General features: G+C 42.9%; 1 protein-coding gene across 1 annotated transcript; it reads left to right on the forward strand.

Annotated features, from left to right (window-relative positions):
• The first annotated feature begins 21,917 nt into the window (after positions 1 to 21,917).
• METTL24 (methyltransferase like 24) lies at positions 21,918 to 101,819 on the forward strand. Its single transcript, XM_080664092.1, is given in 6 exon segments — positions 21,918 to 22,140; positions 22,142 to 22,270; positions 53,057 to 53,155; positions 59,676 to 59,815; positions 69,144 to 69,372; positions 101,010 to 101,819. Coding segments are annotated over 6 exon segments (1,089 nt in total). The 5' UTR covers positions 21,918 to 21,963; the 3' UTR covers positions 101,325 to 101,819.
• Positions 101,820 to 103,315: the final 1,496 nt, after the last annotated feature.

The following is a 103,315-nucleotide window of genomic DNA, read 5'->3' on the forward strand; positions in this document are numbered from 1 at the left end:
GGGGTGGGTAGATGCTCAATGCAGGAGCTGGTGGTCAGTATGCTCCCACAGTGGGAGCGCTGCTCTGCTGACCCAGATGAGTGGCACTCCCACAGCCGGCCACGCCCCCCACCAGTGCACAATTCCCGTGCACTGGGCCTCTAGTCTTTAGTAATAATTTAGAAAGCTACACAATCATTTCTGAAACAATTGGACCCAAATGGCCAGGAACTTGATTAATAACTGACAGGCCCCCTAATTTTTGTCCCATTTCTAACATAGAAGCAACCAGAGAAAGCTCAATATGCTCTCCTAACCAATCACAGTGGATGCCTTGCTTCTTGTTAGCCATCTACAGCTTCCCAGGGTGGCAGCCTCCATTCAGGGCACACCGGCAGGTCCTTTTTTTTTTCACTATTAAGCTTCCAACACCTCTGCCTGCCTTGATGTGATGGCTGCTGACTCCTTTGCTAAAGCAAGTTCTGAATATAGCAATTGCTTTTCTCATTTGGCTGGCCTTTTCTTTTCTTTTCTCTTTTTTTATTCCACAAAGATTTCCTGATGATCTGTGCTAAGGCCTGAGAATAGACTACTTTGCTGTTTGTTTTTCCCTGTTTTCTATTACAGACCATTAAAAATTATTTTTTCTGAACATGGAGAACAACTGATTTCTTTCTTAAATCCCTGTGTTTGACACAGTGTCTAGCATTGTGCCTGAGCTCAGACCTGCTGCTCCTGTGACCCAGAGCGACATGGCAGCTGTGAGGGCACCGGTGTTGCAGGCATGGAGCTTCTTCAGCAGACAGAGGTTATGGACACACTTTTAGGATTTATTCACTTAGGAAGAAAAGAAGCTGCACAGAAAGGCCATAGTCCAGTAGAACACGATAGAAGGAAGGCTATTTTTAAAAATGATATATGGTATAGCCTTCCTTTTATGGAATAGATTCATTCAAACCAGTTGCTATTGAAACCAATTTTTCTCAACCCATTAAGAGCTTTTATAGAAAAGGAGGGAAAAAATGATGATGGGACCTGTGTTCGCTGGGAGTTGTAGTTCTGGGAAACCTGGTCCAGGACTCTCAAGAATGTCAGATATTTGAAATGAATGTAACATTCCACCCCCCCCCCCCTTTTATTTCCCCCCACAGCATAGCACTTTTTTCTTGATTCCTCTCATCTTTCTTCTTGGGGTTGTGAATGATGGAGACACATAGGAAACCTGTTTCCTCTGGGTGTCATTCACTTAGGAAAAGCCGATTGAGATGTTCAAGCGGTCCCTTTCTTCTTGAAAAATCTCAGCAGTTTGCCACGAGGCCTGGGGGCTGTATTATCCCAAGTGGCTTTGCCGCCTATAAATCATAGCCCTAAGCAGCTAAAGGAAATGAGTTAACCAGATTCCAGAAAATATGTAACCAGTGTTTCTTCAATTACTAGCAGAACAACTGACTCCCATCTGCTCAGGGCACCTGCCGACCTGGCCTGCAGCCACATTACCCATAATTCCACTGCCCAGAGCCCGTTTTTCTTGAATTGTAATTTTACCCTGGTGCATGTTCTGTGATATCAGCCCATGCCAAAACTTTTCATGCATTCTAGTATTTCTTTTCCATACATACCCAAGCTGTCTGGCAATGGAACTCAGGGATTGTGGCGAAACACCATACAGTGTGTCTACTCTGTTCAGGCCCCTTTTCCTAAATCTGCTCAGACCTGGAAATTCACTACCTGGTATCTCCTGTGTCCTGTCTCTCTGGTCACAGCTTATTGGATCATAGGGATCTCTCGGTTTCAAACCCCAGATAGTTGGCATGTATTTCTCTCTGGACGTAGGCAGCCCAGGACTGTCGTCAGGACTTGATTAGTGACCCCGGTTGTGCACATTCAGCTATCTCCAGGATGTGGCTCTTGTGCTCAGGGCTCCAGGATGGCTGTGGGAGCTCAGCCAGCACGCCACCATGTCCACCCCCAAGGAAACTTCCCACAAGACTCATGGAGCACATTTGCTTCTATCTCATTGTATGGGATTCAGCCTCAGGCCTACACAGAGATTCTAGGGAAGCTGGGAATGTAGTCCATTGGCTTTTGACAATGGAAAGTTCAAGCTTGAGCAGGCTCTGCTAAAAGTATCAAATTATAAACAGGGTTGAGTCAGTCAGATCCTTAAGAATTTGTACTAAAGGATTGTGTTTCCTAGTATTGGTAGGCTCTGGAGACCTGGGAACGTGGGCTGACAGTCCACGTTGTTCAGGTTTACACAGAGGAAGTCAGGTAAGCAAGGGAGGCAGAGAAAGGCAGAGAGTTCCAGTCCCACCACCCCCTGAGATTCTGATTTATTAGGTCTGGAATCTATATAACTTATTTATTTTTATGGAATTTATTGGAGTGATATTGCTTAATAAATATGTAGGTTTCAGGTATACAATTCTACAATGCATAGACATGAAATCTGTATGTTTAAAAAGCTCCCCAGATGATTCTGATGTAAAAAATCAGAATCACAGTGTCTCAACCCTGGATCCATATTAAAATGACCATGGTAAGGGAGTGGGGAGCTTTTTAAAAATATTACTGCTATCCCTGCTCAAGAGATGCTAATTCTGTTGGTCTCAGGATGGGTCCAGGTATCAGATTTTTGTTTTGTTTTGCTCTCCAGGTGATTCCCATGCACAGCCAGGGTTAAAGACCTCTGGTCCAGACAGTCAAATGGGATTTTTGTTCAAGGAAGTTAACCCACATTTGAGTGGGTGCAAAAGTAAGGCAAACCGTGGGAGACCAGACATATGTAAAGTGCCATGGGTGGGCTGGGTGAACAGCAGGCTGTGGGGATCAGTGAGGGAAGGGCTGAGCTGAGACAAGGCATCAAGCTCACCAGAAGACCTGGCCAATGTAGTTTCCAGTCACAGGACGGATGCTCTTATCTTTTATCTTGTTCCTCTCCTACTAGGAGCCAGATCCCAGGCACAACATACCTGGAAGCTGCAGAGACCTTAAAGCAGTGGTTCTCAACCTTTCTAATGCCGCGACCCTTTAATACAGTTCCTCATGTTGTAGTGACCCCCAACCATAAAACTATTTCGTTGCTACTTCATAACTGTAATTTTGTTACTGTTAATGAATCGTAATGTAAATATCTGTGTTTTCCGATGGTCTTAGGCTCTACAGCAGCAGTTCTCAACCTGTGGGTCATGACAGGTTGAGAACTGCTAGCAGGGTCACCTAAGACCATCGGAAAACACAGATATTTACATTACGATTCATAACAGTAGCAAAATTACAGTTATGAAGTAGCAACGAAAATAGTTTTATGGTTGGGGGTCACTACAACATGAAGAACTGTATTAAAGGGTCGCGGCATTAGAAAGGTTGAGAACCTCTGCTTAAAGGCAGGGAAGAGACACAGTAGCTGCTCCCTGACCAGACGGCAGCCTTACACGCCTGCGTGGTCCCAGTAGACTAATGCCAGTGGAATGTGCGGACCTGGGTTGGGGGTGGGGTGGGGGGTTAAGGGACATACCGGCTTTAATTCTAAGAAAATTTTCATGCTTATTCCTTCTTGCTGGTTAGATAACTGCCTGAGAATGCAGGCCATGAATGTATTCTCTGTGGTATATGCAAACTGAGATATTAGCAGAATGTAGATAGGTTGGAAAATGAACCAGCAAGCCAAAAAGAGAGCTTGTTGAATGAGGCTTACTAGTTTTTTCAAATTTTAGCTGGGATAATCTGTTCATTGATGTCACATTAATAATTTACTCACCCAGTCATTCAACAAAAAGTTTTTTGAGTACCAGGCTTGGTGTTTTTTGGTACCTGTCTTCAGGTATAAAGTGTTAAACCAGACATGTCCTTGCCCACATGGAACTTATAATTTAGTGCAAAGTAAATCATAACCCTCAGGCCAAATTAGGCCCTCTGTCTGTTTTTGTGAATAAAGTTTTATTGGAACACAGCCTTGACCAGTTGACTACATATTATCTCAATGCTTTCAGGCTATAGCAGTAGAGTTGAGGGGCTGAGAGACAGTGTGGCCCACAAAGCCTAAAATATTTACCTGTAATATCCGGTTCTTTCAGAAGCAGTTTGCAGACCCCTCGTCTAGGGAATGGTTTAAATGTTTTCCCATCACAGGGATTCCCTTATTTTTAAGGTGCCTTAGACCAGGGTTTTTGGGGGAAAGGAGAGAATTTATTTAAATGTGCTCGAGGAGATACTTACCTGGCAAGGGAGATACCATGATCACGAAGGTGGTGTTCCCAAAGCGAGGCTCATCCATTGCACTCCGATGTGCTGACCCCTGCGGTTGCCCCAAATGTGGGGCACAGCGTTTGCGTTCTCCCCTGAAAAAAAAAAACACACAAAAATAAATGTGCTCAAGGAGAAAGGAAAATTATGATAAAATATGCCCCAGTGGAACCCAGGTACAGGAAATTAATGCAGGCATTTCTCTTACAGCATGAGTTTTTGCCATGTAAATTGGGCATAATTCAATTCTATTAACTGAGGAACATAATCTGCATTACTAAGGACACCATTGGTTACAACAAGATCTTGACCAGAAACTAATAATATAATCAGGAACTAGCTCTGCTGTGAGGAAAAACTGTTGCCAGAGCAACACTTGGGTGGTTGCTTCGCTTGGGTGGTGTTGACTTTGTTTATCCTAACAATGGGTAATAATAATGGTAAAGGAGATAAGGATATACAAAATGTCCCCTGTTGGTGATAGAAAAAGGAAGGACAAGATTTAAAGTGAAAGTCACTAAATGCTGAATTTGTTCCATGATATTTAAATTTTATTCTTACAGCTTTAAAAAGTATCCTTATTATTGAAATTACTACAGAAAAAATAACTTTTTTGGGGGGACGGGGGGGGGGGGATGATCTTAAACTTTCCAGTTCCCATTGCCTTTCTTTCCTTAATATAATAAATTTAAATTAATTCTTACCAAAACTTTTTAAAAAGTGAGGTTTCTGAGGAATAGAGAATTGGCTGTCTAGTCAGACCTCATGAGAAGTGGAACTGGAATCCACACCATCAACTCTCAGGCCTTCATACTGCACCACTGGCTTTATTTTCACTGTCCTGCCTCCGGGGTATATCAGCTCTCCAACGAGATGTCATAATTTAGTTTGCAGTGGTTTTAACTACCTTTCCTTTCCACAAAGTATCACGCTGGTCCACTACATTGATGACACTATACTGACTGGACCTGGTGATCAAGAGGTAGCAACTACTCTAGGTTTATTGGTAAGGCATCTGCATATCCGAAGGTGGGATACATCTGACAAGAATTCAGGAGACTTCCATCTTAGGGAAATTTCTAGGCGCTCAGTAGTGTGGGGGCATAGCAACACATCCCTTTTAGGTGAAGGATGTGATGCCTCTGGCCCCTCTCACAACCACAGAAGAGGCACAATGTCTATTCCTCATTTGGGTGTGTTACTCTGGCCCATTTACTGTGTGACCTGAAAGTTGCTAGTTTTGAATGGGTTCCAGAACAAGAGGAGGTTGTGCAACAGGTCCAGGCTGCCGTGCAAGCTGCTCTGCCACTTGGGCCATGTGATCCTGCTGATCCACTGGTGCTTGGAGTGGCAGTGGCAGACAGGGATGCTGCTTGGAGCCTTTGGCAGGCCCCTATTGGCAAATCACAATGCAGGCCCTTAGGATTTTGGAGCAAAGCCCTGCCGTCATCTGCAGATAACTACTTTCCTTTTGAAAATCAGCTCTTGGCCTGCTACTGGGCCTTAGTAGAGACTGAAGGCTTAACCATGGGCCACCAAGTTACCATGTAATCTGAGCTGCTCTGCATGGACTGGGTGTCATCTGACCCACCGAGCCATCATGAGCATGCACAGCAGCATTCCATCATCAAATGGGAGTGGAATAGAAGTGAGTGGGTCCAAGCAGGTCCTCAAGGCACAAGTAAGTTTCATGAAGAATGGCCCAAATGCCTATGGTTTCCATTTCTGCTACACTGCCTTCTTGCCCCCAGCCTGCACCTATGGCCTCATGGGGCATTCCCTGTGATTAGTGGAAGAGAAGGCCTGCTCTACAGGCACCAGCTGAAAGTGGACAGGTACACACAATAGCCCCTTCCTGGGACATCCCTGAAGAGCAGTGGTGAAGGGAATCCTTCCAGTGGGAAGAACTTCAAGCAGTGCACCTGGTTGCTCACTTTGCTTGGAAGGAGAAATGACCAGATGTTCGATTATATACCGATTCACGGGCTATAGCTCATGGTTTTGCTGGATGGCTAGTGGACTTGCAAAGAACATGATCGGAAACTGGTGACAAGGACATGTGGGGAAGAGGTATGTGGATAGAAATCTCGAACGGGCACAGAACGTGAAGATATTGGTGTGCCATGGGAATGCTTACCCAAGAATGACCTCAGCAGAGGAGGATTTTAATAATTGAGTTGATAGGATGACTCATTCTGTGGGTACCAATCAGCCTCTTTCCTCAGCCACCCCTGTCATCGCCCAAAGTGGCTTTGGTGGCAGGAAGAGAGGTTATGCAGGGGCTCAGCAACATGGACTTCCACTCCAAGGCCAACCTGACTACGGCCATTGTTGAAAGCCCAATCTGCCAGCAGCAGAGACCAACACTGAGTCCCTGATATGGCACCAGAGATCAGCCAGCCACCCGGGGGCAGGGTGATTACATTGGATCACTTTTATCATGAAAAGGGCATGTTTTGTTCTTATTGGAATAGAGGCTTACTCTGGGTATGGATTTGCCTGCCCTGCACACAATACTTCTGCCACAATGACCATCTGTGGACTTACAGAATGCTTTACCCGCCATTATAGTATTCCACACAGCATTGCTTCTGATCAAGGAGCTCACTTTACAGCAATAAAAGTACGACAACGGGCCCATGCTCATGGAAATCACTGTTTTTACCATGTTGTCCACCACCCTGAAGCAGCTGGTTTGAGGAACAGCCTGGTTTGAGGAAACGCAGTTACAGTGCCAGCTAGGTGGCAATACCTTGCAGACCTGTGGCAAAGTTCTCCAGAGGCTGTCTTGTCTATGCTCTGAGTCAGTATCCAATATATGGTGCTGTCTCTCTGAAAGTCAGAATTCAGGGGTCCAGGAAGCACGGGGTAAAAATGGGAGTGTCACCACTCACTATTGTACCTAGGGAACCTACTAGCAAAACGTTGCATCCTCTTCCTACAACCTTATGCTTTGCTGGCCTAGAGGTCTCAGTTCCAGAAAGAGGAAGGCGTGAGGAGACACAACAATGCTTCCATGGGGAGACACAACAATGCTTCCATGAGGAGACACAACAATGCTTCCATGGGGAGACACAACAATGCTTCCATGAGGAGACACAACAATGCTTCCATGGGGAGACACAACAATGCTTCCATGAGGAGACACAACAATGCTTCCATGGGGAGACACAACAATGACTGCTTTGACCTGGAAGTAAAGACTACCACCAGCTACTTTGGGCTACTTTGTGCATGCTTCTAAATTAATAGGCAGTGTGTTAGGGTGTTGGCTGGGGTGACTGACTGTGTCCACCGGGGACATTGGACTACTACTCCAAAATGGAAGTAAGGAAGAGTATGTCTGGAATGCAGGATATCCCTTAGGGCAGCCGTGGGCAACTACGGCCCTCAGGCCGGATCCTGCCCGTTCGGCTGTTCTATCCGGCCTGCAGAACCGAAAGAGTGGAGGGTTCTCTTGCTCTCCTCTCCGCTCCTTTACTTTGAATTTATATTAGTTCACACAAACACTCCATCCATGCTTTTGTTCCGGCCCTCCCATCCAGTTTAAGAACCCATTGTGGCCCTCAAGTCAAAAAGTTTGCCCACCCCTGCCTTAGGGTGTCTCTTAGCAGTACCATGTCTTGTGATGAAGGCCAGTGGGAAACCACTACAACCCAATCCAGACAGCACTCTTCAGAAATAAGAGGTTTGGGTCATCCCTCCAGGTAAGAACCAGAACCAGCTGAAAGGCTTGCGGAAGGCAAAGGGAACACAGAATAGGCGGTAGAAAAAGGTAGTTATTAATATCAGCTTAGACCATGTATGTGACCAGTTATAGAAAAAAATGAGAACTATATACCTCCTTATTTTGTTATAAATATATTTTATGTGTATACTAAATGTATATACACATATATGTATATACATATATACTGTGTTTATGCTACTATCTGCAGCACAGTAATTAATGTTTATGGTTATAATTTTAGGTCATTGAGAAAAAAGAAATTTCATTTAGTTCTTTTTTTTTTTTTTAACAGGCTGGGAAAAGTGGAAAACACTTGAAAAAATGTTTCACAGAGTAGTTACAATAAAGGTTTTTAATATTTCAAGAGTGGTCTTCAGTTTTATTGGAACTTCCCTCATTAGGAATACAAGGCAGTAGGTTCTATGAATTGCTCAACGCTTATTTCTCCTTACAGGGTGCCTTTCTGCACTGTAGAGTCTAGAAAACGAAAAACTACATTTCTTAGACTCTCTTACAGCTAGCATTCCATATGTAACTTAGGCTCCTTTGGACTGATGCATTTGCATGAAACTTGGATTTGGAATTGAGTGAAGTGGAAAGAGGCAGGGCCAGAAGCATCCGCTCCTGCTGGAGTGGTTGGTGGCAGACACCTTGTGGCTCTACATTTGCTACATCCGAGAGAAGTGGCAGCTGCTTTTCCAGCAGTAGCTCAGTCTGCACCTCTTCCTCTACTTTTCCATGATTTAGGAAGCCACATAATACTTGGAAATAAGTACCTATCAGCTTATATTAACCCTAAATGTAGCATTTGCTGTCTGCAACTGAATGCTACGTACCAACCAGGCCTGGCGCCTGAGAAGCCATCACCATCATCTCCACCACTCAGTTCTCAGTACCTGGTACCACGTAGCCCCACAATCGGGGTCAGGTTAGCTTGCAGGTAGACTAGGAAACACCCAAGTTGAGTGGCTTCAGGGGAGGCCCTCTGTTTCCTGAGTTTACTACCATCAAATTTCACCTGAAATTCCACTCTTAGGATTTCATTCTTTAATTTAAGGCCCAGCCCACCCCACCCCCCCTTTTTTTTTTGCCTCCTCCAAACCATTCATATGTACTTCACACCTCTGTTGGGGCATGTCTTACTGTATACAGCTTTTTTTTTTTTTTTTTTTTTAATAGTAATGAAATTTCCCTCCTGCTGTTTTCACTGGGGATAGGTTGTGGGATGAAAAATGGGGAGAGAAGGTATATTTAGAGTTCGAAAAGGAGAAGCATATGAAGTAAAAATATTTAGAAAGGTTTAGCTCCTTAAAGCAGATCCCAGTGACTTACAGCTTAATGGGAATGTGTTGCAGGCCTCAGCTGAAAGTTGATTTTGATAAGGTAGAGTTGGGGATGGGCAGGGTGGTGGAGCAAAAGGTGGAAGTGTGTGGGAAATCCACGTCTTGGGTCTCTGCTGGAGTTGGAAGTGTTTGTTGCTGAGGGTTTGATGTGCAGAGCATGGAGGTATCAAGATACCGTTTTTCTGAGGGTGGGCCATGCCTTACCCATTAGGGCATAAGCGAAAGAATAGAAGATGATGATATGGACAGATTGTAAACAGGAGGCAATGCACTTGCTAGTTCTTCTATTTGGGAGGAGACAAAGGAAAATGTGTTTTGAGGCTAGGAAGGGAGGGGGTAATGGGAATACCTCCTCTCCTAGACAAGGCAGGGCTGCTGGAATTTCTCTCCTGACTAATCCAGGAAGGGTCTGGAGGGGTGGTGATTTTTTTTTTTTTGTCTCTCATGTATGAAATACTTTGGGGCTTCAAGCAAAATGTTTTCCAAGAGCTATTCAGAGACGAGGGAACTGACTGCTGGGTCAGCAGAATCCTGGGTTTTTAATGGGAGAAAGCTGTGAGATGGGATCATTCTGACTATTTTAAAGTTCCAATGTGCGAGTTTATCCACAAAGCATTTCTCCAGCCTTTCCTAGGAGAATGAGAAACATTTTCACAACTATCTAATTTTAATCTTTCCAACATTCTTGCAAGGTAGGTAAGAAGAAATATTCTTACACTTCTTTTTTTTTCTTAACAGATCATAAAATTTCATGACAAGTAGCTTCCAGAAAAACCACGTGAGGCCCAAGTGTGAAGCCAGTCAGAGCAGGCTGCCTTCTGAGAGCAGAGCTGTTATTCCTGTTGCTGGAGCACTTGCTTTAGTCTGAGCTCTCTGCTTTCTCTTCTGATCTCACAGCTCCCACTGGCTCTCAGGGTAGTAATGTGGGCTTAGCATTGGCCCAGAACAATTCAAAGAGTGTTAATCGCGAAGGCTTTCCTATGGCTCTGAGAGTGGACTGTGCATAGAATAGAATATGTTTTTTTTTTTTTTTGCTGGGCACTTAGATTTCAGAGTTGCAGAAAATTTCTCTGATACATGAAGCTGTTAAACCTTAGGAGCTGTCTTTTGTTCAGAAACTCAAAAAAGCCTTTTCTGGATCATGAACTGCTAGTGAAAGGCAGGTTTTGTTTTTTTCTAAAGACATTGCTATCATTATCTTCTTACCCTCTATTGTCTGATGAGAAAAAGAATTCTATTGATCTGCCCTGCTAAGTTTTACCTCTTTCAGTAGCAAAGACTTAATTTCTAACAATGGCAGATGAATAATAGATGAACAGCCAATTTATCCTGAGATGTTAAAGCCTGAAAAATAATGGGACTTCTCCCCTTTGTTTAACGTAGGGTTTGAGATAGGCTACACAGAAAGAGCTGTATTTTATTAAAACATGGTGGCCAAGAAGATAAAGACCTTTGTGTTGAAGAGCGTCTCTCTGTTTTAAAGAGGTATGATTGTGAGATTGTGGATTTAGTTTTGATTTTTATTTCTAGCCATGAAACCTTAAGGTAGCTCCTTTTCATAAGTAACTTAATTGTTGTTGTTGTTTTCAAAAGCTTGGGGCTAAAGGACCCTTTGTGAAATTGATCCCCTTTTGCTTTTAAACCAGAATTAGGCAAAATGAAGAATTTGCCCAATGCTCACCAGTTTTCTCTTATGCTGAAATTAAATGCTGGAACATGATTGTGTGGCTTGCAAACTATTTTCATTATTGTCTACCAGACTTAGGAGGGCTCTAATCTAAAGTACTATACAAAATGAAGATTACCTTAAAATTTCATCAGTGTAGCATTTAAAGGTTTCAAGACACTTTAGATCAAGCATGTCAAACTCGTCGCATGCGGCCCACAAGGAATATTTTTGTGGCCCAGCCAATAAAACAGTATGTAAGAAATGTTTTAATAAAAATGTCACAACTTAATTTTTACAATATCCTCTTATACATAATTATTTAATAAAAATGTCACAACTTAATTTTTACAATATCCTCTTATACATAATTATTAATAACTAGAGGCCCAGTGCATGAATTCGTGCATGGGTGGGGTCTGGCCGGCCCACCCCGATCAGGGCTGATCAGGCCGGGTCAGCCAGGGGAGGGGCCGTGTACATTTGGCTGACCGTCCCTGCCCCCTGGTTGAACTCCCAGTTGAACTCCTGGTTGAACCCCCGGTCGAGGGGACAATTTGCATATTAGCCTTTTATTATATAGGATGAACTACAAAGTTCCCTAATGACTGGTTACTATAATCATGTTGCATTCATTTCCCTTACATGCCTTATGTGCAGGCACACCATTTCTCTACACTAATACCAGCAGCGAATATTTTAGCAGCCAATTAATCTTGTACTGACTTGTTTGGTGTGCACAACAGGAAATATTTCACTTTTGGAGAACAAGAAAAATAGGTTTATTTGTGTTATGCTTATTAATTTGTGCAGTTATTCAGTTAATGTTCAAGAAAAAAATATTAATTTTTATTCAAATGTTCTATTATTTTATGTTAACGATTACTCATTTATTTCAGCCCTCTGTATTCAGCATGTCTCTATCAAAATACACCTACGTTTCTATGAAAATTGAAGCTTTTGTTTAGTTGCGGCCCACATAAACTTAAACCTTGTTTATTTGGCCCGTGTGAGCCTTTGAGTTTGACATGCTTGCTTTAGATGCACTGTAAGGCTGTTCTCAGGGCCTTCTCTGAGGCTGCAGCAAAAGTGAGAGGATTTAGTCTGAAACAATTATGCTCCACCCTTATCTAGTTTTGTGTGAAGAAAATACATAGACGGGCAGGACCACTTTATTTTGGTTAGATCTCTGTATTCAAACCTTAAAACACTTGATATATTTCTGGGAGAATGTTCTACAATAAAGAAAGAGCTCCATGTCAGTCTTGAGTGGTGAGGAGGAGAGAAAGGTCTGGAAAAGAATCCTCTTTTTGCATTCAGAATTTTACATTCAGCAGATGTGGGATCAAGCTTTTTCAGCGTCAATAGAGATGATGTTTTGTGTTTTACTTTTTGGTACTGTTTTTACTTTGAAGTATATAACGTGGGGGTTTGAGAGTGCCATGACTGGCATTCTTCAGGTCTTAATGGTCTTACACGGGCTCAACCTTGAACTTATACCGGCGTTCTCTGCTCAAACACCACCAATGGCTCCCCAATACCCTTTAAATAAAATATAAACTCCTCAGCTTGCTCTTTTCACACTTGCCAGGACCTTCTCATCTCCAGGACGGGAGGCATTGTCCCTTTCAGGCAGGAGGCAGCATGAGCAAAGGTCCCGCGGCAGGAAAATACAGTTGTATTTGGGGTGTAGCCAATGGAGAGGCCTGGCTGGGATGCAGGGTGCCTGAAGGTTGGGTTTATATATACACAGTATCTCAGGGATTTTGAAATCCTTAGTTGCACACTTTTACTGAGCTCCTCTCCCTGCCCGGGACTGGTTACCACGGGGGCAGGGGAGGGCAAAATAAATAATTCACCATTCCTGTGCCCACCAGCACCTGCCTGTGGGACTTAGGCCAGTAAACAGTGAGTGCTGGGATACCTGATCAGCAGAAGTTACGTCAATAATGAGAATTTGTTTCCTGCTTTTTATTTACAATTTCCCCACATTAAAGGCTAAATTAAAAACCCACAAAGACATTAAAATATGAACTGCAGCTATTAAAAGCCTATTCCAGTGATCTCATACTTTTCGGTTAAAGTACCTAATGGCAGCTACACACCGCAACATTAGCCAGACACCAAAACCCGTCCCCACTCTGCTATGTCGTCTGGCCTAGAGCCGCTTTCTCCTGGCCGCCCTTTGTGACAGGGAACTATTTCTCCTGCTTCTCTCCTAGCAACGACAACCTTCTTTCAAGACAGCATTTGTTTCTCGCTCTCTCTGAGCAACCCTCTAAGTCACTGAGGAGGGTGGTGAGGGGGCAGTTCTCCGGAAATTCTCAGCAGCCTTCTGCACGGTGAGCATTCCTGAAGGAGGTGTGGGGGTGAGGGCTCTGCAATTGGGTTTGCATCTAACAGGGATGGTGCAAATTCATAGTCAAGTGATCCGGGCTGTGGCTGTTCTAAGGGGAGGGTGAAAGGAATCAGAGGTGATGGAACCAGCACAGTATGAAGAGCTTGCTTTAAAGAGAAAAGGTAAAAGTGAGCACAGCAAACAATGAGAAAGGTGAAAGGGAGGAACGTGGTGTGCCTAAATGGCACCCAGAGCCATAGAAATCAGAACTACAGGGAAGAAAGGACATGGCTTCGAATACTGTGGATCAAAGGGAGAAGAAAAAGACCTGCTAGTTAAATGGGATCAGAGTGCTTTCCCAGAAAGAATGGAAACCTTAGTGAGATAGGTCCGGGCACCTGATGATTCTAAAGGAAAAAGACCAGGGGCTCAGGGGTAACACCGAAGTGGACACGTGGTTTCCATTTCCCCTCTTATATCACTCGAGTGGAGACCCAGTAAGCCCAAGCCCCAAACAGACAATTCAACAGGAAGGTGAGAGGAATATAAACTAGGGCACAAGTCAAACCATTGTCCTTTGCTATGTGAACAACGATAATAACTCATCACACATGACAGCACTTACTATGGGCCAGAAAGAATGACAGACACTAAGTGCTTTAAACACATTAACTCATTCCAAGATCCCGACAGCCCTAGGAGAAAGTTGTTACTATCTCTATGTTCTATATGGGAAACCGTATGGGAAACCGGGCACAGAGTGGTAAGGGAACTTGTGCAAGGCCACACGGCTAGTGAGTAGTTTTTGTGTGTGTGTGTGTTTTTTAAAAATATATTTTATTGGTATTTTACAGAGAGGAAGGGAGAGGGATAGAGAGCTAGAAACATTGATGAAAGAGAGACATCGATCAGCTGCCTCCTGCACACCTCCCACTGGGGATGTGCCTGCAACCAAGGTACATGCCCTTGACTGGGAAGACAGGCTGAGACTCGGGTCTTCTGCTCCACCTGACCTTCTGGCTTTGCTTCCTTAATCTCCCTTCCCAGGCCCGTGTCTCTTTAACTCTCTGGGGTCCTATAGTGAGTGGAAGGACATTGTGTCCCAGAGAGAGTGTTGCAGATTTCAAGGTGCTATGGTCTTACTTAGAAGAAGCAAGGAGCAGCTCTGGCCTTACAGTATACTTGAGGGTATCCCCAACTCCTTTCCCTTTCATTCAAGAGCTCTGGGAAGTGCTCAGAGCAAATAGAAAAAGGAAGGAAGGAAGGAAGGAAGGAAGGAAGGAAGGAAGGAAGGAAGGAAGGAAGGAAAGAGGAAGGAAGGAAGGAAGGAAGGCATTGGAAGGGAGAAAGGAAGGAAGAAAGCTGTCCTCTTTGTAGTCCTTTTACTTTCCCATCAGGTGCCAAGGGGGTTCCTGAAATTTTGAATATGAGGGCCTCTTGTTAATGCCTAAAACTTTGTTAGTAACTATATCTAGAAGGTTGAGAGAGAACACTTGCACCCATGGATACATGAACACCTTGTAATAACTGCTTCCTACTTTCTGTCACCCCCAACACTAACCATCATGATGACTGGGGCACCTCTATGCTAAGGCTTCTAAAAGTGGGATCCTGAGCCACCTGAAGCTTATGAAAATAACGATTATGGGGACTCACCTCTGACTTGAGCTCTGGAGGTGGGGCTCCTGAACCTCCATTTATATACCCCCCCGGGGGTTCTCATGCACACTTAAGTTTGAGAGCCCATGATTATGATCTGAAAATAATGTCCTTCTTATGCTTTCCCTAGGGCTGGAGCAGTGATGTGATGAGAAAAGAAAATGGCTTTTGACCTCAGGACTTTTAATATATTCACAAGCTAAGCTGAAATGACAGCGCCCTGAGATTTTTGCCTTTGGGCATGCTGTGCCTCACTTCATCCTGTCAGTTCCCTGGTGATCTTTTCTGACCTTAAAAGGGTTTTTAAGCCCTTGACTTTGGGAAAATTTCCACCAGGAATGTCTTTGACTTCAAAGTGATCTGTAGCTGGGAGATCCTTTCTGGCTTGTGTCATAATATTAGATAAGATGAGCCGAGGGTGAGGGAGGGGCAGTGCTCCATAGGTGGTCCTATGAACCGAGCAGTGTTTTGATCATTCTTAACCTAAACTGCTTTAGTGTCAGAAAACCCAGGAATTTCTCATCGTGGGAGTTAATGTCTGTAAATAAACCTATCTAACAATGCCTCCGATGTGTTTTCAGAATTCGAGAAAGTGTATGTGATAGGCATCTTTTATGAACTTCCTGTTTGGGCCCAGGGTTTACCTAAGAGCTCTCAGCCGCCACGGCTGCTCCCCTGACACCCACATCTTTCCCCTTTGTTCTTTTTTTCTAATGGCTCCTGTGAAGCATTCCCTGTTCCTTGAGGGAAAAAAGGTACCAGGTTGGAGATCTTACTTGTGAGCCATCACAGATTTGGGTATGATTCTTTTTCAGCAGGATGGGGTTTGATAATCTGTTGTTTGTCAACAATTGCAGAGTCATGATTGAGGCCCATCCGTGTAAGGCATTGCAGGGGGCCCGGAGGTGAGCAAGACCCCTTCCCTGTGCTTGAGGAACAGTCTGTGCAGAGGAAGGATGAAGCAAGTCCATACATGCTGGAGAGACATAAACACCAAGAATGGAAGAACTCAGTCAGGGATTCAAAAGAGGCAGGAAAGGCTCAAGCTCTCTTTCCCAAGCAGGCCAGGGCATGAAGCAATTCCCCAGGCATTTTCCACAAGACTAGCCCAGAGGCAGCTTTATTAGGTTGTGGACCAGGCAGTGGTGTGATTCTAGGCAGGGCTCCCAGCCGCAAGTAGCAGTTCCCGTGTCTGTCATTCTCATATAACTCTGTTCTAAGCCTTGAAAGCTTTCATTTTGGTGAGTTCTTCCTTTAATATGGATATTGCTGATGGGGCCTCAAATCATGTGGAGCTAGTATCTCAGTATTTAGCTACATCCTCGAGGTGGGGAGGAGGAAACTAATTGATAGTAGAGTGAACACAAATCCCATCTGGGCTGCGGCTTGGGATTGGCACCTGAGGGGAGTTTAAGTGTGGGTTCAAGTGTAGTAATAGGAGTAGGAGGGAACTAAAAAGAAACTGCTCAGTTTATCTGTCTGCCAGAGGCTGGCTCAAGCTATCCTTTGAGGTTTCCCATTTATAACAAAGGAATATTTGATGAGCTTTAAATGGAATCAATACAGCCTTTTTCTTGATTGGTTGAAAAATTGATAATAGCACTTCACATTGGAAGACCTACAATTTTGCTTTAACTTAGTGATTTTACTCTTTTAAAAATTTAACATAATGAAATAATTATGAATGCACATGGATTTGATTCATTCTTCAGTTTTTAATTCAACAGTTATTTATTGAGTACATACTACCTGCCAGATACTGTTCTAGGAACTGGGATTAATAATCGAAGCAGACAAAGTCTTGACCTCATGCATTTTACATTCTAGTTGGGAGAGAGAATAAACAAGGCATCATGTCACCAAATCTCATGGGCAGTTCCAGCCCACACTTTATTAGACCTCTCAGTGTCTTCCTTCAAGAAATACTTCACTTACTTGGTTTCTGGGACAGCGGATTCTCTTACTTTACTGCCTAAGTACCCTTTGTTGGATCCTCCTCATCTTCCTGACTTTATATTGGTGGACCCAGAGCTAAGTCTTCAAATATTTTGCCCCTCCTTCACTCATGCTGATGATTCAAATGTATATTTCCAGCTTTCACTGCTCTCCTAAATTCCAGTCTGTCTTTTCAATCCAACTACCTACTTGACATCTCCATTTGGGATGTCTTCCTAAGCTTGGATGGCTTCCCAAAATTAATATGACCATAAAAATCAAACTCTTAATTTTCCACCTCGAATTATTCTTACTTGAGTCTTTTCCTTCTCAGTTAATGGCAACTTTTTTCTTGAAATACTCTGGAAAAACCTTGAAATCATCCTTGACTTCTTTCTCTCACAGAGTCCACATCTGATCTATCAGGTTCAGCTAAAAAGATGTCCATCACAGCATTGTTTATAACACTAAAACTTGGAAATGATCTAACTGTTTAACAGTGGCAGATTGGTTAAATCATGGTACATGCAGCGGTTAAAAATATGTTATAGAAGGCACATGAAAAGGTGTTCACCATCATTAATTATTAGGGAAATGCAAATCAAAACCACCATGAGATATCATTTCACACCTGTTAGATGGGTGTCATAAAAAATACAAGAAATAACTAGCATTTGAGAAGATGCAGAGAAAAGGGAACCATCATATACTGTTGGTGGGAGCGTAAATTGGTGTAGCCAATATGGAAAACAGTATGGAGATTGCTCAAAATATTAAGAATAGAACTAATATGTGATCCAGCAATTCCACTTCTGAGTATTTATCTGAAGAATATGAAAACACTAATTTAAAAAGATATATACACCTCTATGTCCATTGCAGCATTATTTATAATAGCCAAGATATGGAAACAATCTAAGTGTCCATCAACAGATGAATGGATAAAGAAGATATGGTACATATACAAGATGGAATACTACTTAGCTATAAAAATATGAAATCTTGACATCTGTGACAATATGGATGAACCTTGAGAGTATTATGCTAAGCAAAATAAGTCAGACAGAGAAAGACAAATGTATGATTTAAAAAAAATCCCACGTGAACAAACAAAACAAAAACAAACTCACAGAGGCAGACAACGGATTGGTGGTTACCAGAGGGGAAGAAGGTGTAGGGAGGGCAAAATGGGTAAAGAGGGTCAATTGCATGGCAATGGATGGCAGCTAGACTTTTGGTGGTGAGCATGATGTAGAATCTATAGATGTCAAATTATAACCTGAAACTTATGCAGCAATAATTATAAACTCAGCTATTCTAGTTTCATTTATACCCTGATTTATCTCCTATCTCCCCACTGGATTGTTTTTAAGCAAATTCCAGACATCTTATTATTTAATATGTAAATTATATAATAACATTGTTATTAACCATTATAAAGAAATATGTGTTATCTCATTTTGTAAACAATATATATGCATAGACAAAAATCTGAGAGGGTAGCTATCTCTGAATCATTCTATCTGAATGACTATTGATGTCTTCTTTTGCTTGTGTATATTTTCCGCAATGAACATGTATTACATGGAGAAAAGATGATGGGGTAGGTGGGGTGGAGGAAGATATTGATGCCAGAAATTCTAGCTCTATTCCTTCCTAAACTTGATTACTTTAATTCAGGCTAGGTACTTCACATTGTGAAACAGAAATAACTACATTATGAGGTGAGGATCCTTGACTGTCAGCCTGTTTTCTCTCTGGACAGTCTGTAATTAAAAGTTGCCACATTAACATCTATGTTATGCGACATCAGGGGTTCTCACCTTCAGCTCTATGGGCATTTTGGGCCGGATAATTCTCTGTGGAAAACTATCCCTTGCATTGGAGGATGTTTGGCAGCATCCCTCTTCTCTATCCCTTAGATGTCAGTAGGATCCTCCCCACACCATCTCCTGTTGTAACAACCAGAAATGTCTTCAGAAATTGGCCAAATGTTCCTGAGAGGCAAAATTAACCCAGTTTGAGAACACTGCACTACAGCATGTGTGCAAATTGGAAATGTACGAGGTCTAGGAGATTAGCAGTAAAAAATGTTCTGTTTTACTCATTTTGTTGGCTCAAACCTCAAGGAGGATGTAATTTGTGATCTAATGAAAGCTGTTTTTGTGGTTTACTGACCCGCATGCACATTGAATGAACCAATGTAAGACTCAGTGGTTAATGATTATCTGCATTTTTGAAACATATCCAGAAACAACCAAGACAAGTTCAACTCTATGAGAAAAACAAAGGTCATGAATGAAAGATTGCTTTTCAGCTATGACAGTGAATGTATTTGCCTCCCCAGCTTATCAACTGACCCATTTCACTATTCATTATCATCCATGACACAGGGAAATATTGTGTGGAAGTTAAAAATGGGAGATTTATTCCTGGAAAGTTAACGGTGCTATACACATATAAACAGTTCCTTTTAATTGGTAATAAACACATGGAGACATAAACACAAGCACTTGCTTGGATTCTTTAAAACAGTTGCAAAAGATAAGAAAAGGGGCATTTCAACTTTGCATTTTATTTAGATTCTATAATGGAAACATTATTAGAGAACCAGAGACATGAGATAAGGGAAAATATGAGGTCATTTCCCCAATTCTCTTCAAGAGCTACACTGTTCTATGTGTCTCCCCTCTCCTCCCCCCAGGCCAGTCTTATTAAATATTCCAAGTTTAATAATATAGGATACTCCTCATTTTTCCCCTCTGAAGAGTAATTCAACAGATGAGTAGAGGGCATAAATTAGTGGTATCATAATCTTCAAAAGATTACATCTTTAGTTAGTGACACTGTGTTGGTCACATAAATAAAACTTCTATCAAAGTCTACACCAGACATTGGTGATCTAGGTTTATTAAGCACAATATAAATCGTGTCTTAAATGGCATTACACAATTATACAACTAATAGAGTGCACTTGTGGGATCCTGAAGCTTCTTGCATTGTTTCTTGCATTGTTGGGTACTCCTAATTCCAGGAGTACAAATCTCTGTATACTTTCTTATATTTACCTACCTTGGGATCAATGCTTACATTTTGTTTTTCATGATGACATACAGGATTTTTTAAAAAAATATATATATATTTCTTTATTTATTTCAGAGAGGAAGGGTGAGGGAGAGAGAGATAGAAACATCAATGAGAATCATTGATCGGCTGCCTCCTGCACGCCCCCCACTGGGGATCGAGCCTGCCACCCTGGCATGTGCCCTTGGCCGGAATTGAACCTGGGACCCTTCAGTCCGCAGGCCAACACTCTATCCACTGAACCAAACCGGCTATGGCCAGGATTTTCTTTAATGACAAATAATAAAAATAATTGCTATTGAGTACCATCTGTGGACTAAACATATAATATTTTATTCAATCTTTGTAACCATATCAGATAATATAGGTCTATTTGTCCATGAAGAAACTGAGGCTCAGAAGGATTAAGTACTTTGTCCAAAGTCTCACAGCTTTTGAAAGGCAGAATCTTGATTCAACACACAGTTCACATCTGACATCTCGGCTCATGTGGTTTATGTGAAGTTCTCTCTTGGAGTTTGTATCAGGAAAAATGCACTTGCTTGGATTCTTTAAAACAGAGCTATCTGCAATAGCTGGAGGGCTGCATCTAAGAAAAAACGGAAGTCAGTCCTAATGAAACACTCGGGAGCCTGAGAACCCGGTGTGCCCAGGGAATGAGCTAGATTGGGTTGAGTTCGGTCACAGGTAAGAAAGAGCCCACGTGCTTTGCACAGTGAAAAAGAATACATGAGTCTTTCTTAAGCCATGGGGTTTTACAGAGGAGGGCTCCCAATGGGAAATTCCTGAAATTCAAATGGGGTGTGGCAGAGGGGGTTCCCTGTCTCTGCTGTCCCTTCTGTAGGCTCCTAAGGGGAGAGGATAGGTCGGCAGGGGTAGTCTACATACAAACATGAAAAATGCAGGCGTAAAGTATGAAAAAAATGTGGCCACAGCTAAAGAAAACAAACCCAAATCCAAACCTAAACCTAAAACCCAAACCACAAAAGGGTTGTGGGGAAGAATTTTACCAATATTTGCAAATAGAACAGCCAACACTGGCCTTCAGGCTGTGAGCCTTGCGACTAATTAATTAAGGTCAAGGTGGTGGTGAAAATGCCAGCTGGGGAGCATTTTGCTGAAAGATAAATTTGTCCCTCTGTATCTGTGCAAAACAGCAGGGAGGTGTGCGTGTGGAGCTAAATTAATTTGATTTACATCATGCCAGTATCTTCTGTTCTCTCTCCCTGCTGTCAGTTATCTTAGTTGGTTTTTTCCCCCCTCTCCTCCTTCACCCCCACACATTTCATAACACGGAGAGAAAGCACGGATTCGCTTCAGGCAGAATTTAGAAATGGAATAACTCTAATTTGATTATTCTGCATTGAGCGAGTGCTGTTCTCTCCTCCTCTTCCCTCTTCTTTGTGGAGGGAGAGAATTTGTAAACCTGAGCTTAAGTGCGATGCGTTTTTATACTGTGCTTAATGGCACAAGCTGCTTGACAATCAAACTTGCTCCTTAGAGCAAAACCTGGCAGCTCACCTACCCTCCTGCTGTGTGTCTGCAACAATCCTAATGCTAGAAAATGAAGTTGCGGCCCAGGATCCCTCCAGTTAGGAATGCTCTTTTTCTGGCCACAGCTTTCAGCTCCGCCAGGCTCCGGAGGCCGGGCCGGAGTGAGCCTCCTCAGGGTCCCCTCCTCCCACCTCCCCCGCGAGGTGAGGCTGGGCTTGGGGTCTTGCCCAGCCGAGCCGCCTGCACCCCGGGACCCCGCCTGGTCCCTCCACGCCTCGCCCTTCCAGCGGCCGTTGCGCTCGGCTGGGATGGATAAGGTTACGCCGAGGCTTCCTTGGACGCGAGGAAGGGAGGCGGGTCCGAGCCCGCGCCCTGGCCGGCAGGGGTGTTCCCACAGTTGGCAGCTCGGGACCGCGGGGCCACATCCCTGCTGCGGGCGGGCGGGTGCCTCGCGAGGGCCGCCGAACGCAGCCCTGAGGTCGGCCCGGCCATGGCGAGGGAGAGGCCGCCCGGGAGGGGCTGCAGCCCCCTGAGCCGCTGTCTGCTGGGCGCCGCGCTGCTGCTGGGCCTGCGGCTCTGCGCGGAGCTGCGGCGCACCGGCCCTCCGCCCCCAGCCCGCAGCGCCCCGCCCCGGCCGCCCGCGCCGCACCTGCCGCCCGCGCCCGGCCCCCCCGCGCGGCGCCAGCAGGAGGCAGGTGACCTACGTGCGCAGTGGGCGCCGGGCCCCGCGCGGGGGCGGCGGGAGCGGGACGCTGGAGACGGGGTGCTGCGCCCCGCGCGGGCACCCCCGTCGGAAGGTCAGTTGCAAACCGTGCAGTCTTGGGCTCGACTCTAGACCCAAACCCCCCTTCTCGACCGCGCTGCGGGGCCCTCCGCTCGGGCTTCGCCGGCCGGCCCACTGGGACCGTCCCAAAGCCTTAACCCTGCGCTCCTTGAGCGGCCCCACTGGGGCGTCGTTCACTGCAGCGAAGCGGGGCTGAGCAGAGCCCGTGCACATACAGCCTGTTTGCTGGCGTCCCGGGACGGAGTCCTGCTTCTCACGTACATTTGAGTGAGGGGACGGGAGGGGTGATGGGCACTGACAAGGAAGAAGTTGTGATTTTGTCTATATTCTGTACTTTCCCCAACTTTCTCCTCGAGGCCTGGACAAAACCGGGTCTGTGTGCACTGTGAATTGCTTTCCCACCACCTTCCTCGCGGTGAAGGTGGTCCACTTTGCAGCGAACCGCCCTTGAATTACACCACAGACGGCGGGAGGCTGGCGCGGGGCGAGAAGTTGAGCTCCCGCACCACTTAATGCGGAGTTCATTTGAACCTGGAGGACTGAAGCAATAGCGTGGGTTTGCTCTTGCTACCTCTTTAACCTCTGGGCTCACACCTCACCAAGTAGCCCCGTTTTAACCTCAGATTAGGAAGCCTCTGGCCTCCCACCCTCCTTTTGGAGCTCAGTGGTTTACCTGGTACTTGGGAGTGAGAAGACTGAGAACTGCAGGTATGAGCTTGCCTGGTGCTTATACCCATCAACCTGAACCGAGTCCTCTTTGTTGCTTGGCTTTTTTCTTTTAAGCATCCCTCTTCCCCTTCCTCACCACCCTCTGGGGGAATGAGAAAAACTCTTCCTTTGACCTCCTTTAGCTTCCTAGTTCTCACCTATTTTTTCATATTATTTCTTTCACCTCCCCCATTATTTCTTTCACCTCCTCTTCAAGCCTTTGCCCTCTCTCTTTTCCCACCATTGTACTCCCATCCGTGTTACCTTCCTGGATAAACTCAAATACGTTTTTCTATCTCCAAAGCCTCACTTCCAGAGGAATGCAGCCACTTCTTCTCCATGTTCCTAATGCAAGTTCCATGGTACCATGTTATGCATCCAACACACTTTGCCAAGGGCTTACCAGGTCCCAGACGTTGCAGCAGGTGCTGGGGGTACAAAATGGGTTCAAAGTCTAGATGGGGAGACGCTCAGCACAGGCCTCCCGTAATGTGACCAATGCTGTCATTGCGGTCTTGACCTCTACCTGTGGAGTCAAGAAAGGCTAACTGAGAAGGAACATTTGACCTAGGACAGTGGTCGGCAAACTCATTAGTCAACAGAGCCAAATATCAACAGTACCACGATTGAAATTTATTTTGAGAGCCAAATTTTTTAAACTTAAACTTCTTCTAACGCCACTTCTTCAAAATAGACTCGCCCAGGCCGTGGTATTTTGTGGAAGAGCCACACTCAAGGGGCCAAAGAGCCACGGTTTGCTGACCACTGACCTAGGACTTGATATTTCTTACGAGTTCAGGCTCTTTTGTCTCTCTGGATATTCTCAAATGTCCCATCCTTGATACCGTCTACCCCACTCGGCACTCTTCATGTCACAGCCGCTCTTAGCCTCCATTGTTCCTGTTGTCACCTGTCCAAGAATCGCTCTTAGTCTCTACTTCAGACAAAGTGTCTACAACTGGAGCCTGTCCTACAAGTGGGAGAGTTTGGAATGCACAGACTCGGAGGCTCACTGGAGAGGAAGTTCATATCCACCACCTTTAGGAGGCTGCAGTGATCCAGGCTGGCGATGGCGGTGGCTCAGAGATGTGGTAGAAGTGCAGGTGTGAGAGGTAGTCGGTTCTGGATATATTCTGAAGGTAGGTGAGGGAGGAGTGGTTTTCTGTTGCCGCCGTCGTCTAGTTTTTTGTTTTGGAAGGAATGGATGGAAGTCAGGAATTTGGTTTTAAACATGTTGAGTTTGAGATAGCCTTTAGACATCCAGGAGGAAATGTCAGGCAGTTGGACATACAAGTCTGTAGCTGGAGGACATGTCCAGGTTGAAGATAGAAATGTGGGGGTCATCAGTGCACAGTGTCACTAAAGCTATGAGACTATAGAGATCAACTAGGGAGTGAGGGTGGCTAACAAAGATGAGAGATTTGAGTCTGAGCCCTGGGGCTCAGTTTTATTAAAATTAAGTTAGAAAAAACAAAAGGGAATATTTGTATAGAGCAGGGGTGGGGAACTTTTTTTCTGCCAATGGCCATTTGGATATTTATTTATTTTATCTTTTTTGTTGAAAGTATTACAGATGCCCCCTTTATTTGTTTTCCCCATTGAGCCCCCTCCTCCCCTCAACCCCTTCCAAGCCTTCACCGCACTATTGTCTGTATCCATGGGCTATGCATATATGCATATAAATTCCCTGGTTAATCTCTCCTCCCCCACCCTCCCCTCCCCTCTAATATTCACCAGTCTGTTCCATGGTTCTATGTCTCTAGATCTATTTTGTTCATCAGTTTATTTTGTTCATTAGAGTCCACCTATGAGTGAGATCATGTGATACTTATCTTTCTCTGACTGGCTTATTTCGCTTAGCATAATACATTTGGATATTTATAATACCATTTTTGGGCCATACAAAAGTATCAACTTGAAAATTAGCCTGCTATTTTGATCAAACATTTAATTAACTCACCCCTAATGCCTTGGCAGGGCCAGACAAAATGATTTTGTGGGCGTTATATGGCCTGCAGGCCAGATGTTCCTCAGCCCTGGTAGAGAGTTTGGTGTGTTGTAAACAATCAATGATGGTAGCTTTGATTTTCACTAATCTGTTCCAAGTCTTCAGCCTCAGCCATTCCCCAAATGTGATCTGTTGTTATAACCTATTTTCTTTCCATCCTTGAACACTCAGCTCAAAGATGTTGCTTGGAAACCTTCCCAATATCAATCCTTCTTCTATGCTGCACTTCCCCCAATTTGAGATGACAACAGAAATGCATTCCCACTGTGTGAGTTGCTCTGCACATGTTGTGACCTGGTAATCCATTTCAGATGGAATGTTTTGTTTCCAGAGTTGTTCTTGATGGAAAGGATTGTGCTTCCTAAAGTGATGCCTAGTAAATGCTTACTCCTGAAAAATGCTTACACTCTTGTGTAACACATAGAAGAATCTACTTTAATCTATTGTGCATGACCCTAATGTTTTTGGTTTAAAAAATATAAGAAAGGAGTGAGTTTATTCCTATTTTTAAAATAGAATCTTTTTAGCCTCCTAAGGAAAAATTCTCCCTGGATTTCCTTCTCCCTGGCTATTTAGTTATTTATTTACTTACTTTCAGGGTATACATTCTAACTTTCCCAAATTCCTAGATAGTGGGAGTCTTGAATTTGTTTCATTTTTCCATTTTTTTTAAAAGTTGGATTAAAATGTTCCTCAAAACTGGAAAAAACAGTTATCTGACCTGTTCTCCCACTTCTGGGAACAGACACAACATCCCTTATCTTCCTGGGGGACCAATCCTGTTCTGCCTTAGCCTACCATCAAGATGTGCTGACATAGAAGTGGAATGCACTGTTAAATAATTCATAAAGTTAAAGTTTGGAAGTTGTGTGTTGAACTCCTTGGATCTTATTTTACTTAATTTTTGTTTGTTGAGAATAAACAATGTTAATTAGGTTCTTGGGTACTTGCCATAGGCACCTACCAGACTGGTTGGTGAAGGAGAAAAAGTTCCATCTATTTTGAGGATGGCTTTCTGGATGGATGAAAACCTGCATGAAATAATTGGTTTGCTGAGTGTTTCTTGTCAACATGCTTTCTTTGTTAGAGGAACAAAAATTCAGTGATTATATTGCCACCTTGATCATAGCTTATGCTTCTCTTAAAGAAAACAATCATTATAAAAAAGAGAAGTGTGGTCCTCACTTCATCCCTTCTTTCAGCAAGCCATGCAAGAACTAACTCTCCATGTTAAACCCCCTTTCACATCAGGGGTTCTGATCTCAGAGCAGTGTGAACTGAGGGCTCCTGATAATGATGGATAAATGCTGCCCTTTTGGGTTAGGACTAGCGTGGAACCCATACATTTTTGTATAGTACCGAGGCTTTAAGCATTCAGCCAGGGCTTTTGGTCTCCTGATTCTGCATACTATACATGCATCAAAGTATCACTGTAATTCTTTTTCTTTCTTTCCCTTCTCTCTGTTTTCTGTCTGTGTCTCTTTCTGATCTTTCCCCCCTTAAACAGACATCGACTATGATTACATGGGTAAAGTACTTTTGGGGGGCATTTATAGAGGACTAAGATACATTTCTCCATGATTTATGCTTCTTTATGAAGTCTGGGGCAGTTGGCAATCCACCTAAACGACAGCAGCAAAAACCTATAGCTCATTTGTGCAGGAGAGGCACTCACACAGGAGCCAAGCTTCCTGAAGGAAGTTCTTCTCTCTTATCGAAGGTATTTTCCTTGACATTTAACATGTTGGATAGAAAAGTGACTTCTGAGTCACAGAACCCGGCAATGTGCTGGCTTGGTTTGTTGGTCACAGATCCCTTGGAACAATGTGTCAGAAGAAAAAAAAAATGTTTCCTCTTCTCCTGAAAAACCATATGGCAAAATTTGGCCGTTCTTCATCACTTCTCTCCTCCTCTTAGTTTTCTAATTCTGTGATTATCATCGGAAAGGAAGAGGAAGAAAATGGCATCTGTGCCCCTTGATGTGTCCAATTGCCTTAAAAGTCCTTATTCTTTACGGAAAAACCTTGAAGGTAGGTTTGAATTGCTTGTCAAATATGGCCCAGCGGTAGTTTCCAGTACTTAGGATCTTTCTGTGTACTTACACTTCTGTCCTTCAGGAACAACGTTAATCAATCCTCTCACACTGTCCTCAGGAGGCAAAGCCTTTTCATTTTAAACAAAGTCATTGAGGGTAATTGAATGCTCTCCAGCAGTATGTGGGTGTGAAATAGCAGTTGCTTAGTTTCACGGAGAGAAAGACAGGTTTTGAATAAAACTTTGATGTGCCTTAGATGGGGAATAGGCCTCTGCGCTCCTTCCAAACCCCAGTCCCTCAGAGAGCAGTCTGTGGGCAAAAGAACAGCTGAAGGAGGCGCCATTGTTTTTCAACAATTGGTGGTGGAGCTTTTTGGTTTTTGAGAGCAGTTTGTCCAGCCCATTTTCTCCAAGGAATGGGAAGCCTTATCAGCTTTCTTGAATTGGATTTCTTTCTTAGTCTGTGAAGAGAAGCAGAACTAGGTAGTGAAACTGGAGACTGTCAAGGGTGGTAGGCATTTTAGTTTCCCATCTGTGCTGGGATACCTTTGGAGTCTTTGTGCTTATAAGTAGTTTGGCTCTTCATTCTGTAATTCATAGACAGTAACCGGAGCCTGCTTCATTTACCCCAAGACACACACCAAGGCTGGAATCTTCCAGCGTTGATAAGCTTTGTTAACCTAAAAAATAAAGTCCAAAGCGAAAGGCAACAAGTGTTTATTTGAGATCTTAAGAGTAGCTATTTGGGAAACACAGATTCAGGCAGAAGCTCAAATAGTGTTCCGGTGATGGGGTGAAGGCAAAGGGTTTTTTAATGAGAAAAGGGAGGCAAATAATTACATGAATAGAATAAAGAAATGTCTGTTGGTGTTAACAAGCTGAGTTACTCTTTAGCTATACATGGCTGGTTACTGATTCTGAAGAATGTTCACAATTATCAGTCCTTGTGAGAGGAGGTCTGCTTTCCTGTTAGCTTTACAAACAGTTGTTTGTAAAACAGTGTTGGCTTGACCCAGTCCAAAGGTTATTTTGCCCATGTCAAACGTTCCAAAGTTTCAAGGAACAAGACGTGCAAAACCTTTCCTCTGGGATGGTGGCTTTGATTCCATTTAAAATGGTTCTATTTATAGGAAATTTCTTTTTTACAGTGAAATTTCTTTAATATTTAGAAGTAGCTGGCTGGACTCCGTTTAGATAGATGATCACCATTTTGTTGGGAGCATCCAAAACATAATCAAGAGCTAGTCAAACTTGTGTCTTCTTTTCCCTATGAGGCCTGATCAGGGTGTTGACCTTGGCCATGACAATGTCATAGAACTTCTTCACAGCCAGTTTGATGTGGTGCTTATTGGTCTTAACGTTCACAGTGAGCACAAGTGTATTGTTGCCTTCTACTTTTTCATGGTTGATTCGGTAGTCGGGGAATTTGATGATAGCATAGTGGTAAAGCTTATTTTCTTTTGGGGGTGCTCTTTCGAGGATATGTGGGCTACCCTCAGAGCTGCAATGTCTTGGGGTGACATCGGAAGGTGGGTGACGTGTGGATCTTCTTTTTCATGTGCCTGTGGATGCCTTTCAGCACTGCTTTCTTTGCCTTAAAGCCTTTGCTTTGGCTTTGGAGGGGCTGTGGCCTCTTTCTTTGCTTTCAGGGCTATTTTCGTGAAAAGCCATTTATATCAATTTTCTCAGCTTCTTTTAAAAGCATCCCTGGAGTTCTCTAGACACCTCACATTGGTTCCATTAATAATCAAAGGAGTTTTCTGCTAATAGAGGAGGAGAAAATTTGTTGTCTAAGAAGCATTTTTATTCTGCTCAAATGATAGAAACAAAATTGAGTTTTATGAGTCTACAAGACCATCTGTAATTTAAACTAAAAGCAAGATGGGTTGTTAGTTGATGGCCCAGGAGGTAAATTTGACCATAAAGAATTTTGTTGGAGCCACACAGTGTTTTAAGTATTTGAACATACACATCTTTAGATGAGGCATATAGTGTTTAGTGGAGTCCAGCTCAGCTCTCTCTCCATTTACATGAACTGTCTGACCTCTGAAGGCAGTTGAAGTTGCGACCCCTGAGCCAGATGTCAAAATCAACAGTTAGCCAGATATTTTCCCCGTGAGGTTACGGCTGCTAAACTCAGTGGCAGCGTGGCACATAGATTTGCAAAAGCTAAAGGTCCTTTTAAGTCATTCCTAGTAAAGATGAGTTATCCAAGACTCAAGTTAGATGCTGGGGTGGATAAGATTGTAGGGGAGTATGTTTAATGTAATCTTCTTTTGGTTGTAAATAAGAAAAATGGATGGACCCTGGCCTAGCTTAAGAAAAAAAACACAGAATTGAATAAATTTATTGGGAAACCTCACTGAATTGGAAGAAGAGTTAACTGACCAGCATGTGAAGGAGAGCAGGAATAGGGCTGCTCTGGAAATCCCGGTTTTCTTTAACCATCTCCCTAAAGTGCTACCATAACAAGACTCACCTCCCTCACTCGACTCCCCGCTCAGTCTCTTAGTACACCCTGGATCAACCAGCTCAAGCCACAAGCCATAAAGAGCCTAAGACCTGCCTCCCTGTCCTCAAAGCCATTTTTAGGGAAAGGGGAAACCTTCTCTAAGTTACCCCATGAAGTCAAGTCCTTGACATTCCTTAATTATTCAGTAAATTATTGCACAGTTTAGCCCATAGGATTTTGTTTTTCCCATATTTTATTCCATTATTTTAACTAGTCCAGTGCAGGGATCTTGAGCATGAGCACCTAGAAATAGAGCATAGTTTTTTTGTTTTGTCTTGGTTTGTTTTTAATAATACCCAAGCCTAGCATTTATGATTCTGTGTGTATGTGTATTTTTTTTATTGGTTAACTATTTCTCTGTCTAGATGTATTCTTTTTTTTTATTTTATTGATTTTTTTACAGGGAGGAAGGAAGAGGGATAGAGAGTTAGAAACATTGATGAGAGAGAAACATTGATCAGAGAGAAACATCGATCAGCTGCCTCCTGCACATTCCCTACTGGATATGTGCCCGCAACCAAGGTACATGCCCTTGACTGGAATCGAACCTGGGACCCTTCAGTCCGCAGGCCGACGCTGTATCCTCTGAGCGAAACCGGTTAGGGCCTAGATGTATTCTTATAGATAACCTCATTTCCAGGTGGCATTTGGCAGTAAGTTGGCAGCTTGTCTATACTTCTGATATTTTTATTGAGGTGGGTATATATGCACACAAGATCTATGTAGATGCAATGTTTTGTTGTTTGTTTGTTTGCTTAGGAAAAGTTATTTATGAGGACTTTAAATAGAGAAAGTAAATATAATCAGTATGCAGCCCATGATCCCAATTAGAGTTCTCAAACCAAAGTTAGAGTCTTGCCTTTTTTGAAACCTCCTCCCCGCCACGCGCCCCCCTCCCCCCCCCCCCCCCCCCCCGCGCCCCGTAAATGTGGGAAGGTACTTCACACACACACACAAAGAGTTGAAAACGTCTCCAGAGCATCTGAACATTTAGAGCCCTGTTTGCAGCTTGCTAGTTTTGGATTCTTTAAGTCTGGTTACTTCTGTATCTGGACTCTGGGTTGCAAGTGACAGAACCCAACTGAAACTAGTAAAAATGGTAAAAATAGGGATTCATGGAAAGGGTCCTGGGTAGAACTGAAGGAAGAGCTGTGGAAACCAGGAAGGCTCTTGGGACTTACGGACTGACATGAGCACTGAAGACCTTAGTTGTCCATATTACCCATTACCACAGGTGAAGTGGCTATTTATCGTTCTTTTTTGTCACACCTTTGGATTTCCTTCTTGGGTTGAGGAATTCTCCGCCTTCCTAAGAAAAAAGCCAAAAAGTACTTTTTCCAACTTTTCCTTGCGCCTAGTGCACTTTAGGCCTCACCATTCGGAAACACCTACATCAGAGTTTGGATTGTACCTTAGAAATGTGAGTGGCACAGGGACCACGGAGTAGCATGGCGGCCAAGATTCTAGCAGAAGCACCCAACCCTGGTGTGTGCCCAGCGGCGGGGTGGTGCAGTCTACACCGGCACGTAGAGTGGTATTTCTGCCCTTAAGATTCCATAAGTGAATAAATCTTCAATCAATTTATTTTCTACTTAACTAGCCAGAGTGGTTTCTATTGTTTACAACTAAGAACTTTGACAGATCAGTAGGTTAGAACTGACAGTTCCGAAGGTTACAGCTGTAACTTTCTCTCTTCAATTTTGCTTGGCCTGTTTAATTCAGATTTTGGGACGTGATGATTTGGGTCCAAGTGACCTGTGGGCTGAGGGACCTTTCCCTGACAAGATTATAACATTTAGCATCAGATACTAAATTTCCCAAATCTGCTAACTTATCACTAGAAACACGAAGCCCTTTTTCATGATGCCATTTGGGTAGGGTATAGGGCCGGCGGCGGGCGGGGGGCTGGGGGGGAGCAGTTTATGCTGTGATTACAAACAACCGTCAAATCTCAGGGCCCATCGTAACGAAGATGTAGTTCTTGCTCATGCTCTGTATCCATTGCCAGTTGGCGGGGGTGGGATGCTGCTGCTCTGTGCTGTCATCGTCCTCTCTCTGGACCCCAGACTGGCAGTACAGCCACCAGCTGGAATATTGCCTGTCACCTCCACAGAGGGGTGAGTGCGCTGGGGGTCTCCAATGGCTTTAGGAAATGCCTGGCTGGAAGCCACACAGCACTCCTGCTCACAATCCAGAGGCCGTAGCTGGTTGCTGGGCCCCACCCAGTGCAAGAGGGCAGGAGTCAGAGAGCTGGAAACATTTTCTGAGCAGAGCTGACAGCCACCCCAGTACCCTTCGCTCATCCATACCAATGGACATCCTCTCGGTGATGTTTCAGGCTGGCTGTCTTGAATGCCTCGCTAAATATGCACATTCGGCAGTATTATATAAAGCATGGGAAGCTCTTCCAGGGGCTTCGATCTGAACTGAAGCAAACAACTGAATTCAGCAGAACAGTGAAATAAAACAAGCCTCTATTTACCTCTTATAAACAGTGCTGTGATGTGTCCTGGAGTTTTTTAAATACAATAATTCTTGTTGACATTATTTATGTTGGATTTTTTGCACAGAGCAGTGATGGGATGATGGTCTGCAGGCCTTTTTTTCTCTCCTCCAGAAAAAAAGCAAATTATTTGAGTAAATAAAGTCATGAGTGTAAATGAGCCGAAGGCCTCTGGTGAGATGAATGAAGCTCCATGTGTAAGTCCATCTTCCTGGTGATCACTTATTCAAGTTTAGTTGGAGCAAGTTGAAAGACTTTCAAATGTGTATTCAGAATCTGGCAACAGATCAGAGGCAATATTCTTGTTTGCTGTTGTGCCCGATATGACAGTATGTATTTTTAGTTTGTTTTTGTCTGTTTTGAGTAAGATGGTGTCATATTTTCACACTCAAGGGCAGGAGTTAAAATTCTGTTCCCCCAGTTACTGGATATGGACAAGTGGCACACCCTGTCTGAATTTCAGTTTATTCCTCTGTAAAAAAGTGGTATGTAGTGTGTAACTCACAGCGCTATTGTGAAGATTAAACAGCAGTATGTAGGTGAAAGCACCTGGCCTGTGGGATAGCTCAGTAAGTGAAGATTGTCTTGTTCAACCCTTTGTTGTTGGAGGGATGTGGGCTCCTAGGCATAAAAAAGATACAGGTATGGCCTGGCCACAGTGGCTCAGTTGGTTGAGCGTCATCCTGTGCACTGAAAGGTTGCAGGTTCAATTCCTGGTCAGGGCACATGCCTGGATTGTGGGTTTGATCCCTGGTGGGGGCACGTACAGAAGGCAACTGATCGATGTTTCCCGTTGTTTCTCTTTCTTTCCCTTCCTCTCTAATAATAATAATAATAATAATATTAATAATAATACAAAGACAGAAACTGGCTTAAAAAAAAAGATACAGGTATGTTTATCTGTGAGGTATAAAGCCCAATATTCATTGGATTTTTAGTATTCCTCTTATTATTCTTGAAATTTAAAGCATATGTAATATGCTCAGCAATCAGAGGAGCTAGAAGATATATTTTTAAAATCTTAAATAAAAGCCAGCAGTAACTAGTAAAATTTTGTTAGCATTTTTATTGTAAATTTATTCCCCATATAAGTAATTTATCATAAAATGGTTGAGGCTTACCTTTCACATTGGCTTATGATTTCTTCCCCCTCAAAACTAATTACAAATCTCTGTTACAACATGTTAAATAATTTTTGTCTGTGTCAGGGTTGGCTGTATAAATGTGTTTCCTCGCTTTCATAATATAACTTTCATTCAAAAGAATGTTTACAAATCTCATTAACTGTACCACTTACTATAACTCTGCTACTTCGTTAGATCAAGGGAGCCCAGTGGAGTAATCTCACTAAACTGTTATTCTGGCCCTGTCGTCCACATTTTAGTCAATTAAGTGCATATAATTATACTTGGAACTTTATATGCATTAAAGACAAACTCAATTTAACCAACACCATAAACAAGATCTAAGTACTGACCCTGCACATGGTATTATGGGGAATATAAGGCCTTCAAGAAGTGCACAAGTTAAGAGTGGGGTAGGAGGGGACCACTGTGCTAGGGGAGTTGCATATATTCTTTTATTTAATCCTCACAACAAATCTGCAAGGTAGGAAGTGTCTTCATTTTGTAGACGGGGAAGCCAGGGCCCTGGGACATTAATACATTTGGGCAAGAAAGACATAGCATGGACCGAAGGTTCAAACTCAAAATCGGTGACTTTTTCAAATTGCCCACCAAGAGAGGCAGCTAATAACCAAGTCTCACACAAAGTAGCCTATTTACCAGATATTTACCAGCTAAAATCTTCTTGTAAACAAAAGACACCACAAAGTTAAAAGACAAGCCATAGGCTGGGAGAGAATAGTTGCAGTACATATCACCAATAAAGGATTAATATCCTAAATTTTAAAAGAACACCAACAAAACAGTAAGAAAAAGACAACTGAAAAGAAAAACAAGCAGGGAATTAACCAGGAACTAATAGAAGAGGAAACCTGGAAGACTATTTTTCTATCCATCTATGGAAAAGAGAGAGTATGAACTCACAGAGAGATGATTCACCCTGCCAATAAACAGGGGAAGCAAATCAAAATACAATGGGATTCTATTTCTCTCTCTCTCTCTCTCTCTCTCTCTCTCTCTCTCTCACACACACACACACCCATAATATTGGAAAAAATGCAAAATGTCTGCTAAAACAAGGATTAATAAGAATGTTGAGAAAAAGGAACTCTTACGAAATTATTTTATCCAAAGTAGCTCCTTACCCAGTCACTCTCCTAGTATTTTCTCTTATGGCATTCCCACTCTGACATTTAATATTTTTTAAATTCTTATTTTGCAGTCTTGTCCCCTTTGAAGATAGGGAGCTCATCTGTCCTGCTCCCCATTATATCCCCAGTGCCTATGATAGTACCAACACATAGTAGGTGCTCAGTAAGTATTGGCTGAAAGAATGGTTATTTCAATCAGTGGGGTACTAGACCCTTGTGTTTGAGGAACATCTGAGTCTTTTGAGAACTATTCCAAAGTCTCCTTCAGGTCTCTAATTTCTGAATGAGGGTAGGATTACACTACAGATTCTTGGAGCACAGCACCCAACGTTGACTTTGCTTCAGACAGTGGTGACTATACCAGCGATCTGGAGCCATATCTGGCCTGTACCTATTTTTATACAGCTCATGAGCTAAGAATGGATTCTATGGATGAACATTTGCAATTGATTTGATGTTAGGAAACACTAACTTTGAACCCCAATGAAGCAAAATACTCTCCAGAAAAAAAATATTTCCATTTTCCTCATTGGATCTGTATCACAAAAAATGTGTGCAATTATTTTGAATTTCATCAATAAAAATGTGGAAACTTGTCCTCTCTCTGGTTATATAAATGTCTATTTAATATCCTTGATTTTGCTTCTTGGCTCACAGAGTCTAACCTATTTACTATCTGGCTCTTCCCGAAAATATTTTCCAACCCCTGCTGTGGAAATGTCCTCAGGGCCACGCAACTGTGACTGTTTGAGGTGAGGGTGACCACTGATCACTGACCTGCAGTGAACCCAATCAAATCCATGAGATGCTTGTGCTAGAGTTTTCCCATCTGCAGCCTGAGAAGAATGGTCCTAGATTTCCTACAGGGACACCGAGCAAATGTTCGGATACTCTCACCCTTCGTGGGAATGTCATCACAGAGTCTGCAGGTTCTTTGTTAGGAGGCCATTTCCATGTAGGAGATTAAAGTGATTTAAATCTTGGTGTTTACTTTTTTCTGTCTGTTACCCACCTTTTCTTTTTTTAAAAATATATTTTATTGATTTTTTTACAGAGAGGAAGGGAGAGGGATAGAGAGCTAGAAACATCAATGAGAGAGAAACATCGATCAGCTGCCTCTTTCATACCTCCCACTGGGGATGCGCCCGCAACCAAGGTACATGCCCTTGACCGGAATCGAACCTGGGACCTTTCTGTCCCCAGGCCGACACTCTATCCACTGAGCCAAACTGGTTAGGGCTGTTGCCCACCTTTTCTAAAACAAGTATGGGCTGGTTGGGCAGATTGACTCCATCTTTTCCAGCTTCTGGAGTCAGCCTTTCCCTTAACACTTACATTAAAACGGCTTGAGCCATGTGCTGGGAGAGATCTGGTACTTCCCCTCCAGTGTCCTGGTAATGTCTGGGGCTTACATTTCCTGGTCACTGTCTCTGAATTCCGGCTCCTAGCTCAGTGTTTCACCTCTGGTCACTGCTTCCTCCTCCTGCTCCACACTGCCCACTTCTTTTATCCCCCAGAGTGACGCCAACACAGGCCTTACTGAAGGTTTCAGGGTCATAGAGGGAGTTCAAAACAGAAATCAACTGAAAATTGAACTTTGGTTGAAGTTTTTTTTTTGCCATTGATGATTTCTTTCTTCCTAGATTGTACCATTGATCCTGTCTTCTCTTATCTACACATCAATCCCTTTCTTCCATTTTCAAGCCTTCAATTTCCTGCTGCCCAACCTACTCTCTTGAGCTTCCAGCAAACAAATTCCAAATACATGTTATTTCCTTCCTTAGGCAGTTTAGCTTCCTGTGTGTTCCCTTCTCCTACTGGTCCGGCCTAGAGATGGATTATACCACTCTGGTAGGAAGGCACAATTGGCTGCCATCAGTGTTTGTTTTAAAAAATCATGTTTCTCCCATCCTCTGGACTGTTAGACAATTCACATAACGTGCTCACCCCAGTGCCTTGGATATAGAAAGCATTCATTATATGTTGATTGTTTTTATTATTAGGATTGTGCCAACTTATCCCCTCATCCTAGCTATGGCTACTGCAGTTTTATAATATAGGGGAAACAGATTATTAGTGGTGTTTTGGGAGCAGCAATATATTGCTTCATGCAGAACCCTTTTTTCCTTTCATACATATCTTCATTTACTCCTTCGGCTTTTGGGGTTGCTGGTGAACTGTATTTCCACCTGTCGTGGAAATGAGTTCACACAAAGTATGTGAACATGGACATTAGGTTCAAGAGTGCCCAGAAATGACCCAGCAATAGCACTTCTAGGGATATACCCAAGAGAATTGAAAACACAAGTTCATATAAAACTTGTACAGAGATGGTCATAGCAGCAGTATTATTCATGATAGCCAGAAGTTGGAAGCAACCCAAACATCCATCAACTGACGAACGGATACACAAAATGTGGTATATCCATATGATGGAATACTATTCAGCCATAAAAAGGAACGAAGTCCTGATGCATGCTACACCATGGATGAGTCTTGAAAATATGCAAAGTGAAAGAGAACAGTCCCAAAGCCCAAATATTGCGTCACTCGATTTTAATGAAATATCCAGGGACCGGGGAGAGGGAGGTGATGAGGAGTAAATGCTGTTGGAATGCGGTTTCTTTTTGAGATGATGAAAATATTGTGGAATTAGTGGTGCTGATTGCATAATATGTGTATACTAGAGGCCTGGTGCATGAAATTCGTGCATGGGGGGGGTTGTCCCTCAGCCCAGCCTGCACCCTCTCCAATCTGGGACCCATTGAGGGATGTCTGACCACCTGTTTAGGCCCGATTCCACTGGGTTCAGGTCTAAATGGGCAATTGGACATCCTTCTCACAATCCAGGACTGCTGGCTCCCAACCGCTCGCCTGCCTCTGCCTGATTGCCCCTAACCGCTTCTGCCTGCCAACCTGATCACCCCTAACCACTCCCCTGCCAGCCTGATCGATGCCTAACTGCTCCCCGGCTGGTCCGATTGTCCCTAACTGCCCTCCCCTGCTGGCCTGGTTACCCCTAACTGCTCTCCCCTGCCAGTTTGGTCACTCTTAACTATCCTCCCCTGCAGGCCTGGTTGCCCTGATCTGCCCTCCCATGCAGGCCTGGTTCCCCCCCAAATGCCCTCCCTTGCAGGCCTGGCTGCCCCTAACTGCTCTCTCCTGCAGGCCTGGTCCCCCCAACTGCCCTCCCCTGCAGGCCTGGTCCCCCCCAACTGCCCTTATTGCTGGCCTGGTCCCCCCCAACTGCCCTTCTTGCTGGCCTGGTCACCCCCAACTGCCTACAACTGCCCTCCCCTGCCAGCCATCTTGTGGCAGCCATCATGTGTCTACATGGGGCAGCCATCTTCGGCCACATGGGGGCAGCCATCTTGTGTCTTGGAGTGATGGTCAATTTGCATATTACTCTTTTATTAGATAGGATATTAAAAGCCACCCAATTGTTTAAAATGGTAAATTTTATTGTGCGTGAATTATATCCCTGTTAAACAATTCTCAGATGCCCATAGAGTGAATGACAGTTGTGAAAGCACACATTTTTCTCTGTTCAGATATAGATGAACTGTTAGAGAGCCCTGGGACTCCAGCCTGGTGGTGCTCACCGATGAACATGTTCAGCAGAAACGTCGAGTCCACATGCTTGCTTCTCTAGGAGGCACCTGGCTTGGCCCCTCAGGAGAGGTTCACCTGGTGAACTTCTTGCTCCCTCTCCCAACAGCTTCTCAGGCCTGGCAGAGCCAGACACATGCAGCCCTGCAGTAGGAACCCAGGAGCCTGCTGTTACCACATAAGGGAGAACCTCAAGCTGCCATCCTTGTGAGCTTGCTGGCTTCCTAGTGCGTCAGCTTTTTGCACAAAACACTGACACAGAGCACCAGGGATTTGTCAAAAGATGTGGCCATGCACCTGTCATCCTATGGCATCTTTTATGTGAGTGAGTTTTTCTTCTGCTTAGACCTCAGCTCCCTTGGTTCTTCTTTCTTGCCTTCATTCTTACCCACATTTAGGAGGGCAATTGTGTTAAAGGGAACAGTAATTATATCAATCTCTTGCTTTTACACAACTCTTCCCAGCTTACAAAGATTTGCTCTGTTGTTACCCCAAGTGGTTCTCATAATAGCTTTTTGAGTGAGGTGGTGTTTTTTTCCCATTTCACTAGGAGGGAATTTGTTAAATAACTGGTTCAAGGTAAATAGAGATTATAACCCATTCGCTGAGGTCAGAGTTAATATTTTTTTTCTTTTCTATACTCTGGCTATCTCCATGCTGAAATTTGGATCTCAGAAAAATATGTTGATTACTCTAGATTTTAGGTTTGATATTAAGGCATTTTAGGTATTTTCTAAGCCAACCAATATATCTTAGAGATTAATTGTTAGCTATTTTGTCAGGTTGGAATTTCAAACATGACTTACTTTGCTTAAGAACAAATTGGATCTGATTATATAATTATGATAAGGAATGTTCTTTTGAATAGTGAATATTCATTTTGTACAGAAATAAAAAAAATGGCTTAGTTAGCTAATGTTCACTTAGAGGCCATCAACCTCAATCAGGAGCAGGCAGCCACATCAGTTTTGAAGCCAAAATGCTTGCATTTACTTGGGTACCCTGGATACAGAGAATTGTTTTGGAAAATGTGAGTGCCTGGGCCTTCCTCCTGGACAAGGCATGTTCGTATTTATAAAACCAAATCACCAGCACAGATTGGAGCCCCCGTAACACACACACCTTGTATCCTTCATTGTGATGGTGATGTGTTGGGACAGAAACAGAAAAAAATACATATATTGATATATAATTGGCTATTTTTAAAAAATAGGCAAGCTGGGATGCTGGTAGTTAAAATAAAGGCACAGATGTTTGGTCAAGTCATTAGTGTAATAGGAAAACAGATTAAAAGTACTCTTAAAGGTTTACCAAAAATATATTTTTTTAAAATAACAAAACCATACAGGAATGGGATAAGTGGAGTAAGAGAAATTGAAAATTTAATATTCTCTTCTATCTGAGGAGTTCTTAGATTATAGCTATTTCGAAACCAAACTTTTTCAATTTAAAAATAGAAGCAGAGAAATAGGAACAGATTGGAGTTTAGGAGGAAAAAAACAGTGAGAAAGAAAATACAACTGGAGGGCTCTGTGGAGGGAGTGCTGGTGCTCGGCCTCTCAGTTCCTCTGGGCTGCAGACAACCAGGGCAGTGAGGACTCGAATTCACTTCAGAGCAGTGATCCTTCACATTTTTTAATTTAACTATAGCTGGTCTGGTGGCAGCAGAAGTGTACAGGTGGAGAACATGCTGTGAGCCAGTTAATCTGCCCCGGGGGTTTTGTAGAGGCAGGTTGAGTGCTTCTACTGCAATACATATTGAAGAAATAAAAAGTGTGCACCATGGCTTAGAGTATGGTGGAGTTACTTAATTTTATGTGTAAAATAAATTCCTACAAGGAGAAATGCACAGACTCACCTTTAAGGGAATCTGCACGGCGTTGTGCAGGTTGAGTGATTCGAACTGGGTCAGAGCAGTTGTGGTGAGAAGGTCGATGTCTGCAAGGCTTTATGGGATCAGCCCTCCATGGAAAACATTGTTCTCACCTTTACCTGAACAATTAGTTTTTCTGCATTTAACAAATAAAATTTACATTAGCAAACATTTATGCTTTCAAGGTTACATGCCAACAGTCTTTGGAATTATGAAAACAGACTTGCATCTTACAGAAAGCTCTGTGCTCTTCTTCACAAATAGATTTGGGTAAACCTAACTTCACAATTTTAAGGTATATACTAGTATACACATTTAGCTTACATTTTCTAATTGCTAGATTTTTTTAAATCTATCAAAACAAATGTTAATTTTTAATGAAATGTTTGAAATTCTTAACAGTGCTTTCTTAGAATCTCTCAGGGCTCCTGCTAAATTGCTTGTCAACTCTGGTTTTATTTTATTATTTTAACTTGAACAAAGCCGGATCAAAGACATTTAGAGTTTAGAATAATTTATTCCCACCTAAATAAATAAAGAGTATTTATATTTAGCTAGATTAACGTATTACTAAAAAGGTCAGCTAGTGAATTTCCCTACTTTCTTCCAGAGTAATAAAAAAATTGTCCTCGGTCCCAAGAATTATATCATGTTCTTTCCTCTCTGGCATTTAAATCAATATAAAAATGTCATTAGGAGTCATTTCTGTGGGGGAGTTTAAAACAAGTAAAACACATGGTGTCCTCACAAGGCTTGTGGTTTGATGAGAGAACAAGATTGACACACTTGAAACAGATTTTACCAAACATTTGCTTAAGTATACAATGAGAAGTACAAGCAATAATTGTGAAGCACCTGCTTTGCATAGTTTATTTTGCGCATCGTAGAGGCTTGAGTGATTGGGGTTTTGGGGGAAGTACGTGGGACTAGAGCTGCACTCTGAATAAAGCGTGGAATTTGAACTGATTGGTGGATGAGATAATTCTGGATGGGAGGGAAAAAGCCTGGCAAGGTACGTTAGGGCAGGATGCATTAGGAAGCAGATCAGAGCAGGGTTTGTTTTGTAATCAGAGTGTCCTATAGTCCTTATCTTTATTTTTTTATTAATTTCTTTATTGATTAAGGTATCACATATTTGTCCTCATCCCCCCATTCCCATCCCCAACCCCTCCCCACACATGCCCCCACCCCCCTGTTGTCCATGACCACTGGTTAGGCTTATATGCATGCATACAAGTCCTTTGGTTGATCTCCCCCACTTACCCCCACCCTCCCCTACCTTCCCTCTGAGGTTTGACAGTCTCATCGATGCTTCCCTGTCTCCGGGTCTGTTTTTGTTCATCAGTTTATGTTGTTCATTATTTCCCCTAGATGAGTGAGATCATGTGATACTAGAAATACACTTATCTGAGCATTTCTCGCTTCTCTGAGTCTTATCTTGGCAGTGAATTGTCTTGGTTATAACTCTTTTCTTTCCCTAATGGAGAATCTCCATAACCAATGGTCTGTTCTATCCTACCATTCAGTCTCTGATGGTATGGCATTGGGAAGGTTCTGTGGGGATGCGCTCATAGATAATGATAACCATCTTTTACCCAGTGCCTTTGAGGTACCCGTATCAGTCAAGATAGGCTGGGTTATGCTGCAGTAACAAATATCCTCAAAATTTTAGTGGATTAAATAGCAAACCTTTGTATCTTGCGAATGCTACATCCAGTGGGGGTTAGGAGTGGGGGAAGACTCAGCTTCTTGCTGTCATTCAAGGACTAAGGCTGACCTTGTGTCCGCTGAGACATACCATTGCCATTTATCAGAAAGGCCTGAATCCTTTCCCCTGCCACATTCTAATCCTGCTTTTAAACTCATTGAAGTTTCATCATCCATGACATGTTCAGAGCCACTGGCGAACACTTTAGTGTGTTCTCTGTCATATATATAAAGAAGTTCGTAAATGTATCAGTGCAAGGCAGCTATTGTGGTTTTTACCTGGGAATCCCTTCTGAAGTTGCTATTGGGCATGTAATGTCTATATTAAAAGGAAAATTATGTATGGGAAAGATAAAACTCAAGGCCTGGGAGGGAGGCATCATGGTGTAGCAGGACACGTATGGGACTAGCAGCCTAGAGGTCTGGGTCTGAGCCACATCCCTGCCTCCTCCCACCTGTGTGACTCTGGTAGGTCATTTCACCCCTCTGAGCTTCATTTTCTTCAATTCTAATATAAAGGAGTTGGCAGACTATTCATAAATTTTCTTTGAATACAGTGATTCTCTACAGGCACAAAATAAGTAAATTTAAAGCTAGAAATAGTTTGTCTTCTGGGTACTGTTGCCTGTTTGCTTTTTAAGTCCTTCCTTGTGAGAGGAAGGAAGTTTGTTTTTCTTTAATGCAATGAATGTTAGTCCCCCTTTCCCATACAATTCGGAAATGTGGTCAAAATTTTTATCAGCTTGGATTTACTGTGTTTATTTGCGTTATTTGTCCCCTTTACTTTGGTTATTTCCTGTCTAAAATGAGGGAAGAAGATGGGGCCAGCGTCAGCTGCCACTTTGGCAGCTTCACTTCTAACTTTGGCGATTGTCACTCTCGCTCATGAAATAAGTCTGAGTCCAGAGAGTTACACAGCAGCAAACCCAATAATAACCGACCTCTGGAAAGGTCTGCTTCTTTCAGCAATTCTTCATGTACCTGAAAAGAGCCACTGAGTGATAAAGAGGGTAGATCTTTACTTCCATTTAGGTTGGAGGCTTAAGTGCTTTTGGTTCCAGAGCTGTCTGGCCAGCTCTCTGCCTTATTTTACACTGCTGGCAGCTTCCCACAGATGAAAAAGAAACATTTATTGGGCTGCTTCTACTTGTCAGGCACTGTAACTCACAGTGCATTCAGGCAGAAAATGTTCTATAAATACAGAATCATGGGAGGAATGTCCTATAACCAGAGTCTTATCTCTAATTGCCAGTAGGATTCACACAGGCTACCAATACTCTATCACAATCCAAAGGACCATAGGGTAGCAATATAGACAGTATAAAATATGGACAATATGAAAATGACAAAAAGTTAATTAATAATGAATACATACTTAAAACTGAGAAATACATAAATGCATGCAATTCTATATACTAAAGAGAGAATATGCTAATTGACCATCACACTATCACAAAGATGGCGGCGCCCACAGCCACAAGATGGTGGCACCCAGTCCTCTCATCCCTACCGGGGCATCTGCCTCCAGAGTCCCCCAGTCCCCTCAGCCCCCCCAGCCACCCAAGGCCGGCCTGAGGTGCAGGCAAGCCTCAGATGGTAGCTGCCCAGCTGCCCAGGGCCACCTGAGGCTCAGGTAACCAGGGCTGGCCAAGGCTTGTGCTGCTGGCAGTGGCAGCAGCAGAGGTATGATGGGGTATCGCCTTCCCCTGATCGCCAGGTTGCCTCCTGCCCCTGAGGGCTCCCGGACTGTGAGAGGGGGCAGGCCGGGCTGAGGGACCCCCCCTCCAGTGCATGAATTTTCATGCACTGGACCTCTAGTATATACGTAATTGTGTGCAACCATTTTTAGAACTGAATATTTTCCCTGTAAAACTGTTCAGCAACACTGAGCTTTACCCTTGACAAGCTTTCTGCTGGACACTGTGCCACAGATGCTCATTAGAGGCTCTAAGGCTGAGAGGCCCATTAAGGGCAACTGTACGGATGCAACCAGCAGCCTCAGGTTCACAGTGAGAGAACCCTTGGGGAGACTTGTGTTTTGGCATAAAATTCTAGAGAATAAATCTAGAGCTGAGTGTTTATTCCTCCCTATCCTTTGTTTTTATCTCTTTTTTATTTAATTCTTCCTAAAACTTATCAGGACCTGCTTGAGTTATAGTGCATTTGATTTGATTTCTGGTCCCTTGCCTCCCAGCCTACGCTCTGTAATGATGAAGAGATGGCAGGTGGATGAGGAAAGGGTTCAGATGCTGCTCTGGATTTGGGTTTCAGCATGAGCACTGTCTGCTGCCAAAGACATTTAGCGGATGGACTTGGGGAGGGGGAACCTGCCCTTAACAGGGAAGGAGCCTTGAGGTAAGAGGCCCCCTGTGGGTTGGGCTGGCTCTGCCATTTCCCACCATTTTGACTCTGGCCCACTAGCAGGTCAGTCAGAAGATTAATAGAGACTCAGCTTTTTTGTTGTTGTTATTATCTTTAGTTTTCAGCAGTTTTATTATCACATTTATAGGCATGGATTTCTTTGAATTTTTCTGTTTGGGATTTGCTCAGGTTCTTAAATCTTTAGGTTTATGTCTGGTGTCAAATTTGGGAATCTTTTAGCCATTATATGTTTAAATGTTGCTTTTTTCTGCACTGATTTTTTTCTCTTCCTCCTCTGGGATTCCAATGACTGCATATTAGAGACACTGAGACTCTTAATTTTTTTTCTCCAAATCATTTTTTCTCTCTGTTGTTCAGATTAGATACTTTCTATTGACCTGTCTTCATGTTCACTGACTCTTTCATGTCATATCTATTTGGATATTGAGTCCACGCACTGAGATTTTTATTCTGGTTATTGTATTTTTCAGTTCTATAAGTTTCATTTTGCTTTTATACCTCCTATTTCTTTGATGAGACTTCCTATCTTTCCATTGGTTTCAAGAGTGGATGCTCTTACTTCTTGGAGTATTTTTTAAATTTGTTGCTTTTAAGTTTTTCAGATAATTCCAACATCTGTGTCATGTCTGTATTGGTATTTGTTGATTGTCCCCACACTAATTGAGATTTTCCTGAGTCTTCATCTTGGGTTTCATTCTGAATATTTTGGATTATATCCTGGACATTTTGAATATTATATTATGGGATTCTGAATTGTGTTTCCATATTATAGATAAAGTTGATATATGTGTTTAAACAGGCAAATTGACCTGGTTCAGTTCATGCCTCAAGTTCCAGCCAGCTTCTATGGATTGTGCTGTCAATATCGGTTCTGTTTGCAATCTTTTGCAACTCCATCCCACATTCATGCCACCCAGTGATTGGTCTGGCACCTGGGTAAAGGTCTGTCGGTTCTCAAAGCCTTTGTAATATCAATGAGGATCATATTATTGAACCCAGGTCTTCAGAAATCACTTTGTGGGGTTGCTTTTTGTCTCTGCAATTTTCTCAGTATTATCTGGTTCCCTGCATTTTCTGAACCTTTGGCTAGAACAGTGGTCGGCAAACTGTGGCTCGTGAGCCACATGTGGCTCTTGAGCCGCGGTTTGCCGCTCTGTTGACTAATGAGTTTGCCGACCACTGACCTAGACTCTCAATTCCAATAATTACAGGCTGTTGTTGTTCCTTGTGATTAAGCCCCTATCCCAGTGGTCGGCAAACTCATTAGTCAACAGAGCCGCAGTTTGCCGACCACTGGGCTAGAAAGATGGGGCTTTAGTTTCCCCATGCTTTGCCACACACTTCCCTTGACTGTGTCCAAGTTCAAGGCCAACCTTTAGGAGAAAGGGGCAGAAAATACTCATGGGGGTTCACCTTGCCCTCTTGAGCTTCAAATTGGAGAGGAAATTTCCCTTTCCTCAGAGTTTTAGGTAACTGTGGCTGCTGTTGTGACCTCCATGACCGTAACGGGATTGTTTAGGAGTTGGGATGAAAGCAAGAAGAAAAAGAAAAAGAAAGGAGAGGAAAAGATGGGGGGATTTCCCCCACTCCCTTAGCATTAGAAGACCCCTTCCCTCCTGGAGCCTGAACTAGAGGGCTTCTGCTGGATCTCTCAGTCTGTGCCAATGCCCATGTCCTTGTGAGTCTGCCTTGTGTAGGGGGCAGGAGGTGGGAGACCGTAAGAAAAAGACAATGGCGACTTCACTGCCACCTGAGTGGTATTCTGAATCTAGTCTTTCCCCCCAGTCTGCTGCTAGTATTTACTTTTCAGATTCCTCAAATAATTGCTCCATGTATTCTGTCCAGGTTTTATTGCTACATTCAATGGGAGACCTAGGGTGGGGGTGTGCTTACCCATCCTACCCAGAGCTGAAACTGAGATCCTTTATTTGTTAAATGAAATTTGTGCATGGGGAACCTGAAGTTTAAACAAAATGTGTAACTGACCCTTGCTTGTTTTTGAAGCGGGCTGACTCTGAGGAAAGGGCTAATTGTATGAGAATGCCTAGGTCACACTTCAACAGAGACCTAAAAACCATGATGATCTGAGGGCCTTTCAGAAAGTAGTGGCTGATGCTCACAAACCCTCAGCTGTGGCCGGATTCATGTTCTGTCCAGGCACTATTTTATACCTCCTCCTCCCCTAACAACTGGCACAAATTCCCTTCTTTTTCTAGAAAGGAATAAACAATTTTTTTCCAATCATTGTTTCCTACCCACTAACAGATGCTTTTAATTATCACAAAATTGCAACAAAATTTCAAAATAAATATATTTTGCTTGTTTTGAGATTGTTCCTCCAAGAAGGTTAGGCATCCCCAACATCAACACATCAGCACACGCTCAGTGTATTCGTTTGAGTCAAGAACTCACAGCCTTATTCTTTCCTATGGGCACAACCATAATGTAGAGGATCAGTCGTTAGCCGTCTCTCCCAACAGAAATTACTGGTTCTCAGCCTTTTCAGGAGCTTACTAAATGTAGGAATGTGCAGTTGGGAATATTAAAACTTTATAAAAATATCACACTCTACCAATTATCCATCACAATAAAGAAACTGATAATTTCAATCACTCATTATACTGTTTCATCCCTGAAGAACTGTGGTATTGAAAACTCAGAGGAACGGATCATTAGAAGCCTTCTTTGGCTTATTTTTTATTTGTTTTTATAAAAAAAAAAAGGAAAAAGATGCTTGTACAAAATTTGCTTGTGTAACTGGTGGTCATACTGTTCTTAGTTTGACAGTTTCTGCGTGGGCTATGTGAGGTCATTCAAGGGTGTGCAGGAAACTGTGAAGAAGAAATCTGTTATTCCAAATTTCAAGACAAAGCAATCTTTTGCAGAAGGCAGTATCAGTGGCTCTCTTTTCTAGTTCATGGGATGGGTGGGTCTGCTTTTTTTTCTATAATTTTTTAATGCAACCAGTTTTGTTTGGGGTTTATGGTCTTGAATTAATATTATTTCTATTATATTTCTACGCCCTCTCGCAATCTGGAACCCCTCATGGGATGTCGGAGAGCCGGTTTTGGCCTGATCCTTGAAGGCCAGGCTGAGGGACCCCACTGGTGCACAAATCCGTGCACGAACGATCAGGGCCGGAAAGGGACCACAGGAGGGCTCCAGGGTGTATCCCACCCATCTCACCCAGTCCAAACCGACCCCAGCAGCAAGCTAACCTACTGGTCAGAGCATCTGTCCCCTGGTGGTCAGTGAGCATCAGAGTGACTGGTCAAACGGTCAAATGGTTGGACACTTAGCATATTAGGCTTTTATTACATAGGATTATGTGCATCAATACTATAGGCTGGGAAGCAAAAGAATATTTTAAAAGATTGCTTTCTTTTTCATGTTATCTTTTAATAGTAAATTCTTAGAACTCATTTTCTTTGGTTTGAAAGAATCTTTTTTTTTTTTTTGAGAAACACATTTAATGGTATTATCATAAATTACAAAAATAGCTGAAAGCCTCATGGTTATACTTCTTGCATTCTTTTTGAGCCAAGTCCATTATCTCTATGCACTGGCTTGGACTGACTCATTGACCACTCTTTATTCTTTGTGAAACAGAATCTCAGATGTCTGCAAAATAGCCCCATACCACACAGATTAGTAGTGTGTAGAACCTTTTGCTGTCCTTAATTTTTTGAAAATTTTCTATGTAATTAAAACATTTGCCTCTCATTAGAAGAAGCCAGCTCACTTTTCAATGCATGTCTCCTGGAGAAAGTGCCAACTAAAGCCTTCACAAACAAAAGGCGGGCGGGGGGGGGGGGGGGGGGGGGGCGGGGAATGTTCCCTTTCCTCAGAAATCTGGGACCCAGTCTTCTTTGAAATGCTGGTTCATGCTGGGAGAGGGGCTCCCTTGTATGAGTGGTATAGGGGGCAGGATCAGGGACTGGAAATGGGTCCATCTCTGTAGGGGCTCATGAACATGGAGGCTTCTGTGTGGTAACTCATTGTATATGCTGCATTTGACATTTGAGCTCAGGCCTGCTGGGGACAGACAGACCAGCCCCAAATGACAGTACTTTTAGCCACCTTCTGCTTAAGCTGCTCCTTTACCATCTGAAGAAGAAGTAGAGGCACAGACAGAACTGAAAATCCATGTTCCTACCTTCCAGGAGTGATGGGGTTAGCATCGTTCTGGCCATTTGGTATTTGGAGCACATGGACAATAGTGGACCCTGGAGTTTAGAAAATTATTTGGGGTAAAATTGTTAACAGCAGAGTTAGAGTGTTGGACCTCACTTCTTGAGTGTGGCTAAGAAAGAATTCAAAGCCAAGAACTCTAACATAAAAAATGTATGTAGGAAGTCACAGAGATAGAAGAAGTGAGCCGGGGGCGGGGCGGGGGGGGGGTGGCTACATGGACTCAGGAAACAAGTTACAGAGATAAAAGAAGGGCCCTTGGAGCTTAGGAAAAAGAAAGCAAAGATAAGCCCCTGAGGGAAGAAGAGGGGGAAAGGTAGGGGTGTGCTCCATAGTATTCTCCTGAAGAAGGAAAGAAGTGTGGGCATGCTTGAGAGAGAGAGAGAGAGAGAGAGAGAGAGAGAGAGAAAGAAAGAGAGAGCACACTGGAGTCCTTTATTTTGAAAAACTTGATCTTCCAAAGGTGGGGATTTTAGGGGAAATCTTCTCAGGGGAGGATCTCAATACAATATTCATCAGATTTCCATGTGTGACTCTTCACAGTCATGGTCTTTACTGATTGGTTGGTGCTAGGGGAGAAATCATTAGTCATTACATCTGGTTTTGATATCAGCCATGGCATCCCTTTATCTGATTTTGCTGCTTTTTTTGGGCCTGGAGCTGAAACACAACCAAAATCTAGATGTTATCTCTAGTTTGACCAAAACCTGTCTCTGTGGTCAATAGACCCAAGGCTTTGTTCCTAAGATTATTTGATGCTGACCAGAACCTCATTGTCCTGAGGGCTTAATGCTTAAGGAAGTGGTTGTACAAGGTTTTATATGGGAGTCTTATGAGGCTAATCTCTAGCCCCCTTGTTTCTCCTGTAAAGGGGTCTAAACAGAATGACTAGCGATATGAAAGGTCAGGGGGTCTAAACCACATGACCAGCGACATGCTAGGGGAGGAAAGGTTATATCCTGTGATTAAGGTCCTAGACTATTAATACTTGTTTTTACAGTTTTGCCCATTGCTAGGCACCTGAGACTTTCTGCCCTGGTGATATTCTTTACCTGGACTATTTTTCCAGTTCTGTTCATGCCTGTCTAACTGCCTACTCTAACGAAATCATAAAGATACAATTTTTAAAAGAAAAGTATTTTTTTTGCCTTGTTTTATTAAATACTCGCCATTGATGTTTTAAAATGCTCAGAAAATTCTGTTTGTGAGATTTTTTTGAAGGACAAATATTGATGTGTGTGCTAAGAATTAAGACAAATGATAATTGAAAGAGATGATAAATGCTAGTGGTTTCCTTGGGGAAATAATCACAAATTACTGTCAGCCTGATTCCAATAAGAACATTATGTGAAATGTTTTTTAAACAGCTCAACCAAAGCAGTAAGGCAGAAACTTCTGAGGGCATCTCTTTGCTGTGTGTTTCCATTATATTCCCACCTGAGATCTTTCAACTTATGTTATTCACTGTTCCAGCTACAGTGTCACGGCCAGCACTCAGTTGGAAATGAGAAATATCAGATTGCAAGAAGGATACTATTTGTGCATCCTCGAGATAACTCCATAGTTTCACCATATTGGTTATAGGATGCTGTGCAGGAGAACTTCCATTGACCCCCTCAAGGTCCACTCTGTTACCCTGCTCTTCCTGTTCTGCACCCTGGAGACTGACCCGTGTAGACCAACTACAGCCTTCCTCTTCTCTGCCTTCCTATTGGGTTTGACAGTTGGGGCGGGTATGTAATAGGACTGGATGTGATAGGATTTGCTATGTCCCTCTATTTTCCTCTGTTAAGTGCGTTCCCCACATAGATTCCCTCTCTGGGTTCCCAAAATTCCTACCCCTCCTTGCTCTCATGGTTTATAAGGGCTCTGTGGTGCTACCTGCCACAAACATTATTTCATTGTTCCTTCTTGGTGTCCTTAAATCCTGCCTGCGCCTTTGCAAAGAGTCTATTAAATTCTTCTCAATTAATCTGTCTCTTTTGCCTTATTTCAAAAAGGAAACACTCTCTTCTAGGCCATCCTACCTCCAAACTATAATCAAATAGAGCAGGGGTCAGAAAACGACAGCCTTGTGGGCCAAGTCCAGCCTGCTGCCCGTTTCTGTAAATGGAGTTTATTGGAAACAGCCATGAGCACTTGTTGACTTACTAAGGCTGCTTTTGAGCTACAACGGAAGTGAGGAGTTGCAACAGAAACTGTATGGCCTGCAAAAGTCTAAACCCTGATTTAGAGGAAAACCATGATGGGTGAACTTTATCATTTTCATCAGGAGGCTCTGGGGCCAAGGGGCACTTGGGAGCAGGCCCACAACAATGCCATGGGAATCTTTAAGCCCCAGGCCTAAACAGGCTTGCCACAGGGCTTTGCGCTGCTGTGCTGACAGCAGTGGCAACCTGGGAAGTCACTCTTTGTCATTTTATGCAAAAAGAATGTGACCAAGCAAAACTAGGAGGCATTTGTATTTAAAAGTGCTTATCATTTATGATTTCATAATTAAATCGTTTCCTGCAAAGAATAGCTCTCCCCAGTGTTTCAGCATTTCCCTATCAAAGTCATTTTGTACATATTCACCTCCCCCACCAGACTGTGTGCATCTCCTGGGGGAGTCCAGGTTTTATTCACATCTGTGTTGGCCAGCGGCTGGCACGCTGTAAATATTGTTTGATCAAATGATAATCAACATCTAATTCAGAAAAGGAAAAGGAGAAATGGGGGGTGGAATTTCCTGGCCCATCCCCTATATTGCAATAAAAACAAATTCACAAGGAAAAAAGTAGGTGGGATAGAAGATATTAACTGGGAAGAGACATGAACTAATGTGCTCAGACTCTCTCTGAACAAGCATAGCTTTAAGAAAACGCTGCTTTTCTAGAAAAGGTGCCCCTCAGGGCAAACTGAGCACATAAGTTGCAGGGCCTCGTTCAAAATGAAAATGCAGGCCCCTTGTTCAAAAATGAAGAATTTCAAGGGAGTGTCAGCAGAGCTTGAAGGCAAGCATGAGCCTCTAAGACTAGGCAGCTTGCATGCCCATGACACGGGCTTTGCCTTAAGGACTCCTGAGCAAGAGTCAGCCAGTGGGAAATCAGTGAAGGCTCTTGAAGGACTGCAGGGTGCTCAGCCACTATGAGGCGGTGCAGACCCTGTGGACAGTAATACTGTGCACCCCAGGGACTCCATGCAACGAGTCAGCAATGCCTAACCGGAACAAGCCTTTATCGCTTACAAAGAGTTTGCATTTATCTCAGACCCTCCTTCCAGAGTGTGCTCCTCTTCCCCAAGCCCTCACACCTGCCTTCACCCTGACTAACCTGCGTGCTCCCCCACTTCTTGCTTTCAGTTTAACCCCAAGTCATCTAGGCCACCGTGCTGGCCAGGAGCAACAAACCACATCTGCACTAAAGCATCTCAGGCCTAACCTGTTTAGATGTCTCTTTTTTGGATGATAGACAGTGCCTGCCGTAATACCTGTTTTAGTCTGTTCAGGCTGCCACAACAAAACACCACAGGCTGGTGGTTTTACGTACAACAGAAATGTGTGCTCACAGTTCTGGAGGCTGGCAGCCCAAGATCAGCGTGCCACCACAGTTGGGTTCAGGGCTATAGACTGCCTCCTTCTGGCTGCATCCTCACATGGTGGAAGCGGAAGCGGCTGGGGAGCTTTGTAGGCCTCTTGTATAAGAGCACTAACCCCATTCATGAGGGCTCCACCCTCATGACCTAATCACATCCCACAGGCCCCACACCCTAAGATCATCGCATCGAGCATTAGGATTTCACCTGATGAATTGGGGGTAGGGGAAGGCACAATCATTCAGACCATAACAATACCTAACTGGAGAACAATGTATATACTTGGATGGTCTTTTTATCTTGTCCCCAGAACCCTCCCTGCCCCTTTCCTCACCATAAAAGAGATTTGAGGGGGCCATCCTAAGCACTCTGCACCCTGTGCCAAGACACCCAAGGTCTTTCCTGACACTAGACATGTCCCCTGCCAACAGCTGAGCCTCTCCAGCCCCCCAGCCCTTGCTGGCACACTGTACTCACCTCTTGGAAGTGAGCCTCCAGGAAGTTTCCAGGTGTTAAGAACCATAGGAGGTGAACTTTGAACTCTAGCAAGGACTCATGACGATTGCTTGCTGTTGACTGGAGGGGGTCCCCATTTTTGTTTCTTCTAGACCAGTGGTCGGCAAACTCATTAGTCAACAGAGCGGCAAAGCTGCATGTGGCTCGCGAGCTGCAGTTTGCCTACCACTGTTCTAGACTATTGCCTTCCCCGACCCTTCATCCACCCACCACTCCACAAAAGGGGCCTTAGGGTTTATTTCTAGCCACTCTGCTCAAGGAGCTCCACCTCTTCTCTGCTAAAAGGTGGGGGCTGCCTCACAGTGTTAGAAGGCTACCCTTCCAGCCCTGCTGGTGACCCCTCCTCACCCACATGTCCAAGGTCTCAGAGGCCAGGAGGTCTGGAACACTGGGTGGCGCCACCGAGGCTCCCTGCTGCCCCCTCTGTCTCCCTGTGCAGGGGAAGGTGGCAAAACGCAGATTTCAGGCATTATGGTGCTGAGACCACAAAACTCGCCCATAGGGAGGCACATATCTCTGAGGCACTAAGCTCTGGGAACCAGGGGAGTGTTTCTTCTGAATGGGATTAGCGTGTGTAATGCAAGGCTGCCGCTGAGAGAGCCGAATGGGGCCAAGCGGAGTTTGCCTTTGATCAGAAGAGTCTGTGTCCCTGGGGGACGTCTTGCCATCTCTGCTCAGCCTGCTGCTGGGCTTCCTCAGGCCTCATTTGTCTCCCTGTGACTGATGTGGCCTCAATGACAGCAGCTCTCAACCAGCTCCCTGTCCCCTGCGTGCAAACGGGCTTGCTTCGCAGGCCGCCGGTTTTATGTGAAGGATAAGCAGCCTTGTCCTGTCTCCTACTCAAGTCTTCCCAGCCCCACCCAAACTCCTCCCCGCTTACACACCGACCTCTCTTTTCTCTCTCACAGGGTTCCCGGTGGCACATAGACCTGCAGCCTTGGGCAGGCCCTGCTCAGTCCCTGGATGAAGAAGCCTGGAGGTTCCTGAGATATATCAGCACCACCCAGGTTGTGTTCATGCGCAAGGGGGTTTGGAGATAATGCAAAAGATACTGATGGCCCCTTTTGAAGAAGGATTTGTCGGTGAGGGGTGGGGAGGTTTCCAGGGACCCCTGATGGGGACTTGAGAGGGACATGGTTTCTGGGGCGTCACTGCTTGCGTGTACCCACTCTCAAGGCAGATAAGGGTGCCTTCCGCGCCCTTCAGCATCCTCTCCCTTCCAGGAGCACCGCCATCCTGACACATTTTCATGATTCATCCTGATGTGTTGTAAGGATCCACTTTAGAAAATTGCTTTGGAAAACCACTTGAAGAGACAGATTTGCGCCCGTGAGTAGGCAGCCGAGTGTGTCACAAGACAAAACCCTCATCCGGAGGAGGTTCAAGCTTCGTTCTCTATCTGGAGGTTCCGCCTGCCTGCTTTTCTGCCACAGACGCTGGGCAGACAGGGACGTGCCAGGCCAGAGAGCAGAGGGGACTCCGCAGGCAGTCCAAGGAGAAGCTTATGAATCCAGAGGCTTTCTGTTCTCGAGGGCCCTTTGATTCATTACTGAGCACTGGCCTGTGTTCGTGACTTAACACGTTGTGGCAGCTCCCGGCCAGCTCGGCAGGCTGAGCCGGTGCCCCGAGCAGGCAGAGAGATCGTCCATTAAGGAGAGTCTGTGATTCTTGACACATTAATCAGGAGGTTCCATTCTCAAGTAGCCTGATCCTGGGGAGAGAGAGAGAGAGAGAAGAGGAACTCGAGGCCAGAGGGGAAACTTCGCCCTGAATGGAGAGGTGCTAGTAAATTAACAACTCAGGCTGTCTGTGAGGCGCAGGCCCACTCAGCAAGCCTCACTGGCTGCTGGGGTGGCACTGGGGACCCTGGTTCTTTGGTGTCCCTTAAACCCATTGGCTCTTGGCATTCCACTCCTCCTCCCAAACCTCACTGGCAGCAAAGCCCATTTTTCATCCACGGGAGAGAATGCATTTCTAGATCCTTAGAAGGCTAATTTAGAGGTAGAAGAAAGTCGCAGGGATTTTAATATTCGTCACCTAGACATGGAAGTAAAAGGTGTTGAATTAATCATGAGGAAGGGGATGATAAATGGGTCCCTGTGCTTTACATAATTTTTATCTTATTCTGCTGCTACAGATGAAGTTGGTAGCCTCACACAGACTTAATTAAAATCCTGAAATTGTAATTTTATGGTTTGGTTTTACGTGAAGAATAAGAAGCTGGACTTCTTTACTGTGACTTTTGAGAAGCCCTTACAGGCCCCTGAGGAAAAGGAGAGATGTTAAACTTATGAGTTGAATTTGAGAATGATGGGCTCCACCCACCCAAAAACTGACCAAGTGAAAGCCTCTACATTCCAGTTTGTACGTATTGCAGGTTAATGTTCTGTAACGTCTGAAAGTCGTATTTACTTAGAAGAGGCTCTTGAGGCATGCAAGGGTCATTTCAAATCCCTCTTGGATCTTTCCCATGACTATGGGCTGAGAGGAGAAAAATTCTAAAAGAATAAAATAAAAGCATGCTACTGTGTGCTCTGATGTTGTGACCCTGGGCAATTTATTTTGCTTTTCTGATCTTGAAAAGGAAGAGTACTAAATTGTTTCTAAGGTCCCTCTCAGTCCTGTGACCTTGTACTGTGCTAAGAGTAGTGTAGGATTGTTATTATTATTTTTTTTTGAGCACCTACTATGTGCCAGGAACTGTGCTAGGCCCTGGGGCTATAAGAGGCTAACAAACTAGTTGGAAAGGCAGAGAAATGGACATACAATGTTTATTCAGCTTGGTGAGAGTAATAATAGATTTTTGGTTGATGAAGCTCATTAGGAGGATTTTTGTCCTCCAGAAATAATGAGATAAAGTTCCAGACCTCAGAATGGTTTTGTGATCAGAAGTCACTTTACCCAGATTAAGTCCTGTGCTTTTATGTACTTCCGGGTCACTCAGAGCCCAGCAGGTGGGAGCTCATCAGAGGTGACACAATTTGTGCTTAAATAGAATCCTTTGCTATCCATGGCTCTCTCCCTCTTTCTATGCAATGCAGAGTTTTTTGGGTGCTTTTGGAGCTATGCTTCATTTAGGATTCATTTTGAAAATGAAAATTTATAAAACTGGCAGAATATTAGAATCACTATTACCTAAAATTTCCAATTAGCAGAAGTGAGTCATAATGGGCAAGGAAAAGAAATTAAACCTCTGAAGGCACTAAAGCAAATTCCACCCCCGTTCTCTCTGCTGCTTTTTAAAATAAAATTTAAAAAATTGTTTCCCTCAAATCTGTGTTCAAACTTGTACAGCAAGGCCCAGCATTTGATGTGTTCATCATTGATTTATTTTTTTCTCAATTCAGTGGATGTTTGTTGAGGTCCTGATTTGTGGCTGGCACTGTGCTGGACACAGGCTGGGAGGCCAAACCTGAATTAGATGCTCACTCACACTGGTGAGCAGCTAGGGTGCAGGAGAGCTGTGTGTCCCAGCACGGTAAACGGGTGGGTGAAGCTTCCCCAGGCTAAGGGAGCTGAGGAACAGGAGCCCTGCGCATGGGACAGGGCGGCGCGGGACTGCCGAGGAGGTGGTGCTCCTGCTTCTGCACTGCGGCGACTCTGGTGGCATGACCGGGGCCCTGCGTTTTGAATGCAGCACCTGAGGATGTGGCGTTTGGGTAGAGTGTACGGAACATCAAGCTCCAGCTCATCAGGTGTTGTTTTCTAATGGGAAAGAGCACGGTTACATCTCTGAGTTTTGCAGTTGATGATACACTGCTGCTAACTAATGGTTAAATCATAAACACAGAGCTCTGTTCTCAGGGAAGGCTCCAGATCTAGCTCTTGATGGCAACCCCCAAACCATATGCCTCCAGGAAGCATGCCATGCAGCACAGAATTAATCTAAGCAACAGTTGCTGGTTAAAAAAAATAAAATGTGTTTTAAACTCTATCATCTATCTATCTATCTATCTATCTATCTACCTACCTATTATCTATCTATCTATCTATCTATCTATCTATCTATCTAATCATCTACCATTCTACCTATTTTTTTAAGAATAACATTAGAACCTAGATTCTGGAGAGAGACTTTAGAACTTCATAACATAGTATTTATTATGCTTACTATTACACACACACATGCACACACACACACACAAATTGGGATAAAAGCAAGAAAAACACAACCCTTTCCTTGAGATTTTACCTTTCCAAATAGTGGTAAACATACAGTTGGTCAGTGAAGTGTTTCTTGCCAAAAGTCCACAAACTTTAAGGGCTCCCTTCACCAGGTTCCACTTGTGGCTTGGCAGAAAGGCTATTCAAGCTTCTGCAATACAACATAAAATAAAAATAAATTATATTCCTTTAAGTTAAATAACTAGAAAGCATTTTAGAAAACATTTTTCTCCCTGGAGTCTATTTTCCTTTGTCTATACCTAATTTGCTTTTATATGGACAAAATTATAAGGGGAATTAGAAGAGAGGGAGGGGGGAGGAAGAAAGAGAGAGAGAGAGAGAATGAGAATATAATTACTGGAGTTGAAGCTGAGCTAGGAGTTACTGCCCTCACTTACTTGCTTTCAAGAGGGTTTATGGAAGCCCTAGCCATAAATCTTAACAAGGAAGTTTGAAAAATCAATATTTAATTAATTTTTAGGAGCTGAATTTTACTTTATTTGTTTTCAAAAACTAAAGTCTATCAATGAGATGGTTATTAAATGGTTAAATGGAAGAACTGTGTTTTATTTTTGAGCTAGGAGAGGAAAGGGGAACATTAGCAAAGAGATTGAATGGAAAAGAATGCCTTTCCAATAGGGATCTATCTGTGCAAGATGAAGTCTGTGGAAGAAGAAGAAATGCTTAAAGTGTCCTTTTTAATAGAATAAAACTCTACATCCAATGTTGGCAGAGGAGGAGCAGCTGAACCCCAAAGCCCTGAATCTTGACCCTCAATACTTACCCGACTCTTAGAGGCCCCTGGCTGATTGTCGGTACTGCCTCTCTGGCTTTGTTAGGGGTGGGTTGGAGGGGCTGCTGTTTTCAGATGAAAGCTCTGGCCCAAGAGTAGCCTCTTCTCTTGATTTGCTAAAGCACAAGGGAGGCCGGCTGAACATTTCAACGGGGCTTTACGAAGGGCACCATAGACCTCTGGCCTAAGAATCACCTGGTGAACTTGTGAAGATGCATGTGTCAGCCTCAAAGATTCTGATTTTACAGATCTGGAGTGGCACCCAGGAATCTGCATTTTGAAGTACCTCCCAGGTCCATCAGAATGTAGGGGGACCACACCTTGAGTAACACTGTGGAGAAGGCCAGAGTTAGGTTTTAATGCTGTTAGGAGGGGATTATGAATAAGAACGATGAGCATCCCTATCCTAATCTACTATCATAATAGCAGTTTGTAGGGAGGGGTCCACACAAGAACAGCAGCGGATGGGCATCACCATGGCACTTTAATAAGCATACCCCAGGAAGCTGCCCTGGAGCCAATGGCTCAGCTCTGAGGACCAGGTGTGCTTTGGGGGGCCCACAGAACTGCCCTGGCCCAACTAACTGCAGCAGGAGGCAGGGTATGAACAGAGTGCCAGTGGAGGTGCTGATGTTTAAGGCACAGTAACTTGCCCACTAATAAAAACAGGCCCAGTGAACACACAGCTCTGACTAATTAGATTAGCAGCTTCTCCATTAGTGGGTGGGTGGAGACTAGCAGGTGGGCAGGCAGAGGCATAGTTTCCATTTATCTGTGAGAGAATAATAGGAATAAATTACACAAATTAATATGTTGCCACACGCAGTTAATAAATGTATCCTAGTTGCTTGGGAGAAAATTCAATTACATTTTTTATTTTTTTCTCTTTAAACAGTGGTTGTAGACAGAGATACTGAGTTGAGGGAAAAGAATATAAATATACTAGAGGCCCGGTGCACAAAATTCATGCACAGGTAGGGTCCCTAGGCCTGGCTGGCGATCAGGGCTGATCGGGGCCTTCCGGCTGCTGGCTGGGACTGTCCTTCTGGCTGCCAGCCAGGGCCTCCCTTCCCTGGCTGCTAGCTGCTGGCTGCTGGCCAGGGACTGCCTTCATTCCGCGCTGCCCCCTGGTGGTCAGAGCATATCATAGCGAGCGATCGAATTCCCAGTCTCTCAGTCGAACTCCTGAGGGGACAATTTGCATATTAGGCATAGATGATAGATAGATAGATAGATAGATAGATAGATAGATAGATAGATATTCACTTGTTAAGCTTCCTTCTAATGTCCAAATCCTAGCAGAAGACTCTGCCATAGTCACTGATAGTGCTAGGGTGATTTTACCAGGCCAGCCCTAGACTACAAGAGTAAGGGAGATGCTGTATTAACTGAATAGGTGCCACATTATAAACTCCTCTCAGATTAAAATTTTGCAAAAATGGTTAAAGGATTGGCAAGCCTAGAATATCTTCTTAAGAGGAAAATTGTTCGCTGTCTTGTTTTCCAATGAATCAAAGCAGTGAACCTCAAAACACCTTTTGCATCTGGAGTAGTCTGCTGTCTGTGATGTGGCAGCAAGAGTCTGTGAGATTCTCGGAGCATCGCGATGACTATGAGAGTTTGAGGGATTGGGGGGGAGTGCTCTGGCTCAGCAAGGTAAACACCTTGGCCAGACTTGTTTTCTTTGGTTCCAGCAACCTCTGCGGTGCACACCGTGTCAGCCTCAAACACAAGTCAGAAACTCCTTAGAAAGATATTTATTTCATGTGCATTTGAAATTAGAAACTTGCTTCTGCTTGACTTAGAAGCCAGTTCCCTTTGGTTTGCTTATCTAATATTGGCGGGTGGGTTAAGAGAAGTGCTTTGGGTAGCTCGGGAGAGCCTCCTTCCTGGATGGGCCCCTTGCTCTTCTCCCCCAGGAGGAAGCTCCTGAGAAGAGTGTATTACAAAGCGGACTGTCCTCTTAGTGTGGACTAGGATAAATTCTCCGTGGCCCCTGATCAGCTGTTTACCTTGGGTAACACAGGCTACCTATCTGGACCCTGGTGGCCCCACCTTATCTGCCTGAGATGAGGAATCAATAATCTTGTATCCTCCTGAGGCCCAGGCCTGTGGGCGTATCTCACGACTTCTAGTAGGAACGCTGTGGGTAACCGACCTCTGTGTTTCCGGAGCCCTGTTCTCCATGTCTGGAATGTCCTCGTGGTCTCAGCTTCTGTTTATCCTCCAAGACTGACACAGCTCTGTGAAGCCTTTCCTTACCCTCCTCCCTGCTGTCATTGTTCCCGACTTGCTCACCCGGTGCGATCTGTGCATTCGGCCATAGCAACTCGGAACGTCCCTTCAAAGCTGCCTATAGTCTCCACGAGGTATTCATAACCTGGTACTTGGAATTCCTCTGAACGTGTTACAGCAGCCTTGTGTTTCCCCAGGGGAGGGCGTAGCTAGCTGTGGAGAAGGACAGAACTCTCCCGCTATGGTTTTCAGGGAACAGGGAAAGCAGTAAGTGCCTCCCTGCCATTTATCATCCAACGCTTTAAATTATTCACATTGATTTCCAATCCTTACAGATTGCATGTGATCACGTGAGTACAGACAGCCTGGCTACAGACTCCAGCTCTGCTAAGAAGCCCTGGTCGGTTTGTCTTGATGACAGGTTTGGCTTAGCTCATCAAATCCGCAACAAGCAGTGCCGTCTCTACTCTTTAGGGTGAGTACATTTTACAGCAGACGAGAACAAAAACACCTCTGCAGGCGGCCAAGGTCCTTCCAGCGACACAAAGTTATGAATGGGGGCAGTGTATGGCAGGTGCTGTGCTTTGCCTCCTGCCATCGTTCAGACTCATCTGTCTGTGATGTAACTATGGGTCCTTGCTGTTCACCTGAATTGGTCAGGGCCACTTTCTCATTCTGCAGGGAGTGAGTTGGCAACTTCAGTTTTCAGCCTAATGATGATCCTCTTGGTGAAGTCAACGATTTCCAGCAAGAATTGGGGCATCCTTATTGTAAAGAGAGAGACAAATATTAAGAGTGCACCTAGAGAAAAGGAAGAACAGGGAGTATATTAGACATTTTATGCACAGTATGGTGAGTGGCCCAAGGCAAATGGTCACGATTGGACTTTTATGTTTTGTACCAATGGTAAATCTGGGTATATTTTTCCATTAAAAAAGAAAGAAAGAAAAGGAACTTCTTATGAAACCATAGATTTTGTCAAAACTGTGGGAAATATTCATAATTCAGTTACTCGGGCTGAAAATGACCTAAATGTACAAATTAATTTAGAGAGCTTTTTGTAAAAGGGTGAACATAAAGAAACGAAACTATTTCACCAAATACACCAGTACTCATTAAACAGTCCTGAACTTACAAATGGTATATGCCCAGAAAAGTCAGGAGAGAGTTGTTTTTGTTTGGAGCACCCTGTCCCATAGACTCTTTGTGGAAGCCATGCAGTTAGGTCCTCAGGCAAGACCCCGGAGGTCCTTCACAGAAGCACCGGGGACCCCAACAAGCGTCATATGCTTGTTCCTCACCAATAGGTTTCATCACCTCTCCGATTTACATTCAGGCCCGTGAGTGACAGCTGCACACCAGAATCCTAGATGGTAAGTGTTAGGGGCAGACATTTGGGCGACATGGAGGCCTGCCCACAGGTGCTGATGCCTGGAGGATGACCACCGCTTGTAAAACTTTACCAAAACAAGAATTCTTAATGATAGTCACCATGGATTAAAAAAAAAAACAAAACACAAAAAACCCAAATGTTTCAAATAAGAGTTTCAGGATAATAGAAACATTCTTCTGTGGGTTAAATGAAGCATATCAGTGGAGCTTGATAAGAGCAAGCACTCGGTATATACAGGGTGTCCCCCCAAAATGTATACACACTTTGAATACAATGATAAAAGCAGTGTTTATTTAAAGGCAGTATTTCCTTTTCATTTAACAGCTATCAGCTGTTAAAGTGTGCACGCCTTTTGGGGGACACCCTGTGCTTGCTACAGAGATGGTTGCTGAGGTAAGGAGACTACGGAGGGCAGCTGGCTAAGCTGTGATGTAAACTTGGAGGCTTGAGGATGAGGAAGTAAATCGCTCAGCCAGTTGATCAGAACAGAGCTCTCTTGCTGGGAGCCCAGCCGCTCTGCTTCAAGATTGTAGGAAGAATGGGAAGTTGTGACAGGAGCATTTATTTTATATCATATTAAAAATGTATGAAAGTAGGCCATAAAAATAATTGCCTAGTACCACATGCAAATTGGAGATCTCAGCTTAGTCTTATTTTCTTGCTCCAAATTGCTTTCATATGTTGCTTAATATTTTACACCCCGGAATAATTTTATTTAAAGCATATAACTGAGTAAAATGGAACTGGGAAAGCTGTTTTTGGAGAGATTTTTAAAATTCCTTCTTGCTTTCCTCATGCTTCAGAGCCATTAGATAAGATGGTTCTGCTGTAAGATATCTGATTATTACATGGAAAAAGGTAGTTTCTTATTTTCATGTAAATGTTCACTATTCAAAGTCAACTTTGTAAAGAGCAGATAAGAACAGTTGAATTCCCCTAGAAATAGAAATTAATAGATTATGAAGGCCAACATTTGAAGATGCTTAATTGAAAACTGGAAACTAAAGAAACCATTTCTTATGCCCTAAATAAGGATGCTTTGGATTGTGGATGGTGTATATGCTGATCACACTGTTACAGGACTGAGGGTCCAGGCGAGCATCCCCCTTTCTCAGGTGAATCGCTTGCTCAGGGGATGGTAAGTAGCAGCTGACAGCATCTCAATTGATGCTGAAGGAAGAAAGAAACCTAGGGCAGAGTGGTGCCCCTGAAATGAGGTGCCTGGGCTCCCAGTGTTGGGCGTGTTGGGACAGTTGTGAGATAGGTGGGGAGGGCAGGTGACAGGTGGGCCCCCACATCCAGGCAGCAGGTGCTCCAAGCCCCAGGGCTGTGGCAGCACAACAGCATGCCACTGCTGTGCCAGTCATTTCCATCCTAACAGAGGACGATGGGTGCAGCTGCAGCTGAGGGTAACCTTCCGGAGTGAGGAAGGAAGGGATCTGAGGACCTGAGCATCAGAGGACAAAGGCTGACTGCCTGCCTCCTGGTCTGTTTCCTGCCCTTTCCCCACGCCCAAGAACTGGAGCCGGTATCACCTCCACCTTCTCTCTGAAGTTTCTTTACTAGGAACCAAAGCTTTTTATTTTACATAAAGGACTTTTTTTTTCCCCCCCTGGGAAAGTGTACTCTGTATGAAGGTCAGTTGAAAACAAAAGTCAGATCCTTTTCAGTTTTGAAATGGGTAGAATATAGCAATTAAGACAGGAAAAGCACTGACGAGGAACATTATGTTATGGAGAAGGGAACTGAGAAATGAGAGGCTGTGGGTTCAGATGATAATGTCATCTCCCGTAGAACTTGGGTCGCGTCAGTCCTGCAAGTCTTCCTGCGTGTAGAGTGGAGGGGTGATGGTGGGAGCTGGTGGGGAGGCTGGGGGCTGAGGGAGGTAGCGAAAGTGAACTGAGGAAAATCACCTATTTCATTCTTCATGTGAAATTTCAGGGGTAGGAGCGTGAGTGGAAGGGAAAACTTGAGATGGGATCATGTGCAAGCAAATGTTTTTCATCTCTTCTTTACTTCTTTGGGGGAGGGGGTTGAAGATATTAATTTGGTTTTAAGACATTAATTCTCAGCATTAGACAGAAGAAGATTTGATAGATGACACACGATTAAGCAACAAGAGCAATATTTTATACAGAAAATCTGGGACTTTGGTTGCCATGAGCACGTCAAGAGCAATGACTGATCTCCAGAGCCAGACACTTTCCTCTTATACTAGTGTAATTAACCAGGCGCTCACAGCATGTACGAATGAGGAATCAGGAAAGCGTGGACACAAGGAAACTACTTAGATAATTTTTTTCCTAATCACCCACATGAAATTTTAATACCATAGGTTATTCTGTTTACATATATATATATATATCCTATCTAATAAAAGAGTAATATGCAAATTAACCATCACTCTGCTACACCCACAAGCCACACCCACAAGCCAATCAGGAGCGAATATGCAAATAAACCCAACCAAGATGGCCACAGAGAGCAGGAGGGAGGCTTGGGTTTCCCCGGCGATGGAGGAAGCCAAGCTTTCCACCTGCCCTTGCCGGCCTAGGCATCCACTCAAGGCTACAAAGTTTCAATGATAGAAGATACATAAACCCAAACAGAAATGGCAGCAGCCACAGAGATGAAAAGAGCAGGAGGCTAGGGTTGCCCCCGGAGATGGAGGAAGCCAAGCTTTCCTCACACCCTGGCCGGCCCAGGCCTCGATCAAGGCTACAAAGTTTCAATTGTAGAAGATAAATAAACCCCAGATATCAGGGCCTCTGCTTGGGTCACCAGGGCGCGTGGCCGGCCTGCAAACCACCACAGGCCCCTCGCCCAGGCCTCCCCATGCCCCAAGGGAACCCCCACCCTGATCTGGGACACCCTTCAGGGCAAACCAGCTGGCCCCCACCCATGCACCAGGCCTCTATCCTATCTAATAAAAGAGTAATATGCAGATTGACCATCACTCCAACACACAAGATGGCTGCCCCCATGTGGTCAAAGATGACTGCCCCCATGTGGACACAAGATGGTCACCACAAGATGGCCAGCAAGGGAGGGCAGTTGGGAGGAACCAGGCCTGCCAGGGAGGGCAGTTGGGAGGGACCAGGCCTGCAAGGGATGGCAGTTGTGGGCAATCAAGCCTGCAGGGGAGGGCTGTTAGGGGTGACCAAGCTGGCAGAGGAGGAAAGTTGGGGGCGACCAGGCCTGCAGGGAAAGGCAGTTGGGAGGGACCCAGGCCTACAGGGGAGAGCAGTTTAGGGGGACCAGGCCTGCAGGGGAGGGCAGTTAGGGGTGACCAGGCCTGCAGGGGAGGACAGTTGGGGGGGACCCAAGCCTGCAGGGGAGAGCAGTTTAGGGGGACCAGGCCTGCAGGGGAGGGCAGTTAGGGGCAAACAGGCTGGCAGGGGAGCAGTTAGGCATCAATCAGGCTGGCAGGGGAGTGGTTAGGGGGTGATCAGGCTGGCAGGCAGAAGCGGTTAGGGGCAATCAGGAAGGCAGGCAGGCGAGCAGTTGGGAGCCAGCAGTCCTGGATTGTGAGAGGGATGTCTGACTGCCCTCGAGGGGTCCCAGATTGGAGAGGGTGCAGGCTGGGCTGAGGGACACCTCCCCCCCCATGCATGAATTTCGTGCACTGGGCCTCTAGTATATATATGTGTGTGTGTGTGTGTGTGTGTGTGTGTGTGTGTATAATATCTATAATATAAAAGTGTAATATACAAATCGATTGAACGACCGAATAGCAGAACGACCGTCAGGATGACCTTCCGGGCGACCATGCTATGACACGCACTGGCACCAGGCCAGCCAAGGAGGGTGTGATGCAATTGGTTTGGGGGCTCCGCTATCACCCCACGATCACCCCACAGAGAGAGGCCCAGGCCACCCTTTGTGTGGCGATCAATCACAGAGCCCCAGCCGGTTGGGCAGGGCCTCACTCTGCTGGGTGATTGATTGTGGGGCTCCAAAGAGGGAGGCCCAGGCCACCTGGCCAGTAGCGCTGTGGCAGGTGTGTGGGGCCAGCCAGTGATTGCCCCACAGAGGGAGGCCTAGGCCAGCCATGCGATGGCACCCCACGCCTGTCGCCCTCAGAGAGAGGCGACCGGTGGCGGAGGAGGGGGGACAATGTCGCACAGATGGCAAGCAGTGGCAGCGGCGGGGGTGGGGCCAGCTGCTGGCAGCCGGGAGAAGGAAAGACCCGATAGGCTCTGATCACTGACCAGGCTTAGGGACCCTACCGGAGGGGTCCCCTATGGCGAGAGGGTGCAGGCGGGCTGAGGGACACCCTGCCTCGTGCACCGGGCCTCTAGTACTATATAAGATATAATAATAATAATAATAATATATATATATATATATATATATATATATATATATATATATATGCTTTATATGTAAAAAGAGGAAGATGTTTTTGGCCCCAAGAATCAATTTTTGCCCCCTTAAGGGTGAGATCATCTCTGTTGAGAATATATGTAAAAAAAAGTTGGCATTTTTATGCAATGTTATTTAATAAAAATTAATACTTATAAAATATTTTTTATCCACTATTTAGTGTCATTAATGCTTTGGAAAACCTATATCTCTCCCTCTAGTAGTTGGCAGTTTATAAATCTAATTATAATCATCTCAATAATTATATAGTAGATCATGTGATTATTTTTATCAGGATAGATAATCATTTGTCCACATTCTCTGGTTCCTGCTGATGAAAAATGGACTCCTGAAACACTTGGGGTAAAATGCTAATTGTCATACTTTTTCAACCCTTCTGCCCTCAATGGTGTGGGTTAAAGACTTTCCCTACAGTTGCTCTGAATTTATCTTTGAAGTTTTTTTAACAGCTTCGTTGCGATATAATCCACATACCACACAGTTTACTCATTTAAAGTGTACAATTTAGTGGTTTTGCTCACTATAGTCATTTGTACATTTTTATTCCCCCGCAACTCCCCCCTCAAAAGAAGCCTTGTTCTCCAGTAGCACCTGCTCCCAATTTCTTTCCAACCCTCTTCCTGCCCTTTCACCTCATAGTCCTAGGCAACCACTAATGTACTTTCTGTCTCTGTAGATTTGCCTACTCTGTACATTTCATATAAATGGAAGCATAGCATATGTGGCCTTTTGTGATTGGCTTTTTCAGTTTGTATAGTATTTTCTTTTTTTAAATCTTTCTTTTTAAAAATGTTTATTTTTTCTTTCTTTATTGATTAAGGTATTACATATGTGCCCTTATGCCCCCATTGCCCCCCCCCACTCATGTTCATGCCTTCACCCCCCTGGTGTCTGTGTTCATTGGTTATGCTTATATGCATGCATACAAGTCCTTTGGTTGATCTCTTCCCCTTACCCCCACCCTCTTGCATAATATTTTCACATAATGTTGTAACATGTATCAGTAGTTTATTCCTTTTAATTGCCAAATGATAGTCCACTGTATGGATATACTGCATTTTATTTAGCTACTCATCAGTTGATGGACATTTGGGTTATTTCCTCTTTTTGGCTATTATGTATATACTAGTGGTCCGGTGTATGAAATTTGTACACGTTAAAAGGGAATTAATTAGAGGAAATATTTTAATATTGCTATTTGTCCTTTCCCTATAATAGAAGTGTCAGAGATGAAAGAAAATTAGTAAAATGTATATGAAAATCTCCCTCCTGTCAGAGTCTGGGGCACGCCACAGGACCTAGAGCAGGGGTGGGCAAACTTTTTGACTCGAGGGCCACAATGGGTTCTTAAACTGGACCGGAGGGCCAGAATAAAAGTATGGATGGAGTGTTTGTGTGAACTAATATAAATTCAAAGTAAAGGAGCGGAGGGGAGAGTAAGAGAACCCTCCGCTCTTTCGGCTCCGCAGGCCGGATAGAACAGCCGAACGGGCCGGATCCGGCCCGCGGGCCGTAGTTTGCCCACAGCTGACCTAGAGTCAAGTCCCCGCTCACCACCCACACGCACTTCGAAAACACAGGAGACCCAGACCTGCCAGCCCCACCCCCATTGGGTGAGACCCAGACCTGGCCAGCCCCACCTCTGTCAGCCCCACCTGAGGGGTGCAGCCTCAGGTCCCCCAGCCTGGCGCCAGGCAGGGGGCACAGCCTCAGGTACCCTGGCCTGGTGCCAGGGTGGGGGGCACAGCCTGAGGTCCCCTGGCCCACCACTGGGGCAGGAAGCGTGGCCTGAGGTCCCCTGTTAAGCCCTGTCGGGCAGGGGGTGCAGCCTGAGGTCCTGTGGCCTGGCGCTGGGGTGGGGGGCACGGTCTGAGGTCTCCTGGCCCAGTGCCGGGGCGGGGAGTGCGGCCTGAGGTCTCCAGGCCCAGCTCTGGGGTGGGGGGCGCGGCCTTAGGTCCCTCACCATGCAGCCTCAAATTCCTGCTGTTCAGTCGTGACATTATGGCGTCCCGGATAATTTGCATAATATATAGATAGATTGCTATGAAAATTCATGTGTAAGTTATAATGTGGGCATTTACTTTCATTTCTATTGGATATATACCATTTTAAAGTCCTACAAGCAATGTATGAGTGTTGCAATTTCTCCACATCATTGTGGACACATTATTATTGGTCCTTTTGATTATAGCCTTCATAAAGACAGTCACCTTATAGCCACTGTGGCTGTGAGTGGTATCTTGTTGAAATTTTTATTTGTTTCTCTTTATTGACTAAGATCTTGAGCATCTTTTTATGTATTTATGCTCTGAGTTTTTGATTCCTGGGGATCATAAAGGACACCCACCTTTGTACTCTCAGGAATATTTTTAAAAGAATAACCAAGGACCTAAAACAGTGCTAGGTCCATCCTGTCTATCCTTAGGTAGTCATTCTGCCACACCAGATTAGAGCATGGAAAACTTAGTGGAGATTACAGTATTCTGAACTGTGTGGGTTCCATAAAAGGTTGAAAATATGAAACAGGATCTCTTGGGTAAAAGGAACGGGAGGCGTTGTGAGAGGAGTGCTGAATCTCTTTCTAGGCCGAAGGACAGAGAGAATTATAACTGAGGGACATCAGGGAGCTGACATGCCATGGATCCAGTGAAGAAAAGAGCAATGAGGTGGGCGTGAAGGGAGAGGACAGGGCAAATAAGAATGTCTAAGTGCAGAACCTCTGCACTGAAAACGATTTTGTACTTAACAAGAACACGGTAAATAATTGTTATCCAATGAGCTAGTATATTTCAAAATTATGAAATAATCTGAAATAGTAGAGTCTAAGAGAATGAAGTATTTCTGCCCTGGGTTCAGGTTTGGCCTATGTATTATAGATACTCCGTGGTATTTTTGGTACCTTAAATCACATCTAATTATAGTATTTTGGGCAGAGAAGCCATAATCACCATTTAAAAAAAAATCTTCTCTCAGTTAATGTTTTCATTCAAATTAATGCTTTAATCAAAATGATGAACCTTATGTCACTAAATAAGGAATACTTTTGAGTAAATTAAAAAATTTTAAGTATATGAATTTTGCACACGATGTGCCACCTACTGGGTACTTAAGTCTAATTTCTCTCTCCTGTTGATGTGAATTTTAGGTGAGGTATCTCTTCTGCTTCTTGAGTACTAGATCCAGTAGGACCATGTACATTTGCCTTTTGTTTACAGTGTTATTTTCAAGCACTCTCTATTTCCAAGAAAACAGCTGCTGTCCTTCAGTCACACTGCATGCACAGCACTGTGATCATTGGGATGAGGACAAATTACCTCGTTAGTAGAATGCACCTCTCCCTAAGGGAACTGATCCTGGGGTTTATGTTTTGGACATGTTCTGAGAAAATCTCTTAAGACAGCTGGGTAATCTTTGCTTCATTGCTACTATGGTTTACATCTTAAAAAAAAAAAAACACATTTGAGCCCTAGCTGGTTTGGCTCAGTGGATAGAGCGTCGGCCTGTGGACTGAAGGGTCACAGGTTCGATTCTGGTCAAGGGCATGTACCTAGGTTGCGGGCACATCCCCAGTAGGAGGTGTGCAGGAGGCAGCTGATCGATGTTTCTCTCTCATTGATGTTTCTAACTCTCTATACCTCTCCCTTCCTTTCTCTTAAAAAAAAAAAAAAAAAAAGGCAATAAAATATATTAAAAAAAAACACCATTTGATATGCTTCTACATGTTGAACATGTGATTCTCTGGTCTGTGTCTGTTTAGCAAGTAATTTCCCCCCTCTCCGTTATCCAGAAGCTTTTGGCCATAGTGCTCTTTGTGAAAGAAGGATTATTGAATGTGTTAAAATAGGAGAAGGCTCCAGCATACCATTTCCAATGGGCAGTTGATTAAAATAGCCACGTGTTAAAATAGGAGAAGGCTTGATGTAAGGAAGAAAATTGGCCTTGAAACTGTCATTTTGTCAACGCAACACTTTTGCTTCATTACCTGTTTTTGTGTGTTGATTTCCATCCTCCTCTTTTTCTACAGGCTGGGAAGTGATGATACCCAGTTTGAAGTTAGCATGGCCAACAACGGATGTGAAGTGCATCGTTTTGATCCTAGTGTTAAGTCGGCTCATATTCTGGAGAACCAGCGCCTCTGGTATCACCGCTTGTCTGTTGACTGGCGGGACCCCCATCCAGCTGTTGCTGCCCACAAGCCGCATAGCAACACCAGAAAATTGGGGACCATTTTGAATGAATTTGGGCATCACAAGGTGAGAATTTTTTCATTTGATTTCAAAATCAGGTAAAGTGAACAAACTCATAAACTGTGTTTTTTAAAAATACAACCCCAAAATTGGATAGTTTAAGGTCCAGTTTAAAAAAATATATTTTTGAATTACATTTTACATTCAATATTATTTTGTATTATTTCAGGTGTACAGCATTGGGGTTAGATGATTATATTTTTCACAAAGTGTGATCCCGCCAATATTTCCAGTACCTACATAGTATCATACATAGTTATTACAATATTATTGACTATATTCCCAATGCTATACTTTATATCCCCATGACTGTTTTGTAACTAGAAGGTCCAGCTTTAACCTTACTCATTATCCATCATTATTTATAGAGTCAACTCTGTAGACCTAAGGTTTTGAAATATTTATATTGTAGAAATATTTATATTGATTTGAAAAATGTAGCTGCTGTTGAGTAGGGCTCAGTAAGGTTTTTGGCTAAGACTGGACAGGGAGACTAAGAAACCTACTCCTAGCATAGGCTCCAGCATACCATTTCCGATGGGCAGTTGATTTAAAATTTCCAGACAGAGGAAACTACTTACGTTAGCCTCAAATACAAAAAGTAATCAGAGTCGGGTTTACGTTTGATAACAGATTGCTTGTGTATCGTATTTCTCATTATTGGAACAACTATTTTGAGACTCCAGGCTATGAAATGTCAGAAAATATGTGTAGCTTTGATTAAAATGTACTTTGTAAAATTGAATGGACATTATCTGTGTTGCAGCTGAGATACTTATGTTCAAAGGATGTCAAATCTCTATAAATATTTTATTGTGAACGGATAGCAAAAAAGAGACTCCAACTTTGAACTGTGTTCCTAAAAGCAGAGCTGAGCTAGTTGCATTTTGTAGGGAGATACTGGAAAAATTCTCCTCAGGGTAGCTGTCTTCTGTTTGATCGCCAGCCTTCTGGGGTTGGCCTATCATGGCCTGTTATTCCCATCCAGAGATGGCATGTAATTTAGAACATGCCAGAATAGGTATTTTGGTGAAACAGTGTACATGGAGCTCAATTTTAAACTTGCGTTTGCTGCTTGATCTTTAATAAAAGAGCTTTTCCTCTGCATTGTTCCCACTTCCCTTTTCTCCTCCTCCTCCTCTTCTTCTTCTTCAAAAAACAAAAAACAAACAAAAAAACAACAACAAACAAAACAAAACGAAAACACCAAACTCCCTTTAATTCAACAGCAGGAGCTTCTTTAAGAACAACTTCAAAGAATCTTCTCTTCTTTTAACATATGATTAACTACTGATTTGTATTTTGCTTTGCCATTGAGAGTAACTAGCATTTAATAGTTAGAAGCCTTAATGAAAAGTATATAGGATTTTCCGGGTAAAGCCTGTGAACAGAACCCACAGAACTGAGAGGATTCTTTAGAGCTTTATTTTGTCTTTGCTGCTTGTTACCTTCATAGACCTGCGTTTTACAGCTGAAAATGACAGGCTTGACTCTCGAATATGTCAACTCTAGATTATTCCAAGAGCTAACTACTGACCTTTGTGCTCATTTAGGCGTTTTCCTGCTTCTCCTTAATGCGCTTTTCATCCTGGCCCCATGTACCACCACTCTTTAAGAAAAGACTGAGTAGAGGAAAGAGGTGAAGCTTAAAGCGATTTTGCTTTGTTTTCCCCCATAATATTTTTAAAACTTTGGAATATCCTATATAATAAAAGGCTAATATGCAAATTGTCCCCTCGACCAGGAGTTCGATCAGGAGTTCAACCAGGGGTGGGACCGGCCGGCCAACTGCCCACGGCCCCTCCCCCTGGCCAGCCGGGCCCAATTGGTTTCGATTGGGGCAGGATGGCTGGACCCCACTTGTGCACTAATTCGTGCACCGGGCCTCTAGTGTGAGGATAAAATGAGACTTTGAAAAACGATCTGTGGCTGTAATTGATTTAAGCCATATTGCCTGTGGAAAATGTGTTCTTAGACAGCCAGACTCGCCCCTGATCTGTGCTTGTGTGACCGCATGGGAGCTGAAGTAGGCAAACCTTACTGCTGAGGATGAAGCAGGAAGTCTTCAGCACTGCGCCTGAAGCAGCAGAAACATATACATCACCAGAAAGGAAACATGTTCTGGAAAATTCCTTGTATTCCAAAGGCTACTTATTTTTATTAAACACTTGAATAATGTCACTTAAAAATAGTAAAGATGGTAATTTTTATGTGTATTTTACCACAATAATAATAATTAAAAAAAAACAAAACACACAGGAAAAAAGACCCCTAGTAATAACGAAAGTGATCTGGCTCAGAATTGTCAGAATGTTTTTGCTGCTTAAAAAAACAACAGCTCTTGTTGAAAATTTTTAAAGAGACTGACATTCTTTTGTGGAGATGATTTTTGGGGGAATGCTTTAAAACAAAAACAAAACTAAGCCCGTTAGTGAGTGATGGCTTCCTTTAGGAACATGCTTCTGGGAGCAACGTGATAACAGATAAAGGGAAATTCATTTCTGGCCCGTAGCACTCGAGGGCTGTTTTCATTTTGCTGCATGCGCACAGATACTGGTAAATAGGACGTGGCTCTGGCAGGGAAAGCAAATAGAAAAAACATCTCACACTAAAACATGGAGTGCTTTTTACCTTGCTTCATTTTCTCTCTTTTTTTTTCCCCCCTGAAAGCAGCTATAGAAACCAAAGTGGTGTTAGTTGTGTTGTTTTCACTTCATAACTTTAAAACATCTCCTATAGATGTTCTCCATGTTAACCTGTTATTTTTCTTCTTTTTTATCAGACCTCGATTCTAGCCACTCAGGCAGAAATGTCGGCAAAATGAAAAGCAGCATTTTGAGATGGTGACAGAAAGATGCATATGGCTTTCTCAGTACTTTTTAAACTCTCTGGTAATTTTAACTTCAAACTATAAATCAAAAATCTTTCTAAAGCATCAAGGGAGAGCAGCTGCCTCAGCAAAAGCTTGAGAACCAGAAGCTCATTCTGTCAGGGAATAATTTCACCTGAATCCAGCATTATCTGAAATGATTAACTGTCTTTACCCAACTGCTTGTTGCTGTAACTACACATTAGAATTTTTCCAGAATATGACTAGAAATATTGAATCTGAAGTTTCTACACATATTAATCATAATCTCTGCTTTTTTCCCCCTAAGGTCTTGATTACACAGCGTATGCTAAATGATCCAGGCAGGTTAATGGTAAATTATTATTTTCAGTCTCAACCATGCTGATGGATGAATAACAGGACTACGTTAGAGCTTACCTCTGCAAATTCATTAGTCTAGGTTTGAGACCTGGGTCCTCCTGTTGGTTTTTGGCATTGGGCAAGTCTTAAATGACTCTCTGGTGCTCAGTTTGATTGTCAATAAAACTGGCCCAGTGACACCACTTAAATAGATGGTTTTTGCGGATTGGGCCAGAAAACGGTGTGAAAGGCTCCAGCAGAGTGTCTGGCATGAATTAGTCATTTGTTTGTAAGTTCAAAGAATTTTTATGAACAGTTTCAGAAAATTTGTACTGAATTTCATAGAAAACATTTTCTTGCCCTATTTTCAGGGAAAAGACATGGGAGATTTTTTTTCTGGAAATTGTTAACTGCACCTAATTCCAGTCAAGAGTTTTAAATGAATGTTTTGTGTGAAGCTGAAGGGCAATTGGTCCTTCATCGTGGTTGTTGGGAACTGTTATTGTTTGCTGCCTCGGGTACTGAACAGTTTTGCTGTGATTGTCCAGAAAGTAAATAGAATGTACTAAGCTGCTGACGAGTAATACAGAGCAGATGTAACCTGAGGGGGATGACCGGGTAAAGCTGGACTTCCCGCGTGCTCCGTGCTGAGGAAGGATGGGGTCCTCCTTCTCCTCTTTGGATGCTACCCCAGCCGTTGAGTGTCCCCATGGATCCTCACAGGAGGGGCAGTTTCTGCTTCCCTGGGCTGAGGGCTCCCCATGGATAACAAAACATCATTTCTGCCTGGCTGGCATGGCTCAGTGGTTGAGTGTCGACCTATGAACCAGGAGTTCATGGTTCGATTCCCGGTCAGGGCACATGCGGGCTCCATCTCCAGTATGAGGCGTGCAGGAGGCAGCACATCAATGATTCTCTCTCATCATTGACATTTCTATCTCTCTCTCCCTCTTTCTTCCTCTCTGAAGTTAACAAAAATATATAAACAAAAACAAAACATCAGTTCTGTTGTGTGATCACTGCTGTATTAGAGAGAATGTGGGCTTTGAAATTCAACTACAGAAACATTCCTTTCCTTTTTGCTTGTCAAATTGGCAGATGTAAACAAGATATTGATGCTGCCCTACACTGGAGTGCTTGTTGGGAATAACACTCATGCTTTGCTGCTGGAAATGGAAAACGATAGCACTTTCTGGAAGAAAACTCAACCATGTGTACTAGTATACATGATGTCACTTTTTATTCAAATTGTCAAATTCTATTTCATCTGCTATTAGTTCTGCCATTCCAGCTCTTTTTGGATAAGTTTTTATGAATGCCATTCTAAATTCCTTTATTTTCATTTTTTGGATATAGTTTTAATTTATGTAGCATTTAAGAGTGACATTCAGTATATGCCTACATTATGTTTTTAAATCCAATCTGATAATCTCTGTCTTTAAACAGGTGTGTTCAATTCACTTAGTTCATAGTAATTGGGATTAATTTTTACTCTTTTAAATTGGGCTTTTTGGTTTTCAGTACATTTTTCTCTTCTTGCCAAAGCTTATTTTTTTTATTTTTTGTGGTTACCTTTAAATTTTAAATGTATGTAATTATAAAATTTTAAAATAACATATAAGATTATCAATATTTTTATATTCTTCCTAAATATAACAAGGATTATAGCAAGTTAACTGCCCATTTAACATGGACCCTCACATGGTTCTTTTCTGGAGGTTGTTTTTTAAAAATATTTTTTTATTGATTTCAGAGAGGAAGGGAGATAGAAACATCAATGATGAGAGAGAATCATTGATTGGCTGCCTCCTGCTGCCCGCTACTGGGGATCGAGCCCGCAACTGCAACTAGGCGGGCATGTTCCCTGACTGGGAATCAAACCATGACCTCTTGGTTCTTAGGTAGATGCTCAACCACTGAGCCATGCGGAGGGCCTTTTTTATATTTTAAAATTGTCAATCACTTTGGGGTGAATTTCTCAGTACTAGCTTCCAATTTTTTAATTTCCTTTTTAACTATGTCCATTCTAGAGTTTTATACCATTTATTGATATTTTAAAAAATTGCAATGACTATATTTTTCACTTCCAAGGTTTTGAATTGGTATTTTTCCTCTCTGTTCTTTTATAGTTTTGCATATTTTTATTTCAAAATGTATTACCACTGCTTGCATGTTTAGGTATTATTCTTATTGGTTGCTTTGAGCATCCTATACATAGTTATTTTAATCTTTTGTCAGACTGTTCAGCAAAATCAGTTTAATCTCAGAATGAATATCCCACGTATTGCTTTAGTTGGCTGTTTCTCATCAGTTGATTTCTGTGTGTATTGTGGAATTTTCGTTTGCTGGCTCATTTTCAGTGGGAGTCTTTGGGTTTGGGTTTGCTTTTTTCTTTTCTTTTTGCTTCACCCTTCTGTGCCTCGTGATTTACAGTGGCCTCAGGCCTGGCCTTACTTAAGCACTCAGGGGCTCCTGCTCCTCCTTGAGCTATTGGGAATATTTTGTCACGGCACCCTATAGGCTCTAGGGTCTGGCTCACTTGCTATTTATTAGGGTGAGTCTCTCTCCTCCAATCTCCCTAGGCCCGTGGTCGGCAAACTGCGGCTCGCGAGCCACATGCGGCTCTTTGGCCCCTTGAGTGTGGCTCTTCCACAAAATACCACGGCCTGGGCGAGTCTATTTTGAAGATGTGGCGTTAGAAGAAGTTTAAGTTTAAAAACTTTGGCTCTCAAAAGAAATTTCAATCGTTGTACTGTTGATATTAGGCTCTGTTGACTAATGAGTTTGCCGACTACTGCCCTAGGCCAGTGGTTGGTGTTAAGCCCCAGCCATAGCCAGTGGTTGTCCGCAGTTTATTGCAGGCTTCTTTCTTCACTAGCCCTTGGCTTTAATACGTGAATATGGCTCGATTGCTCCCTCAGGAACTTCTCGTTTCTACTCCCTGTAGGACATGCACCTCTAGGCCCATTGTCACCTCTTTTAGGGCAGGAGCTTAGCACGTCCTGGCTTCAGTCCACCCACTGCTGTGTCCTGGTTATAGAGATGCTCATCTTATTTTTGAGCGAGCCCTGCTTTGTCCTTTTGGTTTATTTCTCTATTTCATGATTCTCTCTTTTTGCTTTGTGTTTGGCGTGGGGGTGGGGATGGTGGATCTTGTCTTCATACTTTTTTAAAAGTCAACTTGATTCATCTTTGTTACTTAGAATTATCTGGAGAAATAATATGCATGGACTCACGAGTCAACTGATCTAGTTATGTTTTCTAATACATGTTAAAAATACCTAACAAATGAAAGATTTTGAAATGCTTATTTGTATTGCTCCAAGTCATATTGTATACCACGACTGCTCATATTTGATGTGTATGTGAACCTTCTGGAGAGTCTAATTAAAATGCAGACATTGATTCAGGAGGTCTGGGGCGGGGCCCCAGATTCTGCATTTCCAGTAAGCTCGCGGGTGGTGGTGCTGCTGCTGTTGAGGGGACCATCCATTGAGTAGCAAGATCGGTACCACAGCTTGAGAAACACAGGAGCAGAGGATGCTTAACAGTAATTGGCAGGGCTGGGACTTGAAGCTGGGTGGTTTTCCCTCAGAGGCCCAGCACTGGGCCACTCTGCTCTGTGGGCGTCCTTCCCCCGTAGGCCGAGTCCCTGCCAAGGGTGCCGTGAGGCACAGATGCTGTGTTGTGCTCCAGATCGTTTTCCATGCTTATTCCTGTGCCAACCTGTGCCAGACTTTTGTACTCAACGAGCTGTTTTCCTGGGATAGAAATGTCCTCTGGTTGTCTGTGACACAATTCAAGGCCCAGACACGCCTGAGTCCTAGGTGATTAATGGTTTATCTGGAGCCTTGCTCTCAGATGTGTGTTCCTAGCTCAGCCCGAGACCAGAGACCCTTTATTGTGTGGAATCCCATCCCAAATGGCTAGTGAAAGACTCAGGAAATACATAAGATACTTGCCAACCTGACTTTCTCATCAGTACCTTCCTAAATAAAATGTGCAGGGTATCAAAGTTTGAGTATTTTATCTTTTATACAGCCCATTTCAGAATTAATTAGTGGCAGCTTGAGCATCCAGAGGCCTTCGTCAGTGATGTTCCAGAAGAACATTTGGGTGGAAAATTTCAGGGAAACAGGATTTTCTGTGGTAAAGGGAGAAGTCTAGGTGACTCTTCTAGGCCCCACTGCAATCTTCTATTTCGATTTGTTTATATTCCTGTTTCAAAGAGAGCTATCTTTCTGTGTATTTGAAGGCAGCTTCATCTTGCAGAATTGCTATTTAATCACAACGGTGCTGTGTTTCTGTGAAATAAGCCAGTGGCAATTTAGGAGTAATGAGTCACAGTCCTGAATTGCAATTAGAAATGCAGAGACATCTTTCGGTCTCCATCAGCCTGCAGTGGACCCTAAGGACAAGGCATCTTGAGAAAGTGAGTCAAGAACTTCCTCCCTCGACATTTAGAAGATGAGTTTTGGCTTTTTATCTTTTTCAATCTTCTCTAATGGTGAGATTTGCTGTGAAACAAAATGCCTGGGCTCTTCTGGGTGACTTTCACACCATCCAGTATTTAGCTAGCACGTAGGCACAAGAGGTTACAAAGCCCATTTGGAGAATGAACTAGGTACACCTGGACTTAGCCAGGGTTTGTGTTCTCTTTGACGTGTTCTCCCCTTGGATTTCCTTGGGCAGAAGCCATGACTGGCGTTTTGTGTGAACGGTGCTCTGGAATTCGGAGACCCACTCCCACCTGTGCAACCAAGTGGCTCTCATATTTTACTGTTGAATTCGGAGCACTGGTAAACCAAAAATAGCAGCATCAGGCCACAAGCACAGAATCGAATCACCTAGGGAACTTAATTAAAATGTCAAACCTAAGACCAACCTCAGAGATTCCGATTTAGCTGGTCTGGCATGGAGCCCAGGAACCTGCATTTCACCCACCACACCCCACTCTAACCCAGGGGACATGAAGATCACCCTTTGATGACCTCAGTGTGTAGAGGGGACATGAGGGGCTCAGCCTTCCCTTCGAAAGCCCTCATCCCCTGCTGTGCATCAAACCCTTTAAACAAGAAGGCGGTCCAGAGCTTGGCTGCCCCATTCTGCAGCCTTCCTCCCTGTCTCCTTACCAAGTCGCCGTGTTCTCTCTGCCTCAGTTTCCCCTGTTGCATGGTGCCTGATACATGACACCTGCACTTGAGAAGATTGTGCAGCAAATAAACTCATGTCAGTGAGAGAAATGAAGGGGACGTTTTGATGAGACCAGAATTGGGATTTTATATAAAAGAAAGCATTATGGCAAAAATCGCTTCTTTGAGATTTTCAAAGGGCCCGGTATTATTGCAAAAGAGGAAGATTTCACATATGGAGGACATCAGCCTCCCGGGAGCTGGCATTTGTTTTTGTTCTTTGCTGTGAACCAGAGGTGGGCGTATTTGCCTGAGAATTTTGCCATCTTGACAAAATTTGGCGACTCAGAGCCAAGTGAATCCGGAGGAAGCAGAGGGGCTCTAAGCTTCAGGGGCCCCAAAAGGTTTCCCTTTGTGTGACTCCCTTCCTGGCGGAGACTGTGATCCGTAGCAGAATGTCACATTCAGTGTTGTGCGGCTCGGATTCGCTGGGTCACGCAGCTCAGCGAGTTCCTTTACGTGTGTTCAAAATGCTTAACGCCTTTTGACAGTAAAAGCCCCCAGAAGTCGCTATCATATTAGTGCATCCTTTGAGGGAGTGTATTCCTGAGCAAATCCTGTGAGGTCACACCCAGGCTCTCCATTTCTGCCTCAGGGCTCAGCAATGCCAGTTCCCCGAGCTGCCCAAGCAAAACAAAGCACCCATGGGGCAGACTCCAGGGGCTTGGGAAAAGGCCGTCACACTTTCATTTGGAGATAAAACCTGATTTATTTTCCAGTCAGTTAAACTATCAGGACAGGAATGTTGCATTTTAGTTAAAAATATAAGGATCATTAAAAAAAAACACAAACAACAACGCACCGATTTCCTAGCGTGGCTTGGCATTCAACAGTTTTGCAATTAAAATGATAATGCAACATTTCTTATAAGAACTTCTCTTTAAAATCAGCGCGATGGGCTCACAGCACACCATTAGGAGGAGTTATGTAAAGCAGCCTCTCTGTTCCAAGTTTTTTTTTTTTTTTTTTCCAAGTTTTATTTTAAGATTTAATTTATTCCAGATTCTGCAGGAAAAAAAAACATCCACGTGACAAGCCTGCTAACAGATGTCAATTTAGTTTTATAGCACATGCCTGCACTTCCGATCAGAAAATGGAGATGCTTCTCTCTGCCTGCTGTTAGTACATGACTCAGCTTGCTAACACGGTGCCCGGAGGACAGCTGATTAATAATCTATGGACGGGCAACTTACCACCTCCCTTCATCTTCGGCAGGATTGAGTGTAAGCTTCATTTCACATCACGCCTTTGAATGAAGAGAGGTGCTGGAAAGAGCAGAGGTGCCAGAAAGTGGATTTTTCTCTGTGTCCATGTCACTCAGGTCAGAAGACAGATTGTACTGCAGTGAAAAGAAATAATAGGAAAATATAAGAATTATTCAATTAGGTAGAACTAAATCTATATTAAATTCCTTTGTGGTATTGGTAGATAAAGTAATTCTATGTAATAAATATTATGTCAAAATCAACTATAACAAAAACACTTTACTTCTTCATATTCACAGGGCCCATTTCTCTCTGTTCACGTGGCCGAATAATTATTGGTTTATATGTTGCACTTCTGTTTACACTCCCATCTGTAGGTCTGGTCCATCCATCTATCCATCCATTCATCCATCGAATAAATATTTATTAAGCACATTCTCTATGCAAGGACCTGTGCTTACATAAAAAGGATACAATCTCTTTTTAATTTTAAAAAAAGTTTTAATTGTGGTAAGATACACAACATAAAATGTACCTTCTTAACCATTTTCAAGTGTATGGTTAGGTAATGCTATGTATATCCACATCGTTGTGCACCTGATCTCTGTTCCTCCCTGTTGCCATTTGGCAAAACTGGAACTCTGTATGCATTAAACACCAATTTCTCTCTTCCCTCAGCCCTTGACCACCACCATTCTAGTTTCCGTTTTAGTGAATTTGACTGCAGTAGGTGCCTCAGAGAAGTGGGATCGTATAGTATTTGTCTTTTGTGATGGCCTTATTTCACTGAGCATAACATCCTCAAAGTTCATCCATGTTGTAGCATGTGGTAGGATCACCTTCCTTTTTGAGGCTGAATAATACTCCCTCATGTGCCACATTTTGTTTATCCGTTCACCTGTCAGTGAACAATTAGGTGGCTTCCACCTCCTGTCTATTGCGAGTAACCATGCTATGAGAATGGGTGCAAATAGCTTTCCAAACTCTGCTTTTAGTTCTTTTGGATACAGATCCAGAAACTGCCATATAATTTTTTTTGAGAAACTGCCATGCAATTTTTCACAGTGACTGTACCAGTTTACATTCCCACAGACAAGTCTCTTAAGATTTAACATGTTGCTAAAAAGACAGAAATGTGATCCTGTAATGAGTGCTATGAAGAAGAAGTACCATGTGCTATGGGAGTGTTTAATAGAGAAATTCAGCCTAACATGCCATTTATTTTTGTAGTCTCCCTGACGCCTAGTCCATAGTGAGGACTCCGTAAGTGCTTGGTGGGTGGGTGAGCGAGCCATTTAGACCCGTGGTGATTAGACCCCTTTTCTTGGCTTCCTTCCTGCTTTTCAGCTGCTCTCCATTCTCCACGGAGGGCTCTGGAGAGCAGCAAGAGTCTTTGTTAGTAGATTGCTAGCTTTTGCTTGGTTGCCTCTATTGATCTCTGGTGAGATTATGGAAAAATTTTCCCCAGAAATGTCCTTTTCCTAATTCTGCATATCATCTAATGTCCAGAGATGCTCAGATACTTACACCAGATATGTCCCAGCCTTTTCTTTGGGGGAGAAAAAAGAAAGCTGTCTGCGGATGTAAAATGAAAGTGTAGTGATGTTAGGGAGTGGTGGGTATTCAGGGAGAAAATGTTCTTTCTATTCTTAGAATACTGCCTCTATTCCCTAAAGAATTTTTTTCTAAAAAGATAGAAAAAGGGCCTCTTTCTCTTTTGGCTCAAATCAGTAACATTTTTGCTCAATTCCATGCTACTTATAGATATGTTAAATTGAAATTTCATTCTTGAGATTTTAAAGGAAATTTCAGATATTTAAAATGCATAAGCCTTATATTTGGAGACTTAAACTTCTTGTTCCTGGTTTTAGAAAAGGAACCTGCTTACCTGATGCCCAAACCAGTGAAATACATAGCTGTTATTCTGTCCAGTGTTTTATTTTGCTAACAGTTGAGGCAAAGAAAGAGGCTGGCCACAAACATATTTGGCACAGCTCTTTCCTTAGAAATCTTTATTGGTTTTGCTCTTTGCCACGGCATCTTTATTCTGATGAGCTGGAGAGATCCAGTTATCTGTCTGAAATGAGTCCTGAGGGTTTCTCCCAGTTGCTCTGATCATGTTACTGGCACAGGAAAACAGTGATGATGGCGTTTCAGAATGCTGTTGTTGAGGCAGGTGGCAAGATTGGGCTATGTTGCCCAGAGGAAGGGTCACTGGCTCTCAGCCAGAAAGACCCTAATACCAGTTTTATCTTCTGTTGGTTGTGTGAATAGCACAGGTGAAGGAAGCCCTTCGAGCCACATTTTATTTTTCTGTAAAACGGGGATGATAATATCTCCTGTGCAAGACTGTTGGGACTAAAGAAATAAGGGTCTGTAAGGAACCTAGCACAGAGCCTGGCCAGCTGCTCCCCATTTGAAAGCTGCTTATTAAATAGTTATTGTTGGGTTGGGTTGATTTGAATTGTCTTAGACCAATATTCAAATACTCACAATGGAGTACACGGTATGGAACGTTTGGTATATTTTATTGCTCTTCTGCTTTCTTAGTGATAGTGGGAAATTCCCAATAGGTCAACCATTTACCCCAGAAAATGGAGCCAGCATTCTGAATTGGGTTTTGGCAGTGTTTGGAACAGCAGCAGCAATGTCCTTGGGATCAATCTTTCGTCAGTGACAATCATAATATAATTGATGTGCATTTCAAATAGTTTACCTGCTTCATGGCATTGGTAGAAATCATGTAATTCAGTCATCTTTCCTATAGTCCCTGGCCGATGTGAAACATGTAGTAAATAAATACAGGGGCAGTGAAATGAGTTAGTTTCACTGTTGGTACGCATCTTTCTAAAATGACGGTGGTTAAACTTGTCCAGCTGGCCGAGCACTTTGAGATTATAGCCCTCCGTATATACCACTATACTCTTTGTGGAGCATTATGATATACTAATGCCAGTAATTTAATGATTCGATGTAGGGATAATTTTGCCAGGAGAAAACACGACTGCTTATATGTATGTAATATAAAGTCACAGCAATGATCAGTTGTAACCAAGTGACAAAAATAAGCAGGATTGACTACTTCACGTTTCCCTATTAATAATTGGTTGCCACCTTTCATTTATTTTTCTTCTATTGGCCCTTGGTGGCAGACAATTAGCAGATAGTATGAAGGCCTAAGAATTACTGATGAGTTTTGTCATGTGGGAAATTACCTTGATGCAATGTAGTCTCCAAATTTATACTACCAGGCAAGCTACTCCCAAATTAAGATGTTTGAATTACATGGTTTATTGAATCCATTTAAACACACAGTGAGAAGTAAGGGGAAAGAGATGGAGTAGGTTTATGTACTTAGGATTGGGTACAAATGAGGTAGGAGGACCACACTGCCTCAGTCCTCTCCCCCAGCGTCCTCCTCCACTTTCCCCCACTTCTCCTCCCCTTCCTCCTTCTTCTTCTCCATTTCCCCCTCCCCTTCCTCCTCTCTCATCAGCCTTTTCTGCTTATGGTGCGTTTAGGAGGAACAGAGTTTAGGTTTGGAGCAAGGAGTCTCAATTGGAGAGACACAGGTACAAGTATGTCTGGCCACAACTGTAAGCTCACCAGTTAGTCTATGAGCAGCTCTGAATTTTATCTGGTAGAGTATCTGTGGGGCCAGAGTGGGTGTAACCAATGAGTGGTCAATTTAAAACCTCATAAATATTGAGTGACTTGCATACCTCATGCATACTTAATGTTTAGTGACAATTTTGTGTTTAGTCAGCCTTTCCATTTCTGTCTATGTTCAGCACATGTATGTACTACTTAACACATCTTACAAGTTTCACCTATCCCATTTGATTTCTCATTTTCTATAGCAGAATTGAATACTCTCAAATAAAACAAAAAATGCACATTCTAATTTAAACCCTAAAATTGATAGGATTGTGTTGATTAATGTTGTTTTCACCATTAACCTTCCTCAGCACTTCAGTGTTCAAACACTTCTATCCAGTGTTCCACAGGCCCTGGTTGATAAATAGAGCGAGGAAGGTGCGATATTTGGCACGCCTGTGAAGTCATTCTGAATTTCACACTCTTGGTGCAGTAATTAGTTGTAGAAGATAGAATTGGGTGTGGACTTACCTGGAAATTTTTTTTTATTAAAAAAAAATAAAGTTACTTATATTATTTTGTTCATTATCATTCAACTTCCTTAAAACTGATCTTCAGAAAAAAACATTGGGGCATATTTTTAAGCTCCATAGTGCCCAAAATAATGCTGTGTGACAAGTAGGAATATTTCTCCTGTGATTAAATTCTGGCTAATTGAGATTTTGCTATTCAGCTGATAGCTATCATTTCATAGATGGTTCTACTAGTGTTTGTGTTACAGAGTCTCTGATCTCAGGCACAGGATAGCCAGGATCTTAAAATTTCATAGAAAATTGAACTCACCAAATCACATTTACCTCCTCTTTAGCCATTGGTCTCAGTTTCTTTCCCTGATCTAGGTTTTAACACAAGTTGTTTCAAAGAGGAAAGTGAAGAGATAAAGTTTAGCCTCATCTAGCTTCCTTGTGAAAAGTGATAATGTGTAGAGAAGCCAAAAGCATTAGCAAGGAACATAAACAGAAGGAATATTCTACCCACTGGAGAGTGAGCTCTCAGAAAACCCTTTATTCATTTAACAACACAAGGGAATCAGAAATGAAAGACTCAGCACATTCAGTGACATAATTACTCGGCCTGATAGAATTACAGGAAGTAGAAAGGATAGGAATTTGGCCAGCAGTGTTGATTTCATATACAACAAACATGTACTAATATAATTGATGGCCCTTTCAGTAAGCCTCCCCATGACAGTTACCCAAACTTTTCACCGTCATGGCTGGGTCTATAACAAGCAAGAGTTGAAGAAAATTTATTATGTACAGAAAACCAAAAATCACTCTTGGCTTCTTACACATCTGTTATCAAGGATATTTGATATGCTTCTATTCATGCTGAGGGGAAAATCAGAATAATTTTGCATGGGTTAGTTCAGACTAGAATATTCGCATTTATATATTTTTGGCATACTAAGATAAGTGTGTTTAATCAAGACAAATTCACTTATTTATAAGAAGACTCCACATTCAGTAATCAAAATGAAGAATAAGATAGTATGGATAAGAACATCTCCTGTTCAAGTAGAAGAATGTTAATGTATTGGGAAAAGAAGAGATATTAAAAGAGCTTTAGCTTTCTATAATGTTTTCCTAACAAAGATCCCCAAAACTATAACTTAAACTGCACTTTTTGAGGGGCTTTTCAATTTACAATGAATTTTGGAGGGGCTTTTTCATTTGGGAAATTCAGCAATCATAGGTATAATATAGAATGGCAATTTCCAATAAATTATTGGATAGTAAAGGATATATGAATCCTGTTCCCTAGGCAACCACTTAAGGATATAACATCCCTCAAGCTCCCAAAATGAAATTTAAAGTTGCTATTATTTTTTATTTCGGCTTCCTCTGAAAATGGTTTTTATCTGTTGAAATTATTTTTTTTAATGAAGTGTGAGCCCTTTCCAACTCTTCTTTCTGTAACATTAGTCTTGCATGTCACAGCCTCTCCATCCTTTGATCTCAGCATGTGTGGCTGTAAGAGGAGTGGCTGGCCTGGAAATAAGATCAAATTGGGGATAGAAATGAATATCACTAGAAGCGAGAGTAGAGCAGAAACATTTTGAGCCTTTCAGTAGGCTTTCATAATTTCAGGGGAAAAAGTGCTCTGGGGTTTTCTGACTCACTCAATCTTTTGTAATTTTTTTACAAAATATAGGACACAACTTATTTAAAGGAAAAGCATTTTAAGTAGAAAAAATGTTGGGATGGCTGCATTTCTGATTTTTTCATTTGGCTTTTGTGTGAGTGCCATCTATTTAGGCACTGTACCTTCCATGTCTGTTCCCCAGTATTGACACATCTCTTCTTTCAAACTTTTTCTCCTTGCTCTCCTGCCTGAATTCTATTTTTTTTTTTTGTAATGATTTCTTTCCACGAGGCCAAAAGTGTATACTCTGAGAGATTGTGATCTTCTGAGCACTGAGCCTCAAAGGAAGACACAATGGGAAATCCCTGCAGACTTGCCAGGTGTGAGAAACCTTTTAGGAAATAGGGGATGTCTGGTTGCTGACACCAACTCTTCCACCTTGGGGCTGGTGGTCTCCACGGACCCAGAAAACCCAAGGGCATTTGGGAAGGCCTTCCAATAAAAATATCTCTTCAATATATTCTGCTGGTGAGAGTCATTTGAGTTAATTAGCTAATCTTTTAAACAGATATTTCTCTTTGAAAGATTAAGCTTCCTCTTGCCTGAGCATCACCTATGTAAGTCTTGTAATCATGTTTGTTTCTTGAGAAGGTGTTGCATGACACTTGGCTGGGGGAATGGAAGTTGGCTGAGGTGGAAAAGAAGAAAATTCCTGTGTATGGCTTGGTATATAGAGAGCTTTGGCCAGCCATAGGGCATCTGAGAGTGAATGCTCTGGGTGTGAAGTCACAGGAAATGGAAGAGGAAGGCCGAAGGAAGGTGGGAAGGAGAAACATTTGGGTGTGGTTTGCCTTCTCTATGACTGGAATGAAGTTGTGGAGATGCCTACCCACAGAGTTTCATGGCGTGCTTTCCTTCTACAGGTCAGCCATAGGTTGTTAATGCTTGCCACATGTACTAATTACTCTCAACTGTTTCATATTCCATGCTGTCGATGAAGAAGAGAGAGAGACTGGATTTCATTGTTTGTTGTTTACTTTTGCTGGATGCATTTGAACACTCTTTGGTTATTCAGTAAACCCTTTGAGAACCTCCTGTAAATCAAGAACTCAACCAACGACAAAGAAGCAATGATGTGGGTCCTTGCCCTTAAGGACATCATGGTCTATAGGGGGAGACAGACATTTGCACAAAAATTATATAGTAATGTAGTAAGTGCAACCATAAGAGACACAGAAGAGAAGTAGCTCTTTTTTTCTTGGGTGGTCAGGGAGGTGGCACAGAAGAGATGCTATTTCATCTGGCTCTTAAAAGGTGAATGGGAGTTTATCAGAGCTAGAAGGGAGGGGAAATAGTAAATGCAAGGGCGCAGAGGTGAGAAAGAGAATCATGATTTCCAAAACAGGTAAAAAGTTTGGCTGGCACAAAGGTGATTTGTGGAGAGAGCAAGGAAGTGAGGCAAAAAGGGAGGTTAGGCCCAGGTTGTGAGGGAGCTCTGTAAAGGAGTCTAGAATTCAGGGGCCCTGAAGCAAGGAGCTTAATGAACTAGGTTTTAAATTAGGTAGATAATTCTGGAAACATTGTGGAAGGTGGGCTATTCAAGGCTAAGATCTCTTGAGAGTCGACATAGTTCATTAGAAACATTGGGCGAGTAAGCATTAATGAGATTGATTAAGAACCAATGTTTGGTGAAGGTGACATTAGTCAGCCTCAGTATTTTAGCAATAGCTGTCATAGCTATAAAGCTCTACCAAAATTTAAAATGTGGGCAGGAATAAGGGGCTTCTACTTTTGTTTCATACATTTCTTTCTCAGTTGCACTTTTACAACCAACTTTTTAATAAAACACATTTATTTTTGAAAAAAGTCCCATCCCAGTGCAATAAATTAAAGCTGTGGTACAACACATTTAAAAAGCACTATTTAATAATTCATTTTAAGAAGAAATATTTATTACTAAGACCTCTTAAAGTTCCTCTGGGGCTTGCTATAAACAAATTTGTACTGGCTTTTTGTCTATGAAGAAAACAGAAATATGTCACATTCCCCACAAACAATGAAAGCTGTTTTTGCACTGTCAGCAACTTATTATTTTCCTCCAGGGATCTAGTTAATCCAAATTGCAGGTGACTCAAAATAAATATTTAGCTATTAACTGTGCACTTTTGAATGTGGGTTTGGAAATTGTAAGGTTTAATCAGAGATGTAAGACTTAACCCGACCGAAACCAATAAGTTGACCAAGACAAGCAGGTTAAAAGCGAAAAATTGCGTTTATTGAAAGCTCTCGGGTGAGGTCCCGTGGTCCGAGAGCACAGGCCGGGGGAGTCACACTTTATTCACCGGTGGGCTTCACCGGTGGGCTTAGAGAAAATGAATTCAAATTCTAAGCAAGGCTACAAGCAGAACTTCCCTTTTTATTAAAGAGCCAGCCCTATGTGCACTTAGTGGTTATCTCGCTGCTGGCCTTGAAAACAACACAGTTCTATCCAATTAAAAAATGCACCTGGCATGGCATTGAAATTATGGGCATATCTAGTCTCTGGCCTACAAGGTCAGACAGCTTAAGTTTATTTTCCTCATTATTCAAGCAGGCTAAAGCAGGCTAGAAAGCAAAGTTTGTAAAGTTCCTGCTTTCCCAGCCCCAGACCTTACAGAAATTACCCCATCGATAACGAGAATCGACTTAAAAAATAGACTATATACATGTTTTGCATGGACTATGGACTCTCTTTTGTTGGTCCTTCCCTGTACACTGTTTTTTCAAGTTCAAATGTGTGTCTGGATGGCAAGTTCCATTATAGTTCAAGATCCTCACAGCTGAAATCATCTAGTTCACCACATTCAGTTTTATGGAAACAACAAATTGAAAATGCATGCTCTTAACTAAAAAATAGAAAGAAGCTGTTTTCAACATGAATTCATTAGTTAACCTTCCAGTTACTAAGGAACTCAACCCAATCTGGCAGCTCATTTCAGAAGAACCAAGATGCTGCTGCTTGTCCTTCCCTCATCAGAAACAAGACGATTAGAATACATTTTTCTCCATTTAGACATTTATGGAAAACGCCAGTATGAGGATCATTAGTAACTGAGGGAACTTAAACTTGCTACAATAATGTTTTGTGAGAGGGTTGGTTTTGTGGGAGTTCAAATGTCATTTACATTATCAGGAAGAAACAGGTAGGCTATTTAACATGATTCAGACCATTCCTTGGTGCCTGTAAAATGCCTCCCTGAAACCACCCACTTCCTGAAATATACAGCATGCATTTAAGGGAAGGCGTTCATGGCGCCAGGTTCACAATAGACTGGCCACCAAGCTCCATAAGTGGTGTACGCCTGTTAGGGACACTGCATCCTACCCTTTGTTTCTACTGAAAAAAATGCCATCTGGAAAACTCCTCCAGCTCCAATAAAACTGAACCGGCTCCAGGCGGAAGCCTCCCAGGCACCAGCAATTCTTTTAAAGAAGCCAGACAGAGAATTCTGGGAGTCTTGATTTAAAAATTATAAAAACAGCCACCACTGAAATCAAGCAAGATGATGCAGTCCCTGGTTGAAATCCATAAAACTTTCATGATTACCTCCACTCTCTCTGTTCTGGGCCAACACACAGACTTTAAAAAAAAAAAAAATCCAGTATATGTATTGATCGCTCTGGTTCAGTTAGAAGTACAGGGATTTGAATGATTTTCAAAGATTATCATCTGTCAAATCTCCCACATGTCAATCCATAGCCAACAAGGTAGTAAAGGTATCTTTTCATTCTGTTAGGCAGCCATCCGACTGTTCTTATTGTGGGACTTGAGGACTAAGAAAGGTGTCAGGAGAGGGGATATTTCAACCAGAAGTCCTCTACAAGGGGCGCAGCAATTGGAGAAGCTGTCTCTTCTCCACCCCACCCCCCTTCTCCTTCGCATCCTCTTCCTTGGCCTGCTCCTTGTCAAATGAATGAGGCTCTTACACACTTTCATCTTGATAAATGTTGAAATGACTCCTCCACTCTCCCATATGTGCTATGTTCATTTCTTTCTTTTCATTTTTTGTGTGTGATTTGCAGTCACCCCTGCTTATGCAGTTGAGATTGCCAGATGTAAATCAATAGATCTTGTGAAACATGAAAAAATACAAACTTTCTGCTAAATTCATATGAGCATGAAAATGCAATGAGAGGTCATATTTTTCAGGAAGGTCAGCTCTCATCTTGCCATGTAGCTGTATGTAGGGTAAATTAACCTGGCTGGTGTGGCTCAGTGGTTGAGCATCAACCCATGAACCAGGAGGTTGCCAGTCGGTGCACATGCCATGTTGCAGGTTTGATCCCTAGCACAGGGCGTGCAGGAGGCAGCCAATCAATGATTCTCTCTCATTGATGTTTCTATCTCTCTTTTCCTCTCCCTTCCTCTCTCTCTAAAAATCAACAAAAACATTAAAAATATTTTTAAAAATTGTATGAAACTTGATAAAACATGAAGTGACAAAGAAAATGTCCCAGCCCCTTTTGGTCATAGGAAAGCTATGAAATGGATATAAATGACAATGTTTATTCAAAGTACTTGGAATAAGAGGAGAGGGCACGAGTTCCAATGACAAAATATGCTGCAACTGCTCCATGGGCATGGCTTGCCTGCAGGCAGACCTGTTTGCTGCCTTTCACCTGCAAACATGGCAGGAAGTGGGCCACGCACGTGCCAGGAGCTCAACAAAGACTTACGGAATCCCTGCTCTTTTTCCACCCAGCCCCGCCCTGCCCCCACCTGACAACCATCAGTCTGTTCTCTGTATCTCTGAGTCTAACCCAGCCGTGGGCAAACTACGGCCCGCGGGCCGGATCCGGCCCGTTCGGCTGTTCTATCCGGCCCGCAGAGCCGAAAGAGCGGAGGGTTCTCTTGCTCTCCCCTCCACTCCTTCACCAGCAGCAGTGTTAACATGGCAACGTCAGGAAACACGGCTGCAGCTCCTTCTTCTGAGTGGGCGGATTTATATCCCCATTCAGTAGAAGGAACAACCTCTCAATCTTCCAGAGGCTCCTTGTAATGCCCGCGGACGCGTCCCCCGACATCACCCTGGGAATGCGTAGACACGTTATCGTGGTGATGTAGGGAGACACGCCCCTGGAGAGCACAGTATCAGAGCATTAGCTAAAAAGGAGACCAACACTGTTCCCACTGAAGCTGATGTTTTAAAGACCAAAAACCTTTCAACCCAGTCTACATTGCCATCTACATCTACGTCCCGGGCATAATTTGTAAGTTGCACTAAAGAAAATGTTTAATTTACTGTTTACACATTTTGTTCTTTTCTATTTGTTTTAGTTTTAAATTATTTTATTATATTTAAGTTTAATTTGAAAGGCTTTTGTACCTTTCCTTTGTTAGGCAATTTTATTTTGCCTTTGCCATCTTCAATATAAGGTATGTTATTGTGCTATGATTCCTCCATTTTTTGAAGTTTCAAATTATAATAATTAGTGTTTACATTCTTCTTGTTAAAATGTTTGAAATGAATAAAACTATTGAAATAAAAAAAAAAAGACCGTACCCTTTTATGTAATGATGTTTACTTTGAATTTATATTAGTTCACACAAATACTCCATCCATGCTTTTGTTCCGGCCCTCCGGTCTAGTTTAAGAACCCATTGTGGCCCTCGAGTCAAAAAGTTTGCCCACTATAGTGGTTACACCTGAAACGATATAAAACAATATTGAATGTAAACTGTAATTGAAAAATAAAATGTATAAAAGACTTATTAAATTAATAAATATTTCACATTATTTTTTCCCTGTCTCTCATTTTCGCAAAAGGAGCTGTAAGTCCAGAAACCCTTGACAATGTCATATTTTGTGCTTGGACCCTTTCCTATTGTGAGAGTATCCCTGGTGTTAAGAACCTGGTGTTAAGAACTTCCGTTTTGAAGTCAGACCCCGTTAGAATCCTGATTCTACTACTCAGTAGCTGTGTGATCTGGGTGGGTTGATGAACTTCTCTGAAGCTCAGGTTTCTATGGAAACTGCTTGGATTTGGTTTAGGCTTCACCTCTCACAAACTGTGTGACCTACATAGGCCTCAGTTTCTCTACTGTAAAATGTGGATGATAAAACACTCATTTGCTGTGTTCATTGGGGATTGCTTTGGACATTATATGTAAAGCGCTTAGCATGCTGCTTGGCTGAACACATAGCAAGTGCTTGATTAAAGTTGCTTATTAGTTTTTCTTTTCTTTTTTTTATTACCAGTTGATACAAGATTTTAAAAAAAGATAGATATTGTGTCCTGAGGGATGGCACACCTAAAGCAAATGTTAGGGACTTTTTAGCAATATACAGTGAGAGCCAATAAATGCTTATTTCGACAAGTCATTGTCTTAACATATTCCCTAAGGTGAGATTTTTTTTTAATATAACCTACGTCTGACTAGCACATTCCTTTGAGTATTGTATGGGCGATATCGTTACGCGGTGGTCAGTACTAATCCTTTTGTGTGTAATGTTTCTTTCTCTTCTCATTTTAATCGCTACATAAATTTAACAGAAGGTTCAAAACTGGTACTGCTTGTATTTTTTCTTGCAGGATTTTTTAAAAAACCTTTTATTTTCTGGCTTTTAGCCATACATCTGTTTATACCATAATTTGCTTTCACTTAATCCTCTTTTTTCTCTTAGGTTGGGACTTGTGCATATGTCTTAATTATAACCAGAAATTATTTTTACCTAATTCTGTATTCTATAATGATGTTTTCTTTTTCTTAAAAAAATATTTTTATTGACTCCAGAGAGGAAGGGAGAGGGAGAGAGAGATAAAAACATCAATGATGTGAGAGTATCATGGATCAGCTGCTTCCTGCATGGCCACTACTGGGGATCCACCCTGTATCCTGGGTATATGCCCTTGACCGGAATTGAACCCGGGACCCTTCAGTCCACAGGCTGACACTCTACCACTGAGCCAAACCAGCTAATACTGATGTATTCTTTTTCTTAAAGAGGGTCCTCAAATTAAATAAGCTTCAAGCTCCAGAAAGCTAGGATCTGCCCTAGTTACATTATAATTCTTTTTTAGGGGGAAGACTTGACACATTCAACTTAAAATTTTCTAAAGTGAATGTTATTATGGGGGCATTATGAGACTAAAGATATCTTTATTTTCTCATTCTACTTGAGTTCTGACTGAATTTTGCTTTACTTCTTCAAGAAAATGCATCTGTGCTTTCAGTAAAAACTTACAGCCATAGAATTTATTGAATAGTTAAAATAATGTCAGTATCTGGCTTTGAAGTATATGCTACCAGGGGTGGGCAAACTTTTTGACTCGAGGGCCACAATGGGTTCTTAAACTGGACCGGAGGGCCGGAACAAAAGCATGGATGGAGTGTTTGTGTGAACTAATATAAATTCAAAGTAAAGGAGCGGAGGGGAGAGCAAGAGAACCGGATACAACAGCCGGATCCGGCCCGTGGGCCGTAGTTTGCCCAAGGCTGTAGACTTTAGTATGCAATAGATAAAGAAGAGAGCCAACTTCATTAAATGATGCCTCAAACCCACCTTTTTCAGGCGAAAGGAACTATGTGATCTTGTAGCCCCTTTTGGGGAATGCATTGCACATTTCCGGGCTGAGAGAGGAAGGGAGGAGAGTGCAGCGTAGTGGTCATGAGGATCCTGGCAGGAGAAGAATTCGCATGGTTCTGGAACAAAGGAGGAGGCAATAAGGAAATGCCCAGAGAATCCAGAGGAAGGGTGGCGATCCCAGGACTAGAACGTTGCTGAGCATTTTAGGAATTGCTGAGTAAGAACAGAGAACTTTGAAGTGGGGACTTTAACCTCCAACAGGCATGGGTTGCTGGTCTATTGCACTGCCACTAACCACTTCTCCATAGAAGGCTTCAACTCTGAATAACTTTTTCAACAGGGACACCACTCTGTATGGGTAACTAAAGACACTGGAATCTGTGGAATGCATTTAAAATAAGGTTCAGTTACCAGCCGCATCACCATCAACTGGCCTTCTGGTAGAAAAGCACATATTCAGGCCCCAATCCAGACCTGCTGAATCAGAAGCTGTGTACCAGTATTCACTAGTCCTCCCGGAGGCTCTGATGCACTGACCCTGGCAGCACTGTCCCGCAGAACTTTGTGTGACGATGGACATGTCCGATGGCCGCACTGTCCAGTATGGTAGCCACTAGCACAGGTGACTACCGAGCACCTGAAATGTGGTGGAGGAAGTGAAATTTTAATTGTATTTTATTTTAATTAATTAACATTTAGATGGCCACACGTGGTGAGTGGCAGTTGTACAGGACAGCACAGCTCCGCTATGTAGCATTCCTAAACATTCCTATGCATTTACATCGAAATAAGTCCCTGCATCATACACAACACGACAAAACCAAAAAACTGCATGCCATATGTAGAATTACATATTGATGTCATCTATTTCCTTATTCCCGTGTTGGAATCATTAACTAGACCATGTTTGGGATGGGAGCCTTGCAGATCGTCAGTTAAATATCCAAGAAGAGAAAAACAATTTGTATGTATTTCCAAGTCTTGTCAGAATATGGTAAATAACTCCTTCTTAGATGATTGTTTCTTCTTTAGATCCTGAGGGTGAGGATTTCTTAATAACCACAATACCTGAGTTTCTTTAAAAAAATGAAATTCAGCCTGTGCTTGAAGGAGACTGTGGGGCTCTATGTGTGTGGGTGGAGGGGAGAGGTGGTGACCAGCAGGAACTTTTGTTGGTGTTCCACACAGAGAAAGCAGCATGAAGAAAGGATCAAGGTGAGACATTTCATGGCATTTCGAGGAATAGCAAGGAACTGCGTTTGGCTAACGGGTAGGGTTCATAAAGTGTTGTTAATCAAGACCCCAACACCATGTATGCAGAGAAGGCCGATGGAATCCATAGCTGCCCTCATTCCTAACTTCCAATCTTTGATTCCTCCCTCCTCCCTTCCAGTCAGTGCATTCTGAAGTAAGATGATCATGGTGTGGAAGTGAGGGGTAGAGAAGAGGGGCCAGGTGTAAGAAGTTACAGAAGCAGAGCAGACAGGATTTGTTATCTGATAGGATATTACACGGACTGCCTGCCAGGAACTCTCATAGAAACTTGATACCAAAGAGGAGTTAGGTCCTGCTCTGGAAGAACTTACAGCCCAAGTAAAGGAGATGAGGGAATAGCAACAGGTCTTGAGGGGTGGGGGTGGGGGGGGAGGGGAATCAGGCATGTCAACAAAGGAGTGGAAACCATGTTATGTACTTCCCCAGGAGTCCATCCAGGGTCCAGAAGTGGAGGCCATCAAGGTGACCCTGACATACAGCACCGCCCCCTCCCCACCCACAAGACCTGTTGCTATTCCCTCATCTCCTCTCAATTCTGTCTTCTGACACTTGCCTTCACTCACTGCTGATCCTTCCATAATTTTCACCCCCAGGACAGTGTTATTTATAACTCATATTTCAGTATATTGAAAAGTATCTAAATCACCCAGTGAGGTCATTGTGTGTCCCCCTAAATCAGTGCTTGCTTTTTGCACTTGGGCCATGTTTTATGTAGCCTACGTCATCTTGCTGGCCTCACCATGCTCTGAGATTGACTTGGTCCCACCTCGAAGGCCTCCCTCTTACTGAACCCCAAGAACATGTCTGGCTGAGGAACATTTTATTTGGGTGTTTTCTTGGTCATTTATTTGTTTACACATCTGTTAACTTAGGAATAGTTTATACATGTTTATATTTTATGCCCCATCTCCTTCTGGAAACACTTGAGAATGCTTGCATGAATATGATTAGGTCAGAAAAATAAATGAACCAGGTGATGTAGCTTAAAGGCACGGGGTTCTGTTTAAGGTGGGAGGCTGTGTGTTGGTTTTAGCTGCCCAGGGAAGTGGGGTAGAAATAAAGAAATTGAAGCTGCGGCCTGGTGCTGTCCTTGGTCCTGCAGACTCTGCCCATGGCCAGGTAGGTCCCTGCTGCCACCTCAATCTTGCCTGAATTGGCGCTGCTTCCTTCCTTGCTGTTGTATGTCATCCATAGCCTTGCTGACTTCTGGCTTCTTGATGTGTCACCAGCTCACCAATGACCTGCCCTCACCTGGGTTTCTGAGGTCTTGCATTTCATCACTTGATCCTGTCCAGACACTTGCTCAGCAGCCTTTGGAACAGGCTGGAGATGTGGCAAAAGAGAGTCTTTGTGTGTAAATATTTTCCTTATTTTTTTTAAATTCATTTGCTGAGTGTTGCTCCCCTACAGAGGTTATTTCTGTGAGCTGATCACTACATAAAACTTGTTTTCTTCTATTATTATTTCAGAATTGGCCTTACATTAGCTTAGAGTAGCCCTTTATATGTCTCATAATATGCAGGGTGAGTCTTATCTCCTTTCCGCCGGTGGTAACATAAATCTTGTCATGTTACATTTCTGCCAGCCCACAGTGATAATTGAACCTGATCTAATGGGTTTAAAGTCTAAGGCTCTTAAAGAGACTTTTAATCCTCTTGTTCATTTAAGATAGATTAATTTCTTCTATTTTCCTACAAGAACATGTTCCTCTTTTTAATGTGTTCAGCTTTAGTTTTGTAGGTGCAGATATACGTATCTTGCTTTAAGTAGACTTGATACATAAAAGCTTGAATTTACTTGAATCATTAAAAACAACTTTTCATAATTAATCCAAAAAGCAGGAAGCAGTTGTATTGACATAATTATTTTAAAATTATGATTGAGCTCTGCTAATGGGGTTCAGTGGTTAGAGCATTAGACTGGGAAACAAAGAGTCAAGGATTTAATTCCTGGTCAAGGGCATGTACCTGAGTTGCAGGTTTGATCCCCACCCTGGTTGGGGACAACCAATTTATGTGTCTCTCTCACATCAATGTTTCTCACTCTCTCTCTCTCTCCTCCTTCCCTTCTCCCCTTCCACTCTCTCTTAAAAAAAAATCAATGGAAAAAATATCCTCAGATGGGGATTAAAAAATAATAAAACTGTTAAAATTATGATTAAACCCTTTAATGCCTCTGAAATGATACCAAAACGTTGTTTCATCTACCTTCTTTGAGACCCTTCTATCCAAGAATGTCTTCAGTCATTCAGGAGATTACAGACAGTTAACAGTTGTTGTTGTTTTCAAGAAACTCTATTTAACCTAACTGTATTAGGATTGAACTTGAATATTCTGATATGATCATTTGCATTATTTTTAGTGCCACAATTGTAGAAAACTGGTATTAGTGTATTACAATTGGCATATCTTGAGATGTTTAGAGCCTTATAACAACAATAATAGTGGGTGCATTATGCAGTAATAATGGAAATTTTATTTGCAAAATAGTAGTAATAGAACATTCTGAAATACTAGAAATAGAAGAATCACAGTGTAAGAGAAAACCATGTTTTATTATTATTTTTTTATTAAATATTTATTATTCAGATTATTACAGTTGTTCCTCTTTTTCCCCCCATAGCTCCTCTCCACCAGGTTTCCACCCCACCTCCTGCCCTTACTGCCCCCCCCCCGCACTGTCCTCATCCATAGGTGTATGATTTTTGTCCAGTCTCTTCCCACATCCCCCACACCCCTTTCCCCCCCGAGAATTGTCAGTCCACTCCCTTTCTATGCCCCTGATTCTATTATATTCACCAGATTATTTTGTTCATCAGATTTTTTATTCACTTGGTTTTTAGATTTACTTGTTGATAGATATGTATTTGTTGTTCATAATTTTTATCTTTACCTTTTTCTTCTTCCTCTTCTTAAAGAATACCTTTCAGCATTTCATATAATCCTGGTTTGGCGGTGATGAACTCCTTTAGCTTTTTCTTATCTGTGAAGCTCTTTATCTGCCCTTCAGTTCTGAATGATAGCTTTGCTGGGTAGAGTAAGCTTGGTTGTAGGTTCTTGCTATTCATCACTTTGAATATTTCTTGCCACTCCCTTCTGGCCTGCATAGTTTCTGTTGAGAAATCAGCTGACAGTCGTATGGGTGCTCCCTTGTAGGTAACTAACTGTTTTTCTCTTGCTGCTTTTAATATTCTCTCTTTGTCTTTTGCTCTTGGCATTTTAATTATGATGTGTCTTGGTGTGGTCCTCTTTGGATTCCTTTTGTTTGGGGTTCTCTGCGCTTCCTGGACTTGTAAGTCTATTTCTTTCACCAGGTGAGGGAAGTTTTCGGTCATTATTTCTTCAAATTGGTTTTCAGTGTCTTGCTCTCTCTCTTCTTCTGGCACCCCCATAATTCAGATGTTGGTACACTTGAAGTTGTCCCAGAGGCTCCTTACACTATCTTCATATTTTTGAATTCTTTTTTCTTTTTGCTTTTCTGGTTGAGTGTTTTTTGCTTCTTTGTATTTAAAATCTTTGACTTGATTCTTGTGATCCTCTAGTCTGCTGTTGGATCTCTGTATATTATTTTTTATTTCAGTCAGTGTATGCTTAATTTCTAGTTGGTCCTTTTTCATATCCTCGAGGGTCTCACTAAATTTATCGGCCTTTTCTAGAAAATTCTTGAAAAACCTTATAACCATGGTTTTGAACTCTATATCCAGTCATTTGCTTTCCTCCATTTCTTTCATTTGTGACCTGTTTCTTTGTCTCCACATTTTCGCTGCTTCCCTGAATTGATAGAGTGGCTTTGTGAGCTAGGTGTCCTATAGCGCCCAGTGGCTCAGCCTCCCCAGTTACCTGAGGTGGACACTCTTGGTGCACCCCTTTGTGGGCTGTGTGCAAGAGTCTTGTTGTAGTTAAGCCTTGATTGTTGTTGGTATTACTGGGAGGAATTGACCTCCATGCCAGTTGGCTATGAGGATCAGCTGTGTTTACGATGGGAGAACTTCTGTGCTGGAGACACCCTTATGAGGCAAGACTTGCTTCAGTGGGGCTTTGGTGCTCACTGAGTCTGCCCCCTGAGTGTGTCCCTTATGGAGTTGTAATCTGGATGGTCCTACTCTGACCCCTGGGTACACTGGCTCTTGGATCTCCAAGGAGGTGCTCATTTAGCCTCTGCCTGAGGCCACCCAGCAGGAGCTATGGAGAAATCTGCAGATTCCTCTACTTTGTTTGGGTTTTGGAGGTGCCTAGATGAGGCCCAGCTGTGAAGCAATGCAAGCTGCTGTGGGGCCTTGGGCCTTCTTTTGGATGTTCTGGGTCTCTCTGACTCAGCTGCAGTTTGTTAGGTAAGTTTAGATTTCAAAGGACCAGGCCATTCATATGCAAAGCCTCTGCGCATAGCTTGTATGGGGCAGAGTCTCAGGACAGAGCAAACAGCAATGGCTTCCCATCAGCCCTGCCCAAAGAGGCCCTCGGGTCTCAGTGTCCCTTGGTAATTGCTGCAGGCACCTCTGAGAGAAAGCCACCCTCGAGTTCCGCCAGCTGCCAGACAGTCCAGTTTCTCCCCGTATGAGTCTGGGTCTCCAGAGTCTCGCCCGGATCTGGAGTTCAGAGCAGTCGGGAGCTTGTGTCTCCCTGCGGGTTGAAAAAGCCAGCCGCGTACTCAGTTGCCAGCCCTCTCTGCGTGCGCGCCTCCATACCTCTGCCTTTACTTCTGCAGCTCCTCTGAGTCTCAGTGTACTTTTCTCTTTCCTTCTAGTTGTAGAATTTCCACTCAGCCAGCCTTCCTGTGGTTCTGGATGACGTCCGCTTTGTCTTTTAGTTGTAGTTTTGAAGTGGTTGTGCAAGGCAGCAAGTTCAGGAGTTTACCTATGCCGCCATCTTGGTTTCTCCTCAAGAAAACCATATTTTAATCATAGCAGATGGCTATCTGTGCTCCTCGTGCTGCACTACACCTGGGCTGCGTGAGATAGACCAACCTGTGCAATACGGATGGAAGTGGAGTATTTTCAGTCATGGACATCAAAAGGGGGTGTGGTTGTTGTCATGTTTGAATATAATTTTTGATCTTTAGAATGGATTAGTGTTTTATAAATGAAAATTGGATTTCCAAAGAAAGCATATATTTTCTATGATTTAGCCTAATAATTTGGTTATTTTCCAGTTGCTCATAACTTCTGATTAACAGCTTATCTTAAAAATGTTTGGAAAAAAATATGTTAAGTACATTCCTCTGTATTTCATAATTATAGTTTGTAGGCCAATTTTAGGCTGATTAGCTTTACCCTGTCCCTTTAAATGCTTTGATTTATTGATCGTTCAACATATGCAAACTCACAGAAAACCATAGTAAAAAAATAAATCTATAAGGAACTTAAGAAATTCTTGACTATGTAAATTGGCATAACAATTGTTGATTTTTGGTTTTGGATATTTTCTGTACCAATTAGAAAGTGTTTTGAAGTTTTGATAAAATATCTCTTTTGGCAAGTTAATTACCCTCATTCAGGAATATTCTGTCTGAGACTTCAAAAATTAAACAAAGCCAAGCAAGTGCCAAGGCCACAGAGATGAAAAAAAGGCAAATTAATTCGATTGCATCCAATTGACAAGAATTATTTTAGCCTTGTGTATGTTCACATAGAACCTGTCTTTGCTCTGTTTCTTTCAGAAAAGGAAGTTGTTTTTTGTTTGTTTTAAGTTTTCCTCTTTCATTTTGAAACGGTTGAACCAACCAGCTGGTTTATAGATATCTACCCTTTTCTTAGGCCTCGTGGTAATCTTGGGGTTGTTATCATCATCCCTTTTTCTCCAATGGACCCGGAGGTACTATCCAAGGCAAGAGGATGAAAGTGTCTCCCCCAGGATCTCAGGATGCTGGGCAAAGACCCTTTTCTTGGAGCAATTATGTCTAAATTCTATGCATCTTCTCCATCCACCTCTGAAATCCCACAAGAAATGCTACCACTGCACTGAGAGCCTCATGACTCAGCTGTACCTGAGAAACTTACCAAACAGCCCTGTGCTGAGAGAGAGGAGAGGTTGGGGCAGAGTTGGTTTTGGTCCTTATCCATCCCTCTACACAGGCAAAAATATTCTACTTTCATGGGCTGGATATGGTGACTACAGTCGGCACTTCCTGAAGGGCTGCTTACTGTGGTGCTGTCACTTCTTGGGGAGCCGGCCTTTGCTCTACGGCAGTGATGCCTCCATCCTCTTCATTCTAGTCTGTGTCTGAATGTTGTCACCTTCCTTGGTGGTCTAATTATCCCCTTCCACTTCTCTTTATTCCTTGGAAGTCAGCTTTACTAAATCCTTGTCTGCTGATGGGGCTGCTTTACTGAGATGATAGATGTAGAAAGTAATTCTTTCAGCTGGAAAGTGCTCTGCAAATGTAAAACGGTGATGTTGATAACAATACTTCTACTCACAGACCTATACTCACTCTCCAGTAGCACCTTATTTTTCAAACCCAAGCCTTTTAGGGGACTCCGAGTTACTATTTTTCCTCTTATGGTTTATGGAGGGTCAGCATTGTGTAGTGGTTAAGAACGTGGGACAGATTTGGTTGTAATTTCAACCTCTGCCTCTCCACCTGTGTGACGGGATGGGTTATTGTGAGTCTGCTTCCTGAACTCTACACAGGGACACTAAGAGAATCACCCTTTCAGAATTATTGAGGCGAGTACGTGGATATTGCAAGATGAAGCACTTAGCATAGTGCCAGGCCCATATAGGCGCTCAGTAAAGAATTAGCTTTCATTGCTTTCTGTTATTCGAATGGATTTTATGCAAAGCCAGCAAAAAGGAGCTGACTCTCATACCTTAATTAATTGTAAAATCTCTACCATCCTACTCTTTTTTCCATATTTATCTCATCCAGAATGTGAATTTGTATTCATTAAATGAACAGAGAATGGTATTTTTACTTAAAAAAAAAAAAAGAATTCTGTGCTGGTATATACTTTTTAAAGAAATCATGACATAATATTATTTTTTTACAAGTCCAGTATTCCTGAGAACTCTTCCCCTGGCTTCCAGTCCTGGTGGAGTTAGAGGGGGTACCGTTTGTGAGGTGGTCGCTGCAGCCAGCAGTCCTCTGTCAGGCCCCCTGCAGGCCACCGTTCTGTCTGGACACACTTGGTTCCTCTGTGCAGCACGTAGGTTTCTGGGGAGAGGCTGTGGGCGCAGAGCTTCGAGATACACACAGTCCAGCATCTCCTTCTCGGGCATCTGTTCCAACTGGGCAGAAAGTACGAGGGTCCATTGTGACTTCTGACTGGCATTCCATTATTTGTATGTTAATATTTGGTGTGGAGTGAGGTTAGAAATTTATAAGTGACCATCTGAAAAAGACCTTTAAGTCTAAAATTTGAACAATCCTACTTTCTGGGGAGGTAGTTCAATGGTGATGCTCCTGATAGCACAACGGCGTTTTAAACCATGCTTATTGAATATGCTGATCTCCGTTTGTCCTTATGTTACAGATTGATGTTCTCAAAGCAGATCTGGAGAGCGCAGAATGGAAAGTTTTGGAAAATCTTATTCTGGAAGATGTCCTTGAACAGATTGGACAGCTCGTCTTTGAGATCCATCTCCACTGGCCCGGGTTCGAGGTCAGCGGCAGCGACAGCAGTGTCGTGCGGTTCTGGTACAGCCTCCTCAAAGAGTTGGAACTAAACGATTTCAGGCTTTTTCACAGTTACAAGGATTTATCTAAACCTCAGCTATTCCTGAAGAAAGACATTTTCAACGCAAGTAGCTGTTATACTCTTGGTTGGGTAAATACCAGGTGGAAATAGGAGGCAGGGCCTCATCAAAAACTCAAGGAGATATTTGCAGAGCGGAGTATGTCCATGATTCTAATGATCGTTGTGCAGGCTCCCACTAGCCTGTTACCTGCTTGAGGCAGGCGCTGTTATTGCCTTTGTGGTGCATGTGGGCTGGCGCCTGCCATGAGGTGGGGCACAGTTACCACTTGTTGAAGGGGTGGACACGGGAACGCCACAGGAGTCAGCCATCATCTGCCCAGGCCAGGCCCTTTGCCTGTCTGCCTCTGACAGCGTGGGGATGCTCGTCTTCCTTCATTTTTATTTGGAAGATAACCCCACGCTCACCTCAGTTTTCTCTAAAGTTCATTATGTTTCTATAGGGTGCTCAAAAAAAATGTATTCACACTTCAACAGCTGATAGCTCACTTTTGAAAATGAAATGTATTTTAATACACACCGCCTTAATAATCATTCGAAGGTGAGTATACATTCTGGGGGACACCCTATATAATCCATGAATTCACCAAAATGAAAAAGAAATGACATACATTTCCCATTTTCACCGGGTTGATGAGACTCTTCGGTTTGTAGCCTGCTGTTTAACACAGGACCTTGCATTTGACTGGAAGTTACCTCTTCCATGTTCTCCTTGTTCAGCTGGTCAGGAATGTCCTTTACACCTTGTGGATTTCCATCACTCCTCTCGAGCCTTTGCTGAGGCTATGCCATGGTTTTATAAGAACTGCTGGTTCTGGTATCTGGAAACAGACACACCAAATTCTGTCACTGAGTTTAAGACTAGACGGTCAAGAGCTGCAACTCAGCATTCTTTTCATAGCAGCCTTAAATCCCCATCTGTTCCTACGAACTAAGCACAAAGCAGAATTTGAGTGTCTTTATTGTTGCCTCTTCTGACTTCACACCTGATTTCTCAACCACAGACTTGCCTATGTTATTGATTCTTCACACACACACACACACACACACACACACACACACACACACACACACACACGAACATGGTCTCAAAGATGGGAGGGCCAGTCTCTTTCCTGGGATGCTTACACAGTGTTTCCATAGCACCAATCCTTTTTACTTTAAAAATTTTTTAAGCAGAAAATACAGGTTCTCAATAGTTTAAGTGATCTTTTTTAGTTCTATTTGCAGGATTAGACATCTACCCCCATGAATAATTTTCAAAATTCCTATTTCAAATAAATTAATTATGTAGTATAGAATAAACCAAATTATTATTTTATTATAAGTTAATTATATTTTCTGACACTTTTTACATACCAACAGAGCAGGAAAACCATGCCATACATATTTGTTCAAGAAATTTGGGGCAGGAATAGGATACTGGTTACTACTAAACTTTATTCCCTTTCCCATTTTTTTTAAAAAAATCTACTTCTACCTGAGACATTCCCTGGGTTGGCTTTTTGGTTTCTGCAGTGGTTTGAAAATATCATTCCTCAAGTGAGGAACCAAAATATATTAGAGTTGAATCATCTCACTAATTTGGGTTCAAAAGAAACAAGACTTTCTGAATTAGTGATGATTTTTAAAAACATAAATGAGGTTTCTGTTTTAAAACCCATAGTACACTAATAAAAGCCACTGAGGTGGGAGCACCAGCTTGCTTAAGTGTGATTTGTAACTGCAGTTCAGCTGCTTTCCCTGTCCACAGGAATTTCAGGGGTACAAGGGCCCATGAGAACGCTGAAGTTATACTGTTGATTTGCATAGCATAGCCTCCCAAACAAAGTTAACTTTTAATCCAGTTCCTGTTTGGATTATGTCACAGATTCTCTTTTATTTATTTATTTGTTTCATAAAAATCCTACACACTGAAGTCTATACAGTAAATGTTTTTTTACATTCAATCCTTTAAACCTTCTTATACATTAACATATGAAGTATGATCTTAAGTGTCCAGATGTATACACAACCATATCAAGATTTTTAATTCGTAATCGTGAAGACTTGGGCATTACTGAAAGCCCCCTTTGTACAGGGCA

Source organism: Plecotus auritus (assembly GCF_963455305.1).
Source record: "Plecotus auritus genome assembly, chromosome: 4".
NCBI classification, from domain to species: Eukaryota; Metazoa; Chordata; class Mammalia; order Chiroptera; family Vespertilionidae; genus Plecotus; species Plecotus auritus.